Genomic DNA, 144,179 nt, shown 5'->3' with positions numbered 1-144,179 from the left:
TTAATATGTTTAATGGAATGTTTAATGGAATGTTTAATGTAATTAATTTTAACTTGCAAAAAAAATAATTATGCCCGGAACCCTGCTTTACTATTGCTATTTTCCCCATTGTAATCCTCCCCCCGTTTAACTTCCCTTCCTTACCCTCCCATCCTTCTCTCTTTTCATGGCCTGCTTTTATAAAACATTTAAGATTTTGGGTAGATGTCCTCATTTAGGCCCAGATTCACAGCAGAGATACGACGGAGTATCTCAGATACTCCGTCGTATCTCTCAGAGTATCTATGCGACTGATTCATAGATTCAGTTACGCATAGATAGGCAGAAGATCCGACAGGTGTTATTGTTTTACACTGTCGGATCTTAGGATGCAATACCGCGGCCGCCGCTGGGTGGAGTTCGCGTCGTATTCCAGTGTCGGGTATGCAAATGAGGTTTTACGGCGATCCACGGCGGTTTTTCACGTTCGGTACATCGTCGCTAGTCTAGTTTCCCGTCGCAATTTTAGTCGTCGTTTTACCTGCCCTAACTTTACACAGCCCATGTATGTGCTGTATAAAGTATGGCCGTCGTTCCCACGTCGAAATTAAAAAAAAAAGATTTCTTGCGTAAGACGTCCGGGAATACGAAAGTACGCTACGCACGTCGCCATTCGAAAGAATGACATCACTTCGCGCAAAGCACGGCGGGAATTTCAAAACAGAGCATGCGCAGTAGGTCCGGCGCGGGAGCGCGCCTAATTTAAAGTGGACACGCCCCTTTGAATTACGCGGGTTTACGCCGGAGGCCGCCGGCGTAAGTTTTCATGCAAGTGCTTGGTGAATCAGGCACTTGCGATGAAAACTTGCGGCGGTGTAACGTATCTACGATACGTTATGCCGCCGCAGTTCTATGTGAATCTGGCCCTTAGAGCCTAATGAAAAGTGTGCAACACTACAGAATACCTTATACGGCACGTTTCATGTCATCCGACTCTAACAGAACATCCAAAAAGAAGGACATAACACCTCTATATTTCAATATGTTTGGTTGAAATACTTTGTTATGGGAAAGAGGATATAAAGTTTTATTATCCAGGTGTTGTCTTCTTTACTGTTACTATTATTGTACATGGAAACCACAATACACAATCTTTTTCTTAAAGGGACTACACTTATAACAATATGCATTAGATGAAGTCATATTTTTATTAGTACAAAATTATATTAAAAAGTTATCCAATCATTGTCTGCCTAACTTTTTACAATGCAAAATGGTACCTGCCAGGGCTGTCCCCATCCACTTTGATATTCATCCTTACTCTTGAACTTTATTGTGCCATATACGTAACAATCCAAATATCAAGGGGTACTGCGATCTGATTTGGGGGTGTCATTAACTTTGTAATGACACCCGTGGCGGTTCGCAGAGGGCAGTGTGAACCGCCGGCTGATTCAGGTGCGATGCAGGGACCGGCACTGGATTCGCAGGGTTTCCCGCAGCGCACAAGTGTGAACCCAGCCTAAATGGTTGGTTTGATCAAATCCTATTTACATTATAACTTTTGGGAAAGTAAATCCAATTTTATAGTGCATTTTTGTATTTGCATCATTCTTATCAATTTCATTTAAAGGGGTTGTAAAGGTTCGTCTTTTATTTCCTAAGGGCCAGATTCTCAAAAGAGATACGACGGCGTATCTCCAGATATGCCGTCGTATCTCTGAGTTGCGCCGTCGTATCTACGAGCCTGATTCTTAGAATCAGTTACGCATAGATTTCCCTTAGATCCGACAGGCGCCATCGGATCGTAACTGCATATTTACGCTGGCCGCTAGGGGCGTGTACGCTGATTTACGTGTCGAAATATGTAAATCAGCTAGATACGCGATTTCACGAACGTACGCCCGGCCGACGCAGTACAGTTACGCCGTTTACGTTAGGCTTTTCCCGGCGTAAAGTTACCCCTGCTATATGGTGGCGTAAGTGCGGCGTACCAATGTTAAGTATGGCCGTCGTTCCCGCGACGAAATTTGAAAATTTTACGTTGTTTGCGTAACTCGTCCGTGAATGGGGCTGGACGTAATTTACGTTCACGTCAAAACCAATACGTCCTTGCGGCGTATTAGGAGCAATGCACACTGGGAGATTTCCACGGACGGCGCATGCGCCGTTCGTGAAAAACGTCAATCACGTCGGGTCACAGAACATTAACATAAAACACGCCCCCCTGTCCCACATTTGAATTAGGCGGGCTTACGCCGGCCGATTTACGCCACGCCGCCGCAACTTACGGAGCAAGTGCTTTGAGAATACTGCACTTGCCCGTCTAAGTTGCGGAGGCGTAACGTAAATCGGATAGATTTGAAGCGCAAAGATACACGGATGTATGAGAATCTGGCCCTAAATTGGTTCCTTTAAGCTAGTGCATTGTTGGTTCACTTACCTTTTCCTTTGATTTCCTTTCTAAATGTTTTTTTTCTTTGTTTGAATTTCTCACTTCCTGTTTCTCCTCAGTAAGCTTGCCCCCATCATCTGAGCGGTGGAAAGTCATTTAGAACAGCTTACTGAGGAGGAACAGGAAGTGAGAAATTCAGAAAAAGAAAACAAACAAATAAAACATTTAAAGCGTTGGTTCACCCATAAAAACGACTTCCCCCTATTACACTGCCCCCCCGCATTACAATACGAATATGCCATTAATTTTTTTTTGCCTGCTGTACATACCTGGGTACAGCTATTCACCCGTGTCCTCCGGGTTGAGAGTCCCGCGGGAGTGGGCGTTCCTACCATGGCGGTGATTGACGTTTTGACTAAAAAACGAGCTCCCCCCGTCGCGTAAGCAGCGTTACGATTGGCGGAAGGAGCCGAACGGCGAGTCGGCGCTATACTGCGCCTGCGCATCGCAGTTCGGCTCCTTTCGCCAGTCGTGACGCGGCTTACGCGACGGGGGGAGCTCATTTTTTAGTCAAAACGTCAATCACCGCCATGGTAGGAACGCCCACTCCCGCGGGACTCGCAACCCGGAGGACACGGGTGAATAGCTGTACCCAGGTATGTACAGCAGGCAAAAAAAAATTAATGGCATATTCGTATTGTAATGCGGGGGGGCAGTGTAATAGGGGGAAGTCGTTTTTATGGGTGAACCACCGCTTTAAGAAGGGAAATGGAAGAAAAAGGTAAGTGAACCAACAATGCACTAGCTTAATGTAACCTATTTAGAAAATAAAAAACAAACCTTTACAACCCCTTTAAGAAAGGCAGTGAAAAAATGTTGGATATTTGCATTCTATTTCTGTTGCCCTAGTTAGAAGTAAATATTTTGCTTGTACTGCTTCTTGCTATTTAGAGTTCAAGCTGACCTCTAGGCTAGCAGCTAAATACGCAGATGAAATACATAAGAAGCAACTGATTTATCAGCCAAAGAACTTCTGTTTCTGTTCATTCAGTCCTGAGATTTATGCAGCTCTGCCACACAGCACAGGCAGCCTGCAAACCTGACTTTTCTCTGCAGTTAAGTAATACTAGGTCTCATCCCTGGTCTCAGCTTGTGATTGGACAGTAAAGGAGAAACAGCAGACCATCACTCTACCTGCTGCTTCTATCAGCATTTTCTTTATTAGCATGTGAGCACTGCAGCATAACTGATTGGTCCCTTGTGCTGCTTCTCCGACTCCCAGTCTGAGCTCTGCTATACACGGGATTGTGTAAGGGGCTGGTACCAAGTCAAATCCAGCCACTTATAATCCTTATATTTAAAGATACAACTTTTTTTTTTTTTTTTACATAAATGCATTGATATTTTATCTATCTGGAGTTCTCCTTTCAATAAAAAAAAGTTAAAGTGGATGTAAAGCCACTCTCATCCTTTCTAAACTACTGCCATAGTGCTGATCTATAAGGATATACAAGCCTCCTGCATGTGATTAACTCTTTGGCCCCGTACACACGGACGGACTGTCCGATGAAAACGGTCCGCCGGACCGTTTTCATCGGACATGTCCGCTGCCGGATTTCTGTCTGATGGTTGTACACACCATCAAACAGAAATCCGCGCAGACACGATACCAAAACAAAGATACGACGTGCAAAATTTGAAATTACGCGGCATATCAAGAGATACGCCGGCGTAATTTCTTTGAGGATCTGCCCCATAGTGTCTACAAACTATGGGATATATTTATGGAATTGGTAGTCCTGACTATTCCTGTAAATAAACTACATACAGTATCTCATAATCCCTGGGTCTCTTAATCTAGTGCTCTGCAGGTGAGAGCTAAACGGTAATTAAAACGGATACAAACACAAACAGGCAGAGCAAAGAACAGGGAACTTCATGCAGTCTTTCATCACATTAACATTCACACATTTGTGGTGCAACACAGAGGCATTGATCAGATGTTGTGTGACCTTTGCTGTGTCCTGATATCTCAGTGTGAAGTGCTGCTACTAATGCTGCCCAGCTCTGCCCTATTGTTGTGAACAGATGACTCGCCTGTAGATCCTGTATTTACATGTATATAATCGTTATTCATATGTAAATAGCGTCTGCATTCATATGTAATTGGCAAAGGCTGGCGGCATTCATATGTGAATAAAGGCGGAATTCATATGTATATCAGCTCCTCTGCAGTGAAGAGATGATGTGCTGTAACCTCTAGCAACCAATCAGTGAGCAGTATTACTGTACAGTAATCCCTAGCAACCAATCAGTGAGCAGTATTACTGTACAGTAATCCCTAGCAACCAATCAGTGAGCAGTATTACCAATCAACAAGAAGAAATCATGTGCCGTAACCTCAAGCAACTAATCAGTGAGCTATAATGTGTGCTGTAACCTCTAGCAACCAGTCAGTAAGTGGTAATGATATGTTGTAACCTCTGTCAACCAATCGCAATCACTGCCTGATCTGATACAGTAAACAGATTTTAAGTCTAGCTGATATTTATTGTATGTCTCAGAGCAGGTGGAGAGTGAAATTGCATGGGGCGGCCCCCAAGTTTTGTTTTTTTTTGCCCAGGGTCCAATCAACATTAAAGACGGCCCTGTCACTAGCGGCTGAAAACAGTGCTAATGCGCCAATAAAACGAGCAGCGCTTTTGCGCTAACGCGGCCACGGCCCCAGTGTGAAAGGGGTCTACAGACTGTGAAAGCTGAAAGGAAAGACGTGCAGACTGCTAATGACTGAATGGGCCCTTCATCTCTCTTGTATTGGTGATAAATTTGAACTTTCAATGGCAAGCAGTCATTTCCAGCGCTCAGTACAACCAATAACTGAGTAGCTTGTTCGAAAACAGTAGAAACACGAATCTCATTTAAAAAATGTCAGATGTAATCGTTCTACCCGCTCTGTTTTGTGTGCTAAATGATTTTTCCTGAGAGACGTATGAAGCAGTGAATGCGTCTATTAGATGATTAAGTTGATGACATTATCTTATTATAATTTAATGCCTCTTGCTCCATTTTTCCACAGGTCTCCCCTGACGGATTATATTTGTTGATACACAAATGATAAATGATTTCCTTACTAGTAAGTTTAAGGCCTCATGCACACTAGGCCCGGGCCCTTCTGAACGCCTTTCTTCCGAAAGGAGAAAAGCAACATTTAGGTGCATCGGGCATTTTTTCTGCCCAAACATTCCTCTCCTGAATGCAGTTTTTGTGCATTCAGATTTATGCCCCTGCCGCTAAACGCCTGTGTGTGCATGCACACTTATTCTAACCTAGAGGGGTCCAGCCATAGGTGTGCGCAGCCTGTTGCATTAGGGTGTGCACCTGAAAGCTGAAAAACACGGTACGGATCTCTCACTGTGTTCATTCAGAAAGGGAAGGGGCCGGTAAATTACATTACCTCTTCCCCCACTCATCCTGAAATATCATCTGTGTGCCCACTGCCCACTGCCGTAGCCAATGGGAGAGGAGGCAAGCCAGCCATGCTGTGGGAGGGGACACCGGGCAGCAGGGGGGATCTGCACTGCAGGGAGTGATTAGGGTGTGCCTGGGCACACCTGGCACACCCTGTGCGCACGCCTATGGGTACAGCTGTAGTGTTCATGAGGTATTACCAAATGCTTTCCATGTATTATCAGAGATACTGTAGGTCTTTTTCAAAATGGTTAAACCTAAAGTCCAACTCCAGGTTTAGGGTTCCCCCCCTCTTCACCATGTTTAACCACTTCAATACTGGGCACTTTTACTCCCGTTTTGCCCTGGCCAATTTTCAGCTTTCAGCGCTGTCACATTTTGAATGACAATTGTGCGGTCATGCAACACTGTACCCAAACTAAATTTTTTGAGACAGATGAAGCTTTCTTTTGGTGGTATTTGGGTTTTCTATTCTTTGCTAAACAATCGAAAAAAGACAGAAATTTTGTGAGAAATAAATGTTATAAAAGTTTGTAAATAAGTAATCTTTCTCTTTCACTGATGTGTGCTAATATGCAGTACTCATTGGCAGCATTTATGGGCACTAATGAGGAGGCACTGATGGGCATCACTGATGGGCACTGAAAGGCAGCACTGATTGGCATCACTGGACATTTTTTGTATTTTTGAATGGTCAAAAACTTGTGTTGTGTTTTTATTTCCTTTTCACCATTTTTGGTGAATGAAATCACATGGGGGGGCATTGGCCCAGGATCTGGGGGCTTCCATATTCCGATAAGCCCCCCCGCCTACAGACCCCACAAGCACCAGACAGGGTTGCAGAGAAGAGGCGCTTGCCCCCCATCTACACGGGGACAAGATGCTTTGGGGGGCGAGCAGAGCCAAAGCATCCCCATGTTGAGGGGGGACCCCACGCCTTTTTTTCATAATTTTTCATTACCAGTTTTCTTCTTCTTTTTTTTTTTTACATTCAGTTATCAGTCAGTAAACCCGCTGACAGCTAATGAGTCATTGATTGTTAAAGTGGTTGTAAACCCTCGGGGACAACTTATGCCTCGTACACACGGCCGGACTTTCCGAGAAAAAAAGTCAGACATCTTTTTTTCTCTGAAAGTCCGACCGACCGTGTGTAGCCTCTATCTGACTTTTTTGGTCGGAAGTCCGACGGACCTTAGATAGAGAATCTGTTCTCTTTTTGTCCGTCGGATTTCCGACCGGCTCACGGCGAACTTTTGCACGGTCAAAAGTCCCGCCGTGTGTACGAGGCATTACACCTACATGTAAGCCTAGATTAAGGCTTACCTGTAGGTGCTTGCAATATCCCTTAGATCTACACGGTCTAGGAGATATTTGCAATTTCCCCCGAGCGACGCCTTCAATGCGCCGTCTTGAAAGGTCATGCTGTGCCGTTTCAAGCCAGGGTCATGCCATTAAAGGTGGCTCCCATGCGCATGCGGGAGTGATGTCATTCGGAAGAAGATGGGTGAAGAATGGATGCTCGCTGTCAGCGTGGAAGACAGTGACATTGCAGGCTTCTCCTGCAGGTAAGACCCCTTTCACACTGAAGCGTTTTTACAGCGTTTTAGCATTAAAAATAGCGCTATTAAAACGCTCATAAAACGCTCTCCATGCATCTCAATGGACCCTTTCACACTGAGTCCTGCAAGCAGCATCTTTGGAGCAGCTTTTGGGCACTGAAAAAAAAAACGCTCAAAAAGCCCCTCTCCATTGAAATGAATTGAAAGTGCTGTAAAAACGCCTTACCCTTTCACACTGAGGCGTTGCACTGGCGGGGCGTTGAGAAAAGTCCTGCAAGCAGCATCTTTGGAGCAGCTTTTGGGCGCTGAAAAAAACGCTCCAAAAACGCCCCTCTCCATTGAAATGAATAGAAAGCGCTGCAAAAATGCCTTACCTTTTCACACGCTCCAAAAACGCCCCAGTGTGAAAGGGGTCTAAGGCCCCGTATACACGACCAAACATGTATGCTGAAACTGGTCCGCGGGCCAGTTTCAGCATACATGTTCGGTCGTGTGTAGGCGCGAGCGGGCCATATTCCAGCAAACATTTGCCCGCCGGGCCTTTTCCCAGCGGGCAAATATTCCTGGACGTGTTTTAAAACCGTCCGCTGGAATCCTGCCCGCTCGGACATGTACGGTCGTCAGTACAGACCTACCGTACATGTCCGAGCGCCCGCCGTCCCTCGCATGCGTCGACGACGCGGACACGCCCCGCGTAGTGTTTACGCGCGGACTTCTGTAGGATGGTTAGTACAACCATCGTACAGAAGCCCTCTGGCAGGCATGTACGGTGAAAACGGTCCGACGGACCGGTTTCACCGTACATGTTTGCTCGTGAGTACCCGGCCTAAGTGTCACATAATGGGCAATGCATAGTAGCCCATTATGCTTTACCTTACTTCCTCTTTAAAGATGCACTGGCCGACTTTCCAGCCTGCTCCTCAACAACCTGCTATTCTTCACACAGAATACTAATCGGTCGATCAATTTTTCGACCAATGCAAATTCAGATAGTTTGGGAATTCGTTAAAAAATAAGGAACGAATAAGGAACTAAATAAGGAAAGAAACTTAACTCATTTTTCCATTCTGCAGATGTTTAACGGCTATGTAAAGCACCAAAAAAAATAAAACTGTCACATTGGTCAAAGCCAAAGTGGTAACAAAGTCGCACTCAACCAAAGTCGCAGGGTAAGGTCACACGATTTTAGGTCACACAAGTGTGAATGGAGACTTAAGTATAAATAGGCGGGGGCGTGGCCAAGCCGGCGGAGAGTATGGACGCCTAACCTCTAAGCTCCTGCCGCCTCAGAAAGCACATCAGCTTTCACGACAGCATCCTGCCTCCAAAGTGCCAGGAAACCACCCTGCGAGCCTGAGAGGACCCCTCTGCCTACGGACGTGTCACGTATTGCACAAAAAAAGTGCTTTTTGCGGCCACCGTAGACGAATTCCCCGGTCCCGGGGACGCACCTCAGGAAAGACCGCGGCTTCGGCCTAGTCACGGAGCCGCGGCCATCTTGTCACCTCCGGAGTTGGAGCCGCACGACCCAAACGGACCCCCAGTGCTCTTCAACATCCCTCCTCAGCCTGACCGAGCACCGCGCTGTCTGGGGGGACACCACCGAACGACGGCCATTACCTCACGGACCCGCCGATAGGCCGCATCGGCCCCCAGTCTGACGCAGCGGCCATCTTGGTCCCCTCAGTGAAGGCTCCCAGCAGAGTTTTCAGTGCTCACCTGCTCCTGAACACCCCACTACCTAGTGGACCGGGGACCGCACAGCCCGAGGACGCCCTCAGCACCAGGTAATACTTACCTGCAAGCCCCTGAGTTAGGCATACACACCCGGTGTCGGCGGCCATATTGGTCCTCCCTGTGGAGGCTTCTGAGGAACACATTTAACACTGCTGACGGTCTTTCACCACAATATCCCTAGAAGTGGGGATCAGAGGGGTTTGGGGACATGGTCAAGACATCACCCCCCTTGGAGGAAATGCCTGCTGGTCCGCAATCCCGGCCCTCACCCTATACAGTTGAACATTAAGTTCCTCCTGGAGATACTTTTCTGCTCTCTTTGCCCGGCACCTCAGACCCCCTATTAACCCACCAACCATTCTGAAAGGAAGGCAGGGGAAGAACTTTAATTGCAATACGCCACGCATGGCATGAAACGGTGGGCAAATCCGCAAATTCTGTCAGCCCGCTTGGACAACCCAGTGGTGGCCGATAATATCCTTGAGTAAACTCAATATCCTCACTGCCAAACAGCAATATACCCCCTTGCAACATACCGTAAGGAGAAACTGCAGTATACAAAAGTACAGACTGCCCGGGGAAAAAGAAAGTAATTCTGTTGTCCTTTTCCGTCTCCACTCGGGTACCGGCGAGTATGGGAACCTCATCACGCCATTCTTCGGCATCTCGTTCCCGGTCTCCCAGAGAACACACTGGAGTAGCAGGACATAGCATCACGGATCAACATCGCATTTCCCAAGGGAGCATGGCACCCACCCGCCGGGGTCGTACTCAGAGTACATCTCAAGCACCTTCACACTCTCCCACAGAAATTGTGCTGACAGCTCCAGAACCAGAGATATCCTCTCAAGCAATGGGGGCTATGGCGGGCACCGGGAGTGCTGGAACACAACAAATTAATTTACTTGACTTAAGAGCAGTAGCGGCAGATATCAAGGACACCCTTGCCGCAGCAATAGCAGAACTCCGCATAGACCTGCGCTCTCTTGCCGATAGGGTGTCAGTTACTGAACAGATAACGGATGAACACGAAGTAATTCTACAAAAATCCACCAGAAAGATAGATGACCATACCCTCCAGCTGAGGGAAGTGAATCGACAGCTGGAAGATTTAGACAACAGAGGCCGACGCCGGAATCTTCGCGTGAGAGGTATGCCTGAGGTAATTGAGGGAGAGCGAATCCAAAAAGAAGTCACCTCCCTTCTCAATTCGATTCTAGGTAAACCCCCTCAAACCTTCATCGATTTTGAGAGAATACACCGTGCCCTGCGCCCAAGGGGCAGGGATACAGACCCCCCTAGGGACATAATATGTTGTATGACTAATTTCAAACTAAAAGAAGAAATCCTGAGTAGGGCCAGGGGTCAGAGACTGTACTGCGGTGAAACCCCGGTCCAATTATACCAAGACCTTTCAGGAATCACCCTGCAACATAGGCGCGATCTTAAACCATTGCTGGAGGTGCTGCGGTCAAAAGACATTAGGTAGAAATGGAAATTCCCCTTCTGTTTGGCAGCCTCAAACCAAGGTCGCAATGCCTCTTTGAGAGTGCCGGAGGACCTGCCCAGGTTCTGTGAAACACTAGGCCTGCCACCGATTTCAGTGCCTGACTGGTACGCACCCTACCGCCGGTCAGTTGGGAGAAGAGGGAAACCACCTGAAACACCCATGGAAACCCAAGCCACCAGGTTCCGCAGGATGAGATCTCCCTCTAACTCAAGAACCCCTCAGAACTCTTCTGGAGTAAGACGAGAACAAGACCAAATGACCCCACCGGAGGCCAGGAGGGCCAGAAGAGATCAGAACGAGTAATGGACTTGACACTGATCTAGATCATACAACAGCCCCTGATAGTTTCATCAATTGCTTGTTGACATGCTTCGTTTTACCCCTTTCTCTTGAGTTCTTAATGGGAAAGTTTTCCCCGTTGCCCTACCAAGTTCACCCCTCATCGTTGTCCCCGATACTGAGAGATACCTCTCTCCTGCTCACTTAGATCACAAAGTTTTTTTTTTTTTTTTTTCACACTACCTGGTGTTACGGGGCCTAACTACATAATCTTCCCTCTGGGGTCGACAGTGGAAAATTCCTGACCACAGATCTTGCTTTAGGGTCACTTAAGATGTATCTCAACCAAAGAACATTGGACTGCCATCTCGTCCTCCATTGTTTGAGTCATTTTGTCCTTCACTACACTGGGGTAGTGTGACTTTAGTATTCTACTTCAAACCCAAAACCAATCACAGTTAGGTTCTCATACCTGTGTTAACAGAGACCCAGGGTTTCTCGGGCCCCTCTCCTCCCTTCTATCTCGTCACTGCTTCCCCGAGACCCTGGAGTATCGACGGTAACAGGTAAACAGTTTTGACCGGGTGTGTTCGGCAGCATATCCGCACCACTGGCATTTCTCCCGGATGGGAGACTGCAGAACAGGCCCGGTTAAGTTGTAGTCTTGAAATGGATCACTTTCAATGTTATTAGCGACTATATAGTATTTTCTAATTGTTAAACAGGTTCTCTTGATTACACTTCCTTATGGGATAAGAAAAAGTTTTCTTTCTTTGCATTGATCAGAATGTGAGATTCACACTGAGAAACCCCTTTCGATCCAAAATTAACTACTGACTGTGATCTGCCTTAGGTCACTAACAAAATTGGTACCTATTACATCTTTAATAAGCTCCCTGTCTTCTCTCAGTCTGAATCCACTCTGAGGTGGCTTGGCTAATACTGGTTACATTTATTTACTTGTTTAAAAATCTTGCTAGAAACTCATAGGTAAAACTTCAGTAATTGTGTTTCTCTCCCCTTGGCTGGCTTGGCTGACCCCGCAACAGGGGTGTGTGGGTGCTCTTGGGATTGTGGTGGGGTCCCGGGGGTCTCGCACCCACTGTAATTTTCCGATTGTTCCTTGTAAATAGTAAGTGAGTGAATTACTCTTCACCACTCAATCGGTATCTAAAACTTACGGGTCGCCCGGCCCGCTCTACCAACATTGTACTTGCCATTGTTGACCGCACCTGAGGGCGGTATACTTCCCATCCTGCCCCTTGCCTAACACAGTTCCTCTCCTTTTCCCATCAGATTTAGTGCGCTGCAGACATGATCCCGGTATCACCCCCCTTACCCCCTGCACAGAAAGCGGGACCTCTGAGTCGCATTAAAATATATTCCCTGAATATCAGGGGATTGAATACTCCCGAAAAACGGTCTCGTCTACTCTTTCTACTACAAAAAGAAAAAGTACACATAGCCTTCCTCCAAGAGACACATTTTCGTGCAGATACAATACCCAAATTAACTGATAGAAACTTCCCACTGGTGTTTCACGCCCCCAATAATGAGGCAAAATCCAAGGGAGTGTCGGTATTAATTTCTCGACACTGTCCTTTTGAAATCCTAGATACTCAGAGGGACCCTCAGGGACGATACATATTCCTGCGGGGTACCATACACAATGTGATGTACACAATAGCGAATATTTATGCCCCCAACACAAAACAAGTTCCCTTTTTCCGTTCGACCCTTTATCAACTTACATCCTTCCAAAGAGGTACCCTCATTTTAGGCGGGGATTTCAATGTCCCCCTACAACCAGACCTTGACACATCCAATGGCTCTACCTGTCTAAAATTCAGTGCTCTGAAAGCCATTAAGTCCGCCCTCTCTACTTTATCCCTTCACGACACTTGGAGAACACTCCATCCAAACGTGAAGGATTTCACATACTTCTCACCACTGCATAAAAAATACTCACGGATAGACCACTTTTTCCTCTCACAAAACGATCTTACCGCCCTAGTAAACGCCACTATCGACCCAATGCTATTGTCAGATCACCACCCGATCACTATTTTACTATCGATCCCTACGAGTCGTCCCAGATCGTCCATTTGGAGACTGGATGACTCTATCTTGCTAGACAATAATCACACCTCTGATATATCTAAGGTCCTTTCTAATTATTTCGCGGAAAACATAACTGAAGACACGTCTGCTCCCTTGGTCTGGGCCGCCCATAAATGGGTAGGCCGAGGACATTTTATCTCAATTATGGCAAAGAGAGCCAAGGCACGGAAAGCGCGCATTTTAGAGCTATCAGGGAAAATTAAGGCCCTGGAACTAACACACAAACGAACATTAGCTACCCAAACACACGATGAGCTAGTTAAAGCCCGTGAAGAACTCCTTGGCGAAATCAAGAAAAGACTCGCCCGTAAACATACACTGACAAGTAAACTTTTCTATGAATATGGGAATAAGTCGGGTAAACTTTTAGCAGCTGCTTTACAAAAAAAAAAGGCATCCCATACCATTAACAATATCACGGCCATCTCCGGGGAGTCCATAGTTACTAACAATGGAATAGCAGATCAATTTGTCAGATATTATTCTGGGTTATATAATCTACAAAAATCCCGTCAACAAGAAACAGCGCCTGATAGAAGGACCTTGATAGAGGAGTTCCTATCGGAATATTGCCCAACATATATCGCCCCTGACGACATCGCCGACCTAGGGGCCCCAATCACTGTGGAAGAAGTCTTATTAGCAATAAGCCAACTTAAACCGGGGAAAAGTCCCGGCCCAGACGGTCTGCCACTAAGTTATTACAAGACATTCTCTGACGCATTATCCCCCCACTTTCTCTCCACCTTTAACACCCTTCCGGACTCCCCTTCACACACAAAAGACTTGTTAGAGGCCCATATTTCCCTGATCCCCAAATCTGGCAAAGATGCCACGCTTGTCACCAATTATAGACCGATTTCACTACTAAATGTCGATATCAAATTGTATGCCAAAATACTCTCCAACCGTATTCTCCCACTGATCCCCAATCTTATCACAACTGATCAAGTCGGCTTTGTTCCTGGCAGAGAGGCCAGGGACAATACTATAAAAGCTCTCAACATTCATCACTGGTTGTCCTCCACAAAAAAGAGTGTTTTTTTTCTGTCTTTGGATGCTGAGAAGGCGTTCGATAGAGTGGCCTGGGATTTTTTGCAGGCGGTCCTGACTAAAGAGCGATTACCACCGCGTCTCACCCAGATGATCCAACTGCTGTACTCTGGTCCCACGGCCCGGGTTAGGGTAAATGGCCACCTATCGGACGCCTTCTCCATCGCCAATGGAACCCGTCAGGGTTGTCCCTTATCTCCCCTCATCTTCATCCTTTCGATGGAACCCTTTCTTAGAAAACTTAGGGCGAACGATGCGATCAAGGGTATTGAGATCCGGGGAAAGCATTACAAGACAGCGGCTTACGCTGATGATGTCCTGCTATTCCTTTCGGATCCAATAACTACAATCCCCAATCTCTTGAAGGACTTTAAACTGTTTAACATTTTAGCCAATTTACAAATTAATTTTGACAAATCGATAGCTCTTAATATTTCTCTTCCAACCCCAGTAGTGGATCTATGTAAACAAAACTTTCCATTCAAATGGGAGTCTGATTATTTCACATACTTAGGCATTAAAATTCCCAAAGATCTCGGTAAGCTATTCTCACTAAATTTTCTACCACTTCTCTCAACCATTAAAACTGACCTAGTGGACTGGAACAATGGTAGATTTTCGTGGTTTGGTAGATCAGCAATCCTTAAGATGAATATCCTTCCAAGAATCTTATATCTTCTCCAAGCGGTTCCAATCATGATCCCACAGGCCTTCTTTTCAACATTCAAAAGGCACTGTAGAACATTTCTTTGGGCTGGCCAAGCACCCAGACTGAGCTGGGATAAACTGTCTCAACCAAAGCACAAGGGGGGCCTGGGTATACCCGATCTTGCCCTATACCACAAATCTTGCTTACTCACTAGACTCGTAGATTGGCATCTCCACACTGGAAACAAGGACTGGATTGCCTTGGAAAATGCATTCCTCTCCTTCCCGATTACCCATTTGCCATGGATAGATCAGCGCTCGATCCCTTCTGATTGCCTTAACCACCCTTTAATAGGTCCTACACTTCAGAATTTCAAGACGACATGTCGAACCCTGAAAATAATTCCCTCCCCGGGACCGTTGACACCCCTATCACACAATCCAGATTTCATTCCAAATATAACCTACAAACATCCTGTGACGGGCACCATCTCCCAAGCCATTAGAGCGCATCAATTCTTCCACAATGGAGACCTATTAACCTACCCTGAATTAACAAAAGCTTTCCCTCAGGTGAACATGTCTGTTTTTAAATACCTCCAACTTAAACATTTTTTGGGTCCCACTCAATCTCATTCGAAATGGTGCAGAGATCTCTCACCCTTAGAACAAATATGCACTGCGGGAGAACCAAAGCGACATCTGATTTCTATACTGCACTCATTACTAACCCCAAAATCGTCCCCTTCCTCAAACATTCGCTCAGCCTGGGACAAGGATCTCTCCATGTCCCTTTCTGACGAAGACTGGAACACTATATGGGAACACACACATAAAGGAACTGTTAATGTCTCCGCACAAGAAAACCGATATAAACTCTGCACCAGGTGGTACCGAACACCAGAAAAGCTTCACAAAATCTTTCCGGCAGTTTCCCCTTCTTGCTGGAGGTGTGATGGGGCGGAAGGCTCATTTCTTCACATTTGGTGGGAATGCCCTCTATTAGTCCAGTTTTGGAAGGTTGTACATGAACGCATCATACAAATTACAACTATACCAATAAACCTGGCCCCAGCGCAATTCCTGCTACATCACACCCCCATACCAAGAGTACAATACCGAAGATCATTAATTCCTCACTTAATAAATGCAGCCACCCAATGTATCCCCATATACTGGAAGTCTAAAACTATTCCAACAATTGAAGAATGGCATACACGTGTTGACAGGGTAGAAGAAATGGAGCGCCTTATCCACCAATCTAAGGATACACACGAGAAATACAGACAAACATGGTCTTGTTGGACTCTATATAGAAATCCCCCTACATAAGTACTTTTTAGTGCCCAAGAAAATCCTAGCATAACATCTGAGATTAGATTTACCCATCGACCTAACAATCAGACACTCCTCCACCCCTGTGTACTTCCCATCTACCTCAACCCCCCCCCCTCTTCCCCGCACAGGGATGTACACCCCCTCTCTGGACACTGTGTCCGACCTGGCTCTTCTCAAGGGGTAGGATGGGAAAGGGCTAAGTTAAATCTATCCTACCTCGACCTTCACCACTCTCCTCTCTGCGCTGCCCACAGATTGTCCCCGATTAGGGGTGGGTAGGGCAGAGGGGAGCCTCTTTCACATACAAAGAATGGGAACTAATGAGGTTTCGAACTCCTCGGTTAGCGGGGGATTTACGGCTTACATTCTGATACTGGTTCATGGACTATGATCCATGCATATATGTTGTTTCTTTGACCTGTTTCATGTGATATACATATATATACATGTACCTTTATAAGTAATTATTATTATAAGACCCTGTTAAGACGTGATTTGAGACATGAACAATGTATTTATGTTCATGGATTTTGCTGTATTGCTGAAAATCTTCAATAAAAATGTTTATTAAAAAAAAAAAAAAAGTATAAATAGGCCCCTCAAATACAGTTGCCCTGTTTGAGACCCCTTTATAATTGTATTGAGAGTTTAACTTTAACCACTGATTTTTGTTTATTTTTTTATTTCTCTACAACCCCAACTATAAAAAAAAGTTGGGACGCTGTGTAAAATCTACCTAAAAACAGAATGCAATATCATTTGCAAATCTCATGAACCCATTTTTTGAAACGTGTTGCTGCCATCCATTTCAAAATAACCTTATTTTTTTCTTAAAATGATACATTCTCAGTTTAACCACTTAAGACCCGGACAATTATGCAGGTAAAGGACCTGGCCACTTTTTGCGATTCGGCACTGCGTCAATTTAACTGACAATTGCACGGTCGTGCGACGTGGCTCCCAAACAAAATTGGCGTCCTTTTGTTTCCCAACAAATAGAGCTTTCTTTTGGTGGTATTTGATCACCTCTGCGGTTTTTATTTCTTGCGCTATAAACAAAAATAGAGCGACAATTTTGAAAAGAATTCAATATTTTTAACTTTTTGCTCTAATAAATATTCCCAAAAAATATATAAAAAAAAATTTACAAAATAGGGGATAGTTTTATGGCACGTTTATTAATATATATTTTTTACTAGTAATGGCGGCGATCAGTGATTTTTTTCGTGACTGCGACATTATGGCGGACACATCGGACACTTTTGACACATTTTTGGGACCACACAGCGAAAAGTGCTATAAAAATGCACCGATTACTGTGAAAATGACAATGGCAGTGAAGGGGTTAACCACTAGGGGGCGCTAAGGGGTTAATTGTGCCCTAAGGGAGTGATTCTTACTGTAGGGGGCGTGGCTGGACGTGTGATGTCACCGATTGTCGTTCCCTATAACAGCAAACAGATGATCAGGGACAAGCCACAGAGAAGAACGGGGAAGGTTTGTTTACACTCACCTCTCCCCGTTCTTCAGCTCCTGTGACCCGTTCGCGGGACACCGGCGACGATCGGGTCCGCGGTCACGGAGCTTCGGACCGGTGTCGCGAGCGTGACCCAAGGCTGGGCACTTAAAGGGCAACGTACCTGTACGTGCCTGTGCCCAGCTGTGCCATTCTGCCGATGTATATCGGCGTTAGGCGGTCCTCAAGTGGTTAAACATTTGATATGTTTTCTATTGTACATGGGTTTATGAGATTTGCAAATCATTGTAGATTTTATACATCCCAACTTTTTTTGAATTGGAAAAAACACACACAAGAGGGCGCAAGCTCCTCATGCATTACCACCAAGCAATTTATTATAATAAAGCCACAGCCAAATGAATACTTACAAACATGTACCGTATTTATTGGGGTATAGCGCGCTCCCGCGTATAGCGTGCACCCCTAAAGTTGCCCAGAATTCCTGTGGGAAAAAGATTTTTTGTACTTACAGTTTTGGTGTCTTGCGCGGCGTCCATCGGCGGCCTCGTCGGGTCCGGCGTCCGTCTGCGGCGTCCTCCCCGCTCGTTTCCCGCGCCGAGTTTGAATACTGCGCCGACATATGTCCAGGACATCAGCGCGAGAGGAGCCGAGACTGCCCGACTATACACGAGTGTACTGCGCTCGGTATATGTCGGCGCAGTATTCAAACTCGACGCGGGAAAGCGGGTATCGGCGTATATCGCGCACCCACGATTTTGCCCTGATTTTCAGGGCAAAAAAGTGCGCGGTATACTCCGATAAATATGGTAATAACAACAGACATATAACATAGATGTTTCAGCCATGGATGAAAAGTCCCATCATAAAACCATCTGGTTGGAAACTGACACGTTTCAAAAGACTCCCTCCCTCAGAGCTCCCCTGAAACGCGTCAGTTTCCAAACTGGATTTATGATGGGACATTTTGCTTATGACTGTTTTTACATGTTTGTAAGTATTCATTCAGCTTTATTATAATAAATTGTTTGGTGGTAATGCACAAGGAGTTTGCGCCCTCTTGTGCGTTCTTTTTTTTTGCAGTTTATTGAGGGTTTCCCGATCGGTAAAGGGCTGCACCCAAGGATCCATGATGCACCTAAAAGTCTTTGGGAACATTTTGTATTGGGCGCTGGAGTGTTTTTTGTGGAATATTTTTGGAATTGGGGTTGAGGTTTGATTAGGGTGGTGAGGGGTTAGAACCTGTCATTTTTTTTTCTCTGGGCCCCCATTGGCTTTTGTTTATTCTCACTTCCTGTCCTGATAAGTGTATTCACTGAAACAGGAATTGAATGGAAAAATCTCTTTCAAAAGCACACAGCTGGTAAAAGTCGCAGCGTAATATAATAAACACAATCAATATGACAGAAATACCGCCAGCTTGCGCTCCTCTGATTCCTATCTCCATTCAATGCTCTTTTTCTTTTTTTTTTTAAAGCGTGGCAAAATAATTGCAATTCTCACATCACTTCTTATGAATAATATTAAGACAACATAATCATATCACAGGATCACAGGCTGCATCCAAATGAGCTGTTTTGCTTTGCCACGTATCTCAAGCTGTCTGCTTAGTACATATTACAAAGAGGACGGCTCACTTGTTTATCCGCAGATTTAAACTGATCACAATAGATCACATTAGTCATAATTGACATCGGGGAGTAACTGAATTGCTGGGGAAGGTTGGACAGAAAAATAAGGTAATGTGTTTGTTTTTTTGCTATTTTATTGTGTTTTGAGCTAAGGTTATTATTTACAGGATTTAGGTTCCGTTCACGCTATGGGATTTTAACAGCACACAATTCTGCATAGGCTCTAATAAGCTTCCAAATTGGTAAACAGCGGGCGCAATGCTGTGCGTTCGCCGTTTACTCAGTGTTGTGTTAGGGAAGTGAATAAATCGCTTTCCTAACACTGACCCGCCTCTCAGCCAATCAGGTGCTCTGGTCTGGTTACCTGTCACCAGTTTGGCTGAAGCGACAGGCGCTGTGATTGGGCGCCTATCAGGCATCCAATCATAGCAGAGGACGGAGAGAACGGGAGAAGACATCGAGGACTCGGAGCGTGGAGAACAGCGCCGTCACCCAAGACAGGCAAGTGCCAGGCGGGGTATGCACACTGGCAGCATTTGATGGGGCACAGTAGCGGCAATTGATGGTGCACAGTGGCAGCAATTGATGGGGCACAGTAGCACCAATTGATGGGCACAGTAGCTGCGTTTGATTGTACAGTGGCGGAAATTTATGGGTACAGTGGCTGCGTTTGATGGGCACACTGGCTGTGTTTGATGGGCACAGTGGCTGCAACTGATGTTTTTTTTTTTTCAGTTTGTTTGCACCCCCCAAAAATTTTAATCACCAGCCGCCACTGCATTAAAGGATAATGGCACCCAAATGCACGTCGTGTGTTGGGCTTCGATTGCCATGTGATTTGGTTTTAATTACAATACAGTTTAACCACTTAAGCCCCGGACCAATATGCAGCCTAAAGACCCAAGGTGTTTTTACAGTTCGGGACTGCGTCGCTTTAACAGACAATTGCGCGGTCGTGCGACGTGGCTCCCAAACAAAATTGGCGTCCTTTTTTCCCCACAAATAGAGCTTTCTTTTGGTGGTATTTGATCACATCTGCGGTTTTTAGTTTTTGCGCTATAAACAAAAATAGAGCGACAATTTTGAAAAAAAAGCAATATTTTTTACTTTTTGCTGTAATAAATATCCCCCAAAAACATATATAAAAACATTTTTTTTCCTCAGTTTAGACCGATACGTATTCTTCTACCTATTTTTAGTAAAAAAAAATCGCAATAAGCGTTTATCGATTGGTTTGCGCAAAATTTATAGTGTTTACAAAATAGGGGATAGTTTTATTGCATTTTTATTTTTTATTTTTTTTTTACTACTAATGGCGGCGATCAGCAATTTTTTTCGTGACTGCGACATTATGGCGGACACTTCGGACAATTTTGACACATTTTTGGGACCATTGTCATTTTCACAGCAAAAAATGCATTTAAATTGCATTCTTTATTGTGAAAATGACAGTTGCAGTTTGGGAGTTAACCACAGGTGGCGCTGTAGGAGTTAGGGTGCACCTAGTATGTGTTTACAACTGTTTGGGGGTGTGGCTGTAGGAATGACGTCATCGATCGTGTCTTCCCTATAAAGGGAATGACGCGATCGATGCGCCGCCATAGTGAAGGACGGGGAAGCCGTGTTTACACACGGCTCTCCTCGTTCTTCAGCTCCGGGGAGCGATCGCGACGGAGCGGCTATAAACAAATAGCCGCGCCGTGGTCCCGGATCGCTCCCCGAGCGGACCCGACCTCCGCATGTAGCGGGGGGGGTCCCGATCGGACCCCCCACCCGCTAATAGGCGAGGACGTACCTATACGCCCATGTGCCTGTACGTGCCATATTGTGGACGTATATGTACATGGGCTGGTCCTTAAGTGGTTAATGGCGTCAGGAATCCAAGAGCCCTGCTTGTTAGAGCTTACAATCTAAAAGACTGCAGGCTTTTTGAAGCTCTCAGGTACACCTACGACAAAAAATTACACAACTGTATTAAAAAACAAAACAAAAAAAAAAACTTGTGAATTCAGGTTCAGAAATTTTTGAACCTAGAGTCCCTTAGGGCAGGTGTAGCCATGCTTTTAAAGCAGGGCAGGTGGATGTACATTTTGTGCATGCACAAAACTGCTGCTTACTGTCATTAGACAGTGGAGAGCTTCTCCTAAAGCAGGGGTCTCCAAACTTTCTAAATAAAGGGCCGGTTTACTGTCCCTCAGACTCTGGGGCTCAGATTGTGTCTGGTGAATGTAGAAAATGTCTTTGTTGTCACTGGAAGTAAACAATGCCCCATGGAGGAATAGTGCCTGATCATTGGTTTCAGTGGGAGGAATAGTGCCCCATGGGTACAACCAGCATATTGGCATGCGATTATTGCCAGCAGAATAGCCGCTAGAAATAATCACTGTGTTTTCCTACTAGGAGAACACAATAGCTGACCCTTTTTGATGGGGCAATCCAGTGATTTTCTTTCCGGCAACCCATCGTTGCCGGAAAGAAAATCACACCATTGTATGGCCTGCCTTAATAAAGAAAGGAAGAGCCCTATCTGAGATGAAAGGCTCAATTAAAGACATGTTCAATACACCTAGCAATAGTAAAGTCATGAGCAGGAGGTCCTCTTGCATGAACCCTTGAAAAGCACAAAGAGGGAATCAGATGCATAAAAGAGGCAGTAACTGAGAAGAGGACCCTCACAGCAGTAACATGTCAAGACGGTAAGATAAGAATTTTCTTTTGGATGTTTCGCAGCAGGACAAAAAGAAGGAAGGACAATATCCTGGTTAATGTGGAAGGATAAAGACTAAAACCGACTCTTGGCCTTAGAACAACCTTGCCCTTGTGTATCACTAGGAAAGGCTCTTTACAGGATAAAGCTGCTAAATCAGAGACCCTTTGTGGAGAGGTAATCGCAATGAGAAAATTTACCTTGTGCGTGAGGTCAGATAAGGGATTATCTTTATTAGGTTTGAAGGGTGGCCTTTGAAAGGCCTTAAGAACCAGGTTAAATTGGCTGTAAGGGCAGGACATTTATTACCAAATGCATCCTCTTTGAGCAATGCAACTTCTGAGGCCTTCTTGATGATTGATGTAGGCCACAGCCATGGCATTGGTTCCCTTGATGACAGCACATGCACGGCCGATCCGAAACACACCACTCTACACAATCGCGAAACAGTCATGGCCATCTTCGTTTTGGGAAAACATTCCATACGTGACCTGAATTGTTTGTTCAACATCTACTGATTTCTCAGTATATTTGTCCATATTAAATATTGTACATATCTACAGTTTTACACTATGGAGGGTGTGTTTTGCTTCATTAATAACATCTTGTCTGTATGGAGCCTTATTGCATATTGATAGGCAATTACACCTTGGTGTGTCCCACCAATCAGGAGGCTTTGTGGATAACTAAACATTTTTAACGAGGGTCATGGGAACCTGGTATGCCCACACTTTTCACATATTGTGGTGGTCCTAGTGTTGAAAAGCTTTGAGACTCTTTGGGGTTCACAATCTATCATACACAGTAAAGGTTTTCAATCTTTTTGGCCATGTTCATATTTTTTTGCATTATATGGTAAATATTTGTTAGTAGTGTTTTATCTGATTTTTCATATGCACTACACCAATTTTTTTTCTAAAGTGGTTGTAAAGGCAGAACATTTTTTTTTTTTTACCTTAATGTACTCCCAGCATTCCCATTGAGCAATGCAACTTCTGGGGCCTTCTTGATGATCGATGTAGGCCACAGCCATTTCTGACTGGATTCTAGGGTGATCCAACAGCTGAGGGGTACAGTGTTGAAGGGACAAATGACTCGCCTAGAGGTACAGAACAGTGATAGGAAGAACGGCACAATAAGATCTGTTGCAAGAACTTCCTGTGTATTTGGGAGAAAAGGATTCCCTAACTCTTGCACCAGGCTGGCAGTCCACCATGCCTGGGAGAGTCTGACTGAGTTTGTCCCATGCTGCCATAGTGCCCAGAGGCGATTAAGTTCGCATGTGTTGCGCTATATAAGTTTTCATTCATTCATAGTGTTGAGTTGCAATAGTCTGGAGAGAAACTGAGCATGGAGTACTGGCTACCATCAGGACCAAGACCCTCATGTAGGAACAAAGCAAAGGGCTGACTCTGGGACTGAAAAATCTGTGCAGAAGCTTGTCCCACAGCATAAAGATGCTGGACAGAGTTGCATTCAATGTCAGGCCCAGGTACCAATGACTTCAGAAAGTTGAGGATCCAATTAAATCTCTGCAGAGTTTGCACGGTCTGCTGGACATTGGCTGACATGGACAGCAATGACTTATTCTTAGCCCTGGTTCACATTGATGCGATTTGGCATGCCAAATCGGCAGCTATTGCCTGCGATGGAACCAACCAAATTGGTACGATGCCGATTTGCAGCACCGCACCAATTCCCAAAACTAGTTTCTGCACTACTTTTGGCAATTTCAATAGACATCTGTGCAGGAAACCGCACAAATATCTCTGAAATTGTCAGACTGACATTCGGGAATGAAATCATGCAAGTTCAGCTGAACTTGCACAATCTCAATCCTGCAGCAGAGTGGACCTGGGCTTAAGCAAGAAATCATCCTTTAGTTTAGGAGATCATCCAAGTAACCCACAACATGAATCCTAAGCTTGGAGCAGAGCCAATACCAGGCAAGCACCTTGGGGGCCACAGAAAGACCAAAGCGTGGGAGGGGTGACATTCTCAATTCTGATTGCCCAATGTAAAACAGTCAATGCTAAAGCAGAAAGATGGGAATGTGCAATTGAGCATCCCAGATGTCTACGGAGGACAGAATATTCCACAGAAGGAGGGAAGCAATGAGGGAGCTGGCAGTTTTCAGAAATTTTGTTGCACCCATAGGAAAAGGTTGACAGTCTTCAGATCCAGAAAATGCTGGGCTCCTCAATTTGGTCTGGGAGCCATACAAAGGTTCCAGAAGGACCGACCAGGAGACAGACAGAGGTTCTCTCAACACTGGAGAGAAACATTTGAATCAGTCTTGGCACCTGAGCACTAACACCTTCTCAGGTAACCTATTCAGGAAGCGAGGCCGACAGGTACATTTGTAACCCCTGCTACCTATTGAAGGTCTTTTTTAGGGACAGGGCTGTGCCTCTAGCAAACCACAGCCCTGATCCTGTAAAGTACCCCACTTTCTCCACACATTGGGAGTGCATGCCAACCCCCATATGAAAAAGGTAAGCTTCTCACAATCATTATAAAAAGAGGTCCATCACCTAGGGACATTAGCAAAAAATGTAGGCTACCTTGGGAGGCATAAATGGGGATATCTCCCTGAAGCCTTATGAAATAGAACCTTGCGACTTACCCATAACACACAGAATCTGGTGCAGCTGTGCATAATAACCAAATCAGCTTCTACTTCAGTGTGTTCAAATACACTTTGACAATATAACCTAGAAGCCGATTGGTTACTAAGCACATTTGCACCATATTCTGTGCAAATCTGCCGCAGGATTTCACCCTCAAACCATGGGTTGTATGCAGCCACCCAGCTGTAAACTGGCAAAAGAGAAAGCTGCTCATTACTCCTACCTAGCCCTAACTTTGTAGCAGATCAAAGAACATGCCCTAAACTGTACTCCAAGAAACAGATTTTACTGTGGATCAAGAAAAAAATCCTAGTCACAAGAGCCAAGATCTTAGTCCAAAATAGTCCTGAGGGGGTGGGCAACATTGCAAACACCAACATGTCTAAAGAACAAACTGGTAAAGAAAGGTTGATGGATTCAGAGAGCAGCTTGTAGCGCCTTGCACCCAAAAATGGCAACAGAGAGGATATGAATGAATGAGTGCTCTTTAACAGGGAAAGGAGGCGTCCTACTTTTTAGACCACAGACTTGAATGAGAACTTGTCTAATCCACATAGCAATGATGGAGTGAGAAGCAGAGCACGCTCCCTAAAGGAACCATTGGGAAACTCCAGGGCACAGCGGAGGGGTCAACCAATCCAGAATGGAGCCCCAGTGGCTATGGTGGCACTAGGAATCTTGACAAAAAGACACTTTTAGAAGAGAAAGTCTCCATATGAAAGAGGTAAGGTTCTCCCAGTAGAGTTTTAATATATTGCAGCTCAACAACCTTTAAATGTGATGGCTTCGATATTTTTACTACGCTTGTATTCCTTTTTTTTTTGGCAGTTGAAAAGAAAGAAAAACGACAGTATGCATCCACCACATCTAGAAGTGGAATACTGCAATATGTATTGGTTTTTGCTTTTGGGTTTAGTAGCACTTTAAGACTAAAGCCCCGTACACACGGTCGGACTTTTGGCCAACCAACTTCAAAATCTGCAACTTTTCAAATTTGTCCGACCGTGTGTACGCTCCATCGGACCAACTTTTTCTGGTTTCATCCAACAAAAAGTTGGGTCTGCGAACGGACCAACTTTTCGGCAACAAAAGTCCGATGGTGCTTTGTGTGACTGTGTGTACAGCAATCCAACCAACTTTTGGACAAAGTGAAAATACGAATGCTGAAAACCAATGTTAAAAGCAACAAACAATAGCAGAAGTTAACCAAAGGGTGGCGGTAAAGAGCAGAAAAGAGCCAAAAAAAACACGTGATGTTAGGAAACTTTTAGAAAAGTTTGCAGAAAAGTCTGACTGTGTGTATGCTATGGGTGTGGCAGGACAAATCAATTAGGACAAAAATCCAAGGGAAATTTTGTTGGATGTCCTACCGTGTGTATGAGCCTTAAGATCCTGTGTCCTGTACTATATGACTAGAAAAGTTTTCCCACTCAAAATGTAAAAATAACTAGTAATATATGTGTTCAGCATCTGGTAATTGAGCTCGACTTGCACCATAATGCAAAGTCCTATCTTATGCAAGTTTTTGGGAGACTCTTGCTTTGACTACAGTGCTACTTACTCTTCGTCTTTTAAGACTTATTACTTCTCCTCCCTCTATTGTGTTACCAGAAACATGATCATGAATCTAGTCATGTTATTTTGTTGACTAGTGATAAGAGCAGAACAATTAAAACGTATTGAACAAGTCGTATATTCCACTTCAGATTTCAAGGTGTAACTTTAGGGTATATTTCTTTTTTTTTTCTCTAAAGACATAAAAAACATACATAGGACATGTATTGCCCATTTGTCACAAAAAAGCCTTAGTTATTTTCTTCCGTTATTTCTCATAACGATACATACTGGGTTTGTGTGTACTAAAATCAAGTCAGTAGCACCTTTTATTGCATCTTCTTGGCTGACTTTTATACAATAGAGTTGATTTAGAATACCACACACAAAAAAAAAACCTACTGGCCCAATTAAAAAGGCACAGAAGTGCCCTACACATTGCTAGCTTTGATAGTCCAAGTTGGAGGTCAACACAGCCATATAACCTGTCAAAGCCACGTGACAGAGTTTACCTCTTGTTATGCAGAAGACACCCTGAAGTAGCACATCTACCTGGGGCAATCAAAAGCAATGTGGATCACCAGAATGCTCTCCATTTTAATCATGAAAAGCAGACAAAGAATAAGTTTCAAGGGAGGGGAGGCATAATAAATCAGTACAAAACAAAAAAAACAAAAAACGGGCTATCTAATAGATGAGCAGCTACAAAAACCAGTGAACAAAGGAAGATAACAAACAAAACATACAAATTGTAGCGCTGAGTAGTGATATTCTAAACACTGAATGTCCATATCAAAAAAACATCAAGTGACAAAATGTGTAAACAAAAAAAAAAAAAAAAAAGGAAGGGACAGATTTATATAGAAAAAGTCCAAAAAATGAATGGTGAAAAAACTTGATTGGTGTACAAGACTAGGTGAATGATCCCAAATCAACGGTAATTCACACTTGAACATGATGCACACTTGTAAAATACCCGCCACCAATATTGCAGAGGCTTACCAAATAAATTGAACCCTAATGAGCCTACGCCCAGAGGGTCAATAAAGCTGCAATATTGGTGGCGGGTATTTTACAAGTGTGCATCATGTTCAAGTGTCAATTACCGTTGATCTGGGATCATTCACCCAGTCTTATACACCGTATACACTTATACACTTGCACAAGGAAAAAAATAAATGCATTTTTTTGCAAACACGATTGGATGATGGAAGTCAGCAGAACTCCACCTCATTTAATACACTCTAGAGCAACTCTACTTGCAAAAGTGCAGTTGTTTTGTCTTTAGTAAATCCACCCAATTGAGTCACTATATTAGCCAAGCAAATTGCAATTTTTGGGGAGGTCAGAAATGGCAGCCTTCATTTTTCTCACACTTGGGTGTAATGGTAAGGACTAATTTCAGTGGTTGCTTTATTGTAGGGAACACCTGCCCACTGCTCTATTACACTGGTTCAAAATGCAAAGCACCTCACATCAAAAACTACCAGTGGTAGACTTCCAGTGACCAGAATACGTTGTGCCAACGGCGAAACGGGACCACCACAGACAATGCAGTTGCTGTAAATACTGAATTAGACATTCAGATTTCCCCTCACTTCCAGTTTTGGCAAGTGGGGTCACCTGGGACAGAAGGGGAAAACACTGAAAGGATTAAAAAACGCTTATATAGTGTAGCTGGGAGAGATTGAACCCTTTTTTTTGCCATTTGTGACCCTGTGGATAGATTTCTCTTCACTTTGTCTATTTTAGTTAATCACAATAACCTGTGTCAGGAAGAGAGTTGCAATCTACAGCTGAGGACAAATATTACATTTTCACAAAGTCTACTGCCTCAGTTTTTATGATGGCAATTTCCATCTACTCCAGAATGTTATGAAGAGTGATCAGACAAGTTGCGGTTACAAAGTACCTCTTTGCTATGAAAACATACTTATACCATAAAATACATTTCCACTGAATTTGTGAAAAACGCTTCAGCACGCCCAAGAAAGCCAAACAAGCGAAGGACCATCTCCTACAGTTGATTCAGCTATGGTATCAGGGCAACCTTGCTCAGGAATGGCAGCAGGCAGGTGTGAGTGAATCTACACGCAGTGCTAGGAGTCTTTTGGAGGATGGCCTGGTGTCAAGAAGAACAGCAAAGATGCCACTTCTCTCCAGGGAAAGACTGGTATCCTGCAAAATGTACAGTGATTGGACTGCTGAGGACTGAGGTAGTCATTTTCTCTGATGAATCCCCTTTCCGATTGTTTGGGAGATGCAGAAAAAAAAAACCTCGTCCAGAGAAGAAAAGGTGAGCGCTACCATCAGTGCTGTGTTATGCCAACAGTAAAGCATTCTAAGACCATTCATGTGTGGGGTTGTTTCTTATCCAAGGGAGTGGGCTCACTCACAATTTTGCCTAACACCATGAAGAAAGAACGGTACAAAAACATCATCCGAGAGCAACTTCTCCCCACCATCAAAGATCAGTTTGGTGAACAATGCCTATTCCAGCATGATGGAGCACCTTGCCATAAGGCAAAATTGATAACCACGTTGCTTGGGGAACAAAACATCGAAACTGTGGGTCCAAGGCCAGGAAACGTCCCAGACCTTAATCCCATTGAGAACTTGTCAATCCTCAAGAGGCGGGTGAAACCGCCCTGCCCCACCAAATGCTCACAAACTCCAAGCATTGATTATGCAAGAGTGGGCTGCCATCAGTCAGGATGTGGCCCAGAAGTTGATTGACAGCATGCCAGGGTGAATTGCAAAAGGTCTAGACTCTGAATAAACCTAATGTAATGGTCAATAAAATCCTTTGACACTTATGAAATGCTTGCAATTATACTTCAGTATAACATCGGACAAAAATATCTAAAAAAAAAAAAAAAAAAAAAAAGTGAAGCTGCGGACTTTGGAAAAATTAAATATTTGTGTCACTTTCAAAACTTTTGACCAGGGCTCTACTGTGTCTCTACAGGAAACTGTAATAAACATAGAGGTGCTCACACATGTCCCCACTCTGTACAACCACAGAAGAAAAAAAATAATGTTTGGTAGATCTACTTTCGCCAAAGCTATTTTTATAGGGAGATTTACCTTCATTTGACCTGGCTACCATTGTTACGAGAGGGAAACTAACTTGAGTTGCCATCAGAACAGAAAGGGGAAATCTTCCTATGAGAATACCCATCTAAAAAGGGTATTTTCCTCACCTTAAAGCCATCTCCTCTCACTTTTTATATCTATATCAGCGTTTCTCAACCAGGGTGCCGCAGGAAGAACACCCCCAAGAAACTCTCCCAATCCTGTGCATTCAGATCTGAAATCTATCTTGTGTTAGCCATTGTATACACCGAGGAGGGAGAGCACAGCCCACACCTTCTCCCAGCTCTCTCCTACTCCCTGCTGTTATCCGTACTGAAGTCAGCAACCCAGAAAATTGTGCACGTGACCTGCCTGCCCACGTCCTACCAACCAATTATGTCATTGGTTGCTAAAAACATGTTGGACAGTCCACAACAGGTTTCTGGGATGTCAAATGTACAGGGTTTAATTAAGACCTACCTACCTCCTCCCCACACTGTCCAAGCAATATAAATTGTGGGTAGGGGGAGGTAATTAACCCCTGCAGGTTCAGATCTGAGAGCAATCCTGTGTTAACTCCTGTATACACAAAAGCGAGGGGAACGCACAGCCAACACCTCCTCTCTGCTGCTGTCACCTGGTGTGGGGGGGGGGGGGTTGTAACAATGCAGTACCATGCGTTTTGGTGCGGCACAATTCAAATAGTCATGCCAGCACTGTTTCGCACAGAGCAGCCTCCCTAAAAAAAAAAAAGTGACATGCTGAAACGCGCAAAATAGCGTGTGCGTCCAGATACACAGCCTGGTGTAAACAAGCCCTCAGACTCGTGTGCCCCGGAACTGTGCACAACTCTAAAGGGTGCCTTGAATATAAACAAGGTTGAGAAACACTGGTCTATATTACAGAAAGTCAACGAGCTTTCCAACAGGACACAGAAGACAACAAAAAGAATTTTAAACAAACATTCTAAAACTGTAATAAAAAATGTTTTTAGATATACTTTAGCAGCAACTAGAATAATAGTGAATACTTTGTATTCAGGGAGATTAATACTGTTGAGAAACAGCGTTTTAGAAAATACATAATGCGGGAATGGATGTTGCTTCATGCTACGCTTTCTCTAAAGACCAAAGGATAGAGATTGCATTGAGTATAGAGCAACTGTGTTTTCACGAAGTTCTTTTAAAACACACTTGTAATACTGCAATCCCCTCCTAAATACTCCAGTTCAAGAATGACACAGATTAAAACATGTCAGCTTAACAGCACGTCCGTTAAAATAATTGCAAACAATTACCTTTCAAAGGGTCTGTATTAAAATTGATTTACAAATATAACAATCTGGACCAGAAAAAAAAAAAAATGTCAATGTTTAAGCTGCTGGTATGCATGCCAAAGTATTGACATCTGATAAATCTGAGAAAAAAAAAAAAAAAAGTAATTTTATAGTTTGATCCCCTTTAATAAAATTATAAAAAAAGGTAAATTCTAGTATTAGTGGTGAAAATTTTCACAGTATTTTTTTCGCTTTTTGTTTTCATTTTTATTAACAAAACATTAATATTTGTTATAAATAGCATCAGTCAACAGGTCCCTGGAAAATAAGTTTAACGCAGCTTTCCTCGCCAGTCATCTGTGTAGCACAGAATGGGCAGGCAGCGTGAAATGCGTGGGTACCATGAGGAAGCGGGATCTGAGACCAGTATTTGGCAGTCTTCTCTGAACAGACATGTCCACAAGGGCCGAAAGCATGTGTAGGAGGACCAGCATCTACATAAAAGCCAGCTTCGCAGCCCAGCCACAGAGGCACATAGGGTCCAATTGTTCGACACATGGGACATTCCCTCTCGTTGGCGTCTGCATCACTTCGATGACCCCAATTGTGATATCCATGCACATGGCCACAGGTAAGGTAAGCCCAAGGCTGTTTCTCTTCCACTACATCCTTGCGGTTCATACTAGGAAAAGCAAGTGTGTTTAATCCAACAGGACACTGAGGTCTGGCCGCATTTATCTCCTGTCTCAGGGCTTCGATGTGTTTTTGAGTTGGTGCATGAAACAAGCCATCTGCTGTTCTCCAAAGCAGGGTAGCTCCACACAAGTCAATAAGAGAACCATCCTGTAGAATGTTAGTTTCATTTTCCACCTACAAAAAAAAAAAAAAATATTATAATAATTTAAGATTACTGCCAACATAGGCAGATATTCAGCATGTGCACCTGCAAACATGCAGTCATTTATGTGGGATAGGCATACAGAACAGTGTCTGTTAGTGGCAGATTTCCTGCTCGCCCTATCACAGTCAGGCCCCGTACACACGACAGAGGAACTCGACGTGCTTGGCACGTCGAGTTCCTCGTCGAGTTTTGGGATGAAGCCGCCGAGGAGCTCGGCGGGCCGCCTTCTCCCATAGAACAACGAGAAAATAGAGAACATGTTCTCTATTTTCTCGTCGAGCTCCTCGGCGGCTCCATCGATCCAAAACTGTACAGACGACAGAGTTTCTCGGCAGAATCCGGGTTTTGACCGAGTTTCTCGGTGAATTCTGCCGAGAAACTCTGTCGTGTGTACGGGGCCTCACACTTAAGGTCGCTGATCACAGCCATTATGGTATAGTCTATAGCTGCACAAGTGTGTGTGTATATATATATACATATATACATACATATATACACACACACACACACACACAATTTTTTTTTTACCAAAGACATGTAGCAGAATACATTTTGGCCTCAATTTATGAAGACCTTTGTTTTTATTTTTCCTATTCGATAGGTTTTATAGCAGAAATTAGAAAATATTGTTTTTTCCATTCATACAATAAATAAAAAAAAAACCCAGTGGTGATCAATTACCACCAAAAGAAAGCTAGATTTGTGGGGGAAAAATACAGTGCTCCATGACCATGCAATTACCAGTTAAAGTAGCACAGTACTGAATAGCAAAAACAATCTCGTCATGCAGGGGGTAAACCTTCCAGAGGTCAAGTGGTTAAATACTTGCTACCCAGGCCAATTCTGACACTTCGCTCCCAAATGTAGAAATCAATTTTTTTGCTAGAAAATTTATGCAGAACCCCGAAACATTATATATGTTTTTATTAGCAGAAACGCTAGGGAATAAAACGGTGGCCGTTGGAACTTTCGCACCGTATTTGCGCAGTAATTTTTAAAACATGTTTATATAAAAAAGAAAAAGTAAAAAAGTGTGCCCAATTTTGTTGCATAATGTGAAAGATTATGTTACGCTGAGTAAATAGATACCCAACATGTCACGCTTTGAAATTGCACACACACACACACGGAATGGTGCCGAACTTTGGCACTTAAAAATCCCCTTAGGCGACATTTTAAAACTTTTTACATATTTAGCGTTACAGAGGAGGTCAAGCGCTAGAATTATTGCTCTTGCTCCGTTTGCGGCAATACCTCACATGTGTGGTTTGAGCATCCTTTACATATGTGGGTGCGATCTACGTATGCAGTCGCTTCTGCGCGCGAGCACGATGTGATGGATCACTTTGAATTTTTTTATTTTTCTTTCATTTTTCTATTTTAAACTTTATCACTTTTATTCCCATTACAAGGAATGTAAACATCCCTTGTAATAGAAATAGTGCGCGACAGGTCCTCTTTACAGCGAGATTTGGGGTCAATAAGCCCCCAGATCTCGCCTCTAGATGGGGGAAGCCCTGAAAAAACACAAAAACACGCACACACACACACAAAAAAAAAAAAACACACACACAAAAAAAAAAAAACACACACACAAACACACACAAACAAACACACACAAAAACACACACACAAAAACACACACACAAAAACACACACACAAAAACACACACACAAAAACACACACACAAAAACACACACACACACACAAAAACACACACAAAAACACACACACACACACACAAAAACACACACACAAAAACACACACACACAAAAACACACACACACAAAAACACACACACACAAAAACACACACACACAAAAACACACACAAAAACACACACAAAAACACACACACACAAAAACACACACACACACACACACACACACACAAAAACACACACACACAAACAAAAACACACACAAAAACACACACACACAAAAACACACACACAAAAACACACACACACAAAAACACACACACACAAAAACACACACACACAAAAACACACACACACAAAAACACACACACACAACCAATCCTGGATTCCCAGGCGAGGCGGCAGCATGTTTTCAAATGCAGAGGTCAGGCGTGACATCATAACATTGTGCTTGGCCTCCGAAAGATCAGAGAGACATCCGGGGTCATCTGGCTCGCCGGATTCTCCGTGGTAAACTTCCGTAATAGACCGATTCCCTCTCGCTGATGCTGCAGGCGAGCCGGGATAAGCACCAGAGGGCGGCGGCAGGAAGGGCGGGGGAAAGACTTCCCCTTCCACTGCCTGTAAGAACAATCAATCAGCCAGGATTGTTCTTACGGTGCAGGGAATCGCTGGCTCTAAAAGATATCTGAATAGTGCCTGTAGCTGCAGGCATCATTCAGATACTCAGTCCAAGACGTCCTATGACGTCATTGGGTGGGAAATGGTTAAGACACTGGTCAAAATAGAAAAAAAAATGCATTGGTAAACCTTCCCCCCTAATAGATTATACAGAAAATGTTTGCAAGAAAATATTGACAAAAGAATGCCACGAAATGACAAAGTTATCACCAAATAAGCAGGCCCCTAGTGGAAATGGAAAACTTTCTCTGGTCCATAAAAGGCTAAATAAAAAAGGTACGAGAGTTGAAGTGAACTAAGCTAAAAGTCTTACAAGTTTTCCTCTTTGCTGAGCCGATCTGGTTTCTCTGAGAGTATACACATCACCGCAGACTGAAATTTCTCTCCATACACCAGGCTTAGATTCATCAGTGAAACCTCCTTTTGGATGCATTACAAGAACGCCATTGGTAGTTAGTCCATCCATGTGACCATCAGGATTTTTCCACTTCGCTGCTTTCTCCTAAAAGTAGAAGAAAACAATGGTTAACGCTGAGCACACTTCATGCAGAGACGTACTCTAGAAGTAGAAAGAAACCTTTTCCACCGAGAGGATTCATATTCAAAGCTAGTACATAGTACACATAGGACCATCTGAGTGCCAGTAAACAATACGGTATATCTGGACTTTAACCAGTTGGTAACCGCCCTATAGCCAAAATACGGCTACAGAGCGGTTACTGTACTCTAGGAGGGCGTCAATGTACGTCCTCCCAGAGACTGCGTTGTGCGCGCCCGAGCGGGCGCGCACACGCGATCGCCGGTGCTCGCCGGGTCTACGGGACCCGCAGCAACAGCACTCGCGGTAAGGAGCCAATGGACGCGGCTCCTTACCACGTGATCGCGCCGTCCAATGACGGCGCGATCACATTTGTAAACAAACCCTGCGGCTGGGTCAGATGCAGGTCATCTCTCTCCTCTCCTCACACCGTTGCAGCGTGAGAGGAGAGGAGAGAGATTTTTCAAATCAATAGTAAGTGCCCAGCAATCCCCAGCAGTGCCCAGCAGTGCCCAGCAGTGCCCCAGCAGTGCCATCTGTCCCCTAGGAAGTGCCATCTGTCCCCCAGGAAGTGCCATCTGTGCCCCAGGCAGTGCCATCTGTGCCCCACTAGTGCCATCTGTGCCCCACTAGTGCCATCTGTGCCACCTGTGCCCCACAAGTGCCCCAACAGTGCCACCTGTCCTACACCAGTGAACACCAGTGCCACAAAAGTAAAAAGTAAAAGTAAAAACACTGCCACATCAGTGCCACAACACTGCCACCTGTGCCCATAAGTGCCACCTGTGCCCATAAGTGCCACCTGTGCCCATAAGTGCCACCTGTGCCGCCTGTGCCCACGAGTGCCGCCTGTGCCCACGAGTGCCGCCTGTGCCCACGAGTGCCGCCTGTGCCACACCAGTGCCGCCTGTGCCACACCAGTGCCGCCTGTGCCACACCAGTGCCGCCTGTGCCACACCAGTGCCGCCTGTGCCACACCAGTGCCGCCTGTGCCACACCAGTGCCGCCTGTGCCACACCAGTGCCGCCTGTGCCACACCAGTGCCGCCTGTACCAAACCAGTGCCGCACCAGTGTCATCTGAGCCACACCAGTGTCATCTGAACCACATCAGTGCCGCCTGTGCCCATCAGTGCCACCTGTGCCCATCAGTGCCGCCTGTGCCCATCAGTGCCACCTGTGCCACACCAGTGCCGCCTGTACCAAACCAGTGCCGCCTGTACCAAACCAGTGCCGCACCAGTGTCATCTGAGCCACACCAGTGCCACACCAGTGTCATCTGAGCCACATCAGTGCCGCCTGTGCCCATCAGTGCCACCTGTGCCCATCAGTGCCACCTGCAGCCCACCAGTGCTCATCTGCACCCCACCAGTGCTCATCTGCACCCCACCAGTGCTCATCTGCACCCCACCAGTGCTCATCTGCGCCCCACCAGTGCTCATCTGCGCCCCACCAGTGCCATCTGCGCCCCACCAGTGCCATCTGTGCCCCACCAGTGCCATCTGTGCCACACCAGTTCCACCTGCACCACTGCAGTGACGCCTGTGCCCACCAGTGCCGCCTGCTAATCAGTGACCCCAGAGCCACAGCAGTGCAACCAGAGCCACACCAGTGCCACATTTGCCCATCAGTTACACCTGCGCCACTGCAGTGCCACTAGTGCCCACCAGTGTTCTGCAGTCCAGCCTCACTAGCCACCAGTATGGCAAAAATTTTTTTTACCACCGAGCAGGCCTTCCAGAAACTATGGGCGTCTGATGACAGCTGTGAGGAGTCTCTGTCCGATTCCGATTCGGCCTATGAGCCCGTAACAGGAAGCGGGTCTGATACTGATTCAGAGGAGGAACCTGTGCCCGTTAAAAGAAGGCGTTCTGGCGTGGAGCAGCCTACTACTAGTGCAGTGCCGTCCACCTCGCAAGCAGTGCCGTCCACCTCGCGAGCAGTGCCGTCCACCTCGCAAGCAGTGCCGTCCACCCCGCAAGCAGTGCCGTCCACCCCGCAAGCAGTGCCGTCCACCCCGCAAGCAGTGCCGTCCACCCCGCAAGCAGTGCCGTCCACCCCGCAAGCAGTGCCGTCCACCCCGCAAGCAGTGCCGTCCACCCCGCAAGCAGTGCCGTCCACCCCGCAAGCAGTGCAACAAAGGTCAGGCACCAGTAGGGTGTCCTCTCTGCCCCAAAGGGATAGGGGCCATGCCAGCCTTCCCTATGGCCTTCAAAACCCCCTGTGGCTGCCTTCGAATTCTGGAGCATCAAGTATCCCCCCTTTCACCGCCCAACCAGGTGTACAGGTGAACACCGATAATTTTGACACGATTGATTTTTTTCATTTAGTTTTTACAGACGAATTATTGTCATCTATTGTGGCCCAGTGCAATCTCTACGCTCAGCAATTTATTCTAAGCAACCCCGATTCCAGCTATGCCCGCCCCTTTCATTGGAGAGACCTGACCGTAGAGGAGTTTAAAATATTCTTAGGCCTGACCTTCAATATGGGTCTCTCAAAAAAAAACAAAGGGTACGCCTATTGGTCTACCAAAGCCATCCACCACATGCCCGTCTTCTCATCCCGTATGCCCAGATCCCGATACTTCATGATTCTACGGTTCCTCCACTATAATGACAACACCCAGTGCCCTCCCCGAAATGACCCTGCCTTTGACAAATTATTTAAAATTCGGCCACTTCTAAAAAATTTTTCTGAAAAATTCCCCCAGTTATATACCCCTCAACAAAATATTTCAATAGATGAGTCCCTTGTAAAATTCCACGGCAGGCTGGGCTTTAAACAATTCATCCCAAGCAAAAGGGCCCGATATGGGGTGAAGATGTACAAACTGTGTGACCGAGACACGGGGTACATCTACTCCTTCATTGTTTACGAAGGGAAGGACTCCCAACTACATCCCCCCGAATGCCCCGAATACATCGGAACAAGTGGAAAAGTCGTCTGGGAGCTCATCTATCCACTACTTGGAAAAGGATACCACCTTTACGTGGACAATTTTTATACTAGCTTGCCCCTGTTTAGAAATCTTTACCGGAGAGACACCCCAGCATGTGGCACAGTGAGAATAAACAGAAAGGGCTTCCCCCAAAAATTGGTGAATCAGAAGCTGAGACGAGGAGAGACGACGTCTTTACGGAACCAGGAGCTATTGGCTGTCAAGTGGAGGGACAGACGAGATGTCCACATGCTCACCACCATCCACAATGACACCTACGTGGAAGTCCCCAAAAGAAGCGGCCCAGTGCAGAAACCATCTTGTGTCTACGACTACAATTTATTTATGGGTGGCGTAGACTTCAATGACCAGATGATTGAACCCTATCTTCCCTCCCGAAAATCCCGTCACTGGTATAAAAAAGTGTCCATTTACTTTTTCAGTTTGGCCTTCTATAACTCTTATGTTATCTACAAAAAAGCAACACAGAATCCCGTTCCATATCTACTCTACCAAGAAGACGTTATCACCGCCCTTTTGTTCCCTGAAATGCCACCAGACATTCTTCGCACTGATTGCGTGAGCAGACTTCACGAACGGCACTTTCCTGACAAAATCCCCCCCCGTCGAACAGGTGCAGCCCGTCAGAAGAAATGTCGGGTGTGCGCCAGAGGAGGAGTCAGAAGAGACACAACAGTTTATTGTCCCGATTGTCCCTCCCAACCAGGCCTCTGTTTAGGTGCATGTTTCCGCCGTTACCACACTATTGAAAATTATTAGATAAACAAAATTCAAATTCCCTGTCATTTTCCTCCACACCCCTTATGCCACTGCACTGTACCTACCTCTGCCTTCTCCGTTACCGACCCTGGACTGTTTTATACGACCACGATTTTGCCTAATGCTAAAAATACCTCTGCTTTCTCTGGAACTGACCCTGGCTTGTTATACGACCACTCTTTTGCCTAACCCTAAACTGTACCTACATCTGCCTGCTCTGGAATTGACCCTGGACTGTTTGACCACGTTTTTTGCCTGCCCCTTGGATTGATCTTTTACCCTGCTATGCTAGTGGGAACACAGGAGTCTCACACATGTGAGGGGCTCCAGAATTGTTTTTCTGGATGAAAAAACTAATTTTTTAGTTTTCTCATTCCCAGATTAGGGTCTGGTTGCCCGGAGGCTTCAAAGAGATTTGGGTGGGAGAAGCCTCTACCCCTGTCCCCATTCTTTCCTGGCCTTACTACCAGGACCAATATTTTGGCACTGCTGGCTATGTACCGACTATGAACAATATTGCTGCCTGGACAATTCCATTCATTGTCGCTGACCACGTTCCTGCCTGCTGCCTGGATCAGGGCTCTCCTCCTGTGGACAATTGCACTACTAAAAACACAGGTAATCCTTTTTTTTTGTACCCATTACTCAGCAGAATGTATTTTAGGGTGTAATTCTTGGTATGTACATGCTGTGTTAGAAATATGAAGGGCCTTCAAAAATGTGATAGATTGTAAGGAAATTGGATGTGTAATTTGTGTCCCTACAACACCTGATGGTGCTTCTTGGATGTTGGGTCTCTATGTGGCCAGGCTGTGTAAAAGTCTCACACATGTGGTATCGCCATACTCAGGAGGAGCAGCAGAATATATTTTGGGGTGTAATTTTTGCTATGTACATGCTATGTGTTGGAAATATCCTATAAATGGACAACTTTGTGTAAAAAAAATGCGTTTTCATTTTTTTTCCACATTTTCCAAAAACATCTGCAAAAAAATGAACTGTTCAAAAGACTCATTATGCCTCATAGATTATACGTTGGGGTGTTAGCTTTCCAAAATGGGGTCACTTTGTGGGCGTTTCCATTGTCCTGGTGCTCCAGGGCCTTCAAAAGTGTAATAGGTGGTTGAGAGATTAGATGTGCAATTTATGCTCCTAGAATGCTTGAAGTTGCTACTTCGGTGTTGGGCCTCTGTATGTGGCCACGCTGTGTAAAAGTCTCACACATGTGGTATCGCCATACTCAGGAGGAGCAGCAGAATATATTTTGGGGTGTCATTTGTGGAATATACATGCCATGTGAGAGAAATAACCTGTTATAATGACAATATTGGTATGAAAAAAAAAAAAAAAAAAAAAATCTTAATTTTGCAAAGAATTGTGGGAAAAAATGGCAACTTCAAAAAAATAACTATGACTCTTACTAACTACCTTGGAATGTCTACTTTACAAAAAGGGGTCATTTGGGGGGTATTTGTACTTTATTGGCTTGTTAGGGTCTCAAGAAATGAGAGAAGCTGTCAGTACTTCAGGTGTGATCAAATTGTTCAATTTTCAGAAATTGGTACCAAAGCTTGTAGACCCTATAACTTTCACCCAGACTAAATAATATCCAAATTTTTTTTTTTTTTTTACCAAAAATATGTAGCAGTATGCATTTTAGGCCAAATGTATGAGGAAAATTACTTTTTTACAAAATGATATGATAGAAATGAAGAAAAATTCATTTTTTTACAAAATTTTCGTTCTTTTTTCATTAATAGCGGGGAAAAAAAAAAAACGCAGAGGTGATCAAATACCACCAAAAGAAAGCTCTATTTGTGGGAAAAAAAGGACAAAAATTTCATTTGGTTACAGTGTTGTATGACTGAGTTATTGTCATTCAAAACGTGAGAGCACCAAAAGCTGAAAATTGGTCTGGTTATTAAGGGTGTTTAAGTGCCCAGTTGTCAAGTGGTTAAAAGTTGAACTTCACCCTCATTCATTTTGAATCCTTATGTTGCTAGAATTCGTAAAATGGATAGGAAAGTAAATCATATTTACTTGTTTGTTTTAAACATTTTAATTTCTTCAGTTACTTCCTGGTTCCTGGCCTAGGCAAACGATGTCATACATCCCAGGAGTCTTCAGAAGGGGAGGAGGGGTTTCCACAGCTAAGCACACCCTCCTGCAAGTAAAAGCTACACCAATTATCTACCTTTACTCAAGATGGCCAATGTTAGAAATGCTAGGGTGCGTTTCTCAACTTTATTTCCCAGCAAAAAAAAAAAACATTTGTTTTGAACTTTAAATTAAAGCAGCGTTTTTGGTTTGTGGTGCTCAGATGCAGTGTAGTTCCACTTTAAGGATGACCACGGATATCAATCACTGCTGACATATACATGAATCTAGCAAAGTGATCGGTTGCCATCTCTTCTGGTGGTCGCTTTTCCTAGACAGGACTCCAAAGAACACCAAAAGCTCTTCTAAACTCTTATGGGAGAACTAGAATTTTCTCACTTCCTGCTGTGCCCATCCCTCTGTGTTCTCGCCTAAGAATTCATATTCCAGTATAAATAGAAAAAGGCTAGGCATTTCCCCCCCCCCCCATGTAAAAAGCAAGAGATTTGAGAAAGCACAGACAACCTCCTCCAGGCTTGGATGTTCTCTTGTACACCCAGGGATGGCATTATTGAACAGCATGGTGCACTTTTCCATAATTTTAGAAGGAACTTCCATGAGTCTCGAGTGTACAATAGCTTTATATGCACTGTTCCTAAGGTGTCCTACACAGAAGATATGTTCTAACAAAACGTCTCCCCTAACCTCATGCTTTTATTGTACAATCAAAAATATTAAGTGTGTTAAAAAAAAAAAAAATAGAAATAAAAAAATAGTTAATGACTGACACTTACACCGAGAAATATATTTTTGGAGGAGTCGAATCCTGCGGCAAAAATTCTAGCGGTATATGGTAGATTCCTATCGCAGACTATTCGACAAGCGAACCTGGAAATGGTACTTTGTGTGATCTGAGTCTCGTCATTCTGGTTACCAGAAACTGTGTCCGTCACTACAAAGTCAATTGGACTTTCTGTTGACCTTCCAATCTGGAAAAAGAAAATTAACATGTATCATTTCTTTACTGAGACAGCAAGCCTTATACATACAGCTGGACTCGCATCAATAACATAGCAAATACAGGCAACTATCCAATCAGAGCAGGGGTCTCCACACTTTCTAAACAGAGGGACAGTTTTTTGATTTGTTCTGCAAACTGTTGAACTGGCCAGCAATATGGGCATGTTCCTGGCATCAGTGGGAATAAAAAACACATTTGTGGTGGCGTTGCATTGGAAACACCGAACCCCCCCTCCACCTGAGGCCCTATACGCTAGGTTCAAGGACGTGGAGACTATGGAGAAAATGACCGCCAAAATGCGGGATCGACTGGAGGCTCACGATGCAGTCTGGGAGTTGTGGCACCACCAGCAGGACCCACCCTGAGAAGGTACGAGGACCGACTTGATGACACTTTCTTTCTGCTCTACTCTTTACTTCCCCTCCTTTCCTACCCCTGGAGACCCCTAGTGTCCCCGGCTGCTACAATACTTAGAAGTTAGAATTGTTGTTCAAGTTAGCCACAGAATGCACAATGACCCATGAAGACGAAGGCCAGCTTGCACTTTACTACGATGGCACTTGTGTCTTCAATAAGCAAGCTGGCATAGCGATATAGGTTAAGCACAGGTATTGAAAACTCCTTATTCCATGGTTAATGTACTTTTTCCTGTTTTATCTATGCTGGCTTACTGTACCGAACAGCTGTATGTCTTGTAAACTTGAACCTTTGACCAATAAAAAAAAAAAAATTGATATCGATAAAAGAAAAAACACATTTGATATTGGGTGGAGGCATAGTGCCTCATCATTGGGACTAATAGTGCCCCATTGGCATTCTTTTGGTGGCATTTGATCACCACTGAGGAAAATGAAAAAAGACTGAAAAGTAAATAAAAAATAAAAGTTTGTTTCCGTTATAAAATCTTGTAAGTAAGCAAGTTTTCTCCTTCACTGATGAGGCTGCACTGACAGGCACTCTTTAATGGCACCGATTGGCAACACTGATTATTAGCGTAGCGTGCACTAGTAGGCAGAATATAAATTAAAATGTAAATATAAAAACACTACAGAAAAAAGTGGCATGTTTAATAACATTTATTGAACATTTCTAACTTGGTTAGTTTAGTTCTGCTTTAATGACTCAAATGATAATCAGCATGGATTGTTTTGCAAGAATTGCAATTAATTAGCAATCACCTTGCCACGTATCCCAGTATTAAAAAATTGCAGAGAATATTTATCAAAAATTGAAACACTAGAAATGTTAAATCGCCTGCTCATACCAAGCACTGCAAATTATAGCTGGATCCCCATTGCCGCCCAAAGGGGTCTCATCCCATTCTTTAGTCATCTTCCACAGAAAGTAACAGATATGCAATCCCGCTCACTAGGAGCAGCAGTAGCCAAATTTTTTTTTTCCCTTTTATTATTTTTAATAATTATTTCAACCTTTGTAGGTACACTTGAGCAGTGCTAATTTTGGCATCAAATTTTGATTTAGTCATAACCTTTTGACTGATATGCCATTTTTAGTTTTACTCATTTTAGTCACCTGCAATAGTTTTAGTCTTATTTAGCCGACTAAAATCTGCAGTACATTTTAGTCGACTAAAAACAAATGGGTTTTGTTAAATTTTAATGTGTTATTTAAGCATTTCTCTAGAATTTTCAAACTCGTATACCTACCCCTGGAGAAAAAAAAAAAAAAAACTCTAATGTTACTATTTATGGTATTAAGGTTTGAACAAATTGCACAGACAACATGGACTGTGGTCTGAGGAGGCCTGTAACGCTGCACAGTGCGCTGGTCTGAGGAGGCCTGTAACGCTGCACAGTGCGCTGGTCTGAGGAGGCCTGTAACGCTGCACAGTGCGCTGGTCTGAGGAGGCCTGCAACGCTGCACAGTGCGCTGGTCTGAGGAGGCCTGCAACGCTGCACAGTGCCACTGGTCTGAGGAGGCCTGCAACGCTGCACAGTGCCACTGGTCTGAGGAGGCCTGCAACGCTGCACAGTGCCACTGGTCTGAGGAGGCCTGCAACGCTGCACAGTGCCACTGGTCTGAGGAGGCCTGCAACGCTGCACAGTGCCACTGGTCTGAGGAGGCCTGCAACGCTGCACAGTGCCACTGGTCTGAGGAGGCCTGCAACGCTGCACAGTGCCACTGGTCTGAGGAGGCCTGCAACGCTGCACAGTGCCACTGGTCTGAGGAGGCCTGCAACGCTGCACAGTGCCACTGGTCTGAGGAGGCCTGCAACGCTGCACAGTGCCACTGGTCTGAGGAGGCCTGTAATGCTGCACACTACACAGTGCTCTGGACGGTGGTCTGAAGAGGCCTGTAATGCACACTATGCTCTGGGTGGTCCGAGAAGGCCTGTAATGCACAGTGCTCTGAATGGTCGTGACTCCCGGTCGCTACCTTGCTTGCTGGGAGAGAAACACTCATGGGCTTTACAGGTGGAGGTCCAAGGAAACCGGAAGTTCACATGGGTAAACTTCCTCACATTTTTGTTCCGTTTTCAAAAAGCCACATATTAGGAATATGAAATGTTGGAGTAACATACTGTACTCTTTAAGATGTGTAAAAGCCAGCCATTTCAATTGGAGCGCCTGTTTAAAGCAAACCTAAGCCTCATCTAATGTTGGGATGTCAATGGGTAGGATCCATACTCAAGCAGAGCCACTGGCAGCTGGCTCTGTCTGAATTACTCTGATAGATCACTTAACCCAGCAGCCAGAGGAAGCCTGGACTACATTATTTGGACACTAAAGGGGAGGTGGCGATATAAATTACCCATTGATAAACGCACACATTCTTTAAATACTCCCAACAAGTAAAATGTACCTGAAACATATCGGTGTCTTTATCGTGAGAATACTCCACAACGACTGTCTGATTTCGGGATAATGTGTAGGAGATGCTGTGTTGACCTCTACTGCTGAATGCCTGCAGAGAGGAAAAAAAAAAAAAAGAAAATAAGTTTTCATTGATCACACTTAATGAGGCTCTTCCACAGTAAATGCCATAATTTCCTGAATACATTTTCTGCTATAATTCCTCCAGGGAAGGGGGGGAAAGTGAAGGATAACAGTTTATAATTAAGCTTTTGGCAGCTTTAACACAGCTCTATCTTTTGATAATTAAAATACAGATATTTATTAATAGACCCAGTTTATATTTTATTTCATAAACACTTCTCAAAACAAAAATGATAAAAAACAGTAAGCCTAATAGCTGGAGATTTAGTAATTTTTAACCCCTTCAAGACAGCACAAGTTAAACTACGGCTTACCCAACTCTTGGCTCTCCAGGAAATCAGAATTTGTAACTTAAGTGTTACTAAACCCAGAACCCTGCATTTACTATACCTGGTCTCCCACAGTACACAGAGCATGGAAAACTAGCCAGTTATGAAATACTTACCCAAGGCCTCGTACACACGATAGGTTAAACAGAGGACAACGGTCTGATCGACTGTTTTCATCGGTCAAAACCGATAGTGTGTGGCCCCATAGGTTATTTAAAAAAAAGCCAAATTTAACCGATTGATTCCTAACCGATGGGTCAAAACCGATCGTTAGTAGGCTTCCACTTTTGTTGAGAAAAAGTAATTCCTCTCCGGGTGATCAATGTACATTACAAGGATTTTGACAAACTTTGATGGAGATTCCTACCTTTCGTTATTCTGAAGAAATCCCTGTGTGTTTGTATGTGCAGAAGTAAATCTAATAGGAGTGGTTACTTAATCATCAACCAGCTGCTGCACTTGCAGGGCTCCAATGAGGGAGCTTAGAGGGCCTGCATCACTTTAGATATGATTTCCTATTGGGAGTATCTCACCAAAAATGATTTTTTTGTTGCAGGGGATGCCTAAAATCTGACTTACATCTTGGTGCAGACTTTGGGGAAAATTAGTGGGCCAATCATACAAGCAGGAAATAACATATCCAGGTCAGGGGCGTCAATGAACTGCGAGGGCGCTGGTAAGCATTCTTGTAGTCCTGTACAGAGCTTCCTGGACATTGGTAACTGCCTGCCCATATCGGAGGTATGGGCATACAGTGTACTGACAGTCTGCAAGAGACTGACAATTGCCCCCTTGATCGCCTGATAGCAGGTGCAATGCTTTACAAAAAAGAAAAATGCACTTGTTCTTTACCTGCAAACAAATGTGAACTTGGCCTTTCAAGTGCTTTTGATTTTTTAGAGTTGCACAAGTAGAACTTAAATGCTTCCATTGGAGACTGGCTAATTCTGAAAACTGATTAAATGTAGCGAATGAAATGTCTGAAAGAGCGAAGGCAATAACATTTATGACTAAACGATTGTCTGTAACCGATTCCTTCATAAATTATGTACCATCCGCTCAAGCCCACCATGGGAATTAATTAACACACAGCAATGGATGGAAGGGGATCGATCTCAATGTAAATCCAGACAGAGCAGAACAACTTAAGGAAAATTATAAAAAAAAAAAAAAAAAAGCACAAGCATTTAATTTTTTGAACAGTTAGTAGTAGTTGCAGCCAGAACAAGGACAGGAAAGTTTACAAATTTCTACATTCATTCTCTCCCCCCCCCCCTTAAGAAAAGCAGATGTCTCCATAACAGAAGTGGAAAAGAACTGCAGAGGAGACTTGTTCTGAATAGATTTGTGCTTTTGTTTTTGGCATGCTGAAAAGCCATCAAACGTTAAAAACACAGAGCCTGCAACAAAGCTCTGTGCGCCCGCCACACATTATCAGCTAGCTGGCTTGCCTCGTTCACTTCCCATTACATCACATATCCCAAAAATAAAAGGATTATTCCTCATTTTAGACAGTGGGCAGAGCCATGTGACTTTATGCGCCAAATATACATCAAGTGCTAGGGTACCAGAGCCACTTATTTCAAACACACAGCCGTTTCTGGCTTCAGTACAGTGTATGGAACCAATAGCTTCTATGGAGTAGGGCCTGGGATCCAATGAGACAGTACAAAATGAGGAAGAGTCCTCTTGCCTTCAGGTTACATAATAGAATGAGACGTGTGAACACCTTCCGTTTTAAGAAGGCTTTATTGGTCTTTCCTACTGGTTAGAGTTGAGGACTTGGATTTCTTTAGTCCCTTTTCTCTGAGCGGGTGGATGACAGTCTTATGCAGAGCTCCACTGTGTTCTATGGGCAGTCAGATGTAAACAGACCAGCTGTCAGTTTACACCCAACTGCCCTCTGATCCGGTCAAACGGAGGGGAACAGATTATCTTCCATTTGTTTTTGCCAGATTGTAGGGTGATCCATCTCTATTGTTCATGACCTAGACACCAGAAGAAGGACCTCAGAAGTGGTCTAGATGACATGGACACTTATTGGTGAAGGTTACACTTACAGTAGCAGGCTTCTCTCACAGAAGTTCCTCTGTCTCTGGAGCCTATATGGGTAGTCAGGAAGTCATCTTGGCACACAGATGACACCGACCTCTACCCACTACACCAGGCATGCCCAAAGTCCAGCTCACGAGCCCAGTTTTGGACGGCCCACCTGGTAATTTTGACACACACACACACACACACACACACACACACACACACACACACACATATATATATATATGTGTGTGGGTTTTGGACGGCCCACCTGGTAATTTTGACACACACACACACACACATATATATATATGCTTGCTGCCTTGGAGGAGACGGGACAAGTGCCGTACAGGATACAGGAGTATTTCCTGTTTACACAGCATCCCATGTAAAAGGAAGTCCCGTCTCCTCCGCTCTCATTGGACAACTGTTGTGTCCATCACAGGAGGCTGGACTTTCAATTAAAGAGGCAGCCGAGAAAACAGGAGTTTCTCCTGTATGTCTGTCGGCACTCATCCCGCCCCCTCTTCCTAATCAAGGCTGCACTGACGAATGGCGAGTCGGCATTCATGGCAATACGGTGGGTGCGGCATTCATGGCACTTGTGAGGCTGCAGATGGGCACCGATTAGGCGATGGGCACCGATTAAAATGCATTGATGGCCACCGATTAGGCTGCATTGATGGGCACTGACCGATATTTTGATTCACAGTCCTTTATTTAAAATGTAAGATTTCTCCCTGAATCGTCCTTATTAAAGTTAAGGTGCGTGTTTTAAACCGATAAATACGGTATATCCAAATAACACGCCTAAGCTCATCTCTTCACCACACACAGCCACAAAGGCAAGAGAATTTGTGATGGTCAATGTATTAGTGCTCGAACAAACACACTTCGACCAAATTTTAATGGTTTAAAGAATGTCAGGCAAAATGGTCAGCCCTCAAGCATGTTCACTTCATCAAATCTGGCCCTCTTTGAAAAACGTTTGGACACCCCTGCACTACACCATAGCATGACTTAGGCAGAATTGTTTGGAAGATTGAGGGGTACGGTAAAAGACAGCACAAAGCACTATTTAAAAATTTGATTTTTTTTTTCCCCTGGGAGTTGGGCTTTAACAAATTTCAGCTACCATCACTTCCTGGCCCCACAGGAAGATATACATTTATCACTCCAGGACTGACCTGCAATCATGGTAGATGGGCCACTGTATAGCAACGAATGAGGCATATTCAAAGTTTGTTTGATTTGCTATTATTCCAGGCTGATGCATGCAGATTGCTCAACATAAAATGGACACAGAACAGGGAACTGTTCTGCGGTCTGATCCCTTGCAGAAGATTAGATCAGTTTATGGACAGTTTGATATTGTGTTATGACTGGCAGCATGACAAGCAAGAAGATGTCAGTAAGCGATGGCAAGGCGAACATTAATTTTAGATACATTTTTAAAGGGAAACACACAGCAAAAGTACTCTGTAACCGATTACCGGTCCTTAAGGGGTCAGAACATCAAAACAGATTTTGTAGATGGCAAAAGTTAAAACATCTGACAGTTTATTACACTTGGGGACTCTTGGTTGATATCCGAACGCAGTTCTCTAATCGGACCTGCTGAAAAAAAATTTAAAAAGATTCTCACTCTTCTAGCTCGATTTTGTTTTAGGTTTAGAAACTGGTGAAAATCATGCTCGGTACCCAATACAAAAAGTGAGATGCAGGCAGACCAGCCAACTGCAGTGTGGCAAGAATGGTGGGGAGATCTTTTACAAATATCCAGGATGTAGCAGCCAGAACCAGCCTATAAGATGCTTTCTAGAACTAAAATATAGTTTTTTGGTGGTCCAACCCTTTGTCAAAGTATTAGAATCGTACCAGCTCAGAAGCAAAACTGGCACCTGCAAGAGTCGGTTCACACTAGGGCGACACGACTTCCAGCGCGACTTTCAGAGGCGACTCCGACACGACTTGAACATGAACCACAGGGCGATCTGGGGCGATTTACAACACGACTTGAAGTCATTTCCAGGACAGGAGACTTTCCAGTGGCCAATAAAACAACAATCAGCTCTGGGAGAGGGAGGGGGGCAGGAGAGGTTTGTCTGAGAAGTGTATGTTATCTTCCTGGAAAGTTGCTTCAGTTAAGACAGTGATCCGACTTCTGAGGCAACTTCCATTGAAATCAATGGGTACAAATCGCCTACAAGTCGGATTGAAGTAGTACAGGAACCTTTTCTGAAATCAGATCGCCTTGAGTCGTGTGTATTAACACCGCTCACATTCACTTCCATTGTTTTTCTCTACAGCACGACTTGGGACGACTTGAGGCGACATGAAGTCGGATCGCAAGTCGCCCCAGTGTGAACCGGCTCTAAAAATGCTGAACCTATACATTTTAACGACTAGGACTGCCATGGGTTTCAGTGGTTATACCAGGATGATGCCTGAATCATCTCAGTATGGATATTTTCAGCCGGCGATTCCCTGTACGGCAGAAGTGATCCGAGTGGCTAATTAGTCAATTGATTGCCTCTGTAGGTGGCGAAGGGGGGTCCGACCCCACGCCAACGGCCACCTTTTCTGGGCTCTAGCGTTCAATCACCGAGCCCGGGAACGATGTGGCCAGCGGTGCTGGCTGCCCTAAAGAGAGGTGGCCTAAAGTCTGCCCCCTCTCTCTCTGTAACCCGAAAACTGGGAGCTACGAGTAGTTTGTCAATTCCGGTTCCGCCTCCGTTTGCCTAGCTGTCAGAAAAGCAGCCGATCAGACCGATCAGTGCCTGATCAGCTGCATGGGAGGTCAGGGGAGAGATTTGGGGTTCAATAGACCCCAGATCTCTTCTCTGGCCTCCCATGCAGCCGATCAATGTTTCTCATCCCTTGTAATAAAGTTAACCCCCCCCCCCCCCCCCCAAAAAACAACAAAAGTGCAAGAAAAATAAATAAAAGTGCCCCATCCCACCATGCTTCTGCGCAAATGCAAACAGATACATTATTCCCGCACACATATGAAAACGGTGATCGCACCAAACATGAAGGTATTGTCGCAAACCTCAAAGCGAGAGTAATAATCCTAACACCAGATCTCCTGTGCAACGCAACTGGAAACCTGTAAATGCATTTAAAAGCGGTGCCTATGGAGAATTTTAAACACTGTAGCTTGCCGCCATTTCATGGGCACACTTTAAAAGCGTGACATGTTTGGTATCCATTTACTTGGCGCAACATCTTTGACATTATACAAAAAAATTGGGCAAAATTTTGTCTTGCTTTTTTTTTTTAAAGAAATTGCTTTTGTAAAGCTGTCGCGCAAATACTGTGTGTTATTAAAAAAATACAAAAATACAAAATTGTATTCCTCTGCTAAAAAGTAGCTTTTTACATGTAGGAGCGAAATGTCAGAATTGGCCCTGATGGGAAGTGGTCAATAAAACATTGGCACCATGGGCATACATTATCCTTTTTGTGCAAAGACCTCTAAAAAAAAAAAAAAAAAGTTGTGGGCCTTAGGCAGGAACAAACCGATTCAAACCATTAATGTGCAGGCTGGTGTGCCAAGTTGATCAATTTGCATACAACCAGCCTGTCGTATTTGCTTGTGATTATCGGCAGAAGACAAATGCTCGAAATTCCCATGTCACTGTGTTAAAGGGAAGGAATCATTAAAATTTCTTACCTGCAACCCGTTGCTACAGGAAAAAATTTGCACCGTCGATGGCCTGCCATAGCCTGAAAAATTAAAGCGGAGTTCCACCCAAAAATGGAACTTCCGCTTATCCCACTCCTCACCCCCTTACATGCCACATTTGGCATGCAATTTTTTTTGGGGGGGGGCTTCAGGAGAAGGGGACTTCCTGTCCCACTTCTTCCGCCGAGGGGCTGCAAAGGCGATTAAGCTTAATCGCCTTTTGGCAGCCCCTCCCTGTAGGCAATCGCCTAGGACACGCGACAGGTCCTAGGCGATCGCCTGTTCAAGCAAACAGCGCAGCGCCGCGCATGGGCAGTGCCGCTCGCGCATGCGCAGTGGGTGCTCGGCCGTGAAGCCGAAATCGGTCACGGCCGGGTGCCCACAGTGACAATGAAGACGCCGGACGGGGAGGGGGGAGAGGAGCGGAGCCCCGGCCGGCGCGTCGCTGGAACGCCGGAGCAGGTAAGTGTGTTTATTAAAAGCCAGCAGCTACACTTTTTGTAGCTGCTGACTTAATAAACAAATATTGGCTGGAACTCCCCTTTAACGTTGCTGACATAAGACTAAGCCCATGTACAATATTTGTACGAGTAGATCGCACTCCTTAAAAAAAAAAAGTTGCAACATTACCTTTCTAAGCAAAGCCCTGAACAAAATGCATGGCTGCACTGCGAGAGTTTCAAATGGATTATATGTCAGCGTAGGATCAGTTTCTGGCTTGTGAAATGTACAGTAAACAAATTACAAAGCAGGAATGTGCGCTCTGTATTTTAGGGATGTAGGAAGCTTTAAAGCTTATCTCTGCGCATGACCCAAATTTACCCCTCAACCACTCTAGACTACACCCCAGCATTATTGTTTTCGTTTACCATCGTTTAATAAAACAGCTTTTAGGGCTCATGCACACAGGACGTTTTTACAGCTGCTGTTAGGGGCATGCAATTTTTTTTTAAACTGCCTCTAAACACCCCTTTATGTTAGCCTATGTGTCCATGCACACAAACTTTCAGAGGCATAAGCATTTAGGGCTAGTAGAAAAAAAAAAAAAAAAAACAGCCTGTGCATCCAGGAAACTAAAATCGCCCTTAAACGCTGCAACAAGCTGTTAGTCGCATTCGGCATTTTTACCCTATAGAGAGTATTTTTACTGGACAAATGCCCAAAAAAATACTTGCGCCAAAAAATTGCGTACAAACTTTTTAAAACCGCGGCCAACGGTGAGTTTTTAATGCCGCTTTTTCCTAGCAGCAGCGCTGGCATTTTTTAAACGTCCTTTGTGCACGATGCCCAATACTCCCTGTGAAATCACTACCTTTGTGTATATATACAAAAAACATAAGTAAAATAAAAAAATGATAAGAGCACACGGATTTCCCAGCACAGCCAGAAAACTGACCAGGCTGGGCTCCTATGCTTGGTGTGGTCAGGTTTTAATAGAAAAAAAAAAAAAAAAAAAAGGACTAGACTGGCTGGAACATCAGGGATTTCACACAAAGCCATAACTCCAGTATTTTAAAAAAATAGGACATTCAGATAAACATGGTGTTGGTGTCGGATTCACCATGAGAACACTTATCGAGAGCGGGGCGAGAGCGGGGCGAGAGCGCCCCCCCCCCCCAGTAGGCCGTCGCCGCTTACCGTTGCCACCAGTAACGGCAGAGCCGATTGTGTCTGTTCCCCTCGTAAATATGAGATCCGAGGTATTTTTGACCCCCAGATCTCACATGCTTTTTTTTCTATTACAATGGATGTTTACATTCCTTGTAACAGGAATAAAAGTGACCCAGATTTTCTTTAAAAAAAAAAAAAAAAAAAAAACACGACAGTGTAGAATTACATTTTTTTTAAAGCGCCCTGTCCTTCCGAGCTTGCGCGCAGAAGCAAAAACGTATATGCAAGTCGTGCCGCATATGAAAACGGTGTTCAAATCACACATGTGAGGTATCGCTGCGATCGTTTGATCAAGAGCAATAATTCTAGAACTAGACCTCCAACTCAAAATTGGTAACCTGTGGAAATTTTTTAAACGTCACCTATGGAGATTTAATGGTAAAAGTTTGTCGCCATTCCACAAGTGGGCGCAATTTTGAAGTGTGACATGTTGGGTATCAAATTTACTCAAAGTAACATTATCGTTCACAATATATATTTAAGTTTGGCGGTTCCAAGTAATTTTTCTCTTGGCCGACTAGGCGTCTCCTCCCTCCCTGCAATCTTCTGGGACACGCCACGGGTCCCAGAAGATTGCCTGGCCACTAGCAGAGTGTAGCACACTCCCGGCTGTGAACCTGAAAGCCGTCACAGCCAGGTGCTCACAGTTGCTATGATGGCGCCAACAGAGAGGAGGGGGAGAGGAGCGTGGCTCAGTGCGGCCACATGGCTGGACCGTGGCACAGGTGAGTGTTTGTTTATTAACCACTTCCATACCGGGCACTTACGCCCCTTCCTGCCCAAGCCAATTTTCAGCTTTCAGCACTGTCGCACTTTGAATGACAATTGCGCGGTCGTGCTACACTGTACCCAAACAATTTTTTTATCATTTTGTTCCCACAAATAGAGCTTTCTTTTGGTGGTATTTGATCACCTCTGCGGTTTTTATTTTTTGCGCTATAAACAAAAGAAGAGTGACAATTTAAAAAAAAAAAACACTATTTTTACTTTTTTATTTAATAAATATCACAATTTTTTAAAAAAAAAAAATTTTTTTTTCCTCAGTTTAGGCCGATATGTATTCTTCTACACATTTTTGGTAAAAAAAAATCACAATGATCATATATTGATTGGTTTGCGCAAAAGTTATAGCGTTTACAAAATAGCTGATAGATTTATGGCATTTTTGTTTTATTAATTTTTTTACTAGTATTGACGGCGATTTGCGATTTTTTTACTGTCACCGTGACATTGCGGCGAACACATCGGACACTTTTGACACGTTTTTGGCGCCATTCACATTTATACAGCGATTAATATGCACTAATTACTGTATAAATGTGACTGGCATTCAAGGGGTTAACACTAGGGGGTGAGGGAGGGGTTAATATGTATACCTAAATTGTGTTCTAACTGTGGGGGAAGGGGGGTGACTGGGGGAGGTGACCGATCTATGTCCCTATGTACAAGGGACACAGATCGGTCTTCTCTCTCCCCTGACAGGACGTGGAGCTGTGTTTACACACAGAGCTCCACGTCTTGTCCCTGTAGCCGCCGATTCCGAGTGCCTGGCGGACATCGCGACCGCCAGGCACGCGCATCGGCATCTCGGGGGGGCGCTCGCGCGCCCCCCAGTGGCCGCAAGAATACAGGACGTCAATTGACGTCCTGTTGAATTTTCAGAGTCACCGTGGAGGCGTCATTTGACGATGGCCCGGTGCTCAAGTGGTTAAAAAAAGTTAGCAGCTACGCTTTTGGTAGCTGCTGACTTTTAATAAACAAAAAAAATGGTTAGCACTCCGCTTTAAGTGGTTAACTTCCTAAAGAACTACATTGTACGGTCACAACTGATCACAGAATTAAGGGCCCTACCAAACTTCTTGTCTAAAAATCGTATTGTAACTGTACTTTCTCCACAATTGCTCCAACAACGGTTGGCGCTATATACATCCTGTAAAATAATAATGCAACACCACAACAACTTTTCTTGTATATTCGATTATGTGAAAAGCATTATGGGATATTATCCCTACCATCTTTGTTTTGAAAATTTGTCAAACTTATACAAGAAATCTTCTTCCTCGTGGGGAGGTGATGGAGGGCAGGACTAAAAAATCCGGGAATATGGGGGGCACTACGGACCACAGCATGATCCCTGTTGGGGTGGCTGGCATGTACTCCCTTGAACCAACTGGAACAGAATCAGACATTGATCCTCCGCCGACCCCAGCTCAACCTTATAGATCTATGGCATGTAAAGTCGCTCAAATATTACTCAAATTAATGGTTTATAATAAGCCACAGCCCACCCCCTGCAGCAGGCATCTTCCGCTGTGCCAGGGGTAAAAGCAGAACTATAGGCAATTTTTTTTTTGTGGATCGAGTATAGCGTAGGGGAGGGTTGTAACCTCTGTCAGTCGTTTTCATCTGTGTCCCAATGTGGAGATCCTGTCCCAGAGTCACAACATAAAGTGAGAGAAAAAACCCTGCAAGTTAAGGGAATTTTTTTAATACTGTAATTTTATCTGACAATTACATAATATTAAAAATATTGCACTTGCCTCTGCTAGAGGTGGCAGTGTTCATCTGAAGGCTGAAAGCATTCATTTTCTGAAGGAAGGTTCCAACCTCTATGCAATCACTAGGTTACAGCCCACATAATTATCACATTAATCAGGATCCCTCTGGTTCCCAATAGTCAGTGACAACCACACAAAGTGACAGATGATGGCTCTTGAGGGGAGACTTGATATTTTTAGGTTAAAGCCTCTTGCACAGACAGTAGGAGGCAAAAGAAATCTTGGGCATAAAAATCTAGGCATTTTCCCATGTCAGATAGGCAGCAGGTGCAACCTACATAAAAAAAAAAAAAAAAAAAAAAAAAAGGAGAAAATGGCAGTACTCTTGTAAATGCTAATGCTTGTCTGCATTGGTGTTTACCAACAGGAAAATGCCTGGAATTTTATGCCCGGCAAGTTTTTTATGTCTCTCACTTGCTGTGTGCACGAGGTCTTATACAAATTACAGGCGGAAAGGTTAAAGTACAACAGCTGCAACCAATTTGATGTGACATCTGGATCATGCAGAAGTCAATTGAAATTTTCACTCCACCACACAGATATTCCCAATTGTTAAATAACCAAGTCGATACCAACATTATTCCTGGGTTGTACGCCAGATAAAAAAAAAAAAAAAAAAAAAAACACGACTTACACTTCCTGGCATTGGGGTTGATTTAAATTGGAGAGTGCAAAATCTGACACCTCTTCATCGGGTGCCACCACAGAAAGACGATTATCCTGGGGGCACCTGTGTGGGCTCGCTTCAGAGTCCCGCTGCTGCGTCTATTGACATAGACAGCATGACTCGGCCCTGCCCCCCGCGTTGCAGGATTTGACTGGCAGCAACAGGAATCAACGCCTCCTGCTATCAATCTGTCCAATGAGGAGAGAGACAGCAGCTGGAGTGGCTGCACCCGTGCACATCAGATCGGGCTCAAACAAAAATAAATAAATACATTTAAAAAATATTTTTCACTTTGACGCATAGAACCTTAAAGCGGGGGTTCACCTAAAAAGGTTTAAAGCCACCAGCTACAAATACAGCAGCTGTTGACTTTTAAAAAATTAACACTTACCTGTCCAAGTCGCCGGCGGCTTCACTGCCTGGTTCCCTACTGCGTGTGCGCGAGTCACGCTGTGCAGTTCCCACTGGTCCCCGTTGTGTTCTGGGCGCTGAGTGTTTCCCAGAACACAACGGGGGGGGGGGGGGGGTGACGCGGAGGGGCCAGACTCCCGTGTGAGTCTATACCCGGAAGAGGTGCAAATACCTGTTTTATACAGGTATCTGCACCCCCTCCCCCTCAAAGGCGTCAAATGTGACACTGGAGAGGGGGAGGGCTTCCGAAAAGCGGAGGTTCACTTTTGGGTGAAGCTCCGCTTTAAGGCTTTACAGCCACTTATAGCTGGCCAAACACTGGTATAAGGTCTGTATTTGATGTAGATGGTGGAATCCTCCTGGCTTTGAATGAATGAATGAATGAAAAACTTATATAGCGCGGCACATGCGAACTGAATCGCCTCTGGGCGCTTGATGTTTCGTGTCTCATGATATCAAAAGAGCAGAGTTTTGATCTGTCTTCTGAAAGTCAGGTGGTTTTCCTCCAACCGAATGCTGGTTGGTAAAGCGTTCCATAGTCTCGGACCTTGAAAAGCAAACCTTCTTTCTCCTTTGGACTTGTATTTGGTTTTTGGCACCCTGACCAGATTTTGGTCAGTGGATCGCAGAACGCGATTAGAATTGTGAGGTTCTATCTTGTCGCAAAGATATTGCGGCGCCTTCCCATGGATGCACTTATGTGTCAGGCAGAGTGCTTTAAATACAATTCTGTCTTTTACTGGCAACCAGTGAAGGCATCTCAGCGAAGGTGAGATTGATTCCCATGTCCTTTTCCCAGTCACCAGTCTGGCGGCCGTATTCTGAACGACTTGCAGACGGGAGATTTGGTACTTTGGGAGCCCGAGGTAAAGGGCATTTGCATAGTCCAGTCTGGAATTCACGATTGTTCCCACCACGACTGCTACGTCTTCTTTGGGGATAAATGGAATAAGTCTGCGTAGTAGGCGCAACAAATGGTGCGATCCGCTGACTACTGACCCTATTTGTGCGTCCATTGTCATGAAGGTGTCAAAAATGACTCCTAGACTTTTGACTTTGGAGCTAGGGGTGATGATTTGGCCCAGAATGGGCGGGGGTGTCCAGGTTGTTGCCAGTTGACTTTCGGCTGGCGTGAAACATAAGAAGTTCTGTTTTGGAACTGTTGAGTTTAAGATAACTCTTAGTCATCCAGTTTTCTATCGAAGAGAGACATTTCTCTAAACTGAGATGATGATCCTTTTTGTTGCAGATGCGAAAATACAATTGCGTATCGTCTGCATAAGAGTGATAAAGTAGTTCTTGGCTACTGATAATATCAAAGATATTTGCCTTTGCCTTTGTATTCTGACAGCAGAGACTACATCAAGTGGCAAAAGCTCGACATGGCGGTTATACAGAAGTCGATCAATAGATCGACTTCTGTACAAGCAATTTACCATATATGAATCAAAATTCAGCCAGTCCCTGCTGAACTGGCTGAATTTTGGTCCATGTATGGCGGCTTTATTACTGCTCTGAAGGTGGTATCAAAATACAAGTCAATGGATTCAACGCAATTACACCAATTAAATAAAAACACAAAATACAGACACGGTTTTGGGTGTAGGGTTAATGGGGAGCCCATGGTATCATGCATCATGTCGAAAAGTTATAATTTGTGTCCAATAACCCTGTATCTTATGTGAAGTCATATTTTAAGCAATAATAAACTCCCAAATCGCTACCATTGTGTTTCAGAGACGATGGCGCCCCATCAAAATTCCCAGAACCAGCCAGCTAAAGCAGCCATTACCAAACCAAAACATGGCGTCAAGCTGCCCCAGTGGGTGCTGCATAATAAAAACAGCAAGCAAATATTTGGAGAACTAAAGAGATAAAGACAAGCAAAGACACATACTACTCCAAGAAATCTCACCAAAAGCATCCCTGAAATATAAGAAGCCATGGAGTCGTTGAAAACCATACAGTGCCCACCAAAAAATGTGTTGCAGGGTAGTACCAAACTACAGTCAGATTTCGAATCTCGGGCAGTTCAGCAGGGACCGGCTGAGATTCAAACCACCTATGGACAGGCTGAACCTCAACGCGTAAGTTGTTCGATTAAGAAAGGGGAAACACTGACTGTTTTGATGGGAAATTGTGCAATTTTCTTTCCTGCAACCCATGGTTGCAAGAAACGAAAACGCTCCATCTATGATCGACTTTAGGAAAGCAGACCACTAGAACAGAAATGAAGCTCATTTAGCCAGCTGCATAAAAACGAAGGCATTTACAGTTCCATGTGAGCAAGGAAGGATACCTTACATAGCAGGGATCAGTTCTAATCTGCTTTGATCATATCTATGGTAGAACACACCTTTCAGAGGGTATTATGTAAAGCTGCCGAGGCTTTTAAAGTCTTGGGTTCTAAGAAAGGTTAAGAACAGGGCGTGTGTTCTCCTGGGAACACGGATGACTGTGTGCAGAGCTTTGCTAGGGAGGAAAATTATGCAGGCATTTGGGAGAACTCCGACTCATGTTCCCTACCTTGGCTGAGAACCATGTAACAATACAAGTTTGTTTAGAAGAGGCAAACAGCGCTAAACATTGTACGCTGAAAACAAGACCAGATCGAATCACAAAACAAAATCTGTTTTATATAAAACAAATGAACACTCCCTAAAATTTAGCCAGATTGTCGCCAGGAAATTTAACACATTTGGGAGTGTCGAATCCCTCCAGCTTCTCGTTTTATCATGCATCACTACGCAAACAGCAGAGCCTGCAGCAAACACGTCCCCATGAACCCAACACAAGATCTTTGCTACAGCATTACATTTAGCACCTGCAAGAGAATCCTCAAGATTTTTTTTTTTCCTTTAACTTAGAAAGGCAGAAAGCATCAATCTCAAGCTAACTCTGCTGCCTAAATTGTGTAGTCATCTCGTCTGGAAAATAAAATCAACAATTAATCACACATGCAGTATAATGCTGTCCAAAATGTCTTCATTTTCCAAACAATGCTGAGACAATAGAACATAAGCATTTATGATTATATAAAGTGTGTGGAGGCTAAATATGATGAATCCCTTAGGGCCCTTTCACACGTGCGGACCGTATGTCCGCATTTTTATCCATCCGTTGCGGATGAAAAAAGGACATACATGGGTCCCTATGTGATTGCAGGCGTCAGCGGATGACCATCCGCTGACATCCGTAATCGTCCGCCTCCGCAAAGATCCAGTTTTTCGGACGGAAAAAAATCCTATTTTTCTTCCGTCTGCCGGATCGGATCGGATGAACACGGACATACAGTCCGTGTTCATCCGATTCCCCATAGGGGAGAGCGGAGGAAAGACAGGGCGGTCCCTGCACAGTGTGCGGGGACCGCCCTGTCAGCTGCCAGCTCAGCGGGGATTTTACAAAGTATACCCGCTGAGCAAATGCAGACACACGGAGCAGACATTACTGATCTGCCCGTGTGAAAGGGCCCTTAGGCCTCATTCACACTACAGGCCGTTCGGGTCCATCTATCACGGACCTGAGCGGCCGCTCCATGCATCGCTATGGAGCGTCAGATGTCAGCGGACACATGTTCTAAAAACAGACGTATGGGGGCCACGTCCCCATCCGCCCATGCGGATTGGATCGGTTAAGATCTGATGAAAATGGGACATGCTGTCCGTTTTCATCAGATCGCTCCATAGGACAGCGGTGCCCGACAAGCCCCTCCCCGCTCAGTGAGCAGAGAGGAGCTTGTCATCCGTCGGCTCAGCGGAGATCTGCGGACTGATCTCCCGCTGAGCTGACAGGAGCAGGCGGACTCCGTAGCGACGGAGTCCACCTGTGTGAATGAGGCCTAAGAGTAGATTTACACACGCGTCTAAATCTTTTACTCTAAGCCCGGACCTATATTCAGATCACATTTTCGGAATGTTGTGTGAACAAGGCCTTTGCGGCTGAAACGCGTCTACCTTTGCTGTATTTTTTATGGAGATACAATAAATTCGGACCGATTTAAGAGCATGTATGGAGTTGCGGATTGTCCTTTATACATTTTCGGAATGGTTCAGATCACACATTGCTCCCTCTTCAGGGGTTGAAATGTTTTTAAAAGTCACCAGGACAGCGAGGGAAATTTATCTTAACAACCCCAAAGAGTAGGAAAATTAAATCCTTTCCCAATCTATAGAAAACAATGCTTCATCCAAAACACATGCATACTAAGGGATTCTGATAGAGAAGGCAACCTACCAGTATATTTTGGAATGTGGAAGGAAGTGAATACACCCAAAAGAAACTCTGCTAGCACCATGCAGATAAGTGTCCTTGGTGGAAATTGAACGCAGAGCTCCTGCACTGCAGTAGTGCCAACCACTTAAGAAAAAAAGAAAATAAAAAAAAAAGATAAAACACACACACACACACACACACACACACACACACACACCAGTAGGGGTAGTAGGAATCGATGTATAAAAAGTAGGGCTGTTACTGATCAAAATTTTTCTGTTCAATTATTTGTTTTTTTAATCGATTAATCGACTAATTTCGATTAATTATAACGCACATACAGATCCAACTACTTTTAGCTGATCTCCTTGCAGGCCGATTCCCAGTGCAGCTATCGACCACTGAAAAAATGGATAGCAGGATACAAAAAACACACAAAGGCAGCGCTCAATGGGAATAGCATTAAAACGTTTAAAGTCTTCAAGTAGGTAACCAAATACATTTTGCACTGGAGATAAAGTCGATGTAGCTACATAAACTGTAAAAATGGTGCGAGTAATACCAAACGGTACCAAAAGCAGTCATAAAAACATGTAGCCAAGTAGGATACTGGTATAAAAATGTGTACAACGATACCACTGCTGAATCCAGAGGAGGAGAGGTTAACATCAGTCCGTCGGAATGTAGATGTCCCATGAAGGGAACTATCACAACTCCCAGTGGATGGCTGTAGAATCCCAGGTTGATAGAGGGAAGTGTAACAGCCCTTGCGTGTGGCAGATAGTGAGGTCCCGCCGGCATGCAGATATGAAGGCACAGCAAAGGAGCCCTTCAGATGGACATGGCAAGCCCCGCCGGTGTCCGTGACGTTACTGGATCGCCGACGGAACTCCCTGAAGGCCCAGAAGCCGGCGGAGAGGTGAGTACCAATCAAAAGAATTTTAAAATCGATCAAAAAAATGTAGATCGATCAAAAAAATTAAAGATTAATCGATTAATTAAAAGTTAATTTGCACAGCCCTAATAAAAAGGAAAAAAAATGGCAATCTGCTGGTTTATCCCTTTAACACCACTAAAGGAGTACAGAAATATACCTGTTACGCAAATCAAGTGACCTCCTAACTTCCTCTCAACAGCCTGCCTATCGTTGTATTTGTGCCACAGTTCTGGTATGAGCAGACTGGCAGTAACCTATTCCTCTGCATGATTTTTCATGTGTGGCATCATGGCTGCAGCAAAAATTAAATGCCGCCATTCGCAACATTTTGCCAAATTTTAAAGGCATATGCCAAATTCAAAACACACAAACTGCACCCAACTCTACCTGGCGAAGATCCTTCACACACTTCCCTCAATATATATCTAAAACAAATAAAGGTTTAGGTTGGAGTTCCACTTTATGAACATATATTAATGAAAATGTAACGCAGGTTCCAGCACTCTCAAATATGTCAATGGGGGGGGGGTTGGGGAAGAAGCGGCATCCACAGATGTCTGGGTGGAATTCACATGTGCGAGTGCTCACATCACATTCCATAAATAGCAACACACAGCTGGAACACAATGTTCATGTACTTTCTGGGACAAATACAGAAACAAGCATGAATCGCTTCTGCGTCTTGTCTCAAACCACATGAGCATTCAACAGAGTTGTTTAAAGTGTTATTACCTGCAAAGAGCCAGCGAGGTCGATTAGATCGGGAGAAGTGCTCACAGGTACCAGATAGGAGGCATCCTGGGTGCAAGACAACCAACACCTGACCACAACCCTCTATTCTGCAATGTTCAGTCATGTCCTAAAACCTAACAAGGTTCATAGAAGATTTACAAGCTTGTCTGAGCCGTCAGGAAATAAAATAAAGGGGGGGCTCAAATTACACCCTGCAGAGCTCCACGAGGAGAGCTCAGCGAGCTGATTGGAGGAAAGACACACCCCTCCTCGCACAGCACACAGGAACAAAGCTTAGGCTGTCAATCAGCTGGAGGTCCCTCCTGTCACATCTTTTTCTCTTGGTGATCGAGGAGCAAAGCAGCAGACAGAAATGTCACTTGTTTTTTTAATTGAGACAAGTATACACTATAGAAGGAGTCTTTGTTCACATTTCACGTCTGAGGTTTGCAACCACTTTAAAAAGAGACCAATGCTGCGTATACACGATCATAAAAAAATAAAAAAATTCAGTATGTTAAAAAAACTAAGTTTTTCCAACTCCATAATTAAAACGACGTTGCCCACACACCATTGTTTTTAAAAAATGATCTAGCAAAGCGAGGTGACGTACAACACGTACGACGGCACTATAAAGGGGAAGTTCCATTCGCCTTTGGGCTGCTTTAGCCGATTCTGTGTTAGTAAAAGACTATTCACGCTTTGTCTGTTACAGCGTGATGAATGTGCTTACTCCATTATGAATGGTAGTTTTACCAGAACGAGCGCTCCCGTCTCATAACTTGCTTCTGAGCATGCGCAGGTTTTTAACATCGTTTTAGCCCACACAATCATTTTTTACAACCCGAAAAAGTACGTTAAAAAATGCAGCATGTTCGGAAAAAAAAATGTAGTTTTTCAGAACCTGAAAAATGATGTGAAGCCCACACACGATCATTGAAAATGATTTTTTTTTTAAAAAAAGCAACGTATTTTTCATGCCGAAAAATGATCGTGTGTACGCGGCATTAGATGTCACTTTTATACCTGCTAGGAGCTTTATAAAAGTACAATATAAAAAAGGAGAGAGTTACAAATCGTCCCAATGTGAACGTGGGCTAAAACCTGGAAGCTGAATGGTTTCTATGCAGAGCTGCACCAGATTTTGCACTTTCCAGTAAATCCCCCCTTTTTTGTTTGCTAGAGAATTACTTAGAATTGTTTACGTCACAAGGTATTTGCGCAGCAGTCTTTCAAATGCAAAATACGCTTTATGAAATTTAAATGCAAATAAAAACAAAAAATTAAACACACCACACCCAATTGCTTGGTAAAATATAAAAGCGGATGACAAACTACGTACCGGTAAAGGTTATTGTCAACAGACGATGCTTCAAAAGCCTTTACAGATTACTACTTTACACAGGAGGTCTGCTGCTAAAATTACTGCCCTCAATGCGACATCTGCAGTGATACCTCATGTGTGGTGCGATCGCTGTTTGCACGTGTTCGGTACCAACACATGCATTTGTCTTTGCATGCAAGCACAGGGGCGCTTTCAAATATACATTTTCTTGTTTTTTATTTTTACGCTGTCCCTTTATTGCCATCACAGGGAATATAAATGTGCGATAGCAATAGACAGCAACAGGTACCTTTTACTGAGAGACCTGGAGTCTATTAGACCCCAGATCTCTCTTCTGTCCAAAGCTTTGGATCATACCAAGATCAGTGTGATCCAATGCTTTTCTTCAAACCACCAAGGGTGAAATGAAATTGCTCATCACTTCCAGTTCTTTAGACCATAGAGATGAACAGAGCCCCTGCGGTGAGCAGGCCAAACTGCCATCTGCACTTTCGGTGTCTCTCCCTGTTCAGAGGCAGTTGGACACTTTTTAACTGCCCCTGAACACATTCAATGTTATCCTATGTGTCCATGCACACAGTCTCGTTTATTGCCGTTTTTAGGCAGTTGCGTTTAACCTCGTTTTTGCAGAAGCAAAAAGCGGCTGCACCGCAAAATTTGCTTCCACAACTTGTGGCCAGGCGACGCGGCCATTCCACAACTTGTGGCCAGGCGACGCGGCCATTCCACAACTTGTGGCCAGGCGACGCGGCCATTCCACAACTTGTGGCCAGGCGACGCGGCCATTCCACAACTTGTGGCCAGGCGACGCGGCCATTCCACAACTTGTGGCCAGGCGACGCGGCCATTCCACAACTTGTGGCCAGGCGACGCGGCCATTCCACAACTTGTGGCCAGGCGACGCGGCCATTCCACAACTTGTGGCCAGGCGACGCGGCCATTCCACAACTTGTGGCCAGGCGACGCGGCCATTCCACAACTTGTGGCCAGGCGACGCGGCCATTCCACAACTTGTGGCCAGGCGACGCGGCCATTCCACAACTTGTGGCCAGGCGACGCGGCCATTCCACAACTTGTGGCCAGGCGACGCGATCATTCCACAACTTGAGGCCAGGCGACGCGGCCATTCCACAACTTGAGGCCAGGCGACGCGGCCATTCCACAACTTGTGGCCAGTGGCCAATCCACAACTTGTGGCAGGTGACGTGGCCAGGTGACATGGCAAGTGAACAATTCTAAACTTGTGGCAGGTGAAGTGGCAAGTGGACAATCCACAACTTGTGGCAGGTGACGTGGCAAGTGGACAATCCACAACTTGTGGCAGGTGACATGGCAAGTGGACAATTCTAAACTTGTGGCAGATGAAGTGGCAAGTTGACAATCCACAGCTTGTGGCAGGTGATGTGACACGCTAAATACAAGTACACTGCTGCTCTCTCAGCTGCTACTCACTCTGGTCTCACAAAATGGCTGCAAACAAGGAGAGGCGCCTCTGCACCAGCATTCAGAAACGCGTCGCTTTCCTGGTGAAGTCATCCCTGCTCGTCCATCGGCACACACGGCTCACAGCGCCAGCAGAGGAATTCCCCTGCCCACCGCCGAAAATCACTGATTCCACCAGCGGCAGAAGGACAGATCCCCTGCATCCCAGAGCGCTGTACCCGGGACAAAGGGAAAAGACACCGCCAGATGATACCTACCTACCCTCCTGGAAAATTGACTCCACACGTTTTCGATTGACCACCAAAATGTGAGTGGCTTCTTTTTACTTGTGGTTTTTTTAACTTTAATTTTAAACTCATTTTTTAAACTGTTTTAAGTACTGCACCCAGAGGCGCCTCTCTCCTTGTTTGCTTGCTAGATTGGAACATGGTTTCTGTTCCTTATTGACGGCAGCCCTGTGTGCATACTCCCATCCTAACATATCCGCACATTCCCCATCACCACCCCAAACAGCTGGAATTTTTTACTGATTTCAACTTTACAGATTGACTATGCTGCCTCCTATAACAATGCTCTGATAAACTTTTTTGCGCATAATCTACTTGCTATATCACAAAATGGCTGAAATGGTTAAATACTGTTTGAGCTTAGGGAGGGTCTTATGATGTGGTAAAACATGTTAAAAACGCCGCTAAAATCGTAAAATTTTGATTGATAAGATGTCAGGTTGGTAAAACCGCAATATTAGAACCGATTCAATCATACAGTTTGTAGTGAACATATATTTGCAAAACAAGAGTTCCACCCATATAAAAAAGTCAACTACAAAAAGACGACTTAATTGGACACTCGCCTGTCCTACGGTCAAGTGATGCAGGCAAACAAAGACCCGCTCCTCAAACTCTCCATCGGCATTCTGACTGTGGGCACCTGGCTGTGGCTTCACAGCTGGGCACGCACTGCGATTAGCCGGGCAATTTTCTGGGATGCGTGACATGTCCTAGAACATTGCATGGGAGGGAGGGCGGAAAGGTGAACTTCCTTCCGGGGCCACAGAGCCCCGGGAGGAAGTGGGAGCTGGATGCCTCCAAAAATGGGTATCCAGCACCCCCACAAAAAAAATTACATGCCAAATCAGGGGGTCACCTTCACTTAAAGCGGAAATTCCATTTTTGGGTGGAACTCCGCTTTAAAATTTGTTTTATCTCATGGTTACTGTGAAATTGTGTGAATGCATCAATGCAGTGCATGTCATCTTAGCTTGCAGAGCTTGAATTCATTGAATGAGTTTACCAAAAATGTAAATATTGCAGAATATACAGCCTCACGCTACATAACTAAGCACCATTTCATGCTGAATAAAGTAAATTATAGACAGTTTTCTGTTTAACCACTAGCCGACCGCGCACCGTCATTATACGGCGGCAGGTCGGCTCTCCTGGGCGAGAGCCCGTAGCTATACGTCCTATCGTATAGCCGCCACTAGGGGGCGCGTGCGCGCCGCCGGAGGCGCGCGCTCCCCGCTCGCCCCCGACTCCCGTGCGTGTGCCCGGCGGGCGCGATCGCCGCCGGGCACACGCGATCGCTCGGTACAGAGCGGGGAACGGGAGCTGTGTGTGTAAACACACAGCTCTCGTTCCTGTCAGCGGGGGAAATGCTGATTTTCTGTTCATACAATGTATGAACAGAAAATCAGTGTTTCCCCTAGTGAGGCCACCCCCCCCCCCCCCACAGTAAGAACACACCCAGGCATACTTAACCCCTTCCCCGCCCCCTAGTGTTAACCCCTTCACTGCCAGTGGCATTTTTATAGTAATCTAATGCATTTTTATAGCACTGATCGCTATAAAAATGCCAATGGTCCCAAAAATGTGTCAAAAATGTCCGAAGTGTCCGCCATAATGTCGCAATACCGAAAAAAAAAATCGCTGATCGCCGCCATTACTAGTAAAAAAAATATTAATAAAAATGCCATAAAAATACCCCCTATTTTGTAAACGCTATAACTTTTGCGCAAACCAATCAATAAACGCTTATTGCGATTTTTTTTACGAAAAATATGTAGAAGAATACGTATCGGCCTAAACTGAGGAAAAAAAAAGTTTTTTTATATATTTTTGGGGGATATTTATTACAGCAAAAAATATTCATTTTTTTCAAAATTGTCGCTCTATTTTTGTTTATAGCGCAAAAAATAAAAAACGCAGAGGTGATCAAATACCACCAAAAGAAAGCTCTATTTGTGGGAAAAAAAGGACGCCAATTTTGTTTGGGAGCCACGTCGCACGACCGCGCAATTGTCTGTTAAAGCGACGCAGTCCCGAATCGCAAAAAGTACTCTGGTCTTTGGGCAGCAATATGGTCCGGGGGGTAAGTGGTTAAGGTGCATAAATAGATTTTTTACTGCAAAAGCATTTTATTAAAATAAATTTGCTTTAAATCATTGATTTTTTATTCACCCTTCAAATCAACCCAACCATAGTTGGCAATACAGCTAGTTAGGGATTTCATTTTGGGTAATCCAGTGGAGATGAATAGAGTTCTAGATTTACACAGTTTCAACAACTACATCAGATCTCTCGTTACTTACAGAGTCTCTTACCTTCGTAGCCTGGGGTGTTGAAACCACGTGGACTGAGCTGGCTCTGACACCATTTGATTTAGGCCGCTTATAGAGTGCAAATCTGCTTTTCCTTCTCCCTCTGTCTCCATTAGGAAGGCAGCCATTGTACCTATAAAAGAGAATACATAATACTTTAGGATAATATTTATGTGCACAGACAGCACCAATATTCATGCATTTTTGCATACAGCGTTGTCCGACGTTTTTGAACTTCGTCGTTTTTTTTATTTTAGCCAATAGGAAAAATCATCTCATCATTTGTCACCATGTACGTAGATTTTTTTTTACTTTTCTTCCTGGGTGAATATTCCATTTCACAGAACAGATTAAAGCGACAAAATGCCCGTAGAAACGCTCGCTGTCACACTAGACGCTTGAATCAAGCATTTCCATTTGTTTTCTATGGGAATACAAATCAGCCCGATTCGAGCGAAAAAAAAAAAAAAAAAAAAAAGGGGGTCCAGAACTTGTTTGAGCTTCAGGCATTTTGGAGTGGAGATGTGAACCATCTCCATTGAGAATAATGGATTTTTTCGCCCTCTAGCGTTATATAGCTTCAAGCTACAAAACGCTTAGGTGTGAATGGGCCCTTAGAGACTACAGAACCAAGTATCATTTTGTGGTGCCAAGTATTTTGTATGGAATTTAAGAAAGGAAATAAAATAGATCTAGCAACAATGGCACTCCATCGACAATAGACTCCCAACCGCCAGCATCAATAGATCCTCCAGCAATATTAGACCCCTCCCTCAACAGTAGATATCTCTCAGCAACAATTGACCCCCCCTGCAACATAAGACCCACCTCCAGGAACAACAGATCCCCCAGCAACAGACCCTCCAACAAGCTCCTATCTTTGCAAGTCAAAATTCTCCCTAAACAAAAATCCCCCCTCTTTCAGTACAAATCTGCCACTACCACAATTTTTTTATATATATTATATATATAAAAAAAAAAAACACACACTTAATATAGTTCAATACAAAATAAAGAGGGGAAAAGAAAAACATAAAAGTTGTCAGAAGAAAATGCAATGCATGCTTACCACTTGCACTCAATTCATTTTAGTGGTCAGAATACAGGTTTAATTTTGGCAAAAATAAAATTAATAAAAAAAAAACGCCCAAGTGCTTGACACATCTAAATGCGTTACAGGCTTTTACAAGCATCAGCCATTTTTTTCCCTGCTAAAAACACCACTGCCAGGGGGAAAGGCGTCCAAGTTATCCAACGCGTCCCATGTACACGAGGCTTAAGGGCAACTACAATTGGTAGCCAAAAGGAAAAAAAAATACGTCTTTTTAAATCAGGCATGCCATACATCGGAGCGATGGCATTTCTCTGGCTACCGACTGTAAAAGTTCTAAACCATTTCAAAACCCTTCTTATTGCAAGGGAGGTGATGACACATAAGAGCTGGGAAACTCCCTGTGCCCAGTAAAATCACAAAATCGGTGCCTACCATGCAAAATGTTTAGTCCATCCTCTGTGTTCACCCCCCCATTTCCCCCGAATTCCTGTGGCACTCTGTGTACCCAATGCCAGTTCTCCATGAAGAATATCAGGCCAGTAAAACAAGCGCCCACGTCTGTTCTTCAGGTGAGCGCCGATAAGACTTGTTTAATTTGAAGAGTAAAGACACAATGCATAGCAGTGCGGTGCTTTACAGCTAATGATCCATGACATCGATGGAAAAAAAGGATGAGAAGAATTGTCAACGGATTTCTATTTCCAACGTGGAAGAATTTAGTCTAAACACACATTTTGGGAATTCCTCTGCCACACACAGTCTAACCGCTACAATAAAACAAAGCGTGTTCTGACAAAGGAAGACCTGAAGCACAAGTACAAAGGAAGTCATTGATATTGTGAATGCTTCATCCTTGAGTCACATCTTTAGGCTGATCACACACACAAAAAGGCAGCACATGGGCATGTCGCTGGGAAGACTTCCTTACAAACTGCATTCAAATGAACAGCTGCAATATAGAGGAAACCAATTAACCTTTACCCGTTTACCCACAAATATACCAGTGACGAGCCACTCCCTGATGCTCTACAAAAAAACAAAGTCATTCATGGTGCCTGATGAGTGAAGGGCTCTGTTCTCACCCTATTTTTACTGACAGACTTCCTTAAAGAATAATCCCTTCCAAAACGGACATTTCCATTTTTAGTGCATGCTTGCCAACATGCCACGCGTGCCCTCCCTTTCTTTGACACTTGGGTAGGTAAGATCTGAGACCAGGGCCACTGATCTGACCAGCAGCAGCAAAGGCCTGTATAAGGCCTCATGCACACTGGGCGTTCCGCCTCCATGCGTGAAATCCTGCCATTTAAGTGTGGTTGGTGTGCAGCCCTGCAGCTGGCAGCCTGTTAAGTGTGTTAGCAAGGCTTGAAGCTGCCCATAGATGGGTCAGTTTGCCAGATTACCCCAACTACACATTTAAGGTGGATGAAGGAATCCTGTGTACTTGTATGCTTCGGGCTCATTTAGGCCCCATTCACACCTGAGCATAGCGTTTTCAGGCAGAAAGTCGTGCTAATTCACTGCGATTGTGTACAGGTCAAAAGGTCACCAATGTAAAAAAGTAGAAAAATGCCCAAATAAGCCAAACAAAAAAAAAAAAAAGTCCCAGAACTTGTTTGAGCTTCAGGCGTTTTGGAGTGGAGACGTGAACCATCCCCATAGAGAATAGATTTTTTTTTTCCCCTCCAGCGTTTTGGAGCTTCAGGCTCCAAGCTACAAAACGCTCATGTGTTAATGGGGTCTGATGCAGAGTACAGACGGTCGTTTTTTGTGATGTAAAAAAACAAAGTTTTTCAAACTTCATTTTCAAAAACGAGCATACACACCATCGTTTTTTCCAAAAGCTCTAGCAAAGCGCGGTTACGTTCAGCACGTACGACGGCACTCTGTTCCATTCAAACTCGCATCCTAACTTGCTTCGGAGCATGGGCGGGTTTAAAGACGTCGTTTTAAACGTCGTTTTAGCTACACACGGTCATTTTTTGTGACACAAAAAACGACGTTTTAAAAAAACATAAAAAATTAAAGCATGCTCGAATTTCGTTTTTCAGAAGACATAAAAACGACGTTTTACTCACACACTGTCATTTTAAATGACGTTTTTAAAAACGTGTTTTTTTCCATCACAAAAAACGACCGTCTGTACGCGGCATTACACTTGCTTCAAAACATGGCATTGGACACACTTTATTAAAGCGCTCTCAAAAGCAGAAATCCCCCTCAAAAGTTGCAAATGTTTGCATTTCCTCCTCCAGTGCCACATTTGGCAACTTTGGGGGGGTTTAGTTAATGACAGGTACCCGTCCCCCACTTCCAGGAGACCTGGCTCCGGCGCATCACACACGTGCAGTAGGGAGCCGGCATGAATGGTGGCAGCACCTGAGAGACGATTGGAAAATCAGCTGGGGTACCAACATCGTTGGATCCATGGACAGGCAAGATGTCCTCTTTCAACACCAGTCACTAAATAAAATGGTTAGCTTACAGTCCTGTTCACCTTGCATTTTCTTTGCTTAAAGATATACTCCATGTCGCTTTAGTGGCGCTTCAGAGCATCCATAAGACCCCTTTCACACCAAGGCGTTTTTCATGCATTTTAGTGCTAAAAATAGCGCCTCCCATGCCACTGGGACAGTACAATTGCAGGACGTTAGAAGAGGTCCTGCAAGCAGCATCTTTGGGAGTGCTGTATACAGTGCCCCTGTACATTGAAATTAATAGGTAGCACTTCCAAAGCGGCGCAAAATGAGCGGCGCGGCCCCAGTGTGAAAGGGGGCTTAAAGGGTAAGACAGTGCTCACACAAAGCACCTCCAGCTTTTGAGAGGCTTTAATTCAGCTTTGCTTTGGAAGTATTGTAGGGATGAGACAGACAGACAGACAGAGCGCCAAGCTTCAAAAAAGCATTACCAACGCATCAAAACTAGAGGTGCACCGAATGGAAATTTTGGTCCCGATTACCGAAAATGCAGGATGCACTTGGCTGAAAACCGAAAAGAAAAAAGTATATATCTTTGTATTATATTTGACTTTAATTATTTCATGAATTTTAATGAATATGAATTTATTGTTGGCACCTTTAGCACAAGAAAAATGTATCCTTATAAATTCTATGTATGTCTTCACACTGGTCCTTCCATTGTGGCGTTAAAAAACCTGCTTGCTGCATTTTTGGTCAGAAAAAAAATTAAATAAAAAAAAAAGGATTGTGCGATTTTGTGTCTTTGGCGGGTGAATTTCGAGACACCCGGCCCTAAAATCATAATAGCACTCTGAATTACAAGAACCAGCTCCTAAACTCTAATGTGCAAAACACATTGAACCAGCTGAATAGAAACAAAAAGGTTACATAAAAAAAAAAAAAAAAAAAAAAATTTAGTACTAGAAAGCAAAAATGTGTTTCTCCAGCAAGAAAACAGATCAGATATGTGTGTCTAATAATATGCTATCCCAACTACATACAGAACAAAGTATTAAATGATTTTTATCGAATCGTCAACAGATATTCAAGTGCAAATTCTGGCATTCTCTGGTACAAGGCAATCCCACCACTGAGCAGGTAGCAATGCCTGGAAAAAGGAGGGCATTTAAATCAATTCAGAAAAGCCCAATTCACCATGCTCTGGTCACTTCGGATGTTTGTTGTTAACTGTATAATAAAAGTTTTCTAAAAAAAAAAAAAAACCCACACAAGTATGTTTAATTTTAACATCTCCTTTACAATATTATTGTTGCATTAAAAAGACCAAAATACAAAATTTGGTTTATCCGAGGAGCGCGCTACATAAAAGTACGACAGAATGAAGGTATAAACCAGGGGTCTCCAAACTCACTAAACAAAGGGGCAGTTTCCTGCCTTTCAGACACTAGAAGGGCCTGACTGTGGCCAATGGGAGTATTAAATGCCCAAGCATCAATGGGGGTGTCCACAATTTCCCAAGTTTGGTGGTCAGTGGAATTAAAAAAAATGTGATCACTAGGAGGAATGAATGCCCCATCATTGTTACTAGTGGCAGAAACAGTGTACCATCCTTTGTGTCAGTAAAAGAAATGAGGTCTCATCACTGGTGCCAGTAAGAGGAACAATGCCTCAAGAGACGGACAAGGGCAAGTAAAAAGGGCCACATCCAACACGGTTACCACTTTTTTATACCAGTATTTTGCCAATACCGTGTACCAATACTTTGCAGGAGCATGTACATTAAACCTCTGATGCAACAAATACCAGATGCAACACATACACATACACATACATATATACATATATATATATATATATATATATATATATATATATATATATATATATATATATATATCTACACACACACACACACACACACACACACACACACTCTCTCTGCAAGTGTGGATGTGTTTATTTTTGTAAAAATGGACTTGGCCTTTAAATCCAAAAACTCTCTTAAGGGAATTCCAAAATGAACCTACAAAGACATAAAACGAATCTGTTATCACAGGGTTTCCTTTTGGTCAGTACAGCAAACTAGTGGAAGCTTCCCAAAAAACAATATAAAATTCCCAAGTTACCTCTATGGGGAACCTAAAACCTCCCATCTGCCACAAAACCGAAGACTTGGCATTTATCAATATCTGATAATCACATATAATCACCATGACTGCAGATGTTCTATGGAAGGTGCTGTGTGTTATGTACAGCCGTTTCTAGGTGGTAAAGACAACACCGTTTTTCCATAGCTAGGAGATCACAAGTCCAAACATGCCACTATAGAGGATATATTTCATGCTGGCGTTTTCAATAACCTGGCATACCTACGTAGTACAGACCCAGCCGGAATGCCTGGCAATACTTTTTGCTAATGCTGCCATTAACATCCTTCTCTGGATTGTCAAAGCAACAGAAGCCAATATTTTCAGCATGTTTCAGGATAAGTGGCTTAAGCACATGCTAGATATCAAGTTGGCTACATGGAGATTATGTATTCAATGTTAATTAACAGACAAGGTCCTTGCTTACATCATTTTCCCGTTGGCAATGCCTTTATGCAATGCTGTGTGAATAAAAAACAAAAAAAACAAACACACCACACACACACACACACACACACACACACTAGGGTGATCCATATTACTGTCAGAACAAAATTCTTCCGCAAATTCTTACTGCTCATAATACAAAGCGTGAAAAAGGCATGCATACAGTATGTTAAAGTGGAGTTCCAGCCTTTTGAAAAAAATTAAAAAAGAGTCAGCAGCTACAGTATTTGTAGCTGCTGGCTTACTTTTTTTTTAATATAAAAACAATTGCCTGTGCAGGGATCCCACTATGTCAGCCCCCCGAAGCCAATTCATCCATCTGCTTGGGTGCAGGCATTGCAAGTAAGGAAAACAGACAAAGAAGCCTTCCTACTGCGCATGCACAAGACGCGTTTTCTGAATGGTCCGGTCTTCTGGGAGACGCACACACTTCTTTGATTGGGTAACTAAAAAACAAAAAACTAGGTGGGGTGGGGTGTGCTCCAGATCTACTTTCATTTTAGCCTGGAACTCTGCTTTAAATTAATCTAAATGAGTACCGTATTTATCGGCGTATACCGCGCACTTTTTTGCCCTGAAAATCAGGGCAAAATTGTGGGTGCGCGGTATACGCCGATACCCGCGCCGAGTTTGAATACTGCGCCGACATATACCGAGCGCAGTACACTCGTGTATTGTCGGGCAGTCTCGGCTCCTCCCGCGCTGACGTCCTGGACGTCAGCGCGGGTAGCCGAGCATTGCTGACAATACACGTGTACTGCGCTCTGTAGATGTCGGCGCAGTATTCAAACTCGGCGCGGGAAACGAGCGGGGAGGACGCCGGACACGACGAAGAGGACACCCGAAGCCGCAGACGGACGCCTGACCCGACGAGGCCGCCGCGCAAGACACCAAAACTGTAAGTACAAAAAAAACTTTTCCACAGGATTCGGGGCAACTTTAGGGGTGCGCGTTATACCGCGATAAATACGGTAATTCATAACTGGTGCAAGCCATGCGTTGAATCCGATAGTTGGCCACATAAAGCTATATTCCTGTAGGGCTGCACTAAAAGCCATCATTCTGTCCTAAAACCACAGGGGAAGTTTAAAAATGGCAGCCAGTAGGGCCTGACCATGAAGTCAAAAGAAATTAATCAACTCACACATGTCCAGATCTGTCAACCAAAATCTCTCCTGGAAGTGGGATTTCCTACTAGTCCTACCCAGCGGTCATTAGCGGTTCTTCACCCTGAAAAACTTGTTTGTACCCAATATGGTGAAAACCCAACTATGTTAAGTTGGCCAAACTAGAATAGTTTCATATCTGGCAGGTGAAGGGCATAACATTTTTTGTTTTAACTATAATCTGGGAACATATTGAAATAATTTGCTCACCTACAGAGTATAAACGACCCAACCAGCAAATTTTAGAGATACTTGCACCATGCACTGCACGCTCAATTATCCGTAACTGGAAGATCCCAAACAAGGAACGACAGATATATATATCCTGCTCCTGTTGGGCTGGCGCTGCTTTAAATTTAAGGGAAGTCTGAGAGTTAGTTGACTCAGACATGTATGATTTTGAGCAAATTTGGCCTCTGTTCCAGCCATGGCTGTGCTGTGAGTGACCACTATTGTTCGCCTGGGGTGTAGTTACCACTCCAGGCCAAAGTGTGGTAGCAGCTAGGTCAAGGTGATTTGGGTGTTCCACCTCGGCAGCCAATCAGTGGGGTTTGATTGTCCCGCTGTGCATGCTGGGGAGGGGTACTTAAGGGACAGACATCATTGGACAAGGATCGTCGATCCTGGTCCGTCGTCCCACCACCCTGTGTGTGGCCCTCCTGGCCGGGGGAACGTATTCCTGTAATCCTGGAAATCTTTGGTCAACTCTAATGTTACCCTATACAGAATGACTCCTGATGCTAAGGGGTGTTCTAAACATTTTTTACCACAATTTGAGCCAGATGGGTAGAATCCATGGAAACAGTAGCCGACAGCCCTTAACCAGGGGAAGAAACAGTAATATACATTGGATGGTTTTTGAGGCAGGTCCTGGATGCCTCTATTCGACCTGACCTAGGAACTCGGATAAAACCTGCAAGTATTGTATAATATACAACGAAAGGTAGTAACCCACCCAGAGTTCATTGGGGAGTTACCCTTTTGTGTTTTTTCCGTCTTATATATCGGAAAAGCATTGTTTTCTCTGATTCTGTATATTTAGGTTCTGTATTCTGCATATAGCAAACTTTTTTTTTTTTTTTTAAAGAGCTTTTCTGCAACTTCTGCTGCCAAGGTAAACCCCAAACATCTTGGGTGTAGGACATTTTAAAAGTTTAAAACGACGCAGGTTCACGTTAACCACCCCGATTACAGAATTACTGTAAACAAGATCTGACATCTGGGAAAATACAGTATATTTTAAATTGCACAAATACTCTTCATAAAGAAATTTATGCTCATATAGATATGGGAAGAGAGAGCTTTTAGTATTTCAAGATTCTAGTGGGATCTGAAGCACTTGGCCAGTAAAGCACTCCCAGCCAATGACTTTAGCAACAAGGCATTTATTTTGTGACGCATGTACTGTAGAGTGAGATCAGGCAACAGTGCTAAGCTTTAAAGGGGTTGTAAAGGTTTGTTTTTTTTATTTTCTAAATGGGTTCCTTTAAGCTAGTGCACTGTTGGTTCACTTACCTTTTCCTTCCATTTCCCTTCTAAATGTTTTTTTTTCTTTGTTCTCTGTCCGAATTTCGGACTTCCTGTTCCTTTCCAGTAAGCTGTTCTGGCTGGGGGGTTAGTCGGGGGAACCCATTTTAATTTGGCGTGAGTTCTTAATAAAGATTCATACCAGACAGTGCCTGGTATTGTCGCAGGGCAAAGTCGGATCCAAAGTAGTACAACCGTCGCGTCGTACCAGTGTGAATCCGGCCTTAATCTTCTGGAAGTGCCGCGGTCTTCTCCTTTCTATTTGCATTTATGGGGTTTGCGGACCCAGGCAGTCACTCAGGATTTCAGTCTGGCAGCTGAGGATCTCACAGGCAAGCCTTGGAGCGGTGCTCACTCGGTTTGATTATGGTTAGATGAAAGGAGAGAAAAACAATGTTAAGGCCCGTACACGCGATACGAAAAGTAAAATTTAGTCCAACGAGTGTTCACAGTGTCTCCCCGCAGGGATGTAGTCCCAAGGGAGGGGGTGAACACGCTGACTAACCCCCAGCCAGAATGGCTTGGATGATGGGGCAAGCTTACCGAGGAGAAACAGGAAGTGAGAAATTCAGACAAAAAAAAAAAAAAACAATAGGGAAAAAAATAACAAAAAAAATAAAAAAAAAATAGAAGGAAAAGGATAAGTGAACCAACAATGCACTAGCTTAAAAAGGAACCCATTTAGAAAATAAAACAAAACCTTTACAGCCCCTTTAATGCACAGAAATTAACCAATTTCTATTATGAAAATAATTTGCAACCTTCGTATATTCAGAGCATGTAGAGAGCAACTACTGGGGGGAAAAAACATAGAAAGGAACTGCATTACAATCCAGGTCATGTCACAGAGATCAAAGACAACACATGCCTGTTCAAACAAAAGTGGTCTCGGAAAAGATAAAGGGGAATTAGCAAATGTTTATGTTCTCATTAGAATGGTATTTATGGTCACTTTTCTACTTTAAAACATATCCATCTAAGCACACCGATTTCTGTCAAGTCGCATCTGATAAAAAAACAACCAATGAAGATGTATGTAAATTTCACTCAACAGCTTCTTCAAACTCACACCTGTAGCCAATAAGCCCATCTGACAACAGCACTTTACAAAAATAATATATCCAGAGATATTGGATGGCGGTCTTAGACAATCTTAATAGTATAAGGAAATGGATTAGGTCTTAAAGTTGAGATGTTAAAAAAAAAAAAAATTATGTGTCACTCAAAAGGTCATTTATGATACCGGTACAGCAAAAAAAAAAAAAAAAAAAAAAAATCAAACCCCTGAAAAGTCCTCCATTCGATGAGGTGTACTTTGATGAAGTTATTCAATGATGTGTGGAACATTTAAAAAAAGGAGCGTGTAGGTACGAGATTTGTCCTGGCATGACCGTTTCTAATCCAAACCTTTGTTTCCATAGAAACCGAGAATTTTGCTGCACAACGCGAACTGCCTGGGCCCACCTAGTCTGCCCCTCTTCCTACCAGTCTTTCAAGTTTACGTCTATCCCAATTATCAGGGAACAAATATTTTGGTGCTGAAGTGATCACATCCTATTCTAGCACAAAGCACTGATAAAGAGAATATATTACACAATTCAAAACAAAATCTGCAAAATATCACACAAACTGCCGACTAAGAAAAAGAACCTAGTATAAGGTGAGCGTATGTATAAACAAGCACGCGAGTGTGAGAGTGAAAGTATCGGCCCTGCATGTGGGCCGATAATTTGAGACCCGAGAGCTAGAGAGACCTTATAATGTAAGCAAATATTGCTTTTATGTAAAGAAATAAAAAATATATATAATATATTCTAAAAGTAAAGATTTGAATTTTTTCCCCCCGCTAAGATTCAGGTCCACAATTTGTGCCTCAGCGAGTACGATGTACCCATACATGCACAGGAAATGCCCTGATCCATTCCCATAGACCTGGCAAAGATCCCTGTGATCTGTATGTGCATGCACCAGGCCTGAATTCAAGATGGCAGAGCCGGAGAGGAGCAGCGTAGAGGAAAACTTTCCCTACAAGACAACACTGGATTCTATGGACACACACACTAGGATTTACATTTTTATTTATTTTTTAATAGTAAGGGTGGAGTTCCTCTGTAAAGCAAAAAATAAAAAAAGAACACCATCTGAGCACCCCAAACTGAAAATAAAATTCAATAAATTGTTAATACTCAAAGCAAACTCGCCTATCCATCCCATGTCTCCATGCTTTAACTTTAAGAAATCAAGTTGAAAAACACCCCCTCGCATTTCTAGCCCGTGACCATGTTGAGTAAGGGCAGACCATTCATGTGGCAATTCCTTCCTGGAAGCCATCTGCCCTTAGCTAAGGCATGCATGCTGGAGGGGGGTGCTGAACTGAGAAAATCCCTCCTCCCCTCCTGAAGACTCCTAGGATGCACAACATTTGCTTAGGCCTGAAAATCAGGCAGTAACTTACTTTTCCCTAGATTTGCTCATGGTGATCATGTCTCCACCAAAGAGCATCTGGTGCCATCGCCAAACTTGACAAATACTGCCATGAGGGGAGAAACCCGGCGAGAGAAGATGGCGCCACTCCAATCCTGGAAGATGAACCAGTCACTGGGGACACAGCTAAGGTGCTTGAGGCAATTTGTCAAACTAAGCTCATCTCGAAAATTGACGAGGTGGAGGTCGACTATTTCCTCATAAGGCAGAACTTCCATAAACTGTGGGAAAGAGTATTGGAGACCAAGCACCGCATCAGCCACATGGAAGACAAACTGCCTTCATTACCACTGAGCGGCTAAGACCTCAAAACAAGACGATATGGAAAACAGACCGACGACGCAACCTACGCTTCGTATGCCTTCCTGAGCAGGCCAAGGGCACTGACCCTCCAACCTTCCTAGCGAATCTGCTGGTCAAAACCTTCAGAAGAAAGGCCTTCTCTTCCACATTTGTGGTGGAGCGCGCACACTGCATGGCTGCAAAACCCTTGCCTAATGGCGCACCTCCATCACCAAATTCCTAAATTACTGTAATCGAGAAGCTATCCTAAGGGCTCACCTGCGTGAAAGTAGAGGTCGCGACTACAGTGATCACTGCAAATATCCAAATCCTGTTGAAAGCAGCTTCCCATCTGACTAGCGACCACAAAGAATGAATACACGCTGTTGTCCAATTAGATAAACTGGAGATAATGACATCACAACCCTGCCAACCCTGCCTCTCCACTTCATCCAGTCAGAGAACACATGTACTTCTTACCGAGTAGTACCACAATACATGATACTGCACGATCTCTGTGGTGCCATTCATTTTGCATAGCCCCCAACACCCCATGCAAACACACCCTGAACACTCGCTTTTCATCACAACACACAAATGGCAAACGGAAATCTGTATTTTGTGGTCCATTGCAAAAAATAAAATAAAAAAGGATTCCTGTCAGGTTGTGTGTGTTGGCAGACAATTCACATTGTACAGGCATGAGCCACTGTTGTCAAGTGGCTAAAGAGGTGCAGCAGCACCAAGATGGGAAACAGGAAAATAAAAAAAGGCAATTGTTCATCACACAAAGGGCTTTAGAATTGAAATGGCACTCAGTTAGGGTTTAGATACACTAACACAACAATGAAGTTAGTAGGTGTCAAGGGGACTTTTCCTAGGTTATATATAATAATAATAAAAAATAAATAAATTGGATGCGTGTGGCTGCCATTAATCTTAACCACTTCAGCCCTGGACCATTTTGCTGGTCAATGACGGGGCCACTTTTTGCGATTCGGCACTGCTTCGCTTTAACCGACAATTGCCCAGTTGTGCGACGTGGCTCCCAAAAAAAAATTTTGCGTCCTTTTTTTCCCCCACAAATAGAGCTTTCTTTTGGTGGTATTTGATCACCTCTGCGCTTTTTATTTTTTTGCGCTATAAACAAAAATAGAGCGACAATTTTGTAAAAAAAAAAAAAGAATATTTTTTACTTTTTGCTGTAATAAATATCCCCCCAAAATATATAAAACATATTTTTTTCCTAATTTTAGGCCGATACGTATTCTTCTACATTTAAAAAAAAACAAAAAAAAAAAAAAAAATCGCAATAAGCGTTTATTGATTGGTTTGCGCAAAAGTTATAGCGTCACACACAGGTTTTTTTTTTTTATCTGGATGCAAGCGGGGTTTACCCCAAAAAATAATTCTAACATTACATTAAGCTCCATTCCAACATTGACTGTACGCTGATTTTTTTTTTTTTTTGCCGTACATACCGTTATATCTTTATTTCCCCCCCCTGGCGGGAGTGGGCGTTCCTATGCACAGGCTAATTGATTGACGTATGACATAAGCTTCCCCCCCCCGGCGCATACGGCCGCGCCACGAGTTGCCGAAAGAAGCCGGACTGCAAGTCGGCTCTATACGGCGCTAGCGCACCAACGTTCGACTTCTTTCGGCAACTCGTGACGCGCCTGTATGTGTCGGGGGGGAAGCTTATGTCATACGTCAATCAATTAGCCTGTGCATAGGAACGCCCACTCCCGCGGGATTCACTACCCGGAAGCCGGGGGGAGAAAATAAAGATATAACGGTATGTACGGCAAAAAAACAAAAAAAGATCAGCGTACAGTCAATGTCGGAATGGAGCCTAATGTAATGTTAGAAATTCTTTTTGGGGTGAACCCCCGCTTTAAGAGAAAAAAACCTTCTGCCTTTACAACTCCTTTAAGCTCATTGGTGATTCTCCCTGACTGGAGTTCTGCTTTAAGTTTTATATGAATGAAAAGGATGTGACGTTTTCTCATATGAGAAGCACCTGCTTCTGTTTCTAGGAATGTCAGCAAACAGGTAAACCGTGCACCAGCATTTGATTCAGATCACGATTCAAGAATCATGCAGACCTCGTTTTAGCCGTTTTTTCCAGGCCATTTAGAAGAAAAATATTTTTGTAGGGGGAAAAGGAAATGACAACAAAGGTTGAGGCCTTTCTGATTTTTGTTCGCAAAGATGATATGAATAGCAAAGTGACCTGCTACTGAACTCTTTGTGTGTCAGCAGTGAGCTAACAGAGCACATAATGTGTTTGTCTTTCTATTGCTAAGCTCAGAGAGGGGAGGGGAAAAAAAGTGGTGCACGTTGACCTCCGGGCTGGCTGCAGATGTCTGACAATCTGTGCTTCATAGACTGATCTGGTATATTCTGGTCCCTACAATGGAAACACAGATGGGACCCAAGACCACTGTGGATTAGGAGAGAGAATGGGCCAAAAAACAAAATCCATATATCATTAAAACCCTGTTCTTTATAATGAGAAGGGGGCATTTAAGCAGTTTGACATGCAAACCAATAGCCCTTTTATCAATTTATATGGGGAAGGGGGCATCCCTATTTAGAAGAACTGCTCAGTGGGTTTGTTCCTGCAAGTAGACTTCTGGCACACTTGACACTGCCGCCACAATCTTAAAGTGACATTGAGGCACACTGGGCTTAAAGAGATAGAAACAAACATCTGTTCTCATGGGTGTGAAAAAAAAAAACACGCTCATGTAGGAGCATTTTTTTGTATGAAGTTTAGAATTTTACGCTTTTTTCCTGCCAGTAAGCTCCAAAAAAAAAAAAAAAGGTTTTTTTTCCTGCCTCTAAACATTGAGCTCATCATATGCCTGTAATCGTCCTAATGTGCAGAGGGTCCAGAGTACATTTGCCTTACAGATTTTCGGTAAAGATGAACTTGCCCCCTAAGGCTTTAGATCCACTTTAAAAAGTAGTTGTAAACCTCTACAAACACCCATCAGGTGATGCAGAGATTAACCACTTCAGCCCCGGAAAGGCTTTACCCACTTCCTGACCAGGCTATGTTTTGCGTCGCCTTAACCGACAATTGCCACTGTAACCAAAATAAAATTGATGTCCTTCCCAGCTTTCTTTTGGTGGAATTTGATCACCTCCGTGGTTTTAATTGCAATGTAAAAAAAAAAAAAAAAAAAATCCCCAATAAGTGTATATTGTTTGCGCAAGGTATAACGTCTACAAAAAATATTGTTTTTACTAGTAATGGCAGCGATCTGCGATGTTTTGCGGAATTGCAGTGGAGGAAGCTGACCCCAAGTGACACTTTTCGGGGACTATGCACACGAAATCATGTACAGGTATTGTTCGCATTTCATGCCTGAAGTTTATAACCACTTTAACCCTTTCGCCGCCGGCTCACACCTCTGATATCACCCCCCACGCCATGCTTACCAGGCTCCGCTTGCCCATTGGCGGGCCCGGAAAAGTCATGGCGGGTGCAGGCAGGTAGAGGGGAAGGAGAAGAGCGGATACCCGCCCGCTCTCCTGCATTACTTGCAGTGAAGCGGAAAGCGACGTCCGATATCACTTCTGGGTCACGGTCTCAGTATTCCTGGCTCGCTTTGACGGTGTAGGATGTTTTGCAATGCGATCTACATTGCAAAACATTCAGTGAAATACAGGGCAGATATGCAGGGTCTTTTAGACCCTGCATATCAATAAATCACCACATAGGGGACTGTTTGTAAAAAAATAAAATAAAAAATAAAAGTTACACCCAAGCACATAAATACACACGCACGAATGTAAACATGCGTCATGGCACCTACACGTGAAAACCAAGTACCCTTTTCCTAATAGACATACAGCCATCATATGACCCAGCTCATTCCTAGCCCGTCTGCAGGGAAACATAAGCAGGAGGAGCTTCTAGTCCTCTGCTGCTGGTCACAAGTAAAATAAAATGAAACCCCCCACACACACAGGTTTTGGAATACAGAGTAAAAATAAATATGATCAATAAACTGTTTTAAGTTGGCATCATTATATATATATACAAATCGTGCCATCACTGTGCGGGAGTGACGTCATCGTTGCTCCGGCCAATCACAGTGACGGAGGCGCAATTCCCCGGAAGTAACTTGGGTATCAATGGCGGTGGTGAGGAACGAGAGTTGCTTCGATCCATGCATACTAGCTCATTATGCCTCTCTTGCAGAGTTTTTTTTTAAAGATATGCTTCAGAGGGTTTACTTCCTCTTTAAAGCGGGGGTTCACCCTTAGAGGGCACTTTTCCCCCTTCGCTTCCTGCTCGTTATTACTAGGGGAATCGGCAATTTATTTTAAAATATGTGCAGTACTTACCCGTTTACGAGACGCATCCTCTCCGTCGCTTCCGGGTATGGGCTTCGGGAATGGGCGGTCCTTGATTGACAGGTTTCCGAGAGGCTTCCGACGGTCGCATCCATCGCGTCACGATTTTCCGAAAGAAGCCGAACGTCGGTGCGCAGGCGCAGTATAGAGCCGCACCGACGTTCGGCTTCTTTCGGCTACGAGTGACGCGATGGATGCGACCGTCGGAAGCCTCTCGGAAGGCTGTCACTCAAGAAGGAACGCCCGCTCCCGAAGACCCATACCCGGAAGCGACGGAAGAAGATGCAGCTCGAAAACGGGTAAGTACTGCACCTATTTTAATATAAATAGCCGATTCCCCTAGACCGAACGAGCAGGAAGCTAAGGGGAGATTTTTTTTTTTTTTTTTAAATGGGTGAACTCCCGCTTTAATCTGCATGCATTATCCCATCCCAATTGTGTTTAGTCGATTAGTAGGCATGGAGGAGCAGGAAGGGAGTGACCATTTATACATCCACATGTAGGCAAAATGTGGCACGCCAGCTGTTGCAGAACTACAAGTCCCATGAGGCATTGCAAGGCTGACAGTTACAAGAATGCAGTGGAATGATGGGACCTGTAGTTTCGGAACAGCTGGAGGGCCACAGGTTGAGGTTGTAACTCTATATAGTCACATGGGCTGCTCAGATGTGATGTGGTGAAAATACTCAGCATAGAAACTCATTGAAAACTGAGCATGTGCAGAGCTGCCACCACAGCTGCAAAATCCCTAGCCAAATTGGGAACATGAACAGAAGGTAGAATACAGAAGAGTACTCTCAGTGACCTAGAGAATATGAACAGCATTTAATACGTAATTTATTGATAGTTTATGATGTGGGTTTAGTGACACTTTAAAGAGATCCATCTTGGTCTAGAAGCCTACTCAGCCTGCATTTGGAAAACTAAAAGTAGCAGCAGTGCATGGATGAGGTCATCCCTCTGTTCTACCCACCTGTAATCAGGCTTACTCTTGTGACTGACAGCACTGTTCAACGTAATAGAGCAGTGGTCTCCAAACTGCGGCCCGAGGGCCGGATGCGGCCCTTTGCTTGCCTTTATCCGGCCCTTGGGGCAGTATCCCTCCCACTGATACGAGACACTATTCTGACACCCACAGTGGAGCACCATTTCTCCCACTGACAGCACTAATGGGACATTATTCCTCCCTATGATATAAACGATGGGGCACCATTTCTCCCCCTAACATATGGTATTAAAGCGGATGTGCGCTGAAAAAAAAATATTAAAAGCCAGCAGCTACAAATACGGCAGCTGCTGACTTATTAGGACAGTTGCCTGTCCTGGAGTCCATCGCCGCCCACAGCAGAGGATGAGCGACCACTCGATGCTCCCCTGCCATCCTCGGCGAGGGAACCAGGAAGTGAAGAGCTGCGGCTTCACTTCCCGGTTCCCTACGGTGCATGCGCGGGTCACGCTGCGCCTGCCGATTGGCTCCCGCTGTGTACTGGGAGCCGAGTGTTCCCAGCACACAACGGGAGGTGACGTCATGAGTTGCAGTCTGCCCGAGACTGTTGTGGCTGAAAGTGGGTGCAAATACCTGTCTTTAGACAGGTATCTGCACCCCCCTCCCCCCTGAAAGGTGTCAAATGTGACACCGGAGGGGGGGGGGGGGAGGGTTCCGATCAGCGAGAGTTCCACTTTAGGGTGGAGCTCCGCTTTAAGTCCCACTGATGCCAAGAAAATTTCCACCCCCCGCTTGCCAAAGTCCAGCCCTCCAAAAGTCTGAAGGACAATAAACCGGCCCTTTGTTTATAATGTTTGGAGACCCCTGTAATAGAGTCCTGACTGGCTTGGAGTACCATTCCTTCTTCACTCCATGTGCTCATGTCAAGTACAATACAGGAAACAGATATCAAGAGCAATTTGGGTAAATACGCGAGTAGTACATAAATAACTTTATTGATTGCAACACCAAGCAAAATTGAGACACACACACACACACACACACACACACACACACACACACGTTCCACCTGATGACCAGCTTTACCAGTGGTGTGCCTTACAATGGAACTCTAAACATCTCTCAAACCTGGACTGTATAGGAATATGGAAAAAAAAAAAAAAAAAGGACCAATCGGTCACAGAGCTGCATCAGCTTTTCTTGCACACAGCCAGTAAAACTCATTCATACAGCAAATCCTGTGTCATAAAACCTATTAACTTACCCAGACCAGTTTCTTTAGCAATGAAGCTGTTAACATTCCTCTCCAAGGAACAATCTGGAGTCTTATTAGCTCCCAACTGTATTATTTACACTGATAATTATAAAATTGGCCCAACATCATGCTCAATTACTATGATACTTCTGGGCCATAAAACAAAGTCAATTACCTTAATCCTTAGAGAATATGATTATCCTGCTGGAAACCGAATGTCTTGAAGGTTTCGTAGGTTTTGATTTCTTTAGCTCTCACTTACAATATTAGATGTGCCATAATTACATACAGACGTTGAAAATTGATTTCTTTTGTCTTATGTTAACAGAGCTTTTGACAAATTCATTGCGCCGTTAACACGGTACTAACCTTTGTTCAAACAAAAGTAAACTTCTACTTTAAAATATAAAGTTCATGCATATTGATAGATTGGTTCCTAATCAACTTGCGTATGTACTGCATGTGTTTTCACCTATTTTTGAGGTGAATTACGGTAATATCTGCTTAGATAGTGAGGGGCCAGAGAGCATGCAATCATACAAGTGTATTGCCCTCGTACCACACCTTGGGCATCACCATATTGTGGTTGGTCTAACCCATTGTTTCTCAACTCCAGTCCTCGAGGCACCCCAACAGGTCAAAGGAAAAAAGGAACAGAAATACCGCGCTAGAAAAACCTAAAATAATATAAGCTGCAACGACTAAGTGTTATACACACAAAAATAGTACAGAAAAAGGAATGAAGTTGCGCTGTGAAACAATAACAAAGCTAGACTAACCGTGAAATTACAGGGACCATATGTGAGAAAAATAGCCCTTGCCACAAAGGTTACTAAGAATATTGTCCAAAATATGTGAAGCAAAATTCAAATGTGAAACAAAGTTCTATTATGAAGCAAAGTTCAAATGGCAAAAACAAGCCAAAAACCACTTGAAAATGGAGGCTTACCAGACGGCAAGCATGACTCGCTTGCGGCTGTAAACCCCAGCCAGGGCCTTTATGTGGTCAACGCCAATTGCAGATGGATAAAGGAACCCTCCAGGAGGATCAGCGGCAAGTTGAGTGAATCCAGGAAATAAAATTCATATGTTGAAGTATGACAAAACCGCACATGCAAAAAAGTTGATTGTGACTGAATTAAAAACCATCACCAACCTTGCGCGCCCGGTATGGTAGCTTTCCCTTTGACTTTTGGAGACACCGTCAGCTAGAGACTTTCATCACTAAGTGTCATAGGGTAGCGCAGATCAGAACCAGCCTGACAGAGTTTGAGCGTCTTTGGGCGTCTGCGGATCCAGAGCCCCATTTGATCTCGGTACTATACCGGTTGTTGGACGCTTCGCCTAGCCCCCGTCCTTACTTTGTTAGAGAATGGGAGAGGGACCTACAGACCGACCTTACGGATGACCAACTTTACCACCTATATCGCCTGACTCACAAGAGCTCAGTTGATGCCAAAACCCAAGAAAATAATTATAAGTTACTGACGCGATGGTACAGGGTGTCGGTCTATTTAGCTAGGATCTTTCCCAATGTCTCTGATAGATGCTGGAGGGGGTGTGGACAGAGGGGCACGCTCCTCCACATTTGGTGGGAGTGCCCGGTGCTTCGCCAGTTCTGGGATATGGTCACCAAACATGTGTCTGAGGGCTTAGGCATGGATATTCCGGCCCAGCCCAAACATTTCCTGCTCCATGTCCCCTCCATCCCTCTGTCACGATAAAAACGTAGTGCTCTCCCCCACCTCCTCAATGCGGCAAACCGACTTATTCCGATTCATTGGAAAAGTTCACACATTCCAAGTGAACAAGACTGGTTGGGAAAGGTGGAGGAGATCATGGAAGCGGAGGATTGGCTGGCTACTTGCAGGGACACCCGCGAAAAATTTGAGGTCACCTGGGCAGAGTGGAAAGCCCACGTACATGACACGGCTTTGCTCTCCTCCAGTCTGGATGAGGCACTACTTGTGCTACCAGATCCCTCTTTGGAGAACTTGCCTGGGCGCATCGTCAGTCTGACTCCTGAGACCCCACGTCAATGTGGGTCCATTAAGTCAGCGAGTGCTGATCCACTTGTCTTCTCATTTCCCCTTTTTCCACTCTTCCTGTCCCTTTTCTTGGCTCTCATTCTAGTTCTCTATTCTTTGCTTCCTTTCCCCCTCCTAACTGTTTAATGTGTAATTATTTGTTTAATATTGGGACCACTGGTGCAACCTCCAGTCGGTTTGGCTAGTCCTGCCATCTCAGGCCTGTCTCGGTTGGCATGTAGTAGAGGGAGCCATCTTGTTGCATACTGGAGGGCGGGGACACTGGGATACGTAACCCCCCCCCTCCCCCATTAATTTGGGGGAGACCTGCCCATGTGGATCGAATGTCCTGGGCGGGCGGTGTGTCCTTCTGTCCCTGCATTGTTGTGGGCTATTTCTCCCAGTTTAATGTTTGCCTGAGCTCGGACCAGATGCACCCCCCCCCCCCCTTAAGAGTCCCCCCCTTCCCTTCTCCCTCCTGCCCATTATCCTGTGTCTTTTCCCCTTCTCTCCCATTACCCCCTATTCTGGTTACTGTTATTTCGTATTGGCTTTTTGTCTGTTTGATAATGCTGCATTGTACAACTGTCAATACCATTCGAAAAATGAAAATAAATATTTTACAAAAAAAAAACCCATCACCAGATCACCTCATAAATTGAAGGCTTACCAGAAGAACAATTATGATCAGCTTATGGCTAAAAACCCTAGCCAGGGCCTTGATAGAACTCAGCTGCTGACTTGGTTGTCCTATAGATCCTCCAGATATCCCATTGGGCATCCAATAGGCAAGTGTCTCTGCCCTATTCCTCCTCCAATCTCACAGGCAAAGGACAGCGCAATGGTTGGACAGTGAGGGTGTCAGAAAAGGTGACTGCGAGCTGTCACACGTCCCCAATCCCGCACACCGGTCCTCCTTCACCCTGCACTGCCCGCAGCACTCCCCGATCTCTTCCAGCGGAGAATACCCAATGCAGGGACACTCAGCCTTCGCTTTGTTACTGCTTCATCCACGCATTCTCCTTAGACCACAGACCATCACCATAACCACACCCCTTTACTAGCTAAATATATTAGATAGGGGGAGGAGTCCTCCCCTTCATTAAGGGGGAGGGTTAATTTCTCTTTTTTTTCCCCCCCTCTTGGGACCGCCGGAGGGGATGGAGAATCTATCACTAAATGCTAAGGGATTAAATACACCAGAGAAAAAGGAGGATTCTCCTACATGACCTGCAACGATTTAGAATAGACATTGCTTTTATACAAGAGACACACTTTAGAGATGACAAAGTAGCGATTTTAAAGAGCAAGTCATACCCTACAGTTTACCACTCTACTAATAAAATAGCTAAGTTGAGAGGAGTGTCTATCCTTTTAGCGGGAAGAGTACCATGGAAGTACATAGAGTCTAAACGAGATACAACAGGACGGTTCTTATTTGTTAAAGGGGAAATAGGAAATACACGGGTTACTTTAGCTACTCTATATGCCCCTAATGATCATCAAGAGTTTTTTTTGAGCAAGACGCTCAAGTGCCTGACGGAATTTACAGAAGGACAATTTTAGGGGGTGATTTCAATACCCCATTAGTTGTTAAAGAAGATACGTCCTCTGAAATAGGATCTTTTACATGGTCAGACCACGCTCCCATTTTTTTTTGACATATGAACTACAAGATCCATCTTTGATTAGATTTAATCAATGGAGATAAAATGAAAGTTTGCTACAGGATAAAGAGGTACTGGAAGATGTGATTAAGGAGATAAAGTTCTATTTTAATACTAATGATACCCCAGATTGTGACCCTGGAACAATCTGGGAAGCACATAAGGCGGTTATTCGGGGGTGTTGATTAAACATGGTGCGAGGATTAAAAGGGAATGCTCAAAAAACAGTTAAAATGCTTACTGGAAGAACTAGCCATATTAGAGCGGAAACAAACAGATACGCTCGATATCTTTAGGGAGAGACCTTCTCAGTAAAAAACACAAAATTACAGATCTCCTTTACTATAAAGCCAAAGCGACATTACAGAGGTGTAGGAAATGTTCATACGAATCAGGAGATAAATTGGGGAAACAGTTGGCCAGAACTTTAAGTGAGAGGGTTGTTTTTTTTTTCATAGGTATAAGATATGAGTAAAAATGTTTTACTTTGGACTTTGTGGATACCTATTGATGTGATGTATATATATATTATGTTTATCGGTACACTATTGTTATATCATTATTGTTGGTTTGACATGGAACTGCCTTTTTTTATTGAAAATAAAATAGATTTGAAGGAAAAAAAAAAAAAAAACAGCTTGTGATTTTTTTTTACCAAAAATATGTAGAAGAGAACGCATCGGCCTAAACTGAGGGAAAAAAGTGTTTTTATATATCTTTGGAGATTATTACAGCAAAAAATATTGAATTTTTTTTCAAAATTGTCGCTCTATTTTTGTTTATAGCACAAAAAATAACTGCAGAGATGATCAAATACCACCAAAAGAAAGCTCTATTTGTGAAAAAAAAAAAAAACACCAATTTTGTTTGGGAGCCACGTCGCATGACCGCGCAATTGTCAGTTAAAGCTACGCAGTGCGGAATCGCAAAAAGGGGCAAGGTCCTTAACCTGCATAATGGTCCGGTTCTTGGGTGGTTAAAAAAGAGCTCCAGTCGTTTGTTTATTAAAAAGTTGTCAGCTACAAAGTGTAGCTGCTGATCAATAAACACTCACCTGTCCCAATGCGAATGCACGAGCCGCGCTGTGGGTCATCTGGGACCTGTGACATGCTCCAGAGGACTGGGGGGAGGGGGAGGAGAACTGTCAAAACTAAAAAAAGGAACAAAAAAAAAAAAGTGCCAATACCAAAAAGTTAATCCCAGCTACCAGATTAGCCCTTTCCCCAATTGTCTGAACCTGCCTGGTGATACAGTATGCAGGAAGAGGAAGTTCTATGGCTCATGCTGCAGGAAGCACCTTCACCCTGAACAGGAAGTCAGCAAAAATAAGTGTGTATATCACTTTAAGCGCCCATTTACACCGCAAAGCTGTTTGCTGCAATGCATGCAAACACACAAAAGCTTCAAATGCATATGTATTATTAAACTCTAATAGTATAGTGCCTGTGTTCCGTCAGATATGGCGAACCACCAGAAATGGTAACAGAAGCAATGTTGCGTCGCCGCTAGGTTGCTACACCCCACACTCCTCCACTGTAAGTGTACACCCAGAATGGGGCAAGTGGACATCTCGTTACACCCACCAGAGTTTTGCATTTCAATTTTTTTTTAACAGTAAACTGAGCATATATGTTGAAATCGAGTATTTGGAAATCCATCACTGTTCACACGTTGAATTATAAAAGCAGAGGTGTTCTGTCAGATCAGCAAACCTGTGACAGCAAGTTTGCCGCCGCTTTTAAAATTCTACATCTTAACAGTCTGTCAGATTTCTAAAAACTGTATTTTGCCTTATAAGCTGCGTTTACTGTTAACAAATAAGCGTGAAATGCAAAACTCTGGTGGGTGCAACAAGATGTCAGCTTGCCGACTTCTCACTGCATCTTTACTGTGCGAGGACTGCGGGGTGTAGCAAGATGGTGGCGACAGAATGTCACTTCTGTCACAAATTGTGACGAGTCGCCTAATCCGACGGAACACCTGCACACATCTTGTGCTTTTCGAAGGGATTTTTATAGCTTCTGGCAGCCAATGACCCCAGCTGAACTCTGGGGTCCACCCATTTGCCTGCGCACTGCAGGGGGGCCTCAGAACCAGAAGACAAGATTCCTGCAGAGCACAGCAGGATGCCACAGCTGTAAGTCACAGCCCAAGTTGAAGATGGTGTACAGAGCATGCACAAGGTCTGGAGTAACTGTCTGTACAGAATCACAGCTGAATAAGAGGATTTGGATGTGAATCACTTACTGGCCGCTCTTATCTCTAGGGGACTACAGATGAAGCATCTCTTAGCTCATTACAATGAAAAAGTATTCCATTCCTGAGTCCATGAATACTGTACGTGACATTCTACACTTACTGTAAAATACAGGGAGTAAAAATGGAGCTTTGTTTCATTTCAGTCCGATATTGCGATTGCATGTTCAAAAGATTATAGAAAGTTAAAAAAATTTAGGGTGGAGGAATGATAAACTGCAATGTTGTATTTAAAATAAAACACTTCTCCTGAAGGGAAAAAGCGAATAAAGAATACATTTGGATGTTGGGACGGATGGCTGCCACATTGCTTTGGGTTCGTAGTATTGGGCATGGCGGGCAGCCCTATAACATCTCTCTGGTTGGCTTCCCAACAGCCCACGTGTGTGCAACTGCTACCCACTTCCTCCAGACACACACTGTACACAACACCCCCAGAGGCCAGATGACTGATCATAGCGGCATAGTTGCCAAGCTGGGCAGAAAGCCCAGAAACGCCAAGTTCAGTCTCACCTTCACTGTACATCATGGTAAAGGTGACGAGCGAGCAATGCCAGGGGGGTTACAAAAGACAGCAGTGGAGGAGTATTCAGTGGCAGTGCAATGGGTGGGTGCGGTGTTAGGGCTGCTGGGAGGGTCCGAGTCAAGTTTAGGGGGTTCTCGCAGGCAGAAACGGTGATGCATGCGGTGATCTCTGCATATCATAATCAGTGACCGGAATTTTGCCCATGGCAAAAAAATAAAAAAAACACACACACACACACACACACACACACACACACACACACACACACACACACTCTTTTCACACTATAGCGACTTGGGATCCGACTTGTGTCTCTCTCTATTTGACCTGGTATCAGTCTCTTGAAGGGAAAATTAGTACAAGGAGCAGTATATCAGTGCGCCAACAAGGAACATGGAGATAGAGATTTAAGCTCATCAGTGTGCCACTTCTCCTTTTACTGTCCATTCACATGCTGGGGGAGGGACTTGACCTGGAAGTGTTACCCAACTGCAAGAATACTAGGATCACTCCCTATGCCACATCCGTAAGTACAGCTATAAACTGGAAAGGGGAAAAAAAGGGGCCATTTGTTCAGACTTTAAAGCGGATCTCCGTCGGAAAAACAAATATTAAAAGCCACTAGCTACAAATACTGCAGCTGCTGACTTAATATTAGGACACTTGCCTGTCCTGGAGTTCAGCGACGTCTACAGCAGAGGACGAGCGATCGCTCGTCACTCTGCTGCCCCCACCGCCATCCTTGTGAGGGAATCAGGAAGTGAAGCTCTCCGGCTTCCCTGAATGATTCCCTACGGCGCATGCGCGAATCACGCAGCGCTGTCCTCACTGGTCCCCGTTGTGTTCGGGAGCCGAGTGTTTCCCAGAACACAACAGGCGGGAAGTGACGCACTACCTGCAGATAGGACTCCCGGAAGTGGGTGCAAATACCGGTCTTTGACAGGCATCTGCCCCCCCCCCACCCCCCTGAAAGGTGTCAAATGCGACACCGGAGGGGGGGGTTCCGATGAACGGAAGTTCCACTTTAGGGTGGAGCTCCGCTTTAAAAAGGCAATCGAACTAAAATTCGAGAATTTAATTTTTATTTTATTTGTAAAACAAAAAAAGTTTAAAAAGGCAACAGTTATACATAGACAGCATCATCTAAAAACGTGTTCATACAAGTAGAAAACAAGGCCGGCAAGAGCCTAATACTTTGAGTATGTGGTTGATATGGATAATATCAGTAAGTGAGCCCCTATGCATCAACACGTTTCACTGATCAGCTTCCTCAGGACACACAGAGGCACGGAAGTAAACACAGGACTCACTTGTCTGGATTAAAAAAAAACACACACACACACACACACACACACACACACACACACACACACAGAGAAAGGGATCTCCCTGGGCAGGCAGCGGAGCACATAAGAGAGTCAGGCGCAAAATAACGCACGACTAAACAAATTGCTATTAAGAGATAGTGTGTGGCCCTTTTCAGCTCCTATAACCACAAGATATGAAATCCTAGCGATACTGAAGGTGTTACATGGGTCCACCAAGCATTAGTATTGCCACGTCCCAATCAATCCTAATCCATAAATCCAAATATCTACGCAACGGGTTAAAAATGTACAAGGTAACAATCTCAGACCGTCCTCAAATACCCGTACTCTGAATGTGGAGAGCAATCCAGGTTCCCATATATGCCTGTCATCCGTATTTGGAGATTTTCCTGAAGTTCGGCTTTAATCATCTGTCATGCTCGTGACTGCCAAGCGGACACTGGGGAGAATGAGGGTGTGACCTGCACTCCTCTACAAAACATTTCTACAACTGTGCCAGTGAACAAAGCAACAATCCACAGTTTCTCAGGACAAGCACCAGAAACGTTGCTTGACGTTATTTTTAAACATACATTTATAAACAAGGCTGGATATAGCGCAGGCAGCAGTACCAGCCGCTTGATTATACCCATTTCACGGCGCACACATGCAGCACTATATTTGGTCATCACAGAAGCGGCAATGTAACACTTTTAGGTCTCATGCACACTGGGCTTTCTGCCCAGGCCAATTTTCAGCACCGTCACACTTTGAATGACAATTGCACAGACATAACTCTGTACCCATATGAATTTCACACACACACACCTTTATTTTTGAAAAGATTTCATTTCCACTGGGATTATTTTTGCAAAAAATAAATAATCATAAAATGGGTGTATGCGGCGCCAACTCAAATATGGAAAATCATCAAATATAAACAATCAAATTTCCAATCTAGCCTTCAGTTTAAAGTGCAATATAAATATTAAATCCAATAAAATACACATAAGCAAAACATTTTGTGCAAAAAAAAAAGTAATACTGTAATCAATGTGTAAAAATAGCTTCAATGTCCAATAATCGGACTTGCAACAAAATAAAGTGCAGTGATGCAAAAGGTGAACTTCAAATTCTTATTGAGTGGTAAAAAAAAATCTCCACCAGCATCCGTGATCCACCACAAGTGAGCCCCAGTCTCTCACCTCAAAGAGGTGACTTCAGGTCACTACAGACCAGTAGAAATCTTCTCCTTGCAAGGTCACATAAGGTTGTGGTATAAAAGGAATGGTGATGGATAAAGATAAGCAATGTAATCCTATATAAATGAATCCTCCTTAGGCTCCTCCATTTAACATGTGTAGCATTTCGATAAAAACACATTTGTTCAAAAGTAGTAACTCACATAAAATTCCACAGTAGTCAGCATCGATCTAATCATGGACTTCTGGTCTCTGAAGTGAAACGTCAACCAGCCCCTTCCCAACGTGTTGCGTCACAGATCACGTGACTTTCTCCATTTTTTGTGGGGACACTTATGTTGGCTACCACTCAGAATATACTTTATTGGTTTGTGCATCAGGCTACTCGTATTCATTTAAATAAGCAGTGTTATAAAATTTTGCAAACAGGTAATTTTTCTCCTTCACGAACATGCGCTGATGAGGCTGCACCGATAGGCAGCGCTGGTAATCAGGACAATGATCACCACAATGATGATCATCAGTGCCCCAATCATCAGTGTAGATGTTCCTTTTACCCAAGCTGGTTATCAGCTCTCCTTTCTTCACACCGACAGGGTGAGGAAAGGCATGCCGATAACCGGCTTGTTTTTACATCAAGATCAGCTGTGTACCAAGGACAAAGCAATCACAGAGCATGCCACCCATGCATGATAACAGGAGGACATCATAACTCCCTCCCAGAGCTGGCAGGCCACGCTGTAGTCATTCTGCTACAGCATGGTCAGCAAGTGGTCAAAGGGGGAGCATTTACAGGCTTGAAAAGGGGGGGGGGGTACAAAACGCATACATCACATGCACATTTACGAGAACAACTACAAAACTACAAGTCCCATCATGCCTGTGCGAGTCATGCTTGTAACTGTCAACCTTGCAATGCCTCATGGGACTTGGTAGTTTTGCAACAGCTGGAGGGCCGCCAGTTTGAGACCCCTGCAGTAGAGACTCCTGGTCTGCATTTGTGTTCCAGGTCAATGATTTGATGCATTAATACCACTGGACTGCCATGACAGCCAGACAACTAACATTTTCAAAAGGAGACATACACCTGAGTAAAGGTTCTTTACAGCCTATTTACATCCAATTTGCATACAGTAGGCGTTTATTTTTTTCTCTCTCCCCTTCAGAATTGGGCAGTTGCATGGGCCTCCCAAACACACTAAAAGGCAGGAAAACACACACACACACACACACACACACACACGGTTATATTATCAAACGTTTCCTGTAGCGCAGATATGTAATGGACACCATCTTTATTATGGGGATGCATGCATTTTATCACATTGGAACATTGTGCATTAAACAGCAACAGCTTCTAGCTGTCACCACGAGAGACCAAGAAATTAAACCTATCGGCATTTGTTTTTTTTTCCATAGCTGACAAGTAACAAATATTAAAACCCATCCTGCACATTGTCTTGCAGGAAAGAAACTAGTGGTTCAAGTTGTGCTACTAAAGGGCTTAAGCATTGCAGCTTATACAGTGCATAATCATAAAATGTTATGACAGCCATTTGCAGATTAGGAGCCGACAGCTGTGTTGCATTGAGACATTATCAGCCAAAATTTGACTTAAAGCGACCTGGTCAGCAATTTTTAATGGCAATTAAACCTTTTCCCTGAAAAAGGAGGGGGAAGGGACATTTACCAATTCTGCCTCTTGCAACACCAAACACTACTCTGATCAAAATAAATTGCCAGAAGAGGTTTCCAGTTAAAGGAAAACTTCCAGCAGAGTCAATCTCCTGTATCCCCTGCAGAATTCACTGGTTCATACCATCAAACCCCCCCCCCCATCACTAGAGGAAAGACTACCGATTTCGGGCCTGGTGGGAGGAACCATTGAGTGCTGTGGGTTAGGTACAGGAGATCAACATTATTGGATGACTTCTTTACAGACTTCAGATGATTTTTTTTTTTTTTTTTTTTTTTAAGGGTACTTATATAGCGCCGTCAATTTACGCGGCACTTTACATATACATTGTACATTCACATCAGTCCCTACCCTCAAGGAGCTTACAATCAAGGTCCCCAACTCACATTCATATACTAGGTCCAATTTAGGCAGAAGCCAATTAACCTACCAGCATGTCTTTGGAGTATGGGAGGAAACCTACGCAAATACAGGGAGCAAACTCCAGGCAGGTAGTGTTGTGGTCGGGACTCGAACCAGCAACCCTTTTTACTGCTAGGCGAGAGTGCTACTCACTACCCCACGATTCTTGGGTCAGTGTGCGGCTGCATGGGAGAGCGGTTTATTTAAAAAAAAAAAAAAAGAGGGGGGGACACACACACACACACACACACACACACCTTTAAAAAAAAAAAAACACAAGTATTGTTTTTTTAGATTCACCCTTACCTAGGTGGATGCAGCATCAGACCGATGGTGCAGAGATGCCAGGGGACAGCTGCAGCGAGAACCAAGCCATCAAACTCCACTAATGACTCTGTTCTCACTCCTCCCCGAGAGGAGAGCTGCTGACTGGCAGTCAGCATCTCTCCTGCCCTGGTCCTCCATGCTCATTGGAGCGCGGAGCTATGGAGGGGCGGGGAGCAGCTGTCAAAGCCGCCCGCTGAGATGTTGAGACTGCCATCAGTCAAGGCAGCTGGCGGATCCAGACTTCTAAAGTTGGGATGACGTGCTACCTCGGCTGATTTCAGTGACCTCATCGGAGAGCGGACTTCAGACCCCTCTCCACTGAAAACAGGTAACAGGAGTGCAAAAAAATTATGGATTTTATGTGACAGACCAACACAAATTGGCACATAATTGTAAAGTAGAAGGAAAAATTAAAGCGGAGGTCCAGCTTTAAAAAATACTTTTTTTAAAAAGTCAGCAGCAACAAACCAAATAGCTGCTGACTTAATAAGCACACTTACCTGTCCAAGGTGCCCGCGATGTTGGCTGCCCGAGGCTGATCCGTCAATCGTGGCAGGTCCCGTGCCACCAGCCTCACTAAGGGAAACAGGTGGTGGAGCCTTGCGGCTTCACAGCCCGTTTCCTACTGCACATGCGCGTCGCTTTGTGAATGAGCGGCTGTCTTCTGGGAGACACACAGTTCCCAGAAGTCAGCGCTCCCCATTCCCCAGAAGACAACACAAAGGACAAACGAGACCGAGGAGCACCGCGGACAAGGAAGGGGCAGATTAGGAAGATCTGCCTAATAAAACAGCCATTTCTGGCAAGTATAAAAATAGTGAAAAGTGTGGCATACATTTGTATTCAGCCCCCCTGAGTTAATGCTTTGTAGAAGCACCTTTCACTGCAATTACAGCTGGGAGATCTCTACCAGCTTTGCACATCTAGAGTGCCATTTTTGCAAAATAACTCAAGCTCTGTCAGATTGGATGGAGAGCGTCTGAACAGCAATTTTCAAGTCCCGTCACAGATTCTCATTGGATTTAGGTCAAGACTTTGACTAGGCGATTCTAAGACATGAATATGTTTTGATCTAAACCATTCCCATTGTAGCTCTGGCTGTATGTTTAGGGTTGTTGTCTTGCTGGAAGGTGAACCTCTGCCCCAGTCTCAAGTCTTTTGCAGACTCCATTCATCTTCCCTGTCCCTGCTGAAGAAAAGCATCCCCACAACACGATGCTGCCATCACCATGTTTCACGATGGAGATGGTGTGTTCAGGGCGATGGGACAGGTTTCGTTTTCTACCACACACAGCGTTTTGCTTTTAGGCCAAAAAGTAAAATTTTGGTCTCATCTGACCAGAGCTCCTTCAACGCGTTTGCCGTGTCCTCTACATGGATTCTCGCAAACTGAAAGCTGTGAATCTCTGCAGCTCCTCCAGAGTTACCTCTTTGAATAATGCTCGCTTTGTCTGGCCTGTCAGTTTAAGTGGACGGCCATGTCATTGTCATGGTAGGTTTGTAGTTGTGTCATACTCTTCATTTTCGGATGCTGGATTGAACAGTGCTCCATGAGATGTTCAAAGCTTGGGATTTTTATTTAATAACCTAACCCTGCTTTAAACTTCTCCACAACTGTATCCCTGACCTGTCTGGTGTGTTCTTTGGCCTTCATGTTGCCATTTGTTCACAAAGGTTCTCTAAAAAACCTGAGGGCTTCACAGAACAGCTGTATTTATACTGAGATTGAATTACAGACAGGTGGACTATGTACTAATTAGGTGATTTCTGAAGGCAATTGGTTCCACTAGATTTATTTGATTTTTTAACAGGGAAGGTTCCACTAGATTTTAATTAAAGCGGGAGTTTACCCATAATTTTTTTTTTACCCTTAGATTGATGCTCATTTTGTCTAGGGGAATCGGCTAGTTGTTTTAAAATCGAAGCTGTACTTACCGTTGTAGAGAGCGATCTTCTCCGCCGCTTCCGGGTATGGTCTTCGGGACTGGGCGTTCCCATTTTGATTTACAGTCTTCCGACAGGCTTCCGACGGTCGCATCAATCGCGTCACGAGTAGCCGAAAGAAGCCGAAAGTCGTTGCGGCTCTATACTGCGCACCGACGTTCGGCTACTTTCGGAAAATCGTGACGCGATGGATGCGACCGTCGGAAGCCTGTCGGAAGACTGTCAATCAAAATAGGAACGCCCAGTCCCGCAGCCCATACCCAGAAGCGGCGGAGAAGATCGCTCTCTACAACGGTAAGTACAGCTTCGATTTTAAAACAACTAGCCGATTCCCCTAGACAAAATGGAGCATCAATCTAAGGGTAACATTTTTTATTTCCGGGTGAACCTCCACTTTAAGGAGCAAAGGGGCTAAATACAAATGCTTGCCACACTTTAGATATTTGTAAAAAAAAAAAAATCGTAAAACCATTTGTCATTTTCCTTCCACTTCACAAATATGTGGCACTTTGTGTTGGTCTATCACATAAAATTCCAATAAAATACATTTAAGTGTTTGGTCGTAACATGACAAATTGTGGAAAATTTCAAGGGGTATGAATACTTTTAAGATCAGCTTGATGTATGTAATGTTAATATATTGTAGGGATATCGTTTTTCAGGGCCGATACTGATTTTTTGGTTGCCTTTCAGGTCGATATTGGGTGCCAATATTCTGTCCATTTAAAAAAAAAAAAAAAAAAAAAATTCCCCCCTACCCCCTTAAAGGGGTTGTAAAGGTAACAAATGTCCTCACTTCCTGTTCTTCTGTCTAACTACATGCCGTAATGCGTGGCTTTCTCCCTGGTGTGGAGAAAGCCTCTTGAGGGGGGAGGGGGTCATGACACTATTTTGCAGAAAGGAGAAAGGAGCTGTGTGTTAGAGGGTGTCCTGACACTCCTGCTCGCCCCCTCAAGAGGCTTTCTCCACACCAGGGAGAAAGCCTTGCATTACTGTGTGGAGTTACAGACAGAAGAACAGGAAGTGAGGATTTCTCAGAAGAAATAAGGACATTTAAAAGTAAAATGGAAGGATGAGGTAAGTGAAGGAGGACTGCACTAACCCCTTTAATGCTGTCACACGGAATGTAAACATCCCTTGGGACAGTAATAACCAGTGACAGGTACTCTTGATAGAGGGATCGGGGGTTTACAAGAATCCAAGCCTCTTCTCTGCACTTGAAAGTATTCAAAAACGTCAAGATCTGCGTTTTTGAATACATTCTATTTTTTAAAACTGGTGCCTTTAAGATGCCAGTATTCCGGAAGTGATGCAATGACATTGCTTCCTTGTTGCTAGAACAAACAAAGCATCGGCTTTGTTCGAGTCTCCGGCTTGTAATAGCAGCTGAGCCACATCAGTTATTACAAGCTAGACGACCGTCCGCTCTAAAGAACAGTACTGGGGTGATGCAGCTCCAGGCATCACCCAAGAAAACCCTTCGAAGCAATATTAAAAAAAAAAACACAAACACACACACACATATATGTATCTTTTTGCTATATATATAATATATATATATATATATATATATATATATATATATATATATATATATATATATATATTCCCAATTTAAAAGAGAATACATATCGCAATAAGCTTATATTGATTGGTTTGCACAAAAATTATAGCGTCTACAAAATAGGGGAAAGATTTATGGCATTTGTATTATAATTTTCTTTTACTAGTAATGTCGGTGATCTGCAAATTTTTAATCAGGACTTCGATGTTATGGCAGACAGCTCAGACACTTGACAGATTTTTGTGACCACTGACAATTACACAGCGATCAGTGCTATAAAAATGCAGATTACTGTGTAAATGTCACTGGCAGGGAAGGGGTTAACACTAGGGGCAATCAAGAGGTTAACAGTGTTCTAACTGTAGGGGGGTGGGACTGACTAGAGGAGATGAGATTGCTGTTCCTAGCTAGGAACTCATGATCTGCCTTTCCTCACAGAACAGGGATTTGCACACACACACACACACACACACACACACACGTTCTGGCTCTCGTACCCTCAATCGCACATGGCCAGCGGTCATCGCGACCATCCGCACCCCCGCAGTGCAGCAGGCGCACCTTCTATCCCGCTTAAAGGAGCCAACGTACAGCTACAACGGTTCGTGGGATCGCGCTGACCTGCTGCAGTACAATGACGGTGGCTGGTCGGCAAGTGGTCAAAAACATTTATGTGGATAGTTTGAAACTATATGTACACAGAGGCAGCCATATTTACTCATTACATATGCAAGCTCTTCTCACTTGTATACAGATGTTGAGCTTTACTGCTCCTAGTAAATCAAAGGGGTTTGACCCATAGTTCACAGACTTTATGGGCACTTTTACAGCTCCTATTCATGGCTGGCTGTGAAAATAATGCACCACTTGTATGGCTGATCTCTTTAAAAGACAAAATTCTGGGCATAAATACTTATTAGTCACAGAGGATTTAAAACTGCTTTGTGTACCAAATGCCTTACAAACCTACATATTACTAAAAGTATAATTATCAGATCTACAGACTGACCCAGCAGGCCCCTCCCACTACAGGTTGCCTGCAGAAAACTATAGGAGGAGTGGATAGACTTTATTTTTTATAGGGTAAATAAAGGTCACTAGAAGGTACCACATCCCAATAGGAACAGAATCAATTGGGCAGGAAAAGGGACTTAAAAAAAAAAAAAAGGTTTACACACACACACACACACGTTTCGCTCGGTGAGCTTCTTCAGGATTTTTCCAAAGTGTTGCATGTAGTTTTTATTTAACCACCTCAATAAAAGGGCACTTTCACCCCCTTCCTGCCCAAGCAGGAAGGGGGTGATACATTACTGCGTCGTTTTAACTGATAATTGTGCAGTTGTGCGATGATGTACCCAAAACAAAAAGGACACTCCTTTTATTGCACAGATAGAGCTTTCTTTTGTGGAATTTGATCACCTCGGTTTTTATTTTTTGCGCTATAAACAAGAGAAGAGTTTAAAACATAAAAAAAAACAAAAAAAAAAACGCACACACACACACACACACACGACAAACAAACACACAAATATTTTTGCTATAATAAATATCCCTCTTTTTTTAAAACTAATTTTTTCATCAGTTTAGGCAGATTCTTCTACATATTTTTGTTTCAAAACGCAATAAGTGTGTATTGATTGGTTTGCGCAAAAGTTATAGCGTCTACAAAATAGTGGATGGATTTTAAAGCATTTTTATTATTTTTTACTAGTAATGGCGGCGATCTGCGATTTTTAATCGTGACTACGATATTGCGGTGGACATATCAAACACTTTTGTCACTATTTTGGGACCATTCACAATTATACAGCGATCCCCCCTTTAAAAATGCATTGATTACTGTATAAGTGGCAGGGAAGGGGATAACACACAGATCCACAGTGCTGCTCCATTACTGGGCAATCGTGGGTGACTGGCGGACATCGCGGCCACGCACACTCCCCTAGTGGCTCGTGAAGGCGAGGACATCATATGACCCCCGTCCAGAACGAGAGCTGCACCGTTCGGCCGTCATATGACGGTCAGCGATGGGAAAGCGGTTAAAGTGCTACAAAAGAAACAATCACGAGAAAATTACTTCTTAAAACTTGTTATAAAACAAAAGGAGGGGCGGAGACGAGACCAGTCTCCCTGAAACAACTAGAGCAGGAATGACTGGTCACACAACACAGGAAACTCCTGTACAGGAGTTGTTTCGTACCAACTTACCGCACAGATCTAGAAGGAAATACAGAAATGACACCAACTCAAGAGAGAGAAAAAAAACACACACACACACACACACACACACACACACACACACACGGCTCCTGTACTGAGACAACTTCGCCTGGAGTTCAGCTTTAAAACAAATGTTTAGCTTGTAGGTATAGTCAAATACTAAGCTACATCTATTGGCTACAATATATATATCTATATTTAATACATTAAATGCTACGTTCACCTTCTGGGGGAATAAATAAATGCACATATTTCTGCATTAAAAATAAAATGCATTTTTTCCCGCAGCAGCCTGAAAAATTATTGCTCTCATAAAATCAGTAGATCACAGGTGTAGTGTCCTGTGCCTGCCTACTCTCTGTAGAGCTGCCTGCCCATACCTCCCATTAGGGCAGAGCATTAAAGTGCAGGAAGATCAAAGTGCAGGAAGAACAATGAAGTTCAATGGGAACGCTCTCCAGTGACCTTGCAGTTCACCGAGAATTACAAGCCATCTGTCGCGGTGGCAGATCGTACTTGTAATCCATTCATTCACAGATTGATGTGAAGGAATGACGCGGCTGTTATATTCCAAATACGGGTGTAATGTGGACATGCTCCCAAAGGTGAACATTGACAAAACGACTAAGGTAAAACACTGAATACAAAGCTTCCCCCGATTGGCTGATGGCATCATGATCTCCACCTTAGACCAGGGGTTGACAAATTTGCTTGGAATCTAGGAGCCAGCTAAAAAAGTTAGGAGCCAGAAAACGCGCCCCGTCCCGATGAGCTTGCGCACAGAAGCGAACACATGCGTGAGCAGCGCCCGCATATGTAAACGGTGTTCAAACCACACATGTGAGGTATCGCCGCGATTGGTAGAGCCCTCCTCTAACTCAAAACATGCAACCTATAGATTTTTTTAAACGTCGCCTATGAAGATTTTCAAGGGTAAAAGTTTGTCGGCATTCCACGAGCGGACGCAATTTTGAAGCGTGACATGTTGGGTATGAATTTACTCGGCGTAACATTATCTTTCATAATATTAAAAAAAAAATGGGGCTAACTTTACTGTTGTCTTATTTTTTAATTAAAAAAAGTGTCATTTTTTCCCCAAAAAAGTGCGCTTGTAAGACCGCTGCGCAAATACGGCGTGACAGAAAGTATTGCAACGATCGCCATTTTCTTCTCTAGGGTGTTAGGATAAAAAATATATATAATGTTTGGGGGTTCTAATTAGAGGGAAGAATATGGCATTGAAAAATAGTGAAAAATGACATTAGAATTTTTTTGCCCACCTTCCAAGCCAAGTCGAGCCCTGCCTTAGACAGTCAGAGGAAGCTTCATTCGAATACAAAGCTGCCTCTGAATGGCTGAGCGTCGCTCAGACCGACTTATTTTGTCCTAGGTGTGAGACAGTGACATGAAAAAGGCTTTAAAAAAAAAAAAAAAATTGTGTGTGTGCATACATATATATATACACACACACACACACAAATACAAGCAGATTTCCTGTCCAGTCAAAGAAAATTACGTTTTTTTTCCCTGGCTCCTTGGTGAGGAGAGGCCTCACGCACTCTGGGCGTCTTGCCCTGGTACATAAAATTCTGGCATTTTGTTGCAGGCGGAAGACACAGGCCGGTCCATCCCTGCTGCAAGGAGCCTGTAAAAGCCAAGTAGTATTACAGCCCCTCATACAGGCTGGCACCTGGGTTGGAGGGTGCACCTGTGCCCCCTTCTTGCACCAGAACATCAGGGCAAAACATCCGGTGTGCTTGGGGAACAAAACAGGTACCACAGTAAAAAGTTACACAAGACAATTGTTATTTTCTGATCAGAAATTAGACCATTTGCATCACTATCTGCGGGTGCTACATGCAGCTCTTCTATGTAAAACATTTGCATTAGGTTAACGTGTCCTGCCAAAATGACATTCCATTGTTTATTCCGCAGAGCCAAGCTAATCATTAATAATTTAGAACTATAGGCAAAACAGGTTTTTTGATTTTCTATAGAGTAAAGCAGGGGATAGTGGCAACAGCAACTGGATCCTGCTGCTGTCAAATGCTGTAAGGAGATAACGGGACTGAACCACGCTGTGTGTGTGTGTGTCTAGAGATGCACACAGGCCCGCTCAGGAGGGAGCCTGTGCGCCAGTAGGGAACCCCAGAAGAGGAGGATCGGGACCACTCTGTGCAATACCCTTGTGAAGAGTAGGTAAATATAACATGTTTTATTACAACCCCATTGGGACGCTGTGAAAATCTGCATAAAAACCGAATATGATTTGAAAGTCTTAGAAACCCATATTTTATTCACAACAGAAAACATTGTTTAAATTTAGAAAGTGTACCATTTTAAGAAAAAAAAAATTAAAAAAAAAAAAAAAAAAAAAGGTAATTTTGAAATTGATGGCAGCAACAAAAAATAAAAAAAAATTGTTGGGACAGTAACAAAAAGCTGGCAAAGTAAGTGGTACCAACAAGGAAGCATTGGAAGAATATTTTGCAACCAATTAGGCCATTTGGCAAAAGGTCAGCAACATGATTGGGTAGAAAAAGAGCATCTTAGAGAGTTAAAGGGGTTGTAAAAGGTACAATTTTGTTTTCCTAAATAGCTTCCTTTACCTTAGTGCAGTCCTCCTTCACTTACCTCATCCTTCCATTTTGCTTTTAAATGTTCTTATTTCTTCTGAGAAATCCTCACTTCCTGTTCTTCGGTCTGTAACTACACACAGCAATGCAAGGCTCTCACTGGTGTGGAGTGTCGTGCTCGCCCCTCCCTTGGACTACAGGAGGGTCAGGACGCTCTACATTTCAGATCGAGAAAGGAGCTGTGGGCATCCCGACTCTCCTGTAGTCCAAGGGAGGCGGTGAGCACGACACTCCACACCAGGGAGAAAGCTTTGCATTACTGTGTGGAGTTACAGACAGAAGAACAGGAAGTGAGGATTTCTCAGGAAAAATAAGGACATTTAAAAGCAAAATCAAAGGATGAGGTAAGTGAAGGAGGACTGCACTAAGGTAAAGGAAGCTAAAAAAAAAAAAAAAAAAAAAAAAAAAAAAAAAAAAATGTACCTTTACAACCCCTTTAAGCCTAGTACAGGGATCCTCAAACTACGGCCCTCCAGCTGTTGCAGAACTACAAATCCCATGAGGCATTGTAAAACTCTGACATTCACAGACATGACTAGGCATGATGGGAATTGTAGTTCCTGAACACCTGGAGGGCCGTAGTTTGAAGACCCCTGGCCTAGTACAATCAGATTTTCCCGATGAGAATTGTGTATCGACAGCATGTTGGTAGAAAATCCGACCGTTTGTACGCTCCATTGGACAATTGTTTTCGGGTTTTCCGCGGACAAATGTTGGATGGAAGGCTTTAAAATTTTCCGTGGACAACGGTCTGTGGTCGGATTTTCCGATCATGTGGACACATGCTCGAAATCAATGCTCACCAAAAACAACATTAGCAGAAGGTGCCCAAAGGGTGGCGCTAAAGAGCTGAAAAAACACGTAGTACGCAACTACGCTCGCGCTTGTTGGCCGACAATCGTGTGCCGTTTGTATGCAAGACAAGTTCCTGGCCAACGCCCTTTAGACAAGGGTCTGAGGCTTTGTCTGCGGAAAATCCAATCGTGTGTACGAGGCATTAGCTCATCTCAGAAGTAAAGATGGCCAGAGGCTCACCAATCGGTAAAAGCTGCATTTTAAAATAGTTAAACAATTTCAGAATAATGTTCCTTAATGCAAAATTGCAAAGACTTTAAATAGATCATCATCATATCAATCAATCTTTCTCCAGATTCTCGAAATCTCTGTGCACAAGGGACAAGGCTGAAATCCAATATTGAACGCTTGTGATCTCCAGGCCCTCAGACGTATATGCATTAAAAATGGGCATGATTCTGTGATGGACATCACTGCATGGGCTTAAAGTGGAGGTTCACCCACAAATGTTAAAGCGGGGGTTCACCCTGTTAAAAAAAAAAAGTTTTTTTTTATTATTCCATTACTTTCGGCATCGTAGCGCGAGCTACGGTATGCCGGTCCTAAATTTTTAATCCCCGTACTCACCGTGCTATCGATGATTGAAGAATCCGGGGAATGGGCGTTCCTATGGTGAGAGAAGGTGATTGACGGCCGGCCCTGGCACGTCACGCTTCTCTGGAAATAGCCGAAATAGGCTTGGCTATTCACGGCGCCTGCGCATAGCCTGTGCGCAGGCGCTGTGAATAGCCGAGACCTACTCCGGCTGTCTTCGGGGAGCGTGACGTGCCAGAGCCGGCCGTCAATCATCCTCCCTCTCCATAGGCACGCCCATTCCCCGCGGGAGTCGGATTCTTCAATCAACAATAGCACAGTGAGTACGGGGATTAAAAATTTAAGACCGGCATACCGTAGCTCGCGCTACGATGCCGAAAGTAATGGAATAATGAGGTGAAGGAGGGTGAACTACCGCTTTAATTTTTAACCTTAGATTGATGCTCATTTTGTGAAGGGGAATCGGCTAGTTTTTTTAAAATCAAAGCCGTACTTACCGTTTTAGAGAGCGATCTTCTCCGCCGCTTCCGGGTATGGGCTGCGGGACTGGGCGTTCCTATTTGATTGACAGTCTTCCGACAGGCTTCCAACGGTCGCATCCATCGCGTCACGATTTTCCGAAAGTAGCCGAACGTCGTTGCGAAGGCGTCGTATAGAGCCGCACCGACGTTCGGCTACTCATGACGCGATGGATGCGACCGTCGGAAGACTGTCAATCAAAATAGGAACGCCCAGTCACGAAGACCATACCCGGAAGCGGCGGAGAAGATCGCTCTCTAAAACGGTAAGTACAGCTTCGATTTAAAAAAAAAAAACTAGCCGATTCCCCTAGACAAAATGAGCCTCAATCTGAAGTTAAAAAAATTTTTTAGGGTGAACTCCCGCTTTAAGAATAGTTCCAAATATCACTGTCTGAACACAGTTCATCGTGCCACACACAATTTGCGTATATAGATTGTAGACGCTATAACTTTTGCACAAACCAAACTATGGGATAGATTTAGGGACCGACACTGTATAAATGACACTGGCAGGGAAGGGGTTAACATCAGGTGCGCTCAAGGGGTTAACTGCATTCCCTCAGTGCGCTTACTGTGTGGGGGATGGACTCACTGCAGTAACAGATCTGTGTTCCCGAGTAGCAGGAAGCCCAGATCTCTCTGTTCCTGTCTAACAGAAGGACTGTCTGCTTTGTTTACATCAGCAGACCATTGTTCCGTCATTTCCCGGAGCGATCATGGCCGCTGATCAGGTCACACAGACAACATACAGGTACTTTGCTGTGCCCTGCCGCAGTATACGTACAGTCCAGAACTCGGTAAGCTCTATCATGCAGAGAAGCGGCTTTATGTGAACATGATCCAGAAATGTCGCTGTCTTCTCTGGGCAAAATCTCATTTAAAATGGTCTGTTGCAAAGTGGAAACAGGTTCAGTGGTTAGATGAATTAAAATTACATTCTTTTTGGCAACCATAGGCTCACGTCCTCCATGACTAAAGAGGAAAGGGTCCTTCTGGCTTGCTATCAGCACTCAGTTTATAAGCCTTATTCTGATGGTATGGGGGTGCATTAGTACATAGGAATGAACAGCGTGTACATCTGGAAAGTCACCATCAACGCTGAAAGATATATCCAGGATTTAGAGCAGCATATTCTCCAATGCAGACAATGGCTTTGAGGGAAGGCCTTGCATATTTCAGTAGGACAATGCTGAACCGCTTACTGCTTTAATGACAGCAGCATGGCTTCATAGTGATAGAGTCTAGGTGCTTAACTGGCCTGCTTGCAGTCCAGACATTTCACAAATTGAAAATATTTGTTGCATCTTGAAACAAAAAATACGACAAAGAAGACCCAGGACTGTTGAGCAGTTAGAATCATATCAGGCAATAACAGGACAATATTCTTCTCCCAAAACTCCAGCAACTGTCCTCCATTCCCAGACATTTACAGAAGAGGGGATGCTACACCATAGTAAACATGGTCCTGCCCCCAACTTATGTGTTGCTGCCATCCATTTTAAAGATACCTTTTTTCCCCCCTTAAAGTGGAGGTTCCATCAAAAATATAACTTTGCTTTAAATTGTAGCTTGGACCTAAAAAAAAAAAAAAAAAAAAAAGTTTTACTCACCTCGAAATGCCTGTTGCTATGCGGTCCCACAAAATCTGCCTTCCTATTCACCTCGGATCCCGACGTCAGCTCCCTCAGCTCCCAGGATGCCGTGCGCTTCCCTTGTGTCTCCCGGCTTGTTGATGTTTATGGGTTGTCATCACAACGGCGTGCACTTTCGCCGCCGCTCGTTGTGATGGCAACCCAAGTGTTTGACGGTGCAGCGCTGCAGGTCTATTGCAGACGCACGAGAATGGGGCGGGACGCGCGGCCCTTTCAACTAGTCATCCCCAGTATTCCCGGAAGTAATTGCTTGTGGGCTTCACAATGCCCACGAGCACAATGAGAACATTCAAGAGGCAAAGATATAAAGTGTTCCTTTACAATAACTTGGCGGGACATTTTAAAATAGTAAGTGACACCATAGAGACGTATAGAAAGAGATGAAAGCAGATATTTTTAACATTTGAAAAATGTAATGGGAACCCCGCTTTAAATTAGAATTTTAGTCAGAAAAAGTCCTGCTAGATCACCCCTTTTGCAGGTATAGCTAGAACATTAAAAATAAGTGTCTATACAGTTTATAATCCAGTAACACGGTCTCATCCTGTTCTGCACATGTTCAGTTGCTCTCCATTTTTAGGTACTGCAAAGTTTGTAAAGGCCGATCCGCTGACAGCAGAACTTTACCCATAACTTGATAAAAAATAATGTTATTTAACATACATTCCACATTAATACTAAAAAAATTAGGATGTGCTGTAATTGCCTCCAGCATTGCTCATGTTTCTTCTTGCAGGAGGCTGCCATTTTGCTGAAGCACAGAGCCCCTGAACAGAAGTAAATCATAAAAAGCGGAACTAAACCCATCGATTTACTGTCACATTTGTCACAACCAAACCGCAAAGCCATCAAATGGCTGGTGTCATAACGGATCACATATGCAGCACCATGGCAGTTGCAGATCAAACCGAAGCAGAATCCTATGATGTAAAGGATAGGAGGGTTTACAGTAATTATATTTTAAAGCCTAGTAAACCCAGGCCAAATGTTGGGCGGTTCAATAGAAACCAGACAACGACATTTGGCTCATGTGTATAGCAGCCGGTCCGACAGAAGATGGCCGTTCAGCTGGCTTCTGTCACATGACCAAAAAAGGTATGCCAACCCGCTCCCAATCAGTCACACAGCCAATAGCTGAGAGCACCGACTGAAGTGTTCTGGCAGGGGGACCATCCCCATCAGAACACAGGGCGAGTGTGTTAGTGGATTTTAGACAGGATATGCGCTTATTGTTATCGTTTTGCATAGCTAGAGCTGAAAAAGAGGCCACTCTGAAGTGATCCAGCAGGACTTTTCTGACTAACGTTCCACTTTAAGGCCTTGGTGACACCATGGTGCAGAGATGTCAGTTTTTCTGCAAGGGCTTAAAAAAACAAAACAATGGTTGTCTATGTGCCCTGTTCATGTTGTGCGCATTTTTTCCCCCATGCAGGAATCTGCAACATGTATGCAGTTTTCTGCGCAGGACAAAAAAAACTGACATGACATTTACATTGGTGTCAATAGGGCACATAACTGCTGCGCATAAACATGCATGTGAAACAGATGAAAACTATGCAGAGACATCGGTTTACATGCATGTATGGTGTCAAGGAGACCTAAAGTGAAATTAAACCCCATCCTTTACAGCCAAAGAAGTTGCTTCTGTTTGACCTGCAACTGCCATGGTGTTGTACATGTGATCAATTATGACTCCATCGATGGAGTCACAGTTTGGTTGAAGAAGCATGCAAATGTGAGTTAGCAATCCTGGCATTTCAGGAATTTAACCACTTCCCGTCCGGCCTATAGCAGATTAACAGCCAGGAATTGGTTTCGTTATCCTGACTCTGTATCATATGACGCCCAGCAGGATAACATACCACCCGCAACGATCGCTGGTGCTGTGCGTCAGTCTGACACACTGCATCTCTGATCATAGTAAGGAGCCTCTGACGGAGGCTACTTACCATGTGATCCGCTGTGACCAACAGCTGATCAAACACATGAACCAGGAAGTGACGGTAAACCGCTTTCCTCAGTTCTCGCTGACAGGGAGAGCCTGATAATCTATCAGCACAGCCCCATCATATGTGCCAATCAGCTAGCAATCAGTGCCCATAATGGTGCCCCATCAGTAAACCCTGTCAGTGCCCTACAGATGCCAATCAGTAATGCCTGTCAGCAGCTCATCAGTGCTGCCTATCTAGTGCCCATCAGTGCCATCTCATCAGTGAAGGAGAAAAAAAATTGTAGAACAGAAAACGAAGAAAAAGTTTTAAACACCAAAAGAAAGCTCTATTTGTAGGAAAAAAATTGTTAAAAAAATAAAACATTTAATTGGTCTGGGCGTAGTGTTGTATGACCGCGCATTTGTTATTCAAAGTGTGACAGCACCTAAAGCTAAAAATTGTCCTGGGCAGGAAGGGGCGAAAGTGCCCAGTATTGAAGTGGTTAAAGCCGAGTTCCACCAAAAAGTGGAACTTACACTTATTTGTTTCCTCCCCTCTCCGATACCAAATTTGGCACCTTTCAGGGGGAATGGGGACCCGTTTGACAGGCCCCACTTCCAGAGACGGCGTTGTCCCTCGGAAGTTGGGCCCCTCTCCTTCCTCTGCCATTGGCCCAATTAGAAAGCACAGCGCGCATGCACAGGAGGGAACCGTCTGAAGTTGAAAGGTTTCCCTTAGTGGAGATGGCAGCGGCAGCACTCGACAGCCGCTCCGAAGATCAGCTGGGGTGCCGACACCTGTCCAGGGAGCCCGCGATGAGTGTCCATCTATTACGAGTCTACACTATTTGTAGCGAATGACTTAAACAACAATTACCCCAGACTGGAACACCTCCACCTTTTTTTTTTTTTTTTATGTTAAATCGATGGCTTTAGTTCCAATTTATGATTTAGTGCTGTTCGGAAGCTTTGGGCTTCAGCAAAATGGCAGCAAGAAGAAAGGGGAACAATGCTGGAGGCAATTTATACCACACACCAATTTCAGTAGCATAATTATTAATGTGGAATGCGTGCGCCTTGCCAACGAGCATTACAGTCCATTTTCTCGCGTTTATACATTTGATATGTTTTCTATTGTAGATAAAATATGAGTTTGAGATTTGAAAATAATTGCATTCTGTTTTTAGGGAGATTTTATACAGCATCCCAACTTTTCTTTGGGAGTCGTTTAAAAAAAAAAAAAAAAAAAAAGAATAAAAAATTGACTTTAGGAACATTTTAAAGGTTTAGTATTCTCAGATCAAAGAAAGCATACCACTAAGATCCCAGCAAACGTACAGCATTTTCAAAACAGAAAAGGAAAAGCCAGATGTCTATAGATTATACAAAGGAAAGCTTTGCTTCCAATCAATACGGAGGAGGGGTTGAAGTCTCAGTAACGCACACAGGGCCTCTCTGCATAGTTTCCTGGCCAACAGGACGAGCCCTGAAAACTAACATCACAGATTATTTTTGCTTCATAAACATAAAAATAAGCTCCGTTATTAAGTGCTTTGCCACCACCTACCCTGAATGGACTGGAGGCAAGACACATTACCATTTCCAGATATGCGCGAGTTAAAAAACCCAACCCTAGGCGATCGGAGCAGTGGGACGCCTGCCCAAATCATGATCCGCTGTGCTAGGTCACATCTACTAAACTGGTACACAACTTCTCAGCAAACGGAGCTGTCGCCGGGCACAGGCCTGTATCCGGATATTCCAACAGATGTCTATGCAATTACAACCCCACTGTGCTGAGGAATACACATGACTGCAGAATTTACTGCCTGGATTTAATGACCAGATCCTCACATACTTACATCAAACAGTATTAAGACTTATTCTAACAGGATCACCTAAACAGGAGATATTTACAATGAAGGGGGATGTAGAAGGGAAGGATATTCTGAAGGACAGCCAACTTCCTGTTTGCGAATACAAGAAAACCGTTATCCAGCTGAACATTTCCCCCAACAAAGCCATCAGCTGCACAGAGAAGGCGCACACTTCAAATGGCAAGCGTTCAGTTGTGGTCACGCTGGACTGTCAACATGAATATTGTGGATTCGATATTAAAAGATGTGCTACAATATACAGGCACAAGAGACTAATGGTTCCACTCTGAATCGCACAGGAATCACGCCGCTTTCCTGTGCGATTTGAATGCGGTGCAGGGAACGTGCATGGATCAAGGGTTTCCTGCACTGCAATGTATTGTGAACCTAGGCTTAGGCCTGGCCACATTTTCTGTAATAGGTACGTGCGTTTCAGCTTGCAGTCCCCCCCCCCAGTGAATCACACACATTGGGTGCATCATGCATAGGGCCCCATAATAGAAAACAAAGCCATTTACTGAGCCAACCACTGACATCCAAGTAGTCACATTCTGTATGTAGAGACCTTCGCTGCTCATACTGCTGGAGGAACACTTTCAGTATCTTCTGGCACCTCTAGGATACAAAGCATTCTGGGAAATGTCATATCCAGCTGAAGAGTGGCAGATAAGCTAAATATATCCACACCCAGCGATTGTTAGACGGATCCATCCTTCAATAGCAACAGAGGGAGCGTGCAGAGTGCAGGGACTGGGCCCTCAATAGTCACACAATGCTTCCCATCCCCCCCTTACACAGGGACTGGACCCTCTATAGCATGGGTCTTCAAACAACGGCCCTCCAGTTGTTCAGGAACTACAATTCCCATCATGCCTAGTCATGTCTGTGAATGTCAGTGTGTTACAATGCCTCATGGGATGTGTAGTTCTACAACTCCTGGAGGGCCGTAGTTTAAGGATCCCTGCTCTATAGTCACACTGCTTCCCATCCCCCCCCCCCTACACAGACGCTGGACCCTCTATAGTCAAAACACTGCTTCCCACCCCCCACACAGTGACGAGACCCTTTAAAGTCACACCCTGCTTCCCATCCCCTACACAGGTACCAGACCCTCTATAGTATATTTAGACATGCGCAACCACGCATTTTTGCAGCCCCCCCAACTGCATGTCTAAATGAGGCCTTGATACAATTCAAACTGTATGTTCACCTGTGTTCAGTTTAACCCATGTTTAGTTCCAATTTACGTGGCACAATTCTATGCATGCCCCATAAAGGCTGCATTTTGCTGGCACAGGGATACACATGTGTTTTGCATACATTCCTGATGCCCATGTCCCATTGTTGTCCACTGGGACATGCGGCTTTGCATGCATTTACACTCATCCTGTGTGCGTTCAGGGACCAGCACCCAAATGTCGGCGCAGTGGCTGTGTCCATGCAGTCACGTGTCCCAATAGACAACAATGGGACAGCAGCACGGAGATGCACCCTTGTCAGTAGAACAGCCCTACACAGGGCATGCAGCTAATTGGCCCATGTGAACAGAGCTTTACAGAAAAAAGAATTGTGTTCAGATAATCTGAACCCAGGAGAAGGTCATCTCATAACAAAACTTCAGATCATTTTTCCAGCATTTAAAATAACCAAAACAGGAGGCCGGAGTGACTGCATCCTCATCAATGCCGCAAACCTGTATATGGACACACAACTTCGACAATCCGTTCCATTTATAAAAGCTGTTAGAGGATCCCATTCATTACTTCTGATAAGTCTGGGAATTTTCTATTCCACCTCTTTCTTTATTCGCCCTTTTCCTTGTATTACACTGAAGGTGTCAGGTCTATAAAGCTTCCAAACTGGAAGTGAATAAATCAGATAAGATCAGGAGATGTCTGCGTTTGCTCCACGTTGCTGGTATTTCCGAACTTTGCTCTCAACTTTCCACAGCCATAGAAAATGAAGAAAATCTGTGCGTTTGTCCTCGACTTTCAAGATGTTTACAATCCACGGACCACCAGATATACACTTTATTAATCCTCCAGAAAAGGCGGGGGGGGTAATTTCACGCAGGAACGTCACCCAGCAAAGTTAGCGATCAGTCAACATACTCACACAAATCCTGTTTCTTTTTTCATTTCTCTCTGACCTGATTGGGTATTGAAAGTAGATGCAGCTTCAGCTTATTCAACATTCACATTTCTAGGTGAACAGCCTCCATTCCTTCATCAGATCAGCCCCAGTGTTCAGCCAGAAACTTGGCAATCCAAAAAGCAGCAAGCTTTAGAGCCACAGAAGAGTGACAGCAGAAAAGACAGTGAGGACCATGAAGTCCGATCCTTCTTTATCTCTAGGTTTGTCCCAGGCATGTCCGACGTCACTTGGGCCCATTCACACCAGCAGTACAATCTACTGTGTATGTGCGTAGTCCGATATGTTGTTAGAACGTAATACAATTTTTTTGTAAAGTATTGAAATGTCCCAAAATGACATTTCCTTCATCTTTCTGCACAAGGCGCTGTGTAAAAATACTGCACATCCTACTACTTTTCAGTGTATCTATTCAGTTCATATAAATACATACGTTTCCAAAAAGCAGTAAAAAAAAAAATCACAGCAAAACGCACATTAGGGTGGCAGTCATTCTTAAACTGGAAATAAACCCATCAAAGTAACCGTTTCAGAAAACGGCTACACCCCCGAACACGTGGCTGGAAATGTAACTGTCACATTGGTTGTGTCCACAAACCAACTGTCAAACCATCAAATAGCTGGTGTGATAACTGATCACATGTGCAGCATCATGGCAGTCGCAGATCAAAACAGAGGCAAAGATGGTGGCTTCCATGACTGAAAACAATGGGAGGGTTTAGTTCTGTTATAAAGGCACCCCAACTGGGTTTTTTTTTAATGCAATAAAAAAAAAAAAAAAAACACACAAGATCACACTGTCAAAAAAACAAAAACAAAGTCAGCTTCAAAAAAGGGGCTCAGGAGCTACGTTAGCACATTGTTGGAGTGAAGGGCAGCCCATTTAAATAAATTGTGTCACTCCGAAACGCACTATGAGATAGGCTACAAAAAGAGCAAAAGCTGTGATGTTCCAGCATTGCCAAGATGTGAACTGGGCATTGCCAGAGTGTATATTGTGTGGATGGGCCCTCTGACTGACTCGCCACCTCTGCTGGATGGATACCTGTGCCAAAACATGACTCTCCTAAATAAATAATAATAAAAAAAAAATCCCCCTGTGTGAAAGGGGCCTTACAGACCAACACCACAACTGGGATCTCCATTGGCTCCCACTGCTGTCAATCAAATCCAGTGACAAGAGGGGGGGCAGGGCCAAGTCCTGCTGTCTGTGTCAATGGACGCAGCAGCGGGAGTCAGAAGCATGCCCACACGGGTGGCCTCAGGGAAACCAGCTCTCCGTGGGGGCAACCGATGAATAGGAGGAGCCAGGAGCATCAACGAGACACCCCAGAAGAGGCGGATCGGGGCCGCTCAGTGCAAAACCCTTGCGCAGAGCAGGTAAGTAAAACACGTTTGTTATTTTTATAAAAATAAAAATATGAGAACCTTTACAATCACTTTAAGACCTGGTTTACATATATGCAAATTGGATGCGTTTGCACTGCATCCAATTTGCATGACACGTGAACTTGCAGCCTTTTCTATAGAATTAGTCCACATATATGCAGGCCGGTCACAGCTTTTTAACCACTTGCCTCCTGGGCACTTTCCTACCCGCCCAGGATAATTTTCAGCTTTTAGCGCTGTCACACTTAAAAAATGACAATTGGGCGGTCATGCAATGCTATATACCAGGGGTCTCCAAACATTCTAAACAAAGGGCCGGTTTATTGTCCTTCAGAGCTCTTGGAGGGCCGGACATTGGCCAGCAGGAGTGGAAATGTACCTGGCATCATTGTTAGTAAACAGCTGGTATTAGGGGGAGGAATAGTGCCCCATTGCTGGTATCATAGGGAGGAATAGTGCTCTATTAGTTGTCAGTGGGAGAAATGGTGCTCCAATGTCGGTGTCAGAGGGCAGAATAGTGTCTTGTATCAGTGGGAGGGATAGTGCCCCAAGGGCCGATTAAAGGCAAGCAAAGGGCCGCATCTGGCCCTCGGGCCGCAGTTTGGAGACCACTGCTATATACCCAAATGACATCTTTTTTTTCAGTTTTCTTTTGGTGGTACCACCACTGGGGGTTTTATTTCTTGCTAAACAAATGAAAAAAAGCCCAAAAAGAAAAACTTTCTTCATTTCGGTTTTAACCATTTTCAAATAAGTAACTATCTTCACCACTGATGAGGCTGCACTAATGGCAGCAGATGAGGCTACACTGATAATCAAATATTGGTGTAAATGTCCCCCGTCACAGGAAAGACAGTTATTGGCTGTCCCTTCCTCAGACACTGACAGCGCTGAGGAAAGGAAATGTTGATAATTAGCATTTGTTTACATGTGACGAGCTGGCTCTTTACCATGTGATCAGCAATGTCATTGGCTCACCACTAATCAGCATGCACAAGTGGTGTGACTGGGAGGACATCAATCTTCTATAGGCCAGGCAAGAACTGGTTAAAAAGCATCTGGTGCGATTTCTAATGTCATAAACTTTGCCAATATACGCCTGAATCGCTGAACAAAGCCGCACTGGAGGGCGCCGAAATCCTGCTGTCAAAACCGGACGGCACATATGTGAACCCGGACTTACAGTTCCTCCGAATTCTTAGGAAACGATAACGCCTTTTTGTTAGTGTGAAAAAGATGTCACATGACACTAAAAATAGATACCGGTAATTGGCATCAGTGAGTACGTGAGAAGAAGTGACGGCACCCGTACTCAGTCTTAAGCTTGTATTGGTGCGTCTACCAGAAGACAGTCAACGTAAAAGAAAGGGAAAAAATAAATCTAAGTGTGTATGGCCACCATTGGGCTGCCCACACGTTGCAATCTGATTGTACAATACGCTTTAGGGCCCATTCACAGCAGGAGCGGCATGGGACACGTGCGTTTCCAGCTGCGTTTACCGGATCACATGAGAACACGCTGCCCTTTTTAGACATGTGTGGGTACCATAAATCGTTCATTGCATCCCAAACACAAATGCACATTGCAGCCACCAGACCACACATGGGGGGGGATTTACTAAAACTGGAGAGAGCAAAACCTGCAGTTGTGTATGGTGATCAGCTTGTAACTTCAGCTTGTTCAATAAAGCTTTGACAATAAAACCTGGATGCCGATTGGCTACCAAGCAGAGCTGCTCCAGTGTTATTAAATAAACCCCCCCTCCCCCAGTATCTCCGTACAATGCAGTCCGGTGTGAAACGTTTATAAAAGTTGCGCTTGCCGTACTTCTTGCGCATTTCCATGCGTTTGGCAGCTCACTGAAATAAACGGGTGTTGGAAGATCTTAGGGCCACCGATGTTCCCAACACCTAATCCATCCAATCAGATTGGTCCTCGCTCTACATAGCTCTTGGTGGGAATACAGAGGATGGTATAGTCCGCATTGGGCTCCCCACACGTTACAATCAGCTTTAGATCTGCCAACAGGAGCTTGTATGTGATCTGTATCCAATCAGGCAGCTGCTTCTACTACATCCAATGGAGATTGTACAATCGGACTGCATCTTGTGTGGTAATCCGTATAGACGATCTGTGCTGGAAGAAGGGCCTTCCTGATGGATCCTCCTGACAGTACATACTTCTGGTGGCTGGAACGTGGATTGTATGGAGGAGCACATCACACATTACAATCCGATTGCCCAATCTCCTATAGATCTAGCTGACTGAATACAGATACATTAGGTAGGTCATCATAGTTTTGTTAGATGGAAAGTCGATTATAAGCTGTGTGGCGATCTTTAAACAACAATCGGATTGTACAACCTCTTGCAGATCTAAGTAGCACAGGGGCCGTCCTGATTGGATACAAATTAATGAGGTAGGTAGGTTGTCACATTTCCGGTAGAAGTGGATTGTGCTGACCCCCCACACATTACAATCTGATCATACAGGTGATGGGGCGTATATATGGGGCGGGGGGGGTTGGGATTATATAGGGGGGGTCAGTAGGTGATGGGATGTATATAGGAGAGAGGGGGGGGTCAGTAGGTGATGGGATGTATGTAGGGGGGTCAGTGGGATGTATATAGGGGGGGTCGGTAGGTGATGGGATGTATATAAGGGGGGGGGGCGGTAGGTGATGTATATAAGGGGGGGTCGGCAGGTGATGGGATGTGTATAGGGGGGTCGGTAGGTGATGTATATAGGGGGGGGGGGGGGGTCGGTAGGTGATGGGATGTATATAGGGGGGGTCGGTAGGTGATGGGATGTATATAAGGGGGGGGGGGGTCGGTAGGTAATGGGATGTTTATGGGGGGGGTCAGTGGGAAGTATATAGGGGGGGGGGGGGGTCAGTAGGTGATGGGATGTATATAAGGGGGGGTCAGTGGGATGTATATAGGGGAGGGGTCGGTAGGTGATGGGATGTATATAGGGGGGGTCAGTGGGATGTATATAGGGGGGGGGGGGGGCGGTAGGTGATGTATATAAGGGGGGGTCGGCAGGTGATGGGATGTATATAGGGGGGTCGGTAGGTGATGGGATGTGTATAAGGGGGGGGGGGGGGGTAGGTGATGGGATGTATATAAGGGGGGGGGGGTCGGTAGGTGATGTATATAAGGGGGGGTCGGTAGGTGATGGGATGTTTATGGGGGGGGGGGGCAGGGGGAAGTATATAGGGGGGGGGTCAGTAGGTGATGGGATGTATATAAGGGGGGGTCAGTGGGATGTATATAGGGGGGGGGGTCAGAGGGAAGTATATAGGGGGGTCAGTAGGTGGTTGAATGTATATAGGGGGAAGGGGGAGGGGGGGTCAGTAGGTGGTTGGATGGTAGGTGATGTATACAAGGTGGAAGTAGGTGATGTATATATTAGGGAGGAGGAGGTAGGTGGTGATGTATATATGGGATTGGCATAGGTAGGTGATGTATCTATAGATGGGGGAGGGTAGGTGATGCATCTATAGATGGGGGGGAGGGTAGATGATGTATATATAGATGGGGGGAGGTGATGTATATATGGGGGAGGGGGAGGTAGGTGACAGGATTGGGGGAGGGGGTCGGTAGGTACCCGATCTCACACACACACGCAGAGAGGAAGGGAGGGATGGATGACTCACCCCAGCACCACCAGCTCTCCATACTTGACGGTTTCCTTGTTGAGGGCTCCGTGCTCCTCCTGGGTCGGGGAAAACATGGAGCTGGCTGGTCCCCCCCCGGTCCTCCTTCTCCGGTCCCCTCCACAGCCGCTAGGACATCCCCTCCCCCACCCGCCGGCCCTCCCGGCCTCAGCCCCGGTCCAGTCGGTGGCGCAGTTCTCCCTCCGCGCTCTCGCTTTCTCTCTCTCTCCTTCCCGGGGTCCCGCTCTCCGTCCGTGCGCGCCCCCGGCGCCTCCCCTCAGATACAGGCAGCAGCTCGCGCTGAGCGGCCGGAGATGCAGCTTCCACCCCCCTCCCCTTCAGAAGGCCGCCAATGACTCTCCAGACCCAGCTCCTTCCTCCTCCCCCTCCAGACAACAAATGGAACCCCGCTGCTCTCCAAGTGCCGTGGCAACAGAACACCGGATTAGCCCCGGGGGGAGGGGGCGGAGCTTATGCGAACGGCGCCTCCTTTAGCGCCGCCCAGACCGGCTCTTCTACTCGCCCTGGGAACTCCGACACGTTATTCGGTGATCTCCGTTCATCCGAGAAGATCGTGTCAGCTGTACGGGACGGGAAGGCGGACTACCTCCGAACAGGTCCCCCCTCCGGAGCGGTGCGGAGTGGTACAGTCCATACTGTTATGTAAACATAGAGTAAAATGGGATGGAAGATCTTAAAGAGACATTTCTATTTTTATCTGGACCTTTTTTTATGTTTTGCCCTTTGCACCTGTGTGTTGTGGGGTGATTCCAGGCTTTGTGTGTAAATCTATCCCCCCGGGAGGAACAGGCTTCTACGGCTCATTGAGGCCCCGCTCACACTGCGATAAAAATCGCCATTCAAGAGCGCAAGAAAAAAGCGCATTAAATTCGCCCTCTTCAAATCCTATATAACTGTTTTCTTTACTGAGCTGCGTTTTAAAAAGTCCTGCATGCTGCATTATTGATTGATTTAAATTAATGCGACGCAGAAAACGCACACAAGATTCGCTGCGTTTTCCAATCATACGGTGTCCATGCGATCTGCTGCAGGTGCCAATCTTATCTTGGCGACACCCCAAAATCAATTGCGAAAAGGCAGTGTGATTTCCAGAATTGCATTGGGTGCAATTCAGGATTCTGCGCCATTGAAAAACAGTATGGCTGAAATCGCACCGCACAGACATCGCATGTGACGTGCGCAGGAACGCGGTGCGATTCCTGTGCGGATCACATGTGGTGTTTTCCCACGCACCAATGTGAACCTAGGCTGAAACTGCAACGCATCTGCACCTGAATCGCATCACATGAGGGAGAACACCCATGCAATGCGATTCTGGCAATTGCACTGCATTTTGCAATCTGTCTCGGGGTGTCCTTAAGATAACGCAGATCGTATAGATGCCGTGCAATTGCTTTGGAGTGTGATGCAAGCAGACGCAGCGAATCTTGTGCGTTCCCAGAATCGCATTACTGGGAAACAGGGCTTAAAATGTATGGATGAAATCACACCGCACAGACATCGCATGTGATGTGAAAAGGAATGCGGTGCGATTCCTGTGCGAATCACATACAGTGTTTTCCAAAGCACATTAAAGTGATTGATATTTAAAATAAAGAATTATTTACAAACATGTCATACTTACCTGCTCTGTGCAAGGGTTTTGTACAGAGGGGCCCCCGATCCTCCTGGCCCCCTCTCTTTATTGAGTGCCCCCCACAGAGAGCCGCTTTCCCTGGGGGGACCCATTGGGGTGCGCTCCCAAGTCCTTCTGTTGTGTGTGTCCATTGACTCTGTCCTGCCCCCGTGTCACTGGATTTGATTGACAGCAGTGGGAACCAATGGCTCCTGCTGCTATCAATCTGTCCAATGAGCTGCTGGGCTCGTTCTTGTCGCTGGAACAATAATCGGGTTCAGGTAAGAAAAGGGGGGGCTCTGGGGGGGGGGACTGCAGCACAGAAGGTTTTTTACCCTAATGCATAGAATGAAAAACCACAGCCCCTTTAAAAACACCCCTTTAAAACTCACTGCGTCTATGTTTTTCATGCATTTTTTGAGTTACACATTCATGTTTTACAGGTACATCCCAGCAGTTAGAAAACCAGAAAAAAACACCAACAAACAACATTAAAATGCATGCATTAAAATTGCATACTGCATTTTTAAGCACATGAGTATGAACTTAAATAATCCTAGCGGGAAAACCGTTCGTCTGTATGCAATTTCAACACACACAAAAAAAATGTGCATGCTCAGAATCAAGTTTGGCGCATGCTCGGAAGCATAGGACTAAGGCTGGCTTCACACTGAAGCGTCAGCCGCGGTGACGGTATAGCCGCGCTATTTGTAGCACGGCTATACCATCGTGTTTACCGCGATATTCGGGCGCTAGCGGTGAGGTTTTAACCCCCGCTAGCGGCCGAAAAAGGGTTAATACCGCCCGCGTTGCGGCGTTATTACCGCGGTATTACAGCGGTATTACCGCGCTTTCCCATTGATTTCAATGGGAAGGCACGGTATAGGAGCGGTGAACACACCGCTCTTATACTGCGGTAAAGATGATGCTAGCAGGACTTTTGGAGCGTTCCTGCTAGCGCACCGCTTCAGTGTGAAAGCCTTCAGGCTTTCACATTGAAGAGTACAGGGCATGATTTTTCATGCGGTATAGCAGCGCTATTTTTAGCGCTGTAACCGCATGAAAAACGTCCCAATGTGAAAGGGGCCTTAAAGCGAAAGTAAACCCATCGGTTTAACAGTTTCAAAAAACAGTTACATTTCCGGCATGCCGGGATTGCTAACTGTCACATTGGTTGTGCTCTCAACCAAACTGTCACACCATCCAATGGCTGGTGTCATAACTGATCACATGTGCAGCACCATGGCAGTTGAAGATTAAACATAGGCCAAGATGGCAGCTTCCTTGGCTGAAAATGATAGGTGGGTTTACTTACACTTTAATTTTCTCGGCTCGTAGTAGTGTTGTACGTCACCGCGTTCTTGGCAGTGTGACCGTGTGTATGCAAGGCAGGCTTGAGAGGAATTCCGTCGGGGGAAAAAAAACCCTTTTTTTTTTTTCTGACGGGAAAACCGATGGTGTGTTTGGGCATTATGCCACGTACACACGACCGTTATTCGGGTTGTAAAAAAATTCGTTTTTTTTAATGTCATTAAAAACGACCGTGTGTGGGCTCCAGAGCATTTTTCACGATGTAAAAAATGGGCATTAAAAATTTCGAACATGCTCTAATTTTTCACGTCGTTTTTAACGTTGTCGTTTTTTTTTACGTTGTAAAAAATGGTCGTGTGTGGGCTTTAACGACGTGAAAAACCCGCGCATGCTCAGAAGCAAGTTATGAGATGGGAGCGCTCGTTCTGGTAAAACTAGCGTTCGTAATGGAGTAAGCACATTCATCACGCTGTAACAGAATGAAAAGCGCAAATCGTCTTTTACTAACACGGCATCAGCAAAAGCAGCCCAAAGGGTTTCGCCATCCGCATGGAACTTCCCCTTTATAGTGCCGACGTACGTGTTGTACGTCACCGCGCTTTGCTAGAGCATTTTTATTTTTTTCACGATCGTGTGTGGGAAAGGACGTTTTAATGATCGGGTTGAAAAAAACGTTGTTTTTTTTAGACCCTTAAAAACATAGGGCCAGATCCACAAAGCAGTTACGCTGGCGTATCTATTGTTATGCTACGTAACTGCTAGGTTGCTCCGGCGTATCTTTGTTTTGTATCCACAAAACAAGATACGACTGAATGTGGGCTAGATCCGACTGGCGTACGTCTTAGTACGCCGTCGGATCTAAGGTGCATATTTACGCTGGCCGCTAGGTGGCGCTTCCGTCGATTTCCACGCCGAGTATGCAAATTAGCTAGATACGCGAATCCACAAACGTCCGGCCGGCGCATTTTTTAACGTCGTTTCCATAAGGCTTTTTTCGGCGTAAAGTTACCCCTGCTATATGAAGCGTACTCGATGTTAAGTATGGACGTTTTGAAAACTTTACGTCGTTTGCGTAAGTCGTTCGCGAATAGGGCTTTGCGTAGAATTACGTTCACGTCGAAATGCATTGGCTTGATGCGGATTAATTTGGAGCATGCGCACTGGGATAACCCCACGGACGGCGCATGCGGCGTTAAAAAAAAATGTCATTTACGTCGGGTCAAGACGTATTAACATAAAACAAGCCCCCATCTCATCCATTTGAATTGCGCGCCCTTACGCCGACAAAATTTCACTACGCCGCCGAAACTTACGGCGCAAATTCTTTCAGGATACAGGAAATACGCTGTAAGTTACGGTGGCGTAGTGTATCAGAGATACGCTACGCTGGACGGAAAGATGCGCCAGGGTACGTGGATCTGGCCCACATTTTTTTGCAACCCGAAAAACGTGTGTACGCGGCATTAGTGTCTTGGCCAGGATTCTTTTTTTTTTTAACTTGGTGACAGGGTCTCTTTATTCTAAACAATTTTTTTTTCCCTTTAGATATAAACAGGTTAAACACGACTGCGTCAGGTAAGTCACAACTATCCCTGCATGCGATGCTATAGCTGATCCTATCGGGCAAGCGCTTTTTTTAAGACACAAATTCATTACTATCATTAACCGACGGCCTTATCTGTGTCAGGCGGAGGATCTAACAATGCATTTCTGGAAGACCTATAATTAAAACATGCTGAGTTAAAAAAAAAAAATCACATCTGCAGATTATGTAACAAACAGACCTGAGTAAACAGCTTGTCCTTTTTTCGCGCTGTATATTCCTATTAGGAGTTGACATTTGGATGATATTAATAATGATGCCACAAAAATGAAGTATATGCACGAGAGATGGGTCCACTTATTTAAAGAAGAACTCTTCACCCCCCGAATACTGCAGTTAACAGTGCATTGAAATGAATTGCTCCAATTCACATGCATGTACAGCACCTTGGTGACAATGGGGAAGCAGATGCTCATTTGGAAGATGGTATTCATGGTGATCTGTGGAGACCCCTCCCTGTGTTTGCTGTTGTGTCTACCTTTTCGTTAATGAGATAAAGACCACCCCTAGAGAACAGCAGGGGCTGAATGACTAGGTGCAATCTGTTATGTAGATCACAGGCTCCTGTGACCTCTTAACCTTTGCTAATAACAGTGGGAAAGGAAGAAATAGGGGCAGCGCTAATTAAGCAGCTTAAATAGAGGAAGATCATATCCCCTAACCTCTATTTGCTATTCCCAGTCTATAAGAGGTAAAAGTCTTGACAAGAAGATGTCCCTACCACAGGTGTGATTTTTTCCACCAGTTTATTTCGCAACCAAGGATCAGTGGTCTTTGTAGGGGAGACCATAAACAGGCTGATGTTTTTCCCATACAGAGTGATGCTGCATTATTGTGCCAGGATCAGTGCTACCCTAAGGGCAAGGTCAGATTCATCATTAGGGACAATAGTCATATGCCTATAGGCTGCAAAAACAAAGAGGCAGCTTCTTATGCCGCGTACAGGCGACCGTTTTTCATGATGAGAAAGGCCTCTTTCACACTGGGCTGATCACTAATGCCTCGTTTCCACTGAGCGGATCGGTACGGTACGCTTTTTTGGGTGTTTCCATTATGAAAGCGTGCCATAAAAGTGAACCGTACCGGACCATTCTGGGTCCTGCTTCAGATGTGGGGCCATAGAGAATGGACCGGTTCCATTAGGGCGGACCTACAAATACATCTCACTGATTGGTGGATGTGCTAGGCTTTTTTTCTAAACCTTGCATGGTCCCGGATGGTCCGATTTGCAGTGGAAATGCTCTGCAGAATAGACCGGACCATTCTAACCCGTTCCATTCTAAGCGACCCGAACCGATTCGCTCAGTGGAAACGAGGCATAATGATCCGCCCCGTGCACCTCCGCTTGCTCAGCAGGGATAGCTCCGTTGATCCCCACTGAGCCGGCGGATGACACGGCGGTCCCCGCACACTGTGCAGGGACCGCCCTGTCTTTTCTCTGCTCTCCCCTATGGTGGGATCGGATGAACACGGACCGTATATCCGTGTTCACCCGATCCGATCCGCCAGACAGAAGAAAAAGTAGGTTTTTCCTTCGTCACACTTTGGCGGGTCGGATGCCAGCGGGCATGTCACCGCTGACATCCGCGGCGCCATAGAGGAGCACGGAGCGCCCGTACAGGTCTGCAAAAAAAACCTGACACACGGCGCTCAGTGTGAAAGAGCCCAAAAATTTTATTTTTGAAATTGATCATTAAAAACGATCGTGTGTAGGCTCCAGAGCATTTTTCTCGACGTGAAAAATGGGCATTAAAAATTTAGAACATGCTCTAATTTTTCTCGTCGTGTGTAGGCTTTAACGATGGGGAAAAAAAACTTGCATGCTCAGAAGCAAGTTATGAGATGGGAGCGCTCGTTCTGGTAAAACTAGCATTTGTAATGGAGATGGTACATTCGTCACGCTGTAACAGACTGAAAAGCACGAAGGCTGAAAAGCGCAAATCGTCTCTCACCAAACTTTTAATAACACAAAATCAGCAAAAGCAGCCCAAAGGGTGGCGCCATCTGAATGGAAGTTCCCCTTTTATAGTGCCGTTGTACGTCACCGCGCTTTGCTCAAACATTTTTTTTTTCACGATCGTGTCGTGTGTATGCAAGGCAGGCTTGACAAGAATCACGTCGAGAAAAACGTTGTTTTTTCCATGACATTAAAAATGGTCGTGTGTATGCGGCATGATAAACTTCATATCACATAAAATGGGATACAGTATTTGTACTTACCATAGAGGCTCATTTACACTTGCTACGACTTTAACTCACATTAAAGCACCTACCACTTCAGGCCATGTGTATTTTGCTACATGTCCTTGGTAAAAAAAACTCCCAATAAGTCACGATCGGGGATCAGGCTTGAAGACCAGTTGCTATAGCAATTGCGCAACTACCACCGACCAGCAGGATAGGTACACACAGGCAGTCACCCTGGTGGATGTCGAGGGCTCACCTGAAGTGCGGAGTCTAAGTACTAACCAGTGTTCACCAAAACTCCTGATGGTGGAGATGGATTTTGCTGCATGTTGGTACCAGATCGCGGTCCTCAGGATCGCCCCACCTGGAGGTGAGCAGGCCAGGGTCCAGTAGCAGATAAGCAGGTAAGGATCAAACAGGAGTGTAGTCAGTAAACAAGCAAAAGGTCAATAACGATTAATTGCAGGTTTGTATCAGGCAGAAGCGTAGTCAAGGAACAAGGGTTGATAATGAGTGGTATCAAAATATAGACAGCAGCAGGGAAGAGGAGAGCGAGATACTGGTTGAGAACACAATAATCTGGCAAACAGGAAGTACAAAGACATGGCTTGAATCAGGAAGTTTATGGAAGGAGCAAAGAGTACAAGGTTCAGCAGAAGTTAAGGCACAAGGCAGGGTTGTTTAATGAATCAGACAGGGTGCTGTCCAGCATCTCAGGTAGCTCAATGAGAAGAGTCATTGTCGGACACAGCAGAGGTCCCATGTTCAAGTCTGGGCCCTGACAAAACGTATATTGATTGGTTTGCATGAACGTTATAGCATTTACAAACTATGGTGTGTGTGTGTATATATATATATATATATATATACTGTATATACTGGAAATGATTATTTTTTCATTCTACTAATGGCAGCGATCAACGACTTATAATGAAACTGCATTAGTAGTGCTGCGGACAATCTGACACTAACTTACACTGAGTGGGAACTGACTAACTGCCACTGACATCACCAGTGACACTAATACCGTGATCAGTGATAATACTATATACGGTCACTGTACTAAAAAAATGGCTGGGAAGGAGTTAACATCCCAGGTAATGAGTGGGTTTAATGTGTATCTAACAATGTGTAATGTATGTAGTGTGTGCTGATTTTTACTAAAGACCTCTTTGCAGGGAGAAGAAACAGAGATCGTTTCCCTCTGTATAGAGCCCTGTGTTGCGTGCGCCGCGCCCTACTGCTTCACAGAACTTCCTATCTTCACAGCAAAATGTTAACAGTGTACAGTGCAGTCTCAAGCCAGTCTGTTAGTTTTGAGAAGGAAAGGGGGGGGGGGGCAAGGCAGTGCCTTGTCATCTTAGAAGCGGCGGTGCGTCTATAGTGGGCACAGGAACGCCGCCCCCTCTCTCCCCTGCGCCATCAGGTGTACAATACATAGAGATTCATGCAATGCTTGAATCTCTATGTATTGTCGCCGCTGCCGCCCACTATTCAGATGGCCGGCCCCCTGGTGAGTGCCAGCCATCTGAATAACAGCAATTTGTTGGTGTTTGGAAGTGCCTATCAGAGCCAGGGTGTGCGTTCCCTGGTTAACACTGACACTCGTCTCAGCCAATCAGGTTCACTGGGTCTGGTTACCGGTAACCTGATTTGCTGAAGCGACATCAAGGCCGGGACTTGGGAGAAGACATCGAGGGAGCGTGGCTGACCCGAGAAAGGTAAGTGCTGGGGGACAGGGAAGCAATCTGGTGGCAATTGCTGGGCACAGTGGCAATTTTGATGGCACAGTGGCACTTTTGATGGCACAGTGGCGACGTTTAATGGCACAGTGAGGCTGCAATTTATGTTTTTTTTTTGTTTGCGCCCCCCAAAAATTTTGAGCACCAGCCGCCACTGCATACTAGGCTGTGTGTTCCTTTTGATGCACACAGGTAAGGATACACAATTCTAGTTCCTGCATACAAGGGTGACTCCATAGGTGACTCTGCAGGAGAAAGGAGCCACCCTGAAACAGGAAACCTGGGGCACCAGGCATGGCACCAACGAAAAATGGAACAAAGGCAAGCGATAGAAGATTAAGAAGCTGCATACTCAGTAAGTGATTCAATCATCTGATGAAAGTGCTTACATTTTTTTTAATTACCATCATAAAGACTAGAATCAAAGATTCAACTGACAACCAAGACGCACTATAGTTAAAATGCTGCAATCCCAATACTTCTCATGCCTTTAGACATAACAAAATCAATTGAATTTGTTTTCCTGAATGGTCCCTCTTCCAATCATTAATTATTTCATTGTGGGCTGTCTTGTGCGTTTGCCAGTCATAAGTGTTAAACTGCAGATTTTGGTCTCAAACAACAAAACACTTCTTCTTCTGCCATTGGCTTAAAAAAAAAAATGTAGACGCAAATGTCAGATCCCTACATTACAGCTAAAATATTTAGAGAGATTGAAAATGGACCTTTTATATTTGGATAAGCTGTGGACTTACTAAACAGATAGAAGAATGGGATGCATTCAGGGAGGCAATACAAAGTCAACACTGTATCTCTGTACATGGGCTGAATCTGGAATGTCACAGTCTAACAATTGCATGAAGGATGCTATTTTCCGCTCACTTTCTGCTCCTTCTTCTAACAGTCTTAACAGAAAATTTGCCTTTACAGCAATACTAAATGTGCACAGCATTAATGGGAGATCATTGGCTAACTCCCCCAAAAACTGATTTAAAGCGGAGTTCCGACCACATTTTTTTCCCTGCATAATTTACATGAACTCATGTCTCCAAATAAATCCCCTTTTGTGTACATGTTTTTTTAGAATGGAGTTACCTTAGATTTCCTCTTCCTGAGCACTTCCATCTTCATTGTGGGCATGTGAAGTGCACTCAGGGTCTCTTCTGGGATATGGTGCTGCTGGCTACCCAGCAAGCAGCTCCCGATCTCACGCATGCACATTGTACGCAGAGCGTTGCGCTGACAGTATGTCTGGTCACAATGGGCCACAACAGAGGAAGGGCCCTGATGTCATAAAAAATCAAGCCTGTCAGAATTTTTTTAAATGAGTTATATACCACTTTAATTGCTGGACTGAAGCAGGTATACATTGCCGTTTCTTCAGAGCCCTGCGCCATGACTGGCAGTTGCCGTGCGCATTCGTGCAGTTGTGACGTCATGCGGCTCCAGCCAGTCACACAATCAAAGTCCGCGGACCCAGAAGGAAGACGGACGAAGAAAAATGTGGCCTCCAGCGGGAACAACGAGGGCTTAGTTTGCAGGTACATTTCCCTTTAAGTGCTAGTATGCGATGTATACTAGCACATTATGCCTTTACTTTGCAGGTCAAAAAAAGAAAATAGAGGCAGTGTTTACTTCCTCTTTAAGTGCAAATTTCAGTATTTAAGCTACAAACAAGTACAATTTGCAATTAGTAATGTGATATAAGGTAGATCTTGAGGTAAAAAAACATATTTCTTATGTTATTGTTGATATAGTAATGGGCGGGTTATAATAACCCATCAGATTTTGTCACCAATGTTCAACTGGAGTCCCACGCACAGACAAGGCTCCGGACGCTCAACTCAGGCAGGAAATACCCATGACGGCATCACGTTCACCTTGCGAATCACGCACAGCCTCTGCCATACGCCGGCTGAATGCTCAGATGGACTCAGGCAGCTCCGGATTCTGAGCCGTCCCGGACATTTTTCACTGGCACTTTTCTCCTTTTACGGCCAGGAGAAAGGTGTAAATTGTTTACAGGCTGCCCGTAAAAACACGGAAGGTTGGCAACACTGCTGTTCACATATATGTGGTGCATCCACAATGCAAATCTAAAAAGTCATGTGTGTTTTCTGAGCACTGCAGTGCGGTGCAGTTTAAGTGAAATTTTCAGGCTCATTGAGTTCTATGGGAAGGCTTCTGAATCTCACACGTGTTCAGTTGCGTTCAGGATTCAGTTCAAGATTTCGGCACAGATTGCTCTCCCACTAGAGGAGTTGACACCCTTTATCTGCTATCGTAGTGGTTTGGTCCAATCGGAGGCGAAACACCCAAAAAGTTAGGCACCACATCCCATACAAAGATATTTGAAAATGGTGATTTTTTTCGGTGCAATAAATAATTATATAATTATGTAATGATGAGAAAGAAATCGTTTTGATCCAAGAATATAAAAATATATATTTTATTTAGATATAGATTGGTTAAAAACTGATCCTGGATAAATGTATACATTAACTGGCATATTACAGAGGAAAAGGAACAAATGGTGGTGACGATTAGCAGGTTACAGTCAAGCCAAGTACAATCGCATGATCCCGACATGTTTTGCTAAAAAAAAAGCTTCTTCAGGGGTAATCTGCTATGTTTTGGCCAGCACTGAAAACGAAGCTGTGATAAAAATTAAGTCCTAAGCCTTGCAAATTCCCATCAAACGCACTGGAACCGCTGAACTAATGCTTTTTTTTATTTGCGGTGAAAATGGACAACTTGTACCAGACATGTGTGAACCCAGTCTAATGCTAAAACGAAGAGCTTTAATAAAATGATGTTGTTGCTGTACATTTAACATGTCAGAAATATAATTGTGCAGTGTTGTTACTGAACAAATTGAAGTGTTTCTGTCCTTTTAATTCTAAAGTAGGGTTACATCTTATCTTTGAACTCGAACAGGAGGCCATAATGGTGACAAAAAAATTAGGTAATATACCAATTCCTCTTTTTTTAAGGCAATTAGTGTCTGCCAATCCCATCCCCCACTGAGCCCTGCCCCTTATAATCATGGCTATTACGATACAAGGTTTTGTCAAAGAAGATTTTATCAAGGGTTGTAAGCATTTCACAGGCCATGACTGTGAGATGGAGGTAAGTATGCATTTGGAGCAGGTAAGGGGATAAGTGGACTTTGTCGGAATGTGAACCATCCCTTTAGGTAACGCAGTACAAAACCATCAGGGAAAACACGCAAACTGAGAAGAAAGAATAAAAATGAGGATTGAACGGAGTAGCAGTAGTATGCAGCATTGAAACCTTTTCTTATAAATGTGAATACATTGTTGACAAGTAGCAATGTGACATGTACTGTACGTGGCCGCGTGTTGACCCTTGCAGCCCCAGAGATCTATGCCATGGCCTGTCTTGCAATTTAGACATCTGAGCCTGGATCAAGGTTTAATCTAGTTGTAGCTGTCAGTGGAGGGTGCCGTCATAAACAAGGAAGTATTCCGATCTTTCACTAGTTGCAGCACTTGTGACCATTAATGGCACGTCTCGTGTTAAGTCAGGTGAGTACTAGAGATTTTTTTCCCGGTATTAAAGTAGATTTAGTCCCATTCACTAAATCTCCAATATGCTTTAATAAGAAAGTGTAATTTCAAATGCTGTGTTCAACCCTCTTAAATTTGCAATTTTCATAAGACCTGCCTGGCACTCGGCCACATTCGGTAGCGCTCGGGATCAGATCGATCCTGCCGCTTGGTCGTGGCCAACAATGGAGACAAGCATGCATGAGACTCGTGGCTTTTCGGGGCTGCAGCCCCCCCCCGACCCCCCTGTCTAATAGACATGTACAGAACAGAAAAGTACATTTCGTTTAATTTTGGATAGATTCGTTCTGTTACTAATTTCATTCAGTTGATTTGTTTTTGTAATTCATTTTGTTTCCACTCAGTTTCATTGTCTAACGAATTCCAAATATTCGTAACGATTTGAATTTGGATCGGTCAAAAAATTATCAACCAATTAGAATTCTCTGTGAATAATAGCTGGTTGTTAAGGAGCGGGCTGGGAAGCAGGCCGCCACATCCTTAACAACCGATGACTTATCAACTGTCCCACTAAGAGCTGACATGTAAACAAAGGAGTGCTGGCAATAGAAAATTCTGAAAAAACAAACAAACAGTGTGGGGTCCCCCCCCCCCCCCAATCCATACCAGGCCCTTCTGACAATTCTAAACAGCTAAAGCCCAGAGTCACGCGATCACATCAGCAGGTGACCCCCTTCCCCTTGCAACGTCATCAATCCAGCATGCCTCAGTCAGTGATGTCACAAGGGGGCAGGGTTCGTGATTGACGATGGATCTGCATCGGGGAGGGACATTTTTTTAAATGTTTTTTAATAAGGGAATTGTCAAAAAACTGGTGTATTGTCTTCACTTTTTACATTTTTTGGTGAATGGGTAGGGGCAAAGCCCCCATACCCCAAAGCAGATGATCGCTCGTACCCCCCCTTTCCTGGGCCGCCAGGTTGCTTGCCTGGATAAGGGTCTGGTATGGATTTTGTGGAAAACCCATTCTATTGCTGGCATTCTTTTGTTTACCTTTCAGCTCTCAGTGGGGAAGCCTGCTGACAGTAGATGAGTCATCAGTTGTTAAGGACGTAGTGGCCAGCTTCCCTGCCTGCTCCTTAACAACCAGCTATTCTTCACATAGAATTCGAATTGGCCCATTATTTTTCAGCTAATCCAAGTTTGGAATTCGTTAAACTAACGAACAAAACAAAATTTTTATAAATTTCAACAAAATTCGTTACTATTTCATTTGGAGATTCGGATACATCCAAATCTCTGAATAACCAAAAATGAATCAGAATTTACATTCGGACCAGGCATGTACTGGCCATCAGAACTACCGGGAGTATCCCGGTGCACCGATGGTTCAGTGGGCCGGTCAGGCGCAGTCCTAGAGCCGCTCCTCACTGAGAGTTAGTTACGGCGATCCACGAACGTCCGGCCGGCGCATTTTTTTACGTCGTTTGCGTTTGGCTATACGCCGGAAAAAGCCAAACGCAAACGACGTAAAAAAATGCGCCGGCCGGACGTTCGTGGATCGCCGTAACTAGCTAATTTGCATACTCGACATGGAAATCGACGGAAACGCCACCTAGCGGCCGCCGAAAAAATGCACCTGAGTACTAAGACGTAGGCCTGTCGGATCGATCCCAGATGCCGTCGTATCTTGTTTTGTGGATACAAAACAAAGATACGACGCGGGAACTTTGAAATTACGAGGCGTATCAATAGATACGCCGGCGTAATTCTTTTGTGGATCTGGCTCGTGTGTGCAACACTGTATTCTGACACCATTGTCATCATCAGTTTAACTGATCTTTTAACTTTTATATTAAGCTTAGCTTGAATACAGCAGCAGCACCCAAATTTGATTAATTTTAACATAAAAAGGCCTTTTTATTTAGTTTAGGCTACATCACCTGATTTATTATTTGCGGTAATAGGCTTGAATTGATCAGTGGAAGTAGCAGCCACAACAAATCTAAAACTATTTAAAAAAAAAAGTTTACTCTTAAAAATAAATAAACTACAGCCCTCAATTTGGTACAAAGTGGCCAACAGCACAACAGTTTAATAGTATAGTTTGTAGTTTAGTTTCTAAGCTTTTTTTTCAAGACAATGCAGTGTCACACTGTCATGCCTTTTAAAAATGTAATAAAACAGAATGCACAAAACACTTCAAGACCACAACCCCACATTCCCTAAACCCCCTTCCATCCCTAATTATTCCCCAAAGTTCAGGTATGCATTTGGTATAAATTGGCTGGTGTCAAGAGTCTATGGGGCAATAGCCACAAAAATTGGTCAGTGGCTAGACTGTATGTAAACAGATTGATAAGACTGTAATATAACATTGAAAGATTAACCACTTAAGGACCGCCTCCTGCACATATACGTCGGCAGAATGGCACAGCTGGGCACATGTATATACAGGTACGTCCTGTACTAGTACCCAGCCGTGGGTCGCGGGCGCGCGCCTGCGACCCGGTCCGAACCTCCGGGACCAGCGGACCCGATTGCCGCTGGAGACCCGCGATCGGTCCCCGGAGCTGAAGAACGTGGAGAGCCGTGTGTAAACACGGCTTCCCCGTTCTTCACTGTGGCGGCTGCATCGATCGTGTCATCCCTTTTATAGGGAGACACAATCGATGACGTCACACCTACAGCCACACCCCCCTACAGTTGTAAACACACTTCAGAAAACACATAACCCCATCGGCGCCCCCTTGTGGTTAACTCCCAAACTGCAACTGTCATTTTCACAATAAACAATGCATTTTAAATGCATTTTTTGTTGTGAAAATGACAATGGTCCCAAAAATGTGTCAAAATTGTCCGAAGTGTCCGCCATAATGTCGCAGTCACGAAAAAAATTGATGATCGCCGCCATTAGTAGTAAAAAAAAAAAATGAATTAAAATGCAATAAAACTATCCCCTATTTTGTAAACGCTATAAATTTTGCGCAAACCAATCGATAAACGCTTGTTGCGTTTTTTTTTTTTTTTCTAACCAAAAATAGGTAGAAGAATACGTATCGGCCTAAACTGAGTAAAAATTATTTTTTTTTACATATTTTTGGGGGATATTTATTATAGCAAAAAGTAAAAAATATTGAATTATATATTGAAATATCTCTATTTTTGTTTATAGCGCAAAAAATAAAAACCGCAGAGTTGATCAAATACCACCAAAAGAAAGCTCTATTTGTGTGAAAAAAAGGACGCCAATTTTGTTTGGGAGCCACGTCGCATGACCGCGCAATTGTCAGTTAAAGCGACGAAGTGCCGAATCGCAAAAAGGGGCAAGGTCCTTTAGCTGCATTTTGGTCCGGGTCTTAAGTGGTTAAGCAGGTTTTTCTTGCAGTAAAAAAATGCATTATCTAAAACACGATAGCAACAAATATTGTTCAGTAGTTGGACAGTATATGAGCAGATTGATTGGGCCACAATATAAGCAAGAGAGTTGAGGCAGGTTTTTTCATGAAATAAATATTAGAGTGCATTATTTGAGAGACAACAGCCATAAACATTTTAAAGTGTCTGGAAAGTAGGTAAGCAGCTTGGTTAGGCTGCAGAAAAAAAGGGAAAGATAAGGCAGGTTTTATCTTGCAATAACAAAATGTGTATATTATCTAAGAGATAATAGCTACAAATATTGTTCAGTGGTTGGACAGTATTTAAAGTGGAGTTCCACCCATAAATATAACATTACATCAGTAGTTTTAAAAAAATGTCATTAGTCCTTTAAGAAATTTTTTTTTTTTTTTTTAGATGCCTTCAAAGTGTTGTTGCTAGGCAGAATAGTTAATCTTCCCAGCTTCCTAACCTACACCGCACAGACTCCTGGGAATGTAGTGGGTGTAACTTTCCAGGAGTCTGTGCACTCCCCAGTCTCAAAGAATCATGTGACTTGGACAGTACAGGTGCTGAAACCTATTACACTGCTTGTGCAGCACTGAGCATGTGCAAGATCTGCAAGGCTGAAATCCAGGAAGTCATACAGTCTGGCTTCATGATGCCCACACTTAAGATGGCCCCAGTCAATTTCTATTTTATAAAGTGTCTAAATGCTGTAACAACCTAACAAAACGGACCTTAGTTTACAGACTAACTTTACTAGAATACATTAAGCTTGTGTATTACAGGGGTATTTATATATAAAAAGTGAAATTGTGGCCGGAACTCCACTTTAAGCAGGTTTTCCCTCTAAATAAACATTTAGTGTATTATTTGACTTACTCAGTGGCTGAACAATATGTAAGAAGCTTGGCTGGGTTGTAATATAGGAGGGAGAGACCAGACAGGTTTTTATCTTCAAGTAAACATTGTAGTGTATTATCTGAGAGACAATAGCACACAAACATTTTTGAGTGCAAAAGCTCAGAATAGGCCACAAACTCAGAGGTGCAATTCAGATTTCTCTTAAAGGAACACTAAAGGTTTGTTTTGTATTAGATCAATTGATTGCTGTAAGCTAGAGCATTTAAATATCACTTACCTCATTTTTCCTTTTGACCTCCAAAATACAGTAATCCAGGTTTGAAAATGCCATTTCCTGTCTCTCCTCTTCTTGCTTTCCACCAGCATCTGAGCCGTTTTGCATGGTGGAAAGCAGAATGTGCTCACCCCCTCCCTATGACTACAGCCCTGCGTGAAGATGCTCTCTTATCCCTCACAGGCATGGAGGCTAAGCCTAATGGGAACTGTAGTTCCCATTAGGCCGTGATGTAGCAAGAATGAATGTGCACCGCAAACCAGGAAGTCAGTGAGAATTACGATTCAGGAGTGCTGGAGGTGAATAAAACAGCTCGATTTCAACAGGTATCAAACTAGTTCTAATGCAAAACATTACTTTTTACTTTATCAGCTACTGTCAGACTTTAATTTAAGAGGAAAATATTTTTGTCTTTACAACCCCTTTAACAGCAAACAATAGAAGTTTGGCACCTGAGATTCATCTTTGTAAACACATCTTTACAGTGCCAGAACACCAGAATAGGCTGGAAACTTTGAGGTCAACACTGTCTCCAACAATCTCACCTGACCCATGTACAACTCCTGATGTTTGAGAGCTGTGAAATGTCCCCCTTGAAGCCTATTGCATTTTCTCATCCTCCTCACCACCATTATCCCAACTCTTTTTCTCCAAGTATTCCTCCTCTTCCTCTTGCTGCCTCACAGGAATAGAGGCAGTAGGCAAAGGATCCTGCTGGTTCTGAGACAGCAGCAAGTCCTCCTCTTCCTCCTGCTGCTATTTCCCACCTTGTCACAGCTTACTATAATGGTCACCTCTTTAAAAATGCTGCAAGTGCTCTGAATGATGAGCCATTGACATGGTGAAAAGAACCCCATATTTTCAAAGCCAGTCCTCGTACTATAATTACACAGGTACAGCTTTGCTGCTGTCAGCACAAAGTGTATGCTGCAGACCCCCAAAAAAGTTCTAAAAAGGATGGTTGGGTCTGTGAACTGTGGGCCAAATCCTCAAAAGAGATACGCAGGCGGAACTGCTGTTCAGCCTGCGTATCCCTGTGCCTATCTTTGGAACTGATCCACAGAAGGATTTTTCCAAAGATAGGCATAAGATCTGACATCTGTAAGACACTTACACTGTCAGATCTTAAGATGCAGTACCGCATCCGCCGCTGGGGGCATTTCGAGTCGAAATGCTGCTTTGCGTATGCAAATGAGTACTTAGGCAGATCCACAAAGCTTTTTTTTTTTGTGTTTTCTGCGTAAGTTACGTTTTGCATGCGTAAAATAAAAAATTAGGGATGCTTTTACAAAGTGTAAACTGTTTACACCTTGTAAAAACATACCTTTTTTTCGATCGCCGCTATTTTTTTTAAATTTCAAATTTTATTTTTCGCCGCGTAACTTTTTTTTTTTCCCGACGCAACTTTATTGTCCCGTCGCAATCCACAAAGCCCAACGTAACGTAATTTCGCGCGCTGCCCGTTGGGAAAAATGACGTCACACGCATGCGCAGAACGTCCGGCGCGGGAGCGCGCCTCATTTAAATTGTCATCGCCCCCTGGATGAGAAGACCGCCTTGCGACGGATTCACTTAAGTTACACAGCCGAAAATTTCTAGGTAAGTGCTTTGTGGATCGGGCACTTAGGTAGAAATTTTCCGCCAGTGTAACTTAACTGCCAAAAGTTAAGTTAGGCAGGTTTTTTGTGGATTTGCCCCTGTAATCACAATGGGGTTCACAAGATTATGTAGACCACCACACTACAATTCACAGTAATTTAACAAAATATAGTGCTGGATCTGCTGTTATGTCATGGTTAATCCAAACCTCATCACAAATCTTGAAGGAGAAAGGATTTTTAGCAATTTGGAAAACTTTGTGCATTAGCTTTTATTTCCCTCTAAAGCTGACTATACACTGTAACCTTTCTTTCATTTATCCCTACAGGCTGAACAAAAGAATGTATCAGTTCCATCTTCCCTGCTGGCTATTGTATTCTGACAACTGGCACCTGAGGCTATCACAGAGTACCCAAACTGTGGCTGCATTTGATTGGATGCATCCATTATCCAGCCGACAATTTTAGGTCTTGTTTCTTTGATTTTCAAATTGAATGATGTTGGGAGGGTACTGACAAATACACCTACACCAAGATCTTCTACAATGTGAATTTGCACTTTACAGCTGTCTGCATTGCTTAATCTGGTCCCAACAGATCATGCATCCCCATCTGATCATCCTAACATTTCTATTTCCAGCCCTATTTGTGTTGTTATGTAGTTGTATAATTGTAGAACGCTCCTTTTAGCCATACCATAGATTCCAAAGTCATACAGCCTGCTGCAAGATTTTGTTGATAAAAAAAACCCAGCATGCCGACTCTCCCCTTGTGATGTTTTCCACATTCTGACAAAGAAACGTCCCCACCTTTTCGGAAATATAAATTCCCATCTACATCTGTAACATCTTGCACCAGATGTACAAAACTTTCTCTTTATCACAGCTGTGCAGAAAGACCTGAACCTATGTTCAGTGATGAATATCAAGTAACTGCCAAGAAACAAGGCTGACTATTAAATGTTCGTTTTAACATATAAAAATGCATTATTGCTTCCATTATTTCCATTTATTTAAAAATCTGTTTGCTTTTAATTTTTTTTCCGTTTTATTGATTCCAATGTTTTATTGAATTATAATTTTTTTTTTCACCTAAAGGGCAAGTTAAGAAAGCAATTGAAAGCATATTAGATTCAGAAATTTGCAAGTGGAAATGTGCCTGTATGTAAGCATAGCACATATTAAATAATTTTGAATGAAGTATTAATGTAAAGAGCAACAAACAACATGCAGTAAGCTATAGCAACCAATCAACAGTCATCTTTCACTGCTCTGACTGTGGGCAGGAACATTTGATTGCTTTCTATGGGTTAATGCTTTTTGCACCTCATTGTTGTCCTTTAAAGTGTTTTAATAATTGTTTTTCTTGACTGGAAAAGAAGTTGGATATTGCATATAATGCATGTACATTTAGTAGTGACCCCAGTAACATTAGAAAAAGGATGTTCGTCCTGCTGCTGTATGTATCGGAATAAAATGTGCCTCCAATGAAATATTGTTTTATTTCCTCTTTGGGTTCATTTTCAGTTGGGGATTTTCCTATATATTGGTCAACCCTTTTGTACAGATGTTTCACTATGTGACACGTTCTCTTTAGCCAGTTCCTGCTTAGCCTATAGTCAAATGACAGAAGAGCAGGACATTGGTTGTTCTGGGTGGATGTCATTTTACGTCCTCCCGGAGCATGTCTCGTGTATGCCGCACGGGCTGATTTGTCACCTGCTGTGTCTGGTAAACGGATGACTGATCAGTGTATCGGTGTATCGGCCACTGCCAGTACCATGTGATCGCTGTTACAAATCATAACAGGTCCCATGACAATTGTACCGAATGAATGCCTTTGATTCATGCCATTCATTGTGCATTATTGTGTTGATCTCTGTGATTGGTCACAGTGATCACATGGTGCAGACAGCACCAACCACAGCCAATCACAGCTAATCATAATAGTAAACACTGAATTAATCGATTGAAAATGTTTGCTTATACCAGTGAAATTCCCTGGTATAAGTAATAATATCCTGATCACTTTTCCAGAGTAATACAGTGTGGTAACACTGTATTGCTCTGGTCACAGTGTGTAAAAAAAAAATGGTAACAAATAAAATTGTAATGAGATGAAAAAAATTATTACATTTTTTTTTAGTTGCATACTGTCACCAGTCAGTGTCCCTGATCACTGCCACACCAGTTATATGACAGCGTTATAATGCAGTTTGTAAAAAAAAGAAAATTCGATTTTTTTTTTAATTTATTTCCTACTTTTCAAAACATTGTGACAAAAAATTACAACTCCAAAAAACTTGCCATGCCTCTTTCTAAATACCTTGCACAGTCTACTTTACAAAAAGGGATAATTTGAAGGGTATTTGTATTAAATAAAATTATGCGCTGGAAGCTTCTTGGATACAGCAAACAGATTTACTTTTATGGAGGATATCTTTATCATGGAACAGGAAGAGAACAAACAAGTACACAGAGAGGAAAGCAAACACTTCCTCTTATTACATTACCATAGAATACACAGTATAACACTGCAGTGCCACCTGCTAGATAGAAAAGTATAATGCATATATATAGTTCACAGTGTTTTACATTACATGCTGTTGTCCTTCCAACACCCCTTCTCAACAGCATATGCTTTTTCAAATTACATTCAGCTTCTTCTGGAAATATTTATGATGTTCCTTCAACAAAGGCTTGGTGAGTGCATCGGTAGTCATCTCCTCTGTCAGGCAGTATTGAATGTCAATAAGACCTTGCTCTTAATTATTCCTCAGTAGGTGATACTTGACTTCGATGTGTTTGGTCCTAAGATTGACCCTCTCTGATTGTGTGAGCTTTATATATCCCTGGTTGTCTTCAAAAATGGGAATTTGGTTTTGACATGTCTATCCCAATGTCCACAAAAGGTTGGCAAATCCATGTTGCTTTCTGACATGCATGTACTGCTGCAATGTACTCTGTTTCAGTTGAAGAGCACAGAGCGACAGTTGCTTGCTTTCGACTAGACCAACTTATAGTTCCTTCCCCATACTGGAAGGTAAATCCACTTGTTGATTTGCAGTCTGTGTAGTCCCCGGCCCAATCAGCATCCACATATCCAACCAATTTTGGATTGGATGTTGCTGGTAACCAAAACTTCATCTGAATTGTTACCTTTGAGATACTGCATCACTCTTTTTACTGCGTTCCAGTCACCCTGACAGGGAGCTGAAGCTTTCCTGCATATTATGTCCATTGCTGTGGCTATGTCTGGTCTTGTGCCAGTGGCAACATATAGCAGCTTACTGATTGCTCTGCGATACGTATCATTGTTGGGTAGCAAGTTTGGTTTGATTCGTTGATAAAATAACTTCCATCTTCTTCTCCCTCTCTATTTGGATTCCCAGATAGTAGTTAATGTTCCCTAGCTCTTTGATTTAATTTTTTTTCAGCTTGTGAACTATCTTATTATAGTTAAAAATAAGTTATAATGTCATTAACAATAAATAAATAAGAATATCTAACCATCTGTCTTCTTAATTCCTGGAGTAGAGACAGGGGTCTGCTTTACTTCTTGAGAATCCCTCTCTGGTAAGTACTTTGTTTACTTTCTCATTCCACATCCTTGCAGATTGTTTAAAGGGGTGGTTCCCCTAAAAATAAACTTTTGACATTGCATTTGCTATAATAATTACAGTTAGAATCGGCTGGTTTTATGTAAAAAATACCTCCGTGCGTAGCGTTTGGTATATTCGTTCCCACCGCCACTTCCGGGTACGATGCTGGCGGTGGGCGTTCCTAATTGATGGACAGGCATCGGACCGACACATCCATCGCGTCACGAGATGCCGAAAGAAGCCGAACGTCGGTGCGCATGCTCCGTATAGAGCCGCACCGACGTTCGGCTTCTTTCGGCATCTCGTGACGCGATGGATGCGTCGGTCCGATGCCTGTCCATCAATTAGGAACGCCCACCGCCAGCATCGTACCCAGAAGTGGCGGTGGGAACGAATATACCAAACGCTACATACGGAGGTATTTTTTACATAAAACCAGCCGATTCTAACTGTAATTATTATAGCAAATGCAATGTCAAAAGTTTATTTTTAGGGGAACCACCGCTTTAAGACCGTAGCTGCTCTTCTGAAGTTCACACACAAGGTTGTCTTCCTGCTCAAACCCTGGTGGTTGCTCCATGTAGAGATCTTTCGTAATGTCTCCATTTAGGAAAGCAGTTTTAACGTCTAGGTGTTTGACTTGCATGCCTTTCCCGGCTGTAACGCTTAGGTCCTTCGGACCGTTCTCATCGGTTAACCAATGAAGCTGACTGATGGTCTGATGTGCCTACACACCATCAGTTAAAAAAACGATCGAGTCCAAGCATGCGTTGACTTGATTCTGAGCATGCGCAGGTTTTTAACCGATGCTTTTGATACTAACCGTCGGTTTTGACCTATCGGTTAGGCGTCCATCGGTTCAATTTTAAAGCAAGTTCTACAATTTTTGACCGAAGGATAACTGACCGATGGGGCCCACACACCATCGGTTTGGACCGATGAAACGGTCCTTCAGTCCGTTTCCATCGATTTTGACCGACCGTGTGTACGTGGCCTAAGAAGCGCTCTGATGGTAGAGTGTTTTACGGCGGGAGCGAATGTTTCATCGTAATCTTCACCAAATTTCTGGGAGTAACCCTTAGCAACTAGTCTGGCTTTGTATTTGTCGATATTCCCTTCTGCGTCTGACTTTACTTTGAAAGTCTACTTACTTCCTATAGTTTTGCGGTGAGCTCTGTGAGTGTCCAGGTTTTATTTTCATAAAGTGACTTTAATTCTTCTTCTGCTGCCTTTCGCCATTTATAGGCTTCACATTTTGGGAATTTTTCCATGTCTTCCCAGGTTGTTGGTTCAAGTAAGCTGTGTGTTTTGACAGTGTATGACAGCTTGAGGTGTGGTATCCCCTTTGTAGTCCGAGTGGATCTTCTGACTTCTCACAGTTCACTAGTTTTTGTAATTAAGTCCACATACACTTGGCCGTTTTCTCTGTTCTTATGTGGATAAGCTACTCATCTTCCACTAGCAAACTTATAGTCGCATTTGCCTGCCTATCCTTCCTGTTCCATTCCTCCATCTCTCCGTTTGTGGGTCTGTCTGTATTCAGCACCTGCCGCAAGTCATCCTTGCCTAGAATCATTTCTAGTTTAAACTTCCACAGCTGGTAATTGGCATTGTTCATCTTTACAATTGCAACCTTAACATCTGAACTGCTTGCCATCTTTTCAGTAGCTTGCATACAGTACTCACAGACTTGCAGATTTTTTTTTTACAGTGCCTGGGTGCTGCTGGGCTGCCTGGGTGTGACTGGGTGCTGCTGGGCTGCCTGGGTGTGACTGGGTGCGCTGGGCCCATAACCTTTTGTGCAGAGTATTGAAACGCTGGAAGCTTCTTGGTTACAGCAAACGGCGTTACTTTTATGGAGGATATCTTTATAGTTCACAGTACTTTACATTACATGCTGTTGTCCTTCCAACAATTTGTACTGTCCTTTTCGGGCCTCATAAAATGAGATTGTGCTGTCAATACATATGGATTGACCATTTTTCAGATCAATACAGGTGCATCTCCAAAAATTTGACAGTGCCTTGAAAAAGTATTCATAGCTCTTGAAATTTTCCAGATTTTTTCACGTTGCAACCAAAAACGTAAATGTATTTTATTGGGATTTTATGTGATAGTCCAACACAAATTGGCACATAATTGTGAAGTAGAAGGAAAATGATAAATGGTTTTCAATTTTTTGCACAAATAAATATGTGAGAAGTGTGGTGTGCATTTGTATTCAGCCCCCCTAAGTCAATACGTTGTAGTACCACCTTTTTCTGCAATTAGGCCGCGTACACACGGTCGGTCAAAACCGATGGAAACGGACTGAAGGACCGTTTCATCGGTCCAAACCGATAGTGTGTGGGCCCCATCGGTCAGTTATTCTTCGGTCAAACATTTTAGAACTTGCTTTAAAATTGAACCGATGGACGCCTAACCGATAGGTCAAAACCGACGGTTAGTATGCAAAAGCATTGGTTAAAAGCCTGCGCATGCTCAGAATCAAGTTGACGCATGCTTGGAAGCATTGAACTTAATTTTTCTCAGCACGTCGTTTTGTTTTACGTCACTGTGTTGGACTCGATTTGTTTTTTAACTGATGGTGTGTAGGCACATCAGACCATCAGTCAGCTTCATCGGTTAACCGATGAAACGGTCCTTCAGTCCGTTCTCATCGGATGGACTGATCGTGTGTACAGGGCTTTACAGTTGCAAGTCTTTTTGGGTATGTCTCTACCAGCTTTGCACATCTAGAGAGTGGCATTTTTGCTCATTCTTCTTTGCAGAATAGTTCAAGCTCTGTCAGATGGGATGGAGAGCGTCTGTGAACAGCAATTTTCAAATCTTGCCACAGATTCTCAATTGGATCTAGGTCCTAACTTTAACGAGCCATTCTAACACATGAGTATGCTTTCATCTAAACCATTCCATTGTAGTTCTGGCTGTATGTTTTGGGTCGTTGTCCTGCTGGAAGGTAAACCTCTGTCCTAGTCTCAAGTCTTTTGCAGATTTTAACAGGTTTTCTTATAAGATTGCCCTATAGTTGGCTCCTTTAATCTTCCCATCAACTCCTGACCAGCTTCCCTGTCTCTGCTGAAAAAAAGTAACCCCACAACATGATGTTGCCACCACCATATTTCACAGGGGGATGGTGTGTTCAGGGTGATGTGCAGTGTTAGTTTTTCGCCACACGTTTTGCTTTTAGGCCAAAAAGTTTTAGGCCCCATACACACGATAGAATCCATCCGCAGATAAATCCCAGCAAATGGGTTTCAGCGGATAGATCCTATGGTGTGTACACGCCAGCGGATCTTTATCCGCGGATATATCTCCCCTGGGATGGATTCCAGCAGATCGGATATTCGCTGACATGCAGAACAA

General features: G+C 44.0%; 1 protein-coding gene across 2 annotated transcripts; it reads right to left on the bottom strand.

Annotated features, from left to right (window-relative positions):
• Positions 1-30,454: 30,454 nt before the first annotated feature.
• Positions 30,455-119,193, bottom strand: LOC120921057 (E3 ubiquitin-protein ligase pellino homolog 2). 2 transcript variants are annotated; one of them, XM_040333676.1, is made up of 6 exons: positions 119,087-119,193; positions 66,634-66,775; positions 43,880-43,981; positions 40,830-41,024; positions 33,995-34,183; positions 30,455-31,307 (listed from the first exon to the last, which is right to left on the bottom strand). In XM_040333676.1, the coding sequence occupies exons 1-6, from the start codon at positions 119,161-119,163 to the stop codon at positions 30,741-30,743; spliced, it is 1,272 nt and encodes a 423-aa protein (XP_040189610.1). In that variant the 5' UTR covers positions 119,164-119,193; the 3' UTR covers positions 30,455-30,740. The 2 variants fall into 2 exon arrangements, with proteins under 2 accessions (XP_040189610.1, XP_040189611.1); XM_040333677.1 differs by having other exon boundaries at positions 66,646-66,775.
• Positions 119,194-144,179: the final 24,986 nt, after the last annotated feature.

Source organism: Rana temporaria, chromosome 13 (assembly GCF_905171775.1).
Source record: "Rana temporaria chromosome 13, aRanTem1.1, whole genome shotgun sequence".
NCBI classification, from domain to species: Eukaryota; Metazoa; Chordata; class Amphibia; order Anura; family Ranidae; genus Rana; species Rana temporaria.
This window is presented reverse-complemented; position numbering and strand designations above follow the sequence as displayed.

Coding starts and splice junctions, on each gene's coding strand:
- LOC120921057 (XM_040333676.1), bottom strand. CDS start 119,163: ATGTTTTCCCCGACCCAGGAGGAGCACGGAGCCCTCAACAAGGAAACC. Junction 41,025..43,879: donor AAGACACCGATATGTTTCAG/GTACATTTTACT, acceptor TTCTTTTTCCAG/ATTGGAAGGTCAACAGAAAG. Junction 34,184..40,829: donor CCAAAAATATATTTCTCGGT/GTAAGTGTCAGT, acceptor TTCTACTTTTAG/GAGAAAGCAGCGAAGTGGAA.